The sequence below is a fragment of the Podarcis erhardii genome (genome assembly GCF_964252035.2).
Source record: "Podarcis erhardii genome assembly, chromosome: 3".
Taxonomy (NCBI): domain Eukaryota; kingdom Metazoa; phylum Chordata; class Lepidosauria; order Squamata; family Lacertidae; genus Podarcis; species Podarcis erhardii.
In genome coordinates this window covers 56,175,634-56,319,812 of record NC_138507.1, presented here as the reverse complement: position 1 = coordinate 56,319,812, position 144,179 = coordinate 56,175,634, and positions in this window count along the sequence as shown.

Below are 144,179 nucleotides of genomic sequence, written 5' to 3'. Positions count from 1 at the left end.
GTGGTTGAGCATAATAAAAATAAATCAAATCACACAATGCCAGTAAACTAAGATCCAATATAAAACATTTACATGTAAACAGCAGCAGGTCAGACAGACTAGAGGCTTAGCCTCCATTGAAAGTACCATAACTTGGATATATATGTAACCTCGGGTTACATATGCTTCAGGTTACATACGCTTCAGGTTACAGACTCCGCTAACCCAGAAATAGTACCTCGCGTTAAGAACTTTGCTTCAGGATGAGGACAGAAATTGTGCTCCGGCGGCGCAGCAGCAGCAGGAGGCCCCATTAGCTAAAGTGGTGCTTCAGATTAAGAACAGCTTCAGGTTAAGAACGGACGTCCGGAACAGATTAAGTGCTTAACCCAAGGTACCACTGTATTCAAATCTTTGGATAGCCAACGCAGCTGAATATTGGAAGTTTCAGGACAAACAAAAGGAAGTACTTCTTCATACACAGCACATAGTTAAACTGTGGAACTTGTTCCCACAAGAGGCAATGATGGCCAAAAACTTAGATGGCTTTGAAAGAGGCTGAGACAAATTCACGAGGTTGAGGCTATTGGTGGCTGCTAATTATGATGGATATATTCCTTCTCACCACTGTCGGAGGCAGGGTGCTTCTGAATACCAGTTGCAGTTGGTTGGTTTAAGAAAGACTTTGCTTAAAATTAATTTTGAGGAAGACGTGTAAAAGGAAGAGGTGGAAGCATTTTCACGAAGGCTGCACATCAGGAAATAGATTTTGCTATTTGAGTGCAAGTAGAAGAAAGGCTATGGAAGGGGCTAGGCAGGTTTTCATGGAAACAGCTCAGAATTCCGTGGACCTCAGTACACTAAAGTTTATGTTAAATTGTGGTCTGTTCTGGGAATGAGCTTGTACTTGTCAAAGTGAATATGGAAGAAGGAGAGCAGGATAGGAAAAGCCTTGAGTTGTCTTCAGTGCAGGCTCAACCTCGTCACTACTAAACTGTATCTTAAAGGAAAATTGTGCTCACTGCCTTTCTCCTGGAGCCTTAAAATAACACAGGAATGGAAAGGAATAGCAGCAAGTCCTATCGACTATATCCTCACTTCACCTCACTGTGTTTGGCCTTTGATGTCTCAGAGTCCCCAGAGCATTGCAAACACATATTGCAGTACCTTGGCATCATCAGAAAAGGTTGTCTTGGGACTCGGATTTTCCTGGCCTTGTGCTTGTTACTGACATAGTAAACTTGTTGGTTCCAAAGGTTGAGCAAGTAGTTTCTTAGCCGTGATATTTCACATACAAATGTGTCCCCTCATTAGCCAATAAATAGTGATGTTATGTAAGGTGTCAGATTTGGTAGTCTTTGCCCATAATTGCCTTTCACAAGTTGTTAACCAGGTAGTCGAATGAAGTGGCCTTTCCGCAGTGTCTATGCCAATCTTATTCCACCCACTCTTTCATTACCTGCTTTGTTTTATTATCTGTTATTTTATTATCTTTGTTTAATCGTCTGCGCAGAGCTTGGCTTCAAGATCTGTCCTGGGAACTGCTGTTACTATTAGCAATATTTTTAGAAGGCTTATAGAATATAAACATTTTCAGATCCTTTGTTGCATAACATGTCTTTGCAGCCCTACTTGGGATTCTGAACATGCTGTTGCTGCATCAGTAGATGGTGCTATTTGTTTCTTTATTAATGCAGATGCTCGTAGCATTTCAACAAGTAGAAAACTCAAGCCTGAGTAATGTCAGCTTGCAGAACATCAGTGCTCCAGTTCAGGCTTTCTTTTTAACGGATATCCCTCTTTGAAACTATGTACATCTACCTTAGGGGAAGTCCCATTGAACTCCATGGGACTTGCTTCTGAGTAGATGTGGTGCTTGTGGAGTAGAGCAGCATCCTGTGTAGAGCACTCCTTAAACCACAGATCCTGGTTCAATCCCATACACAGTTTCCTGGAACTTACTTTTGTGTAGATACGCATTGGATTGTGCTGAAAGCGGAGGTGGGTTTAAGGCAGCATGACTGCCCCCCCCCCCGGGTGCAGGGGCCAAGGGGGCACCTTTCTACCTCCTTCCCAAAACCTAGTAAGCACTTGCCCAGCTTTGGGAAGGAGGTGTGAGGGCTCTAGGACATTGCCACTCTTCCTTTGCCAGTAGTTGGCAATAGCCACGCAACAGCTCCTACAATAAGGACATCTGAGGCAAGCATGTGGGGCTTAGCAGCTAGACTTCGTTCAGTCCAGAATTATTATTACTATTGTTTATTAAATTTGTATGCTGCCCTTCATCTGTAGATCTTAGGATGGTTCACAACACAAAATTGCAACACAAAAACCACAAAACACATAATAAAAATAAGAACAACAACAAACCAAGCATCCCTACTCCAAGTTTTTGTCACAATCCACTGAGATGTTCTCCATGCTCTTTTACGGTTCCTATTCATTTAAATGGGCCCTGTGGAAAAATATTTCCAGCCTTCACTAATTTTTTTCTCTTACAATTTGTGTATTGTAACTTGTGGTGTGGAGAACATCACTGGTTATCGACTCAAGTGACAGTCCCTAGAAATGTGGTTCTCATGAGTTGGTGAATGTACCATGTCCTGTTCCTATAAAGAGAGGTGCATTATTTGCCACTCAATTCTTCTCCCTCCTGTAGGTGTGATTTGAAAGTCAACATTTGAACATATGTTGGTTTGTATAAGGACATTGTGCAGATGCAGATAGGGCATTCAAAAACCAATCCAAATAGAGATTCTTATGAAAGCAGATTGCAAAATGTTTAGTTTGCCAGAAATTTGGATATGATTTTGTACGTCTTGAGAACTGCAAATAATGTTTGTCAAGTGGCTGTGGAGGAGCCTGAGATAAAAGAAGTTAAGCACATCTGTTAGCTGTTATTAAATCACATCTTTTTCTTATGTAAATATTTGCAAATAGCAGATGCTTGTGCAAACACACAAGCACATACTTATGTTGCATCAACATCTGTATGTACAAATAGGTATGGAACATTCCATTTGCTATATGACTTTTTGGTTTCTGCAAGTCTATCCAGTTGCAGTCATTAGCTGAAACACAGATCCTGTGCTATGAAAGGAATGATGGAATAGTTAACTTTAAACCTTTGCATGTGCTTTTAAAAAGGAGATCCTTAAATGTCAGCAGGAAATGAGCTACTTATGAATAAATCTTATCCAGATTCATTTTAAGATAAATTCTTGTGATCAAGGTGCTATTGAAACACACCACATTTTCATTTGGTGAGCAGATGTGGACTGAGCATATTTGGCTTTCACTTGAGGACACCTAATGATAAATTAATCTCCCAGCTCTCTGAGGTGCTAAAGCTGTGGGTTTTAACTACTGGCTTTTGTTTTATTTGAAAACAGGAAAACCTCACCAGACATCAGAACCTTGAGCACAAATGTTCTGCTTCATTCCACTAGCACTGTTTGAAAATGTCCTTCAATAGACCTCAATTAACCCTGTATGGCTCAGCCACAGCTCTAATCTACAACAAGGCCATTAAGACAGAACTTCAACAAATGGTCCAAATGCTTGATTCAGTATCCAAGAAGTTCCATTCCATTGATTTCTGATTGCATACATCTCAGTCCTATTGACTGGCTTAAGTTGCAGTTGCACAAACATTGATTTAGGCAGTTGAAGCTAAAGGTTTTTGTGAACTAGTCACTAGCTTAAATGGCTTTTTAAAACGATGGGGTAGATTCATGGAGCTCATGGTCTTTGAGCTACAAAATCTCAACAGACTCTACCTGTACAGATGCAGGTATGTAACTTCAGTTAGTAAGTACTGGGTACAAGCAACAGGAGAAGGTGACCATCTTCATGCTTTGCTAGTATGTGTCCATATGAATATAGGAAGAGCCCTGCTGGATTAGACCAAAGGACTATCTAGTCCAGCATCTTGTTTAATACAGCGGCCAACCAGATGCCTCTGCAGAGCACATAGGCAGGACTTCAGGACAACAGCAGTCTCCCAGCTTGCACTCCCCCAAGACTGGTATTCAGAGGCACACTGCCTATGGATCTGACTTTCCCATGTTGGTCACAGAACAGTGGGTGAGATTAGACTTTATTATTATTTATTGAATTTATATACCCAGGAGTTTCAGGGCACAGAATAAAATCAAGATATAAAAACCACAAAACATAATAAAAACAAAAACAACAACCCAATTTCCCCCCTCCCCAAATACATTTTAAAAGGGCATAGAATGTAAATAAACCAAAGGAACATTTTTGCCTGGAGCCTAAAGGTGTATAATGAAGGCACCAGGCAAAGCAAACTTCCCTGGGGAGAGCATTCCACAGATGGGGAGCCACTGCAGAGAAGGCCCATTCTCATGTTGCCACCCTCCAGACCTCTCGACTTTGATCCAGCAAGATAATTTTTGTGATCTTCTTAGACATAATTTCATCACGCACATTGAGGACCTCTTCTCTCCATCATGCAAACAATCTCTGGTATGAATTAGGCCCTCTGTGTGAATGTCCAAACATATGGAAGACAGTTTCATATGATTCCCTCCCATTCTAAATAAAAGCAGAGGTACCGTATTATGCATCTTCTAACCTAGCAGACTCCTACTGTGTCTGGCATTGTCCTACTCAGTGCTCATCACTGGAGTGATAACAAAACTATCCACCATTCCAACTCATTATATTGCACGATACTGCTGCTCTGGCTAATGGCAAAGAAAGCCTATTCAGAGTGACGTGACTACCTCCTTCAGTGTCCTCACCCAGACTTGATTATGTTTGCTCCTGTTGATGTCATGATTCAGTAAAATCTAATTGGCTTTGTAGCGTTCTGATATAATCATGCTCACTATGTGGGTCTTGATTGGCTGGATCACTGCAGAAAGAAATATTTATGAAAAGCATTAAAGAAGTGTTGAAGCAGCAAGGTTGCAGTCAGCCATGAACAAAAATGGAAAACAGTACATTTAAATAAATTTGGACAAGTCTGCTTTTGCCCCTCTTAAATCATCAGACATTTGGCACAGACCTATATTCACCCCTGTTCTGTAATATTTTCCCAGTCAGCCAAAGGAGGGAAATTTTGGATATACGAGTGGATATCATTTCATAGAATCATAGAATCATAGAGTTGGAAGAGACCACAAGGGCCATCGAGTCCAACCCCCTGCCAAGCAGGAAACACCATCAGAGCACTCCTGACATATGGTTGTCAAGCCTCTGCTTAAAGACCTCCAAAGAAGGAGACTCCACCACACTCCTTGGCAGCAAATTCCACTGTCAAACAGCTCTTAATGTCAGGAAGTTCTTCCTAATGTTTAGGTGGAATCTTCTTTCTTGTAGTTTGGATCCATTGCTCTGTGTCCGCTTCTCTGGAGCAGCAGAAAACAACCTTTCTCCCTCCTCTATGTGACATCCTTTTATATATTTGAACATGGCTATCATATCACCCCTTAACCTCCTCTTCTCCAGGCTAAACATGCCCAGCTCCCTTAGCCGTTCCTCATAAGGCATCGTTTCCAGGCCTTTGACCATTTTGGTTGCCCTCCTCTGGACACGTTCCAGTTTGTCAGTGTCCTTCTTGAACTGTGGTGCCCAGAACTGGACACAGTACTCCAGGTGAGGTCTGACCAGAGCAGAATACAGTGGCCCTATTACTTCCCTTGATCTAGATGCTATACTCCTATTGATGCAGCCCAGAATTGCATTGGCTTTTTTAGCTGCCGCGTCACACTGTTGGCTCATGTCAAGTTTGTGGTAAACCAAGACTCCTAGATCCTTTTCACATGTACTGCTCTCAAGCCAGGTGTCCCCCATCTTGTATTTGTGCCTCTCATTTTTTTTGCCCAAGTGCAATACTTTACATTTCTCCCTGTTAAAATTCATCTTGTTTGTTTTGGCCCAGTTCTCTAATCTGTCAAGGTCGTTTTGAAGTGTGATCCTGTCCTCTGGGGTGTTAGCCACCCCTCCCAGTTTGGTGTCATCTGCAAATTTGATCAGGATGCCCTTGAGTCCATCATCCAAGTCGTTGATAAAGATGTTGAATAAGACCGGGCCCAAGACAGAACCCTGTGGCACCCCACTAGTCACTCTTCTCCAGGATGAAGAGGAACCATTGATGAGCACCCTTTGGGTTCGGTCAGTCAGCCAGTTACAAATCCACTGAGTGGTAGCATAGTCAAGACCACATTTTACCAGCTTCTTTACAAGAATATCATGGGGCACCATGATATTGTGGAAAGTTGTTTCGCTTCAAGGACACACTCTTGAATTCTGTTCTTAATGGTAGACCAAACATTTTTGCTTTAAGCTATAAACCTTGGACAAAGAGGCTCCTGCTTTTACCTTATCTTCTATTAGCAGATAATTTGCAGACTCAGTAGGTAAATGAAGTCTAAACTATATCAGTTAAACAAAACAGAATTTTCAGTCCTCTTTGTGTGGAGACAGAAGACATGTGTTTATAACTTCATTTAAGTTACTCCATAACATTAGTTACTCCATGACATAACTAGTCTGCTCACATAATCAAAGAAAATTGAAAGTAGCAGCAGGGTCTTTCCAACTTTTTCCAACTTACCTAAAGTGTTTCATAGTAGAGATTGTGTTATATTAACCCACATTTTAAGAAAGAAACCCTAATAAACACCAGAATAATTCAAGAGTGGGAGAAGACACTTACAAATGTGCAGGAAGAATTTAAATAGTTGGGGCCATCATTGTTTGTGCTTTAATTTAGGGCAATGAAGATACATGTGCAGTCGGATCTTATTAGGGTAGCCAGATGTAAAAGGCTCCGTTCCTTTAATAGTTGTGTAGCAGAGGGAAATTCCTTCTGCTACACAAACATCAAAAGTGCAGGAGCCCTTTTCTATCAGTCCAACCCTAAATTACAGTGGGCCTAGCGCTGCAGTCCTAAAGATACAGTTCAATCCTAATCATGTTTACTGAGAAATAGGTTCCACCATGTCTGATGGTTCTTAGTCTGTAGTAAGTGTGTTTAGGATTGCAGCCCAATGGGATCAGAGCAGGTGTGGAGGGGAAAGGTAACACTTTCTTCCTATTTGGATGAAAGCTGGTATTTGCTGTGGGGGGGAGGAATCCCTCACAGCTGCCAGGGGCAGATTCTCCACCCACAATGCAAATAGCATCTTCAGAAGAGAGATCTTCCTCATGACTGCTGCTGGGGAGAATAGAGTTGGATCCCTTCTCCAAGTCTACCTTGATTCCATTAATTGTCACAAACATACAGCTGATGTAATTTGTAATTTTTTAAAAAATCTGCAAGCTAGATGTAAAGACTAGTTCAATGTAGTTTAGCCCTTAAAGTTTAAGACATTCTCTTGCCTTTGGTCACTTAACAGTCTGTGGCCTCAAGACATCAACAGAATAGGACCCTGGTCCTTCATACTGATCTTATGACCTCTTAGGATTGTGTTGCAGAAATTTCTCGCTGTTCTTACTTGGGGTGTACACATGTGTATATGTGAGGGTGATACTTCTGTCCTGTTGTCTATTCAGCTGGTACACATTCCATATTCTTCTCATCTACTTGCAGACAAAATGAAAGCCATTCTGTTTCTTTGTTTTTCTTCCTTGTTTCCATTTTCTTTCATTCCTTCCTTCCTGCCTGTCTGCTTGCCAGAGTTTCTTTCCTCGAGCAGCCTGGCTGCATCAGGTCTTTCACACCTTTTCCTAATTAGGTTCTATTATCAGGCCATTTGTCAAAGGAAAATATTTGGCTCAACAGACATAATGTTGTAATAAGGGTGTGGAGCGCATTTCTCTTCTTGGAGAATTCCTTCCATGACTTTTCTCCCTTCATATTTAGTCCAAATGTTTTAGCCACAGAAATAATATAAACAGAACTTCCCAACGGGCAATGCTAATGTAAAACACCCAAAATACAGTTTGTGACTTTTATTGAGAGAGAGAGAGAGAGAGAGAGAGAGAGAGAGAGAGAGAGAAGATTGTACACAATGGATTTGAAACTAGGGTACCCCACCTAATTAGGATCTTTGGTACCTCAGCAAGCATGGAGCCCAGAATTGGGGGACAAGCAGAGAGGCTAGAGGAGCCCCTAAAACTGACCAAAGAGGGCTGAGTTCCCTCTGTAACAACTAGCAAAAAAGACCGCTGTCGTAGTCATGGTTAATTGAATTTTTTAAAAAGTGTCCTACCATTTTTCTTTAATGAATTTGTAGTTGTTAGGTTTTTTTATTTAGTTATTCATGCATACATATGATTGTATAATAATTATAAATAGTCCAGCACACAATTTGATGTGGGGTGGAGGCATGAGCCCTATAGGACTCTTGACCACCCTATTCCCCCCCCTCCAAGAAATGACATTAGCAGTGGCTGCTGCGGCTGCTTCACTCACTGTTTCTCTGTTGAGCATCACCACCAGTCCCTGCCACATGCAGCTGACCCCCCCCCCCCAAACTCAGCCCATCACTAAGCTGTGTATTATATTCTTCCTTAAACACAAGAAATGAGTATTATTTGCACATGATTTTTCAGAAGTGTGGCAAATGCCACCAATAATATCACATCTGATCTTACTAAGTTTTCTCTATTCACGTCTTTAAGATATGTGTAGGGAAGAAAGTAGCAATTGCTAAGAACTATCCTTTAGTGCTTTATGGTCCAGTTCTCACTTCCATACATCTCTACTGGGAAAACAATGGACCATAAAGAAGACTGATCGCCGAAGAATTGATGCTTTTGAATTATGGTGCTGGAGGAGACTCTTGAGAGTCCCATGGACTGCAAGAAGATTAAACCTATCCATTCTTAAGGAAATCAGCCCTGAGTGCTCACTGGAAGGACAGATCCAGAAGCTGAGGCTCCAATACTTTGGCCACCTCATGAGAAGAGAAAACTCCCTGGAAAAGACCCTGATGTTAGGAAAGATGGAGGGCACAAGGGGAAGGGGACGACAGAGGACGAGATGGTTGGACAGTGTTCTCGAAGCTACGAACATGAGTTTGACCAAACTGCGGGAGGCAGTGGAAGACAGGAGTGCCTGGCATGCTCTGGTCCATGGGGTCATGAAGAGTCGGACACGACTAAACGACTAAACAACAACAACAATCCTTTAGTGCTGGGACGCAGGTGGAGCTGTGGTCTAAACCACTGAGCCTAGGGCTTGCCGATCGGAAGGCCAGCGGTTTGAATCCCTGCGACGGGGTGAGCTCCCATTTCTCGGTCCCTGCTCCTGCCAACCTAGCAGTTCGAAAGCATGTCAAAGTACAAGTAGATAAATAGGTACTGCTCTGGTGGGAAGGTAAACGGCATTTCCTTGTGCTGCTCTGCTTTTGCCAGAAGCGGCTTAGTCATGCTGGCCGCATGACCTGGAAAAACTGTCTGTGGACAAACGCTGGCTCCCTTGGCCAGTAAAGCGAGATGAACATCACAACCCCAGAATTGTTTGTGACTGGACTTAACTGCCAGGGGTCCTTTACCTTTTTTTATCCTTTAGTGCAGAGGTGGGGAACTGGTGGCCCAACCAGCTATTGCTAGACTACAACACCCATCAGCTCCAGCAAATATGGCCAAGGGCCAGGGATTAATAATAATAATTCTTTGGACTCCACCCATCTGACAGGGTTACCCCAGCCACTCTGCATATATAAAAACGTAGCATGGGAAATGTAGTTGCACAATAGGTTCTTCATCTCTGTATCAGTGAAATCTTTAACAGCTGAAGAAACCTTAAGGGATGTGGAGAAAGTGGATACAGAAATAAGTTTTTCTCTGTCTCTCATAAGGCATGAACCCGGGGCCACCCATTGAAGCTGAGCACTGAAAGATCCAGGGCAGACAAAAGGGAGAACTTATTCACACAGTGCCCAGTTACACCATGGAAGTCATTCCCATCAGATGTAGCGATGGCCACTGACTGGGATAGCTTGAAAAGAGGATTCGATAGTTTCATGGAGGACAAGGCTATTTGTGGCTGCTAGTCACCATAGCTAGATTCTACTGCCACTGTTGGAGGCAGCATGCTTCTGAATGCTGGAAACCAAAGGACTGGAGACTGCTGTTTCACCCATCTCCTGTTTGTGGGCTTCTATAGGCACCTGCTTGGCCACTATGAGCACAAAATGCTGCAGTAGTTGGGCCACTGTTCCGATCCAGCAGGGATCTTCTTATGTTTTTACATCCTTATACTGAATTCTCCCAGAAGCCAGATATTTGGGAGGAACAAGAAAGCAGAGCTGCATGCCCTGCTCATGAGCTTCCCAGAGGTATCTGTTTGGCTACCGTTGGAAACAAAGGTCCTGAATTGTGCAGACTTAGCAGGCTGAATTTATCAGTCTGTTTTAATTAGGTGAACAAAGAACACAAACTTCAGTGGCGATTTTGTCGGCTCCCCTTTGAAGTCTTGAATAAAGCCTTCCCCTCAACCTGTGTCAAGGTGCCAGAAGGCCCAGTGTCTGCCTTGTAAATACCTGGCCGCCTTGGTGCTAACTGGGAGGTATTTACAAGGCAGACACTGGGGCCGTCTTGATTACAGTGTGGTTTCTTTTGCATTAGGTGTTAAACCAGTGCAACGCTTTCTACTAGCCTTCTGGGAAAATGGCACTGCCTCCTCTCTCTCAAGAAGGCATTGGAAGGAACCAGCTGTTGTTGGTTCAGCAAGTCAAACTGCCACCTCTTCCCTCTTTGTTATTTGTACCAGCAGGGTAGGACTGTGACTAGAACAGAGCCATTTGCTTTTGGGCTAATGGTGTCAACTTGTAACTAAGAACTAGTGCCTCAGTTTGCTTCCTCCTCTCCCAATTTTGTTTCCTTTCATGACATTTAGTTATTAGTTATCTTTATAACACTTTCTGGAAACTTTCTTTTCAGCTCAAGGGCAATAAAAAATGCTTAATAAATAAATACTAATATTAAATATAGACAAAATCATTTAAAAAATGATTACTGGTGTTCTTATTTTTAATCAAGTTGGTAATAATAACATTCAAAGCAAGAAAAAAAGACCAAAACAAGGGATATGTTTTCTATTACTTCTTTCTTTTGTAATGTTATTTAGCCAAAACAAAATGCCTAGGCAAACAACATAGTGGTACTGCGGGTTACATATGCTTCAGGTTACATACGCTTCAGGTTACAGACTCCGCTAACCCAGAAATATTACCTCCGGTTAAGAACTTTGCTTCAGGATGAGAACAGAAATCATGTTCTGGCGGCGCGGCGGCAGCAGGAGGCCCATAAGCTAAAGTGGTGCTTCAGGTTAAGAACAGTTTCAGGTTAAGAACGGACATCCGGAACGAATTAAGTACCCAAGGTACCACTGTATGTGTGTGTGTGTGTGTGTGTGTGTGTGCGTGCATATATATATATATATATATATATACACACACACACACACACCTCAGGTAATGTAATGGCCTTTCCGTGTATAGTAGACTGCTTGCTGTCTGTATACCAAGGGTGCACAAATCTTGTCAATTTTACTTTCTCATTTTGAGAAAGCTCATCAGCATTACACATTCCTTTCTAAGACTTTATTCTAGTCCTCAGGAAAATCAGTCAGCATTTTTTTGCACATTACTCCTAATAATACATTTTTTTTGTATGCATTTTTGACCAACATCTACATTTGTGCCAAATCCCCAAAATATAATGCACTTTAATCTTTAATATTTCACACCCCCCCCAAATATGCAAAGCGTGAACTAGTGAAAGAAGTGGGTAGTGGTTACAGGTGATGATCCCTGTCTTAAGGTAAAATCACGTAGCTTCCAAACAACCAGAAAGTTATTTTTCCTGAGCCCATTCCAGACTTTGAATTCAACTCTCCTATCAATAAACTTTATTCTGCAGTTACAGTAGAAGGTTTGGTGTATGGTGCCTTTCCCATAGTCCCTGCTTGGTTCCCATGCTGCTGCTATGAATTCAAGTAATAGCAGCCCAGGGATTAGGAACAATGAGAAATGCTGTCCCATGACCCTCCAGTGCACTTGACCATGCAGCAAACTTTCCTGACTCTGGAATTTGTTCAGAGAAAGTTGCTCTCAGTTTCCCACACTATAGTTCTCATATCTATTGCAGCCCTATACAATTTAAAATCTGCAGTTGCAATTACCCCACCGGTTGCAATTACCCCACATGATAAAGCCATTCAAGTATGATTTACAAAAGAAAATTGCTGGGTTTTGCCTGAAGTGTATAATTAATTCTTTGAGAGTACCAATTAAGCTGAAACAGGAAAACCCAAACTCTTATTCAAGTCATTATCTTTAATTCTGCAGCATTTAGCAATGCCTCGCGAAAACCAGTGTATACCTCCACATCATTTGCTATGGACCTCCCAGGATTGGCTCTAAACAAGTAAATATTAATCTTTTTTAACAGTTGGATGTTAAACATAAACAAGTATTTAATTAAATAAACAGATGGCTGAGTATAAACACAGACCACTAGATGGGCATGCAGAGAAACCCAGATCTTCAAAGGAATGGGTACATAGGAAGTCCATAGACTCATAGAATTCTAGAGTTGGAAGGAACCCTTGGTGAAGCCTTGGTGAAGACAACTCGGTCATCGAGTCCACCCTCCTGCAATGCAGGAATCACAGTTTTAAAAAATTCCTGACAGATAGCCACCAAACCTCTGTTTAAAAACCAGCAATGAAGGAGAGCCCACCACATTCCATGACAGTCCATTCCACTGTTGAGCAGCTTCTACCATTAGAGCGTTCTTCCTGATGTTTAGTCAGAATCTCCTTTCTTATCATTTGAATCCATTAAATCTACACTCTACGGCAGCAGAAAACAAGCTTGCTCCATCTTCTGTGTGACAGCCCTGCAGATATTTGAAGATGGCTATCTTATCACCTCTCAAGACTTCTCTTTTCCAGGCTCAACATATACAACTCCCTCAACTGTTCCCCATAGGCTTGGTTTCCAAATCCATGATTCTCTTGACTGCCCTTCTCTGCTCACGGTCAGTATCCTGTGGTGTCCAGAACTGGACACAGTATTCCAGGTGTTGTCTAGCCAAGACAGAACAGAGTGGTACTATTACATCCCTTGATCAGGACACTATACTTCAGTTGCATTAGCTGTTGTTGTTTGCTACTGCATCACACTGTTGACTCGTGTCAAGCTTGTGGTGTATTAAGACCCCTAGATCTTTTCCACACCTATCTTTTCACAGCTACCAGAGTGGCTTCTGGGAACTTGGACCCTGGTTTGCCGTTCCCATTGGCTGAAGCTGCAGAGACCAAGAGGAACTACAAAATGAACCTCAGGAACCTGTTTGCTGTCACCTGCTGGGTTGGTATACTGCAACACTCTCGACACTTTGCATTTGGCCAGAGCACCAACTTGCAGACTGCATCCTTGAAATGACTGAGGAAGACCAAAGGACATAGCCTGACATTAACACATGGAGACCTCAGGAGGAAGTGGGAACTTTCTGAACTGGTTGTGGTTTTGTCTGTGCTACTCTTTGTGTTTCTGCATTCACTTGTTAATTTGAATAAATATTGCTAATGAGTTCTGGGTGCCAGGGTTTCTGAGTGCCAGATTTTCCTTTTTTTATTTTTTTATTTAGTAAGTGTTAGAATTTAATCATTGCTTGGAGAGTTAAACTGGGATTCAGGCTCTTAACAGCTCGATTCAGCTTCCCATGTTTAGGAGATTGCCTGGAAGATCAGACATTAACCACAGTCAAAGGGAAGGTAATGGATCACAGGAAAGGCCACTAAGAAGCCAAAGTTTGTGCCATTTGGCAATAGGATGGGCTCTGAGTTATTTTGGAGACAAAGGCCAGAGCTGGAAAGCGGAGAGTTTAGGATTGGTGTTTTTGGCAGCAAGGTTGCAGTCTGTAAAAGGCAGCAAGCTGGAGCAAGCTGCAGCAAGCTGGAGGGATAGATGGCCATGGCTGATTTCTGCTGGCATCTAAGACTGTTGTCATGGAAGACACAAAAACTTGTTGGAGTGTAATGCTGTGAGCCCCTTCATCATAGGCTTAGGTTGTATATATGTATAAATAAGCCATATATCATGAATATACCACAATCTCCACTGTACCTCAGTTCCAAAAGAAAGCACAAACCCTGGGTAAGCGCCTGGACTCCTTGAATCTCATACCACTGCGGAGATTGGGGTGGCATGTAATGATACTTCAGGGACATATCTTAGAGTTATATGCAGGACAAGCCACAACTATATATAAAAGGAGGAAAACAACTTCTAGATACTAAACCCAGACAGAAAACCCCACATATATCCATTATAGGCACTGTCACAATGGTGACTGTCCATAAAGAGATGGTTTTATTAGATGTAAGCATCTAACAGAAAATAATGTCTTCTTTGCATGTATCTCCCCCTGCCCCCATAAATAGTTTTATACTTTTTCACAACCTTCAAATAGTAGTTCAGGAAATATGTGGAAGGACCTGAAAATGTTGCATCATTCATTCCAGGAAAAGAAACAAGGGAGGGATGAGAGAACAGGGAGAAGGTCTTGTTTATAAATGTCACAGGGGTTGGATAACTATTCCCTGGAATGGGAGTGCTTGAAATTATCTGCTATGGGTTCATGAACGGGGCTTGGGAGTCTCTTAGAAGGCCACAGAATCTTACATTTTCTGGGCCGCAGAGATACCAGACCATCCCAAGAACTTATGTTCATTTATTGTTAAGGAAATGAATGGGGTCAAAAACTTGAATTCAAAGAAATATAATCTCTAGCTGTCTAAGAGTGTTTCTAAAGCCTCTTACTATTTTCAAGTGGGCCGCGAACACCTTCTGGTAAATTGAGGTCTTGCATTTACAGTTGACTGCAAGGTCTTGTGCAACAAACCCGTTTTCCCCAAAGATCGAACTTTTTGTGATAAGGAAAGTGATGGAAAGGTGTGCTTGGAAAGTGTGGGATGCTGCTTGCTTTGATGCAACAGCATCTAACCTCCCTGCAAACAAATGAGTGAATGATCATTAAATAGCCCAGTGTTGTCTAATCTCCCTGCCTACAAATCAGGATAAATGCTCAATCACCAGATTGTTCCTAGGCAGAAATTGGTGGTGCACCAATTAGCATTAAACAGTATTCTTTAAATGAGTATAGCAGCGTTTAGGGGCACAAACTTGCCCATATTTGGCCCTGATAATGAGTTTCAGGTAGTAAACTAAAGCAGATTTGGGACTGTGTGTGTTTTCATGTGGAGAGGCAGTATGGAGGAAGAAGGAGTGCTTAGTGCTCCAGCCACAATTTCCCCACATTAACGCCCCCCTTCTCCAATTTGCAGTCAAGCGCCTTCCACTACCTCATCCCCAAAACTAGGAATCTGCACAATTTCACTTATAGTTTTGTTAAGTCTTGCAGTACAGTGTGCGTGTGTGTTTAGATCTCTTGTTTTAATTATTAAGAGTGATGATAATGACTGCGCAAAGCTTGCCCGTAATCTGTCTTCATTTTAGATCTGTGAGTGTGTTCTAAAGAATTCCATACAAAACAATTGCATTTCCAGGAAATGTTTTCTTCTTATCTCTTTTAACTTTGATCGCATTCCCATCTCAGCACCAAAGTTATGATACATTATCCGAAGCAAAACTTTCACCTCATCTATGCTATGCTGGTACCTTCCTTTTGTAATAACAAGAAACAATAACAGTAAAGCGATTGCCAAATTTTGATGGGCAGAAACAATGTTCCCAATTATCTCCAGCTCTTTACTGACCTCCTTATACTGTATTAGGAGCCAACAACCTTGCCTTGGTATTTATGTTCTATTTTGCTACTCTTGTACTGAAAGGTGGAAAGGAGAAAACGAGTGAAGTATTCTGAGTTATTGTGAATATTTGCTTCCATTTCTGTGAGGAAGGATCTTGGGCATTCTTGTGTGGATGAGGATGCACATGGCCCTCTTGTTATGGTTCCTCAGATATTCTGTAGTGCTGTATCTTCTTTTAAGGATGTGTCTGGAACTCTAAGGGAAAAAAGGGACAGGAGAAAGAATTGCAGCAGAAATGCCAGCTAGAGTTGATTGTTTTTTTCAGAGTTCACACGTTCCCAGCCTGACATGCATCCAGGAGTCTGATGGGGAACTGAACTGCAGTAGCATGCTCAATCCTATATTGCTAAACTAATCTGTATTTTGGCCAGTAGGTGGCAACAAATATGTCAAATTCAGTATTTTACAATATTCGCACTCCCCAGCACTCAGTCCTGTCCTGCTTGTATGCAGAATATGCATGCTGAGGAAACAGGGCCAATCATGGCTCCAAACCGTGTGTGCATGTGGAAAAAACATGGCTCTTGCATTATGGGGAACACACAGTGTAGAAACTGGTACCTGCTATTACCATAATGTGGTGCAGCATTGAGTCTTTTCTGTAGGGATCAGCAAGCAGGGACTTTGACACCCCCATGGTCAGTGCTTTCTTTTTCTAAAAAAATTAAAAATGGTAAGGGTCACTCTCATTTTCCTACTCATATTGAAATACTGCCCCTCAATGAGGCCAGACTTAGATTCACAAAATGTTTAGGGGTATGTATCCCCCCATGTCCCCCCAGAAAAAGCACTGGTCAGGGTTATACACAAAAGGGGGGCAGGTAGGGTAGGAGGGTGATGATGGAGGAGGAGGGACATAGTTTTGGCCAATCTGGAGACACAGTTCTGGACAGGGTTAGTCCGATCAGTTAGTACACAAAATGTTGAAGCCTGGAGGTAACTTTAAATGGGCGGTTTGTTCAAATTATGGCCCTGTAGTATTAGACTGGCAGCCAGTGCAAATCCCACAAGCCCCAACTGCAGTCATTGAGTAAAAAAGGTAAAGGACCCCTGGATGATTAAATCCAGTCAAAGGCGACTATGGGTTGTGGCGCTCATCTCACTTTCAGGCCGAGGGAGCTGGTGTTTGTCCACAGACAGCTTTCCGGGTCTTGCGGCCAGCACGACTAAACTGCTTCTGGCGTAACGGAACATCGTGATGGAAACTAAAGCGCATGGAAATGCCGTTTACCCTCCCGCCACAGCGGAACCTATTTATCTACTTGTACTGGCGTCCTTTCAAACTGCTAGGTTGGCAGGAGCTGGGACAGAGCAATGGGAGCTAACCTCATCGTGGGGATTCGAACCACCAACCTTTGGATCGGCAAGCCCAAGAAGCTCATTGGTTTCGCACCACCCGCATCATTGGATAGGTCCACATAGAGTGCATTGCAGTAATCTAACCATGAGGTTACCAATGCATGGACAAAACTTTGGTCAAGCTATCCCAATCCAGGAATGGCCATAGCTGTCTTACCAGCTCACGTTGGTAAAAAGTACTCCTAACAATGGAAGACACTTGCACCTCCATGGAGAGAACTGGATCCGGGAGCACCCCTAAACTATGCAGTAGCTCCTTCAGGGAGAGTGCATTTTTTATTAGTCACTGTTGTTTCTGTTGCCTTTCTTTTAGACACCAACAACCTAGTCAAGTGGGGTGTGTGTGTCTTTTCCCCCTCCCCCTCCTTTTTTGGAGAGGCAGGAAATAGTGTGTGTTAAACACCTCCCAAGTTAAACAATTTCAAGTCACTAATTAATTTCCATGGGAAAAAATTGAGCAGGTCCCCAACTCTGCGTACAGGTCCCTGCCCTTGCCTTGCACACTGTGTGGGAGACCCACAGGGTCGCTTGTCTTCCACTGCAACTTTGCAAGGAACGGATGTGAGCACAGAGGAAAGAGGACGGAAAAGAGAGCATGTCAGAAACTCTGGGTTTGGCAGCAGTCACTGGAAATTAAGAAAATCACCCCACATCAAAAGCTGCAAATGAAACATGCACATCATGGTATACACTGGGTAATTCACAACAAACAGAATCAGAAAAGCAAATGTATTGCCTTGATTGTCAACATGAGTGTGCTTCTAAGTTGATTAGCTGGTGAAACAAGTGGTCTATTGTTCCTGTGCTAAGAGAGTTGATAGCATGATGTGTGGCCCACTAAGTGCAATTGCCCCACATAAAGCTTGTTTGCTTGCTGTCAGCAGAGTCATTTATTCGATTCCTCGTAGTCATTCATCTCCATACAAATTTTCTGACCAATTAATTTTCTATTTAATTTGTTCCAACATGCAAATTCCAAGCAACATGGAACAAGCAACTGGAGTCCTCCAAACACCATTTGCCCTATAGCATTTTTCTTCCCTATAACCTTTGATTGTATCTGTGGGGTTTTGTTTTGTTAATGCAAATGAGCTACTTGGATAAAGGAGAGGACGATATGAGGATAGAAAAAAATCAGATTCCAAGCAGCATCATTTCAACTTCAGCTTCTTCCATAGTGTGGTCTTTCTCTCTACTCAGTGACCCTGTATGCACTCACAAGGAATTGTCCTCCTTGCTACTCCAAGTACAATCCCATCAGTAATGTGACAAATCACCTTGAGACTTCTGTGCTTATAAATTGGTTAGGACTCTTAGATTCGGCAAACACAAATGCCCTGTTCTGGTGTTCAGGGTTGGGACTCCAGACTGCATGGAGCCTTGGTGCCTATGGGCATATTGTCTTGTCCATCTGCCATATTCACTGCACCTAGATGTCTGCACGTGACTGAAACTGTCATGAGCATAACGGGGGCGCTTCCAAACTGTGGTTATTTTAGGGTAGGATTCAATCACAGCCTGGCAAATTCAGGTTCCACAATCGTGTTTGGTTGACAGGTCTTACACAACAAGCCCACTTCCCCAAAAGATCAGATGTTTTGCAATGCAGTAAGGGAAACAATGGGGAAATGCACTGGAAAGTGTGGGATGACTTGCTTAGATGCAGCAGCATCTGACCTCCCCGCAAACAAATCAGAATGAACGCTCATTAAATAGCCAACATTATATAGACAGCGGAACAGACTCCCATGAGGTGGTGAACTCTTCTGCCTTGGAGATTTTTAAGCAGAGGTTGGATGGTCATCTGGCATGTATGATGTAGCTGAGATTCCTACATCACAGAGTGTTGGGCAGGATGATGCTTGGGGTCTATAATTCTGTGATTCATCTAACCTCTCTGCAGACAAATCAAGTTGAATGTCCAACAAACAGGTTGCCTGGGACAGCCCAGAGGGTAAAAAAAGCTTGCTTCATACTCAGTTCAAAGGTCTTTATTTATTCCTGTTCCAGAAAAAAGGCAACATGAAACCAGTGTACATCCAGCTATTGAAATAACGGTTTAAACAGTTCACTTAGCAGATAAGCATCTGTAATACAACACATAGAGCCTGACTTATTCCTTTTCTGCCATATTCTGCAAGAAAGACATTCTATGTACACAGCATCAATAGAATGTGGCAGAAAATGATTAAAAGTCAAGTGGCAAAAAGCAGATATACAACAACTTGGAATTCCTCTTTCTACCTTTTTTTAAAAAAATACATATAACATGTATACATCAGTTGCAGTTATTATATACAGAACTGAAGACTATCAACATATTCCAAAAAGAGCTGAGAATCCTCTTCATCTAAAAATCTGTACAGTGGTACCTCGGGATGTGAATGGGATCTGTTCCGGAGCCCCGTTTGCATCCTGAAGTGAACACAACCTGCGCCCGCGTGTCTGCATGTGTGTGGGTCACGTTTCGCCGCTTCTGCGCATGCACGTGACATCATTTTGACTGTCTGCGCATGCGCGCACAACAAAACATGGAAGTAACGCACTTCGTTATTTCCAGGTCACCCCGGAGCACAACCCGAAAATACTTAACTTGAAGCACATTTATCCCGAGGTATGACTGTACTGTTAATATTGGTCAGGGTATCTTGATCAGATCATCTCCGCCCTGGCCTTGTGAATCAGGTCAAGGCCCAATTTAAAAGAAGTCCTGGCTCTTGTTTGCACTAGCACCCTTCTGTTTATGGTTTCTGCCTGTTTTACTCAACCCTCAGATTCTTGCTCCCTTAACTGGCTGTCAGAGCTGGGTCCTCATAACAGTGCTCTCCCAGAGGGATAAATATATATAACACATCGGCCGGGTAGGCATTTGGCAAGTGTTTGTGACATTTCACAGCTGGTGTGCGAAAAGGCCAATGCTGAAGATGGGGCTAGGTTGCCACTCTAACTGGAGAAACAAGACATTTGTTGTGGATGTTTTATGCAGTTTACTTAAAAAAAAGTTTTCTGGCAGGCACTTCTAAAAAGGTTTGGTTTGGGGTTTCTAAAAAACCAGTATTTTCTCTGTTTTGGCCCCATCCTCTTTCCCAGGAATTTGTTTCAATGTCAGATTCTTTCTTCATAAACTTTTTTCTTTTGTGTTGCTGAATTTCTGCAAAAGAGGGGTCATCAACCTGCTTTGGGCCTGTGGGCACATTTGCAAACTGGAGAGAAACATGCCGCAGTCTAGTCTGTTGGCTATAATCAAATGCTTTTTTTCAACAGTGAGGAGAGGCAACAAAGGGGATCCTGTGGGAAACAGGGAAAGCCTTGTTGTAATATGCAGTTACTGACTGACACCTGCATGCATGAAAGAGTTAACCTAAGCCCCGAGTTTAGCAGATGTAGTTTAGCAGGATTGCAGTAGCCTCTGCTCCTGATTCTCTTTGCTCTTCCTGGAACAAGCAAGAAGCCATGTGGCTATGGCTCCCTACAAATGAACTGATTTGTTCTAAAAGGAGAGTTTACAGCCTGCATCCTTGCTAACCCTAAAATTGTAGGATCCTTTTTGTATGGAAACCAAGTACTTTTCTTTTTAAGTCATTTGGAACTTGCCTTCTTTGCTTTGCTGCCAGTGGGTGGAGACTTGTTTACTGTTACATCTGGAAAATCTGCAAGTAAAACATTCACTTATTCACAAAGCTAACTGTCTGTGATTTATTCTAGCCTATATATTTTTGTGGGGAACATTTGTTTACAAGTGAATGAAGGCAGATGTAAATCTAACCACATTTTAATGTCCTTGGAGCAGTCACCATTGTGCTTAACTTTGCTCTGAGAGAGTAATGATCTCTCTCCCAAACCATTCTCTCCAACAGACTACTCTATGTGCATGTGCCCATGGATGGCATGCAGAGCACGTCTGAAGCCAAATAAAAACATACAGCGATGTTGCTATTATTCTGTAGCAGCTACAGAAAAAACTCAATTTCAGCAGGCTTCAATACAAACCACTTTGTGCTATTGGAGCAAGGTGTGCTGCCAGCTAATGGGTGGTGGGCACGCTTCTTATTCTGGCAAAAGACCTCACTTTAAGCTTTTAGTTTGCTCCTTTGTTGGTCACCCCACACCTGATTTCTCATATGATGTCAGGCATGGAGCAGTTGGGTGTGGTTTGTGAGGAATTGTCTCACCAGCCAAACTGAAACCTCTACCAGACCAATTTTAGTCCATAGGCGAGAGGGTCATCATGCCTGCTGTACCCCCCTTGCCAGAGATATATAGAAAATCTGCTGCCTTGCAGTGCAGTCCTATACATGCCTACCCCCAAATGGTGTTTGCTCCCATGCAAGTGTGTTTTGGGTTGCAGCCTTAAGCATTAATTTCAAAAAGCCTATTTGAGTAGAAAAGTAAGATTATGCAATTCAGGGAACAGCAAGGCAGAGGAAGGAGGAATTGCCTTGAGAGGCAAAAAGGGCCATTTATCCTCACTCTGGTACACAGGCCGTGGCAGAAGAAGGGATAGGGTCTTGTGTCTCCCCCACTTCATGAATAGCAAAAACAGCAATAGATGTTCTTTGATTTTAGTTGGATAAGACTAACCTCAATAGATAATGCTTTATGTGCCTACATTTTGGCAAGAGAGCTAAAGTGGGCTTTTTGCCCAAATGTACCCACTGGATTTCAAAGAGCGGGAATGTGGGTAGCTGGAAAGCTAAGTGTTTATGATGGATCAGAGACAAAAATGTCCAGGCTTGCTGCCATGGAGAGAAGGTGGCAGCGGGGGGAAGCCGGCAAATCCTTCATTAAAGGAAGGGGGGGAATCACAAAACCCAACTTGTTTCATGGGTAGTGTTGTGGTATGCAAGTTAAAGAATTTAATGCTGTGGATTTGGAAGTAGGCTAAGAGCCCCAAGCAGGTTCTCCCCTCGATTAGTTAGCTGCAGGAATGCTACAGAATGAGTGGTTTCCCTGTCAACAGCAGGCTGCTGTTAAGACCAAAGTGCCCCTAATGTCTGAAAGGAAATAAATTGAAAATACAGTTTTCTCCAACCCCCGCCCCATTTTTCAGGACAGCTGGTAATCCAGTGGTATTTTCCACGGAAATACCAAGGGAAGAGAGTGCTTTCCAGAGGAATTTCCATCTCTAATCCAAGGACACGAGTAAGGCTTTGGATATTTAACAGCAGAGATGATAATATCCATGCCAGCTGGGCCTGTTTGGCATGGGATTACGTTTAATTCAAGAACCTCCGATTCAAGGGGGTTGGAACTGATACAAAACAGATTTGTTCGTTGTTATTCGCACTTTCTTTGCCACTCTTGACAATCTCAAGGGGTTGGGGAATCAGCATGTAAAAAAAACAAGATGGCTGAGGACGGGGTGTTGTTTTCCTCAGACTGTCTGGCAGCCCATCTGGGCTCTTTGTAAAGACTAACTTCTGGCTCATATCTCCCTCTCTGCTGCATAAGAAACACCTCAACCCTTTTCATTTAGAAGAGATCTGGGGAGACCCCAGGAGGCTGCCCCCTTCATGTTGCACTGGAGGGATGATTTATGAAAGCACAAGGATGAAGTATCAGGTGATATAAAGCCATCAGTTAATAAAGAATCTCCCGACAGCTGGAAATTGTTCCCTCATGCTAAAGAAATCTGAAAACTTTATATTGTGGTACATCCTTCCCCCACCCCCCTTGGTGTCTTGGAAACTCATGAAACAAACACAAACCTTCCCCTCTCTTGCTTGATTGCGCCGAAATATTGTCATTTTTCTTTACAGCTTAAAAGCTCAGGAAAAGTATTTCCAAGTTGGCACACACGATTTCCAGCAGGTATGTCGTTTGCAAGCAAACTCTGTGAAGCAAGTTAAAGGGAAATCCTTGAGAGAGCAAAATTCTTTCCCAGTGAAATATAATTATGGGAGGGCTGAAATAAATAGTGCAGCATTAAACTATAATGGTGTGAACACAGATCACTGAGGGTGGTTTACAGAAAGAGTGGTTAGCGTCATAGCATTCTGGAAACATGACAGAGTGGTTGGTTTTGCACAAAGCATATGTGACGACAGGCCTTGGTGGCCTTGGTGTGAGAACTCACTGCACCCAGTGGCTTGTTCACCACCACAGTCACAGCTCTCTTATGATATGAGGTGGAGGGGAAAGGGGAGGGGGGTGGCTTGAGCTATGGATTACTCAGCAGCATCAAGAAGTTGTCCTGAACACAGTCCAATCTAGGCTAAATGGAAGGTGAAATTAGGAATTGGGAAAAGGATAGTTTACAACCTAGTTTTTCGTTTACTGGCACAGGTAGACACCAACGCAGGAGTCGTGAACACAGTGCCCATGGGCACCAGCACTTTCTTTGGCACCCATGAAAGGTCTCAGAAAATATCCCCTGAAAAATGCACAGCATAGGAGAAAATGTCTCCTCTTCTGTGCAGTTCCTGTTTGCACTGGCTCGGCCTCTCAGCCATTGAACACATTCCCTTAAAGAAGCCCACATTTAATGGGGTGCCTAGATTGGACACTCTTCCATTCTGAACAAAGGCAGTTTGCAAAGAACTTCTCTCTCAAGAAGTGAAATAGTAGCTGATGTAGGTGCTTTTGCTCATTGAGGGGGCATGCTTTTTGGGGGGAAATGTAGATTTATATGGATATATATAATTGTCAGGGAACTGCCATCGGAGCCAGGAGTGGAGGCAGAGCTCCCAAGCGATGCCGGAGAAGGGGCAAGCAGGGAGAGAGGGAACTCATCAGCTGGGGAAGGAAATCAGTGTAACACCAGGGATAAAAGGGGGCGGTTGGGGGAATCGGAGAGGGGTCTCCAGGACTCTTCGCTGGAGACCAGGGGGAGAGCACTGGTCCTCCTCTGCGCACACCCACCCTGCGCAGAAGACTTCCGCGCAGGGAAAGTAGGCGTAGACTTGGCGTCAAAGAGCTTTTGTGCTGGAAGAAGTTTAAGAAACGCCCACTGACAGATTCTGCTAGCGACTGAACAGCCACAAAGTGAAGGGCTGTCCAGTCAGGAAAGGTTTAACCAGGCTAACTAGCCAGGCATGGTAGCAACTTACGCATGAGCAACCCCCATACATTCATTACAATACTGAATGTACATACATGCATGCTGGATACAAAAATATTAAAATACAACCAGTAAAAAATAAACAGAAACTAACAATAACAACTAAACATTACAAGCCAGCTACTGTAAAGTCCTTCATAAATTTTGGTATGTATTCCATTACTCCTTTCCTTTCTCTTATCGTAGGAATACTTCTTTTCTGTTTTCATAAGCTGCAGCAGCCATTTTGCGTTGCGCCAGACTCGATGCCCACCATTTTATGTTTAACCAGAAAAGTTTAGCAATCCATATCTGCTCATAGTAATGACAATGATTAGTCATCATTTCTATAACATTTATATATATTCCTTACTGCTAGCAAAAGCCTAGTGATATTAAAATAATATTGAATTTATATGCAGTAGGAAAGGTATTGACTTCTGCCTTTTCAAAAAGGGGCACTTTTTTAAAAAAACTGCTCATGATGCGAAAGTGTTGTTTTGTACCTTATACCTACTGATTTGATATGCATCAGAAGTATGGGAACAAGTGACTGAATGTTTCACTCAGAATTATATTTTTACTTTGTAGATGCTTTCATTTTTGCTTATGATTGAATGGACATACACTAAAATGTAGTGAAATGTAGTGAAAATGTAGTGAAAAAAGAAATATTACCTTGAAAATCTCATGGGTGTGGTGTTAGAAACGAGGAAAGTTTTCTGATATTTTATTAATCATGCTTTACCCTTGTGTAATCTTCCTCTCAAGCCACAAGCCTATCAGAAATGTGGTTTATCGGAAAGCTGATGCACTGTTTGTTCAGCTTGCTTGTATGTGAGCTGGATACAACCCACCATGACTTCTCTGTGACTCAGCTGATCCCTCTCAAATTTGTTGGCAGTGGCAAGTTCTGTAGCAGTGTTGCCGCTAGGGGGAAGAAATGGGGTTTGTGATGGCATTCTCCCTTGAATGAAAAATAAATTCACAGAGTGACATGCAATGCCCCCAGTGGGGCCAGCATTGTCAGTGGCAGTGCAGCTGGAAAACAAAAAAGACAAGTGGGAGCCATTGATAGTGTAATGACACTCTTCAGAAGCTAGGCAACTTTGATCATTCTTGGGTATATTTGCTGGAGCCCTTCAGGAGCACTTTCAGATTATTTGTGAGTATTGGAGGATATTTGTCAACCATCAACTTAAATGGAGTATAGGCATCCGCTATGCGAGGTGAATAAATCAATTCCAACCTGAAATGGCAGGAGAGAGCTGGAAAGTCCTTGTGGCTCATGAGGAAACCCTCGCTGGAGCCCAAAGAGGACACCAGTGAGCCAAAAGTCCAGAAAAGAGACTCAAAGGGCTCCAAAATAGTTTGTGGGAGCTCTCACTGCGGCTGCACTATCCCTTTCAACTGTCACATGGGAAGCTGCAGCGGGCTCCCCACTTATGCACATTTCACTTATGCATGGGGGCCAAGAACGTAACTCCCACATAAGTGGAGACTTGCCTGTACTCTTTTCACATCCCAACAGTTCCATCTCTCTCTCTCTCTCTCTCCTCCTCCTCCTCCTCCTTTCCTCCATGATTCGCCTGTACCCAGTTCTAGAGCGGAGCCAAACCTCTCAAGGGCAGCTCCACTTTGAGCCACCTTAAAGTACCGCAGTTTAGTCCAAGGATGATATTGTATGATCCAGACATGTTGGGTGGAGATACACAGGCTGTGGTCAATCCTGGCAAAGAGTAAGTGTCTCTCCCTCATCTTCCCTCTGCAGGAAGATCTTGTCTTGTACTATCTGCTCACAGTGATAAATAGTCCCCTGCCCCACATATTTAAGTCAGGAGTAGCAAATGTAGTGCCATCCATATGGACCACAACTCCTATCAGCTTCAGTCAACATGGCAGATGTTGATTATTATGATTACTGTTGATTTATGAATTGCCTTCTATTCCACCATCTCAAGGAGATTTACACAAGAGATAATGAAAAACATTTTGAAACAGAAAAGCAACAAATACGTTTCAAACAAGACCCTGTTTCAAACTGAGACCCTAAGAAGTGGAGACTCATGGGGAAAATAATTTCATCCAGATGAGGAAGCCTGTTAGAACAAAAGCATCTTCAGGTATTTTTCAAAAAGTGCAGAGAGCGGGTGCCTGTCCTATTGCAACAGGAATGGAACCCCACATTTGGGAGTTGTAGTTAGGCAGCACCTGGAGGGTGCTGTGTTGCCTGCCCCTGAGTGAGGGCTTAATAATAATAATTTATTATTTATACTCCGCCCATCTGGCTGAGTTTCCCCAGCCACTCTGGGTGGCTTCCAACAAAATATTAATATACAGTAGTCCATCAATCATTAAAAGCTTCCCTAAACAGGGCTGCCTTCAGATGTCTTCTAAAAGTCTGGTAGTTGTTGCTCTCTTTGACATCTGGTGGGAGGGCGTTCCACAGGGTGGGTGCCACTACTAAGAAGGCCCTCTGCTTGGTTCCCTGTAACTTGGCTTTTCGCAGTGAGGGAACCGCTAGAAGGCCCTTGGTGCTGGACCTCAGTGTCCGGGTAGAACAATGGGGGTGGAGACGCTCCTTCAGGTATACTGGACCGAGGCCGTTTAGGTCAGCACCAACACTTTGAATTATGCTCAGAAACGTACTGGAAGCCAATGTAGGTCTTTCAAGACCGGTGTTATGTGGTCTCGGAGGCCGCTCCCAGTCACCAGTCTAGCTTCCGCGTTCTGGATTAGTTGTAGTTTCTGGGTCACCTTCAAAGGCAGCCCCACATAAAGCGCATTGTAGTAGTCCAAGCAAGAGATAACCAGAGCATGCACCACTCTGGCAAGTCAGTCTGCGGGCAGATAGGGTCTCAGCCTGCATACCAGATGAAGCTGGTAAACAGCTGCCCTGGACACAGAACTGACCTGCGCCTCCATGGACAGCTGCGAGTCTAAAATGACTCCCAGGCTGCACACCTGGTCCTTCAGGGGCACAGTTACCCCATTCAGGACCAGGGCATCCTCCACACCTGCCCGCCTCCTATTCCCCAAAAACAGTACTTCTGCCTTGTCAGGACAGAATTCCAGTCTTGTCAATTCCTCTCCAACTAGGCAAGATAAATAAGCCCAAATGTATGGGTGTTTAGTCAGAAGGAAGACACACTGATTTCCATGGGCAGTCTCCCAAGTAAGTGTGCAGGTCTTGTAGCCAGGATTGCACAAATTGTAACAGAGCAGGCTTTTGGGACTGAAAAGAAGGCACCAAAGGCCTGGGTCCTTCTGCTTCCAATTATCCGGCCAAGAGATGTCCAGCAGCCAGCATTTTATTGAGAGTTGGTCATCGGCTGCGCTGGGCCAAGGAGGCAGCCTGCGGTCCACATGTGTGTGATTCCACTGCTTTCCAGCCCCCCGACAGTGACGGCAAGCGCTGCAGCAGTTTGACACTTCATTTCCAGATCACAGTTTGTAATATATTATTGCCACATTGGGCAGGGGTCTGGGTTATAAAGGAAAGGCATTGTTTCAGTGGAATTCAGTATTTTCCACATTTCACTCAAAAGGACCAGCACTTTAATAAGGTAGTGCAGGTGTGCTCTACGTCCTCCTCACTTTGAAAAAGAAAGAAAGGAAAGGAAAGGAATGCAATTTTTCAAAAAGCGGCACAAACGGACATTTGCTTCAGCAATAAAATCTGAAGCAGATTTCTTCTACGAGGCAAGGGAAAACCAGAGATATTATGGGCATCGAAGAATTACCTTACAATCTGCTATTCATGAAAGAAAGCCTTTTCCGGCATTAAAAACTAATCCAATCAGAAAGCACTGGATTTTTCCCCAGCTAAAAAGAAAAGGCTTTTGTAGTAAGTTTGACCACAAGATAATTGGCATTCAAAAGCATGCTACTGTTTGATCTGTGACTGCCCATAAAGCATTTCATTGTTTAATAGTGGTGTAGTGGTTAGGGTATCAGGCTAGGACCTGGGAGACCGTGGCTCACGTCCCCTTCTCAGCCATGAAGTTCAGTGGCCTTGGGCCAGTCACTCACTCTCAGCCTAACCTACCTTACAGGGTTGTTGTTGGGGAGGAGAACGATGTATGCCACCTTGAGCTCCTTGGAGGAAACACAATAAATTAGGAATCCATGTGACATGCCTGTGCGGATGCTGGGTTGTCATTTCTTAAAGGTCACCATGTTGCAGATGGAGAACCTGGGGATGAGAGCCAATGACTTCTTCAAGGCAATTCAGCACAGTGGTTTTAGGACAGAACAGTGTTTCGGACCCTGTTCTCTCAGGTCCAGATCTCCTCTGCTAGGTCACGACCACAATAGCTTATGGAAAGTCTCTTCCAACATGAGCCTGATATAAGAAGCTGCCTTGTACTCTGTCATACTACTGGTCCATCTAGCACCATGCACTGGCGGACAGCAGCTCTCCAGGATTTTAGGTAGGGTTCTTTTCTAGCCTTACCTGGAGATGGAAAACTGATCAATGATTCATCACTGTTGGATCATTGTTGAGGCCCCTACTCCAAGTACCCATCTGACAGAAGCTTGGAGGGTGGAAACAAAGGAAAGGGTTTTTTTAGTGGTGGTCCACCCATCATGAATCCTGTCCCCAAGGAGACTTGCCCAGCATCTACACTGACATATTTTCAGTGACAGTCAAAGAATTCCCTCCTTCCCTGGGCATTTGATGATGATGATGATTTATACCCCGCCCATCTGACTGGGTTTCCCCAGTCACTCTGGACGGCTCCCAACAGAATATTTAAAAAGCAATAAAATATCAAACATTAAAAACTTCCCTGTAAAAAGCTGCTTTCAAAAGTCAAATAGTTGTTTATCTGTTTGACATCTGATGGGAAGGCATTTCACAGGATGGGTGCCACTACCGAGAAGGCCCTCTGCCTGGTTCCCTGTAACCTCACTTCTCATAGTGAGGGAACTGCCAGAAGGCCCTCGGAGCTGGACTGAACGATGAGGATGGAGACACTCCTTCAGGTTTACTGGGCCAAGGCCTGTGGATGTTTTAGCTGGCTCATTTCTTAGTGACTGTGATTGTGTGTATGTGGTTGAAGGAGGTGGGCTTTAAGGGATTCAGCTATACAAATAAAACATTTTAAGAGTGCTTTAAGTGCAAGATACAATGTGACACTTGATGGTGATGGAGAGCCATATGGAAAATTCAATGTATTTTTAAAAACGCTTTTTAAAAAAGCATTTTCAGAACAGTTTTTATATGTGTGTAGATTCCACCAATGTCTGCTTTTGGAATGACTCTGCAATCCAGCCTCCTTTTGTTTCAGGCTGGGATGGTGGTGTATTGGGCGGAGGCATTCCTCCACCTACTTCCACCAGGCTCTGCCTTTTAAAGTTTATTTTAAGGTATTTCATTATGGTTTTTAAAATATTTCATTGTAAATCATTTTAGTAATGTAGTTGAAGACTGGGACATAAATCTTAATTAAGCAATGACTTGTTTGGCTGCGCTAAATTAGCTCATTGCTTTTAGCACAGCTAGAGTCACATCAGCACGTAGATAAAGTTTCTGAGTCATAGATGCACCCTCACCCAAGCAGTGCAATCAGATAAGACTTCCAAAACGTAGTTACTCAGAAATGTATGATCTGGTTTGAGTGGGAGGAACTGCCGGCAAATGCACAGGTTTGTTTCAGCTTGTTGCAGAAATTACATTGTCTTGCATATATTATCATGGGTGTGTCAGCAGAGAGATCCTGATAATGTGAGCTTCCTTCTCATCTGGAGCATGCTGTCCAGCGTTTCATCACACCAGTGAGGTCTCCACCCTGACCTTCATTTGTGGCAGCCTCTAAGAATATCATCTATGAAAAGGAAAGTTAATTTTCTAAACATAGCAATTAAGTCACTAGACAATCCTGCTTTAAAGGAAAGGAAAGTTAATTTTCTAAACATAGCAATTAGACACTAGACAATCCTGTTTTAATATTGTCTGTTCTTCCTATGTTCCTTCAACCACCTAGCTGTTTCACTTGAGGATCAATGTGTGTGTCTAAAAATGGTGTGTTGCATGGACTTATGGGTTGCCATATTTCAAATCCTGAAAGCTGTTGAGATTTTTTTTATTTTTTATTTTATTTTATTTTATTTTATTTTATTTTATTTTATTTTATTTTATTTTACACCATGTTGACCATGGGCGTAACCAGGATTTTTGTTGGGGGGGCAGGCCTTTTGCTGGGGGGAGGGCAGAACCTTAATTAGCTATGTATTTTTATTGATTTTTGTTGATTTTTTTTGGGGGGGGGAGCTGCTGCTCCCTGCCTCTCCCCCGGCTACACCCATGAGGTTGGCTTTTATACTGCCAGTGCAATCAAAGAAAGGTATAAGATAAACCCAGTGCTAGATTACCCAATAGGCAGACTAACCATGTGCTTGGTGTTATGTACTGAAGTTCTCACCCTGGGCCAGCAGGGGGATACTGTAGATAGTTTTCGCTCAGATCCACATATGCAAATAAGGGATTGAAAGTGACGTTCAGTGATTGGATAGTTACAAAAAGTAGTTACTGTTGCGTTGTAGTGGAGCTCTATATAAGCAGGCTGGCTGAACCCTTCAGTTCAGTTCTGTTCTAGCCTGTGAATAAACAAGAGCTGTTTGAAGAATCACTGTGTTGTCTAATATGTTCACCCACAGCTTAACACTTGGGGCATCAGCAAAGCAGGAACACCAGAGAGAGAGAGAGAGAGAGAGAGAGAGAGAGAGAGAGAGAGAGAGACAAATTCCAGAAGGAATTTGACATTTGATTTTTTTTAAAAAAAGAATTGAAGTAGTTATCATAGGTAAAATTAGACCTTTAGCAAGACTTTCTTACACTCCATTCCACACTTTTCTGTTCTCCTTTTATTCTTTATCTCCAGTTAAACAGGAAAACAGTTCTTGTAATGTGTTGCACATTATATGCATGTATGTCTATTTCAACAAACCTGTATGTTTTGTGCCATTTTGAAAAATAACATTTTATTGTACTGTTTTTATTGCGAATTATGCACATGGGCACGATAAACTTTTCATAATCTTTGGGACTCTAAAGGACTTAATCAGACCCTAGAAGAGCCTTCTTGGATCAGGCCAATGGTCCACCCGGTCTACTAGCAGTCTAGCAGTAGCCTGTAGGTAGCCTGAAACTGATGCACAACAGTGTGCGCACCCAGACACTTTCATAAAGGATCATAGAATTGTAGAGCTAGAAGGGACCCCAAGGGTCACCTAGCCCAGTAGAGTATTAGCTGATGTATTGGCGCTAGGTGGCTTCATGGAGATGGAGCCACCTTTCCCACATTCATTCAGACCTAGTCTGACATCCCTCAGTTCAAGATCACCTTTGGACTCAAGTTGTTACACCGTGTGAGTTCTCTGTGGTGCGTCCAATTGACAACTAGGCCAATCTTCTTTTGGCAACCTTGCACACTCATGGATCCTTTCCATTCTGTTTCCACACATCATTAACTACAATTGCTGTCACTTAGATTGCCTTTGGCCATGGCTTCACATAGTGGCTCCCAGTAAGCAACAGTGACTCACGAGCCAGGAAGCTAGCATCGTGGTTCCACCCATAAGGTTGGCAACCCCCTCAGGTTGGCGAAGACTGCTGGAATCATACAGCCACAGGAGCAAACTGACATCACTTGTGTAGATTTAGAGACATCATCCAATTATAACCCTTGAAAATTAGTTTCTGGATTCAAAAAAAAACTGGTTTCTGTGTTCCCATAGAAGATAAGATCTTTGTCAACATTTGGTATGCTAGGTTAGTCACACACACACACACACACACACACACACACACACACACACGTATTTACTATAACTATAACTGTTTTAGATATTTTCCCATGTGAAACCACAGGAGTAGCGCAAGCCTTAACAGGTTGAATAGAGGAGCATGTCCAGATCGTCTTTTCACCTAACTCTTTATCTCTTTATCTCTTACTTCAGCATAATATATTTCCAGTCCTATTTGGCAGCTACTGGGTGTCTGTTTCCCAAAAGCCCAGTGGAGTCGTGGCTCATTGGAATAGAGTTTGCATGTGGGTATGAAGGTAAGGGTGGGGCAGGAACCCTCAGGACTCATAAACTAAGCATCTCCCGTTGTTCTGGCACCATATGAAAGAGATATAGTTTTAAAACAAGATGATCTGCAACTTTTCCATTAATTTCCTCGCAGCAGAAGATGTGGAGAATCCAGCAACATTCCATACCAGCTTATTTTAAAGTGCTTTTAAAACACCCTGGCTCAGAACCGAACTTGCCTATGCAATTGAAAAAAAGGTACTTCCCCTTGCTCCAGGCAGGTCCAAACTTTGCCTGATTTCCCCCATGCTTTTGCAGGTCCCCATTCTCCATCCCACGGGACTCATTCCTCAACCCTCAGGAGCGGGCTTCAGTTGGGCAGAGGTGGGGTTCCCATGTGGCGGGAAGGCCGGGAAAGTCCTGTTGTGTGCTCTGGCAACATGAAGGGTACCTGTTTTCCTGGATCGGACATTAAAGAATATGCTCCAAGGAGTGTGCATGCTTCTAAGCCAAAAGCGGAAATCAAACACTCTGCCTTTTGGTGCCTCTCCTATGCAGCCAAGCAATTATTTTGTATCAGCACACTATTGGAGGTTCAGCAGCTGCACAGATCGTTAGCAGAGGAGATACTCTGATATGTAAAGCAGTTAGCCAAGGTCTCGCAGCTGAATGTGGTAATTTATCTTCCCTGGCTTTAAATCTAGCTTCTGAAGACGCTATCTGGAACACTTTTTAAAAACACACATGCACCCACATCACCCACTCCCACACTTGAGCAGCTGCACAAGACTCCTGTTTTTCTGATTGCTCCTATCTAAAAGAGAGGAACCCAAAACAAAGTAATGCTTCAGCTGATAAGGGAATTACTTTGCTAAAAGACAAGGCAACCCAGGATATTTGGCACAGCTGGGGGGGAGAGAAGAAGGTGCCCCTCTGCTGGCTGCTTCCTTCCAGAAAGTTTCAAGGTCTCTAATTAAGCAACTTCACGGTGGGAGGCGGCTGCTCGTTTATATCCTTAGAGCAATTAAGAGCTCTGTCCGCACCACACACTTCGTTTAAGTAATTGCTACTTTAAAGACAGCCCCAGTAGCTGCTTTTTAGCAAATGGTCCTGCAAGAAATGTTACACAGTGGCATTCAAGGATGGAATTCACAAGGAGATTTTGCAATCGTGACTTCAGAGAATGGGATAATTTAGTCTGTAAACTGAGCAATATGTATTGTGTTAGCATGAAGCGACATGCATTTCAAAGGCACAGTGTGGACTCTCAAACACTCCTTTCCCCTGCTCTCTTGTTGTGCTACCTCTTTGCTGCCCGCAACTAATTAGGAATGGCTTGCTCAATACAGGGAAAGATAATAAAATATGGTCTACAAGTGGAAATTTAAGAATGGCTCTAATTCTCCTGGGTGTTTAGGCATCTTATTGTACCCCACTCACTATTTTGCTTTTTAAGAACTCTCAGCAGGGCACTAACAATGGGAAGGTTTCTTCCAACTGTGCTTGCTCAAGCTGAAGAATTACATATCAAAGGGCAGTAAAGAGATGCATTGTTTCTGGTTAGGTTTGGACACATTTTCTTCCCCTGTTTGGCTGCAGGAACAGCATAATACAGATTAAATGTGGACGGGGCATAGATCCCATCAGAAACCAAAGACACAAAATACAGAACTGCAAAAATAATAATGAATGAATAGCAATGAAAAGGGGGGGGGTTGAGGTTTCCTGTTCCCCTGTGCCTTAAATATGATGCACAATGGACTGTGCAAAAAATAATAATAATTGAAATTGTGCTTTGATTCATATTCTAAAATGTGCCTTTTCTGACTTCATAATTAATTACCAAGAAGACGAAATGTAGGTACAATTATGGCTGATGACAGCCACCCCACTTTGCCAAGCAGGGCTGCCAGCATTATCAAATTAGATTACCCTAATGTGCTCTATGTGACATTGCTCATACTGATTCAGAAACGTCAGTGGGTAGAGAATGCTGCTGCCTGATTACTGACGAGCGCTAGGCAGCCTGATTGGGTTCCTACAATTTTAAAACATTTGCTCTAGTTACCAGGTAGTTTACGAGTCCTATGTGGTGGTTTTGACCCATGTGAAACCTTAAAGAAGTCTGGTGGTTCATTCACATGCAGATTATTGAGGACATCATGGTGCTCATGCATTTAGCAGGCCTTATACTGAGTGCAACCACTGCTCTATCTATCTCAGTTTTGTCTCCACAGGCTGGCAGCAGCTCGCCAGCATTTTCTACATGGAGATGGCCTAGGGACAGAACCTGGGACCTTGTGCATGCAAAGCAGGTGCTTTATCACTGAGCTATGAGCCTTCCCCAGCTTTCAGCTTTATGCAGCAACTACACGATGTCATACTTGTCAAAATGCTCTCCCATTTTTCGCTGGCTCCATTACTTTCTCTATATGTCACCCAGTGGTGACATTTCCTAGGTAGTTCAGGCCCACAAGTGTGTCGGCTCAAATGAGGTGGGAGAACCCTCAGTGGCCCTCAATGAGTTGGTTTGCAAAGCATTTTGAGGATAGAGATTGCTTGTACCTGGGCTTCACTGTTGCAGCAGGAAATGCTCCCCAAACCTAGAGCCCAATTCAACGTGCTGGTTTTAGCCTACAAAGCCTTCCTTGGCTCAGAATCCTATCACCTCATGTGCCACTTTTCCCCATATGGAGGGTGATAACAAGAGAATGGACTCTTTGGGTGGCATTTGTGTAATTCTCTCCCCAGAGAGGCTCACCTAGGCCATCACAACTCCCAGAATTCTTTGGGGGAAGCCATGACTGTTAAGTGGTATCATAGTGCTTTAAATATATCCTAGTGTGACTACTAACATCTGTTGGGTGTCTGGAGCAGGTATTTTTATTCTGCCGGACATTTCAGTGTTAATACCATTCAATTTTGTATGTATTACTATTTTAGTTGGGATTTTTGTTGTTCATTCTTGTGTTGCAAAGAGAGCAGTTTTGTTTAATAATTATTATTTGAGGATGCTCATATTTAGTCTGTTATTATTGATTTTAAATGCTGCATTTGTATGAACTCTGAATTTTATTGCTGTAAGTCACTTGGAGGCTTTTCTGTGGAAATCAGACAATTAAAGTAACAACCATGCAGTGACAGCAAAGTAAATAAGGAAGTTACAGGGAATTGGCTGCGTTCTGGTCAGTTCCCCTTCAGCTTATTATTCTTTTATTATTGCAGTGCTAAATTCCTTCCTAGATTTGTATTATAGATGATCGACCAGCATCTATTGCCTTTTGCACAGAGATGACAAATGCAACTTTTAGGCACTGGTGAAGAAAATAATATTTGTTTTAAAATTGCTTAGGAAAAACATGCCCTTGAGAAGGTAAGTGGGAACAAATAGCCATGATTTAGCAGGATGAATTTTAAACAGGGTAAGATCTTTAAAAAGAAAACAAAGGGGAGAATGTTGTCTTTGAAGAGATCAGATTAGCAACCTTCGCAAAGAGCCAAAACACTACAGATGCTCTTGTCGCTTCACTAGATTTTCTCTGTTTCTCTTGTTCTCAAGTGTTTTCCCCAAAGAATTCAAGATTTCAAGTGGAACGCCCCCCCGCCCACACTGAAACATAAGGACAAGAAGGGCTTTAGGGGCACAGCATTACAATTTTTAAAAAACAACAACAGAGAATATGTTTAAGCTGATCTTTTTTAAAATTTGACATTGGGATTCTAGGCTGGCTTGAACAGCTGCCCAACATTTGCAGATTAATCTTATCCAGTAAGATAGAGTTAGCTCCATCTTTTACAGAGCTGGGGAAAATAATCCCTGGCCAGCACCATTCATTCCTTCAGGCCAATTCTAGGTTGTTGGTACCTCTTGAGCAAGATGCTTGAAAGGTGCCCTCCGCCTGTGCTTATCCGTCATCTTCTCCACTGTAAAGAGTGGCCTCTTTACAGAAGACAGCCCTCTGTTTTGAAGGGCTCTCAGAAGACAATCCTCATTTCTGAAGATGTCCCCTATTTCAGGACTGTCCATTCCAGGTCTGCTTTAAAGATAAAGAACCATGAATAGGGAGAGCCTGGAAGGTGTCCGTCAACAATCCGTTGCATCTGCTCACTAGGCTGAGCAGGCACACATAAGTCACCTGGTATCTTCATGATTAGATGTATTGTACTTCTATTTAAATTATAATAACTATGTCTAAATTTGCACCTATAAATATATGTCACTATGTGCACATTTTATGCAAATTTGGTATTTTTTTTGGGTGATGCAAATCCTCTTCTTTGGCAATGCATCACTGGCCCCCTTACTATCTCAGCCTCCCACTGACCTGTATTTCCCTCTGAGCTCATTGCATAGTATCTTCCTAAGAGAATGGACAAACTATACAGAATGTTCTGGTTCTCCTTCTTGCCCTTTGATTGTATAACAGTGCCCCCAGCTCCCAGCCCCTCTAGATGGTCCAGAAGGATGTTATGGTCGATAGTATCAAAAGCCGCTGAGAGATCCAACAGAACTAGGAAACAGCACTCACCTTTGTCCCTAGCCCACCAGAGATCATCAACCAGTGCGACCAAGGCAGTTTCAGTCATATGATGAGGCCTGAATCCCGACTGGAAGGGATCTAAATGGTCCACTTCTTCCAGGCGTGCCTGGAGTTGTTCAGCAACCACTCGCTCAATCACCTTGCCCAAGAATGGAAGATTTGAGACTGGGCGATAGTTGGCCATATTGGCCGGGTCTAAAGATGTTTTTTTAGAGAAGCGGTTTAATGACTGCCTCTTTCAGCAGGTCTGGGAAGGCTTCCTCATAGAGATAAGCATTCATCACCCCACGAATCCCATCATCCAGCCCTTCCCAGCTAGTTTTTATAAGCCAGGATGGGCAAGGATCAAGGAGACAGGTGGTTGGTTTCACTCATCCAAGCAGCCTATCCATTTCCTCAGAGGTAACAGATTGGAATTGATCCCATTCAACTTGACTAGACAGGACTCTAGCACTCTCCTGCCCTGGCCCTGCTCCCACGGTGGAGTCTACCTCTTCCTGAATCTGACCAACTTTATCTGCAAAAAAAACTTTGCAAAATCATTGCAGGAGATCATGTGGTCTGTACTGGGCCCCGATGGAGCAGGTGGCTCTGATAAATTGTGAACGACCTAAAAGAGTCTCCTGCTGTTGTTTTCTGCAGATGCAATAGAGGCGGAAGAAAGTCTTCTTTGCTGTTGCTATTGCCACTTGGTAGGCTCGACATTGAGCTCTAACCTGTGTCCGGTCAGCTTCAGAATGAGTTATCCGCCACTGGTACTCTAGCCATCTCAGCGATTGTTTCATTGCCCTCAGATCCGTGGAAAACCACAGGGCTGTCCGCGCTCCATGCAATTGGAGAGGGCGCTTTGAAGCCAAACAGTCAATAGCCCTGGTTAACTCCTCATTCCAGCGGGCCACCAGGGAATCAGCTGAAAGGCCATCAACATTGGATAAGGTATCCCCTACCACTCTCTGGAAACCATTTGGATCCATTAAGTTGTGGGGGTGGACCATCCGAATCGGTTCCACCTCCCTGCAGAGGGGAAGGGTCACGGAGAAGTCCAGTTGCATACCTTCCAACATGTCAAGGTAAAAACTGGGATGCCATTCTCCAGGGTTGTACTTCCGTACAAGTCATGTAACTCTGGTGTTTTTGCTTTAGAGCACAACACCCCAACATGTGTGTTTTGGGGTGTCATGTGAGATTTTGTCCCACAAAGTGCTTTTGGGGGGCAAGATCATAGTGCACAATCACGTCACCCAGACTCCTGGTTTTCCTGGGACAGTTGACGTGTATGCTGATATAGTAGTCAGAAATGGAGCAAAATCAGTCCCAAACACAATGATCTAAGCTTTACTTTAAACTCTTCTTCTCATTTGCCACATCTTATTTCCATGACCAGAGGGAAATTTAGGAAAATCATTTGGGAGAAGACTGAAGACTAAGATGACAAGGTCAGAAGGCGACTCCTCCACATTTTGCATAGAAGATTTGGCCACTACCCTCCAGACCAGAAAGTAATGGAAACAAAAAACGTCAAAGAGTCTTAACAGCACTTTAAAGACTAACAGGAACCTTCATGTTTCAACTGACTATCAGTCATCACAACATTGGCAAGGGCTTGCTAAGCAGATCAGAGCCATCATGATGTCAGTTTCCAGCTCTCTACTAGAACCAATGGGAACACGGAGAGCTGTTGTTGGGAAGGGTCCATAGCTCAGTTCTAGAGCTGCATGCAGAGGGGCGCAGTATCAACCCCTGGCACCCGCAGGGAGTCAGAGTGGATGGTACTGAGCTAGATGGACCAATGTTCCTATTAGGTAGAAGGCAACTTCCTGTGAGTTTTCCACTGCATGGAGGCCATTCTTGTGACAATGGCCTAGTTCACACAACCCAGTGAACCTACCCACTTTGTACTCCCTCAGTCTTTTTTACTTCCACACTGTGCTGAGATATTTTGGGCTCAGCTGTGGTCGGTGACTTGGGGCTTACAAGAATATTACATTTTATCCTACTGCCTAGTCCCTTTTTAGCACCTTGTTTACACTCAGAATGGATAGTATGAACAAATACAGTGGTGCCCCGCAAGACGAATGCCTCGCAAGACGAAAAACTCGCAAGACGAAAAAGTTTTCCGTTTTTTGAGGTGCTTCGCAAGACGAATTTCCCTATGGGCTTGCTTCGCAAGATGAAACGTCTTGCGAGTTCTTGCGAGTTTGTTTCCTTTTTCTTAAAGCCGCTAAGCCGCTAATAGCCGCTAAGCCGCTAATAGCCGCTAAGCCGCTAATAGCCATGCTTCGCAAGACGAAAAAACCGCAAGACAAAGAGACTCACGGAACAGATTAATTTCGTCTTGCGAGGCACCACTGTAAAAACCCTAACCAAAAACATGTATTTGAAAGCCATTCTTAAAATCTCAATATGGGATTGGTAGCTTCAGTTGATCATTGATATCCACAACTTAACCATCTAGAGTGGTTATGATTTTTTGACAGGCAGTATGAAATATGAGTCAAGTTTTGGAACTGGGCCTGATGCATCATATGCTATCCAGAATTCTTGGAACATGCCAGTGTGGCATACTGGGAATTTTCCTCAGTTTTTTTTTTTAAAGTTCAAAGTATCATTTTTAACTGTACAGCTATTACTATGAAAAAGGGCTCCCCCCCCCAATAAATCATTATTTGTGGAAGCACAATTTTTTGTCCATTTACACAAACATCTGTTCACATCAAGCTCTACTCCTGTTATTCACAGTGGTTGCGTTTCCAACTGCACATAAAGCAGCACTTTGGTCTGTTATGTATTGTTTGCTTGAATTGCTTCCTACCACAGCCCTCATGTGAATTCACAAATAATGCACTGTCTGGCATTTTCCCTGGTGTTAAATTTCAGACACTGGCACAACATTCCCATAAATGCATTTACAGCTGATTTAGAAGTGACACTTATTGGCAGTTAAATTCAGATACAATGCTATCAACAGGAGAAACGGCAAAGGAAAAATAATTTTAAAAATCCGTTTGGAAACAATAGCATTAAATCATAGAGAGGGACGGCCTTTGTCAACCTGTTTTGGACCACAACTCCTATCAGCCCCACCATGAAGGACACAGGATTGGTGAAAGCTGGTCTAGTATAGTTTAGATTCTCCACAGCTCGGCTGCCATGCCCTGGAGTGAAACTGAAGGTGGGTTTGGAAAGTGTTCATTAGATGAAATGTGTCAGCTTTGAGGGGAGTTGTGAGAATTTTGAGAAAAGGTTGTGTGTGTCATGTTAGGAATGGACAAACCTGTCATTTTTCTCTGTTTCTCCCCCCCCCCCCGCATCTTCTGAATCAGTTTGCAAATGTATTCGATCATTCACTCATATTTATTGATTGATTTTTAATTTAAAGTAATGAAATATACCCATAGAAGGAATACAGAGCTTAGTAGTTGTTGGGGGGGGGGAGCAAAATAGTGGCTTATGGTGGTAGTTTTAAACATGCTTCTCTTCCTCCAAAAGGAGCACAGGGTAGCAAACAACCAAGCAATAAAACAATGCATTTTAAAATAAAATAAAAACGTATTAAAAGCATTAAAAACAATAAGAAGATCTAAAAACATTTTTTAAACAGCCACACTAATAATTTCCCTGTTGCCAGAAACAGTCTCTTTCAGCCATCAAATGCCTGGGTAAACAGAAGGGAAGCACTGCTTGCCTTCAAAGACCCCTTCTCACTAGGGCAGGATAGAAAAGTTTGCAGAGTGTTCCCAGTTCTCGGCATCATGAACAGCTGTTAAGATGCACTTTAAGGGGTCAGTAGAAGGTCGGCAGTTCAAATCCCTGTGATGGGGTGAGCTCCTGTTGTTCAGTCCCTGCTCCTGCCAACCTAAGCAGTTTGAAAGCACGTCAAAGTGCAAGTAGATAAATAGGTACCACTCTGGTGGGAAGGTAAACGGCGTTTCCGTGCGCTGCTCTGGTTCACCAGAAGTGGCTTAGTCATGCTGGCCACATGACCCGAAAACTGTATGCCGGCTCCCTCGGCCAATAAAGCGAGATGAGGACTGCAACCCCAGAGTTGTTGACTGGACCTAATGGTCAGGGGTACCTTTACCTTTACCAGAACCTCCCTTATTTCTGCCCATGCGTTGTGTAGCACAATCTGGTTTGTGTTTTGTGCATGAAATTTCCATTTGTGATAGTTTTGTTTGAGTGATTCTCTGAGCTACTGTCGCAGTTCAGTGGCCTCTAGGACTAGGGCATATAGAAGAAACCAGTCAACCTCATGTTTTCTCAACAAATATACAAGTCAGCAAAATTAGACTGGAAATTGCATGAGGACTTATCATAATCTCAATTTCTGAGGTGTGGTAGGGGAAACTAAAAGAACCAGCATATTCAAAATAAACAAATTAGTTGTTTAAATTAGTAAATTAATTAATTAGTAAATTAGTTGTTATTGCTAATAGTAATAACAATAGTGTCAATTGACTATCGCAGCCTCTTTTGTTTCATTTAATATGGCAGTGCAGAAAGTACTTTCTTAGTTCTCTACACATTCCATCTCAAGTTCTTCTGCATCCTCTCAAACGCCATCAGATCACAAAAGAAAACCAATTAAGGAAGCAAGATGCTTATAACTCCTATGTCAAGAGTTCCATTGTCCCCTTGAAAGGCATGCCTTTCACATGAGACGCTGGATCCATCATTGTGTGTATCACAAGTGAATTTATTTCTTATTTGTACTAAGATGTTGCCAACAGTCATAACTAGGCACTTGGACTCATTTTGCTGGTGGGAGAGAAGACAAAGGTGGAGATGCAGATGACATATTTTTCCCTACTGACAAATATATTTCTTTTTGTTTTCCAGCATGAAAATATCTCTGGCTGAGCAATGAAAATGCTATACAGTCTTTACAATCACTGAAGCAAATATCTGCTCTTGCTTTAAAATACAACTGAATCTCAGTATATGTCTCAGTCACTTGTAATAAAGTTTAATGGAAGACATCAGGCACAAAATCACAGCTCTTCAATGTTAATTTGTGATAACTTTGCTAGGCATTTGATATTTCAGCTGTAAGTGACAGATTAAGAAAATTAGTATGTCCCAATATCCGCTCCATTTCCTCCTTCTTCAAGGAGCTGAAAAGCACAAAGACAGTATAGTTTGGGAACCTGGCACCTTTGATGCAGTCACCAAGTCAGATCATGTTTGGCAAAGCACCATTCAGTTCACAAACCCCACTTCAGAGGAAAGAAACAGTTTAAGGCACAAATACAGTCTGACTTTGCCACATCAAAGCCCTTGAAAGAAAGAAAAGATTGCCTGCAACATTTTAAGCTTAAAAGACACATTCTGAAAATTCATTCAAGTACCAAAGTGAGGCTGCAGTCCGAAACAGCAAAGGTTGCAATTCCATTCCTGCTTACCTGGGACTAAGTTCCATAAAACCCAATGGAACTTAAACCTGAGGAGACTAAATGTGAAGGCAGGATTGCACTGTAAATGATTCCCAACTGCATGGAACCATTCAGATGCACAACTTTGAGCTGCCTGCATGGATGCCAGAAGCTTCCCTTCCAGGGCAAATAACAGCTTCAGCAGATATTTGGGGGAGAGTAGGGGGGGGACACCCCTTTCTTCCTATACACTTTGTTCCAGATTCTGTTTAGAATTTAACGGCATGTTGTTTTTCTCCTTGAACTACTTACATTTAGGGATTTTTTAAAATAAAAATGCTTATTATTATTATTATTTGAATTTATATACCACCCTATACCCAAAGGTCTCAGGGCAATTCAAATAATTTATGGTGCTCCTCCTTGAAATATGGAAGTCAGATGAGGATAAATTAATATATTGGAGCAGAATTCTTTAGAATAATATTCTAAACTATATCAGACAGATAATTCAAAGAAAATCAATAGATTTTTAAAGGGAATATTGCAATACCATGTGATCAGGAAAATTTAGACAAACCAGTAGCATGGAAAGAAAATAAGGCATCAGGACCACATGAATTTATGGCTTTATATTATAAAACATTTGCATCACAACTAGTTAAAAATGTTAAGGAAAACCAAGAATGAAATATGGGAAAAGAAAACAACATTGGACTCTTGGGAAGAGGCAAATATTGTGGTAATTCCAAAAGAGAGGAAATATATGTCTAATGTATCTTCTTATTGATCCACCTATCTCTTAAACTATAGGATTTTCCTATCTCTTAAACTATAGGATTTTCCTATCTCTTAAACTATAGGATTTTCCTATATAGACTATAGGATTTTCACAGGGATATTGGCAAAAAGATTAAATTCTACAATGAATCAATACATAAACATAGACCAAACTGGCTTTATCTGACAGTAGAAAATGAAGGATAATATATAGATGAGAATACATATAATCAGTTGTGTCTCATTGAACAAAAAAGAGACAGCACTGCTATTTCTCAATGCTGAAAAGGCCTTCAACAATATAAAATGGAGCCTGAGTTACAGCTGCTAAGAGAGATAGATTAGGGGAGCACGAATGGTTTGCCCACACTGGGCCTTGAGCCAAGAGTGCCGCAGGGGATGCTGCAATAATGACAAAGAACAGAAGGCTAGAGGCGGGGGGAGGCACCGAATTTTGGCGTTGCACAGGATGCTGCTGAAATTTTAAGACCCAAAGTCTGCCGCTGTTGCTATGATCCCAGGTGCCACACCATGTAAGCATGGGAGCAGCATCATGGTTTGTGCCAGGGTTGCATCATGTAAAATGCGTAATGATAACAAACAAAAATGGTGCTTGGATCCTTGCAACATAGCAAGTGCAGCAGATATTTCATATGATGTGAAAACTGAAAGGTTGAATTGTGTTAGAAACATGTTCCTAGGTCAAGCGTTTTCAGGTTTGAATACATGCTGGCATCACGTTTTCCAAGGGGGAAATGGCCAATGCTTCTTTGACACAGCATGCCTTTCTGTGGGGGCAAAAGGAGGCTTTATTTCACCCAGGTCAAAGATCCAGTTTGGCACCCCCCAAGTACTTTTGTGTACACACACACACACAGGCTGGGAGCCTCAATGGTGCCCCTCTGGAGGCTTCACCCAGGGCAAAAAACCCGGCTAGTCCCCTCATAGCTATGGCTCTGCTTTCTGCATTCTTCATTTCTTCTTAAGAGTATTGCAAATGGTGGACTGGGGCTTCCTTTATGACAGACAGCCTCTTCTTTCCTCTCTGTCTCCTTTTCTGTTTTATTTTCTCTTTGGCTAAATGCGCTGCTTGTCATTTGGGTCGGCTTTCGGGTATCGTTTTATAATCCGTATACGGTGTCTTCATAAAACGTGTTTACTTTTGGTGTACAATGCATGCATTACAAGTAGGGCACTGTAATTTACAAGGGGGGCAGTTTGCCTTCCAAGTCTCTACGTGGGGGCATGTGCCAAGTACAGCTGGTTGAAGCATAATTGGCAATCCAAACTGTACTGCTTCGTTGTTAATACAGTGATTGCAGCTTGCTTAAAAGGTAACCAAGCTTGGGCATGAAAACACTTCTGGCTGAAACAGCATGAGACAAAACAGAGAATCAGGACTTCCTTATGACTTAGCAATTGCCAGGTTGTGCCATCACAACTGCTGGTGCAGGGGACTGAATGCCAGATTGCTTCCTTATATTATATACTTCCTTCATGAACAAAACTAGTATGCCAGGGAGATGTCTCTCAGCAAGCCTTTTGATTGATAAGCTAGTTTCTTATGCGGAAGTGTTTTGTGTAGGGGAATAGTTAACATGTTGATTCTTCCCTTCCCTGCTTAAGTCTGAAAACAGCACAGCCCTGCAACAGATCCATCACATCAAATGTTTCTTTTGCCGCTCTGTTCATCAGATTTCGTAAGCATCACAGATGGACGTTAATTCTGCGGTAGGATGCCACCCTTCCTTTCATATTCTGTGGAACTGAAAGATCTCAGTCCATTAATCAGTCTAAGAGCTCACTTTCACTCTTGCATAAAACAGTAGGCAAAGAGCAATTTCATGTCAAAACAAGGCATGACTCTGTTCTTGTTTAATAGATTTGCCTAATATGGTCCCCTTGACGAATGTCTGCTTCTGCACGTATATCGCTTCTTGACTGCACTTAACTTCTAGTGCTACTTGTTGAGACATAGATTTTGACTCTCCTGCCTTTTAAGATTCTTAGCAAAAGGTTAAAGGTGTAATAAGGTGAGAGAAAATGATGTAGAAAAATACATTGTATTAGGCAAAATTCATTTGCCAAAAATTGTATATTTAATGCCAAAATAGCATTAAAATGTGTATATTGTGAGGAATTCACACTAAAATGCAGATAAGGACTTTTTGAAATTGCAAACTAATGTGGAGAACTGAACTTAAAATGGGGAAAAATAAGAAACTGAAAGAAAGCATAATTGACAGATCTGCCCATTCCTAAGGCATGGATTTTAAATATCATGGGAAGAAACATCTAAGAATGTTCTAATCACACAGACTGAAAATTAAAATAGAAAAGGAATTAAAGTTTTGCTATGTTCCCCCAGAGGGGGATATGTAGCTGTGCTGGTCCCTTGCAACCAAAGGAGTCTTGTAGCACCTTTAAGGTTAGCAAATATTATGGCATAAGCTTTCACAGACTATAGTCCACTTCATCAGATGTGTAAGTCTGGGTTACAGGTATATAGATACGTGATGAGGAAATTTTAAATGGTGAAGTCAGAAGGAAATGGAATGCAGTAATGTACAGACAGTGATCATCACATTACTAATAGCGGCTACACACACACACAAAGTTATTGATACAACACATAAACCTGACATTGGCAAGCCAATTAACAGATGTAGTGCCTGTTCCAATGCAGTCCACAAGTGAAAGCACTGAACATCTTGAAGAAGTGTAATTCAAGTGGATTCACATTGCCATCTCCCTTTGTTCTAGTTTGGCCACACACACACTGCCCCCATCTTTAACAGCAGCTTGATTTTCTGAAATCACAGTGTGGGAATAAACAACGCCATTTGCTCCTGTCTGTGCACCAAGCTGCTGTTAAAGGCATGGCAAAAGTTCAGTCCTCACAGCAGCTTGAAATCCAACATGCTGTCTTCTTTTAGAAGAAGCTGCCTCTGCTCAGTTCTGAATCTTCTGCACAGAAGGGCTGCCAACAGAAAAAGATGAGGCTGGCTGCATGTTGTCTAACTGGGGCCACTGATAAGGCAAGTGCATATGTTTGGAAAGTAGTTTCACAACCACACGGTTTCTTGAAGCTATGCTGCTCAAGGATGTTAATTGACCTTCTGTCGATATTGTTCACTCCTTTTTGGCATGATAAGGGCAACTGCAGCTGTAGAATAATCACTTGTCCTCCCTTCTCAGGGGAGCCATTCGATGACATCACCCTGTACAATTTGTTCTGCTGCCTCCCTTGCTTCTGGCCTCATTAATCAGGAGCTCAAGATATCATTGGGGCAGATCTGAGAAGAGCTACTTCAGGTAGCCTAAATAATTTGGCAAAAAGTTTGACTCTAATTGAGATACTTTGCCAGTGGATTTGCACTGACCTCCAGCTCAGTCATCAACTGTCTCAGAGCATTAATTTGCAGATTTAGCACCAGATGACCTCTGGGGCCCACGGCTTTCCTTAGGTGCAGAAATGTCTCCGCAGCATGGGAATATGACACTTTAATCCTTCTGCTTTCATTCCCATAACTTGTATGTGAACTGTGAACTGGACATGACTTACCTTTAGAGATGGAGGATTAAATAATTCTTTTAACAATGGCATCAGATGGCTGACTGGGATTAGGGTAAGACACTTTGAAAATACATGTGTTGCCAAATATCAAAGGTACCAAACTTAATTCAGACATTGAAAACGAAACAGAATTTATTGTTTATTTGTATCACGTTCCATCTGTGCACAGGCATGTGGATGCCTGCTCTTCCTACACCAATTTGCCAATCTGATGACTACAAAGACATAGTAATAGCCTGTGCTTGGAAAACTTGTCATATATCACCTGAGAGAAACCTTGTCCAAACACTCATTTCTCTAGAAACAACACTTGGGGAAAGGGACATGAAATAGGACACTAAGCAGGCTTGAATGTCTTTGTGTCTTTATTTATTTCAGGGTTTCTCAAACTTGGGTCTCCAGTTGTTTTTGGACCATAGCTCCTATCATCCCTAGCTAGCATTCATGGTGGAGGATGAACTGGATCAGGGCCACAGCATTGTCCTAACTGAAATCACCCCCATCACATACACACATGGCTTCCATTTCTCCCCAGGAGTGAAGTTTCCAGTGGCTGCAAATATAGCACAAATACTAACGATATGATTGACATTAAGTCTCGTTTGGCCCTTAGAGGCAAGCTCATTTATTGTGGCATGAGTTTTCACCAGCAAGGAACATGCCTACAAGAAGGAGGTTACAATAAATGTGATACACACCCTTCTAATGTTACAAGACTCTTACATCATTTCAAATGGGTGAGGCAAGCCCTCTTGTTGCTAAGCAAAGTGCAAGCATCTATTTGATGCCTTTCTCTACCATTTTTCTGCATGCTTAAGCATGCTTCAGAATCATGATACCATCTTTGAATGAATAGGTTTCTCACATCCAAAAGCCAGCATGAAATATAATCAACCCATAGCAGCACAGAGCAGAATAATGTAAACAACAGATTCAAAATAAAGTATATAATGCATGCACAATCTCCATACAGTAAACACTACATTAGCAGCCTGTTAAATTCCTTCCTTTAACAGACATGCCCTTATTTTGGCAAATGCCAGAGCAAATATTGCCCATAGTGCCCAAAGAAGTGAGTATTATACAAATAAGTCATAGCCAAAGTCAATCCAGTAAAATCACATCCATTTATTCCAGTGGGTCTACTCTGAGTATGACTTCAACCCCACATGTCTTGTCATCCAATAAAAAAATACTAGTTCTAGAATCCACATTCGAAACTTCAGGATTTATTGATCCAGAATTTGTTATTGGAGACATGGCCAACCAAAACCATCAGCATTTCTTTAAGGAACAGGGAATAACACTCATTGAACATAGTAGAACTTACTTCTGAGTAGAAACACATAGGATTGCACTGTAAATAATAGCTGCCATACGTCAAGTGTTAAGTGAGACATATGCATGTGAGCCCAGCTTAGGCGGGTGCTTCTCCTGTGTAGGAACAACTGTCATACACACACCCTACAGCAACTTATATATGCAAGCTTTTCATGTGCCAAAGACTTGCACAGCCCCACTAGCTCCCCTAGCCAGGTTGACAGGCCTTTGCTGCATCTGGAGAGGGAATAAAGGAAAATAAAATTAAAAACCCTCCCCCTCTTAACCTTAGGAGCTTGGGATGCGATAGCTCGAGAACAGCTGCTTTAGAAGAAGTGATCGGAGTTGGCTGAGTTTCTGCATTGCAATAAAAGGTATGACTGTAATAATAATATTGAGCCATAAGCCTACATTTGGCACCAAATCAAAGAAAAGTCATAAACAGCACCTACTGCGTCATGTCATCCCAAGAACCACTTTCATCATTTCTTGAAACAGTGGCTTGTGTACAGCTCTCTGCTTCTTAAGCCTCTCCTGCATAACTTACCTGTAAATGGTTTTGTCCTGTGGGAGGAAAGGCTTTTGCATCGTCTGGTCGTCATGGTGAATGAAAGGATGGAATTCTACCCTGCAGTGAGGAACCATGATCTCTGTGGCTGAAGACAGATAAACATTAACATGATTTTTTTTAAAAAAGGGGAATGTCTTTCCCTTATGATATTTCATATTTTTATGACTGAGTCATTTCTGGGAGATGGATTTGAGAGGTATTGACTTTAAAGTAACAATTATGTGTTTTTTCCATTGAGGAGTCCAAAGGGTGGTTTAATCAGTCCACTTTTCAAAAATGTATTTGATTTGCACCTTTATCCCTATTAAGCCTGGTACTTCTGATGGCTGATGAAATCTTTGTGCTGGCTACACTGTTTGGTCTGCCTCTCATAAAGCTGCCTGGAGGAAATGCTCTTTGTTCAACAATAGGCTTGCTGTGCTTGAATAACTGAAGAACAATGGCAGAAGTGTGGGAACTATTGGGAACTGTTCAGTCATGGAAGTGAAAAAAGTTACTGATGAATTTCAGGAAGAGAAATAATTGGCTATCACATCCCTCGCCATAGTTCCATGCAACTGGAAGACACTCCCAAGTCATTAGTGATCTGTGGGTTTGAAGGACATGCTAGAAAGCACGTGAATCAGCTTGTTTGTTGAAGATATTTCCCCTCTGCCATTGGCAGCACGTTTAGGTGTTACACGTGCCCAGTAATGTCAGAGTCAATGACAGGTCAATTGTCCTGACTCTAATGGTAGAAGGTTCTTTCTGACGTTCAGACCACATTCATTAGGAACCCCACATATCTCTGGTTATTATTAAATATAAAAAGTAACTGCAATTTTTTTCTTATATGTCATTTCCTTTATCCACCCCCTTTTGTTGCAGTTTAGTCTCTTGTATATTAAGTAACATCCCTTTGAATATTGCTGTGAATCTTAGAGCACAGGAAGTGCCATCTAGCTCAGTATTACTGGCTGCAGCTCCCAGACAGCCCTTCCTGGAGAGGCCAGGGATTGAGCCTGCAACTCTCTACATGTGCTCCAGTCCTGAGCTATGGCGATTCCTCAGATCTTGTCTCCAGTTGCTGAAATCTCTTCATCAGCTTAGGCCCTGCCTCCACTGGAACTCTTGACATGGCACCCTGATCCAATGTAGGATTTTGGATGTGCTTCCAGAGGGATCTCTGGTAACTTGAGGTTGACTCAGAAAATCCAGGCTCACTGTGACAGAGCCCCTATGGATTGCTCACACCGTACCTATTTTATTGGTCACACAGAATAAGAATAACATCCTGACACAACAGATCTGTATCTCTGCCAGGTTCTGTCATCCTTCAAAAGGAGTCACGTAAGGTAAGGGTTGACTTTTTGATTCCCTTTCCACCCTCTGCCTTTTTAAATGGAGGAAAACAGGAAGGTGAAGAGAAGAGTGCTGAGCTGGAGACCCAGCAGGTTCCAGAATTTCTTCTTCAGCTCTTGTCGCCTCCCATTGGAGAGGGAGCAGAGGATGACTGAGCTAAAATAACCAGCAGATGAAGTTAGACAACAGATCAACAGAGCCAGACTGATACCCAGAGAGAACTTGCTGCAAGACAGACCCAAAAAAGAAAATAACAGAACACCTCTAGTCATCACATACAGCTCCCAAGTTAAAACAGTACAACGCATCATCAGAGATCTACAACCTCTCCTGGACAATGACAGTTCTCTTTCTCAAGCTCTGGGAGGAAGACCTTTCATTGCCTACAGACAGCCACCCAATCTTAAACAACTCCTAACCCACAATAATACTACAATCAGACTTAACACGGACACTGGCACCAGAACCTGCAATAAACCCAGATGCCAACTTTGCTGCCACATACACCCGGACAACACCATTACTGGCCCCAACAACATCATCACACATACCATCTCGGGACTATTTAATTGCTCATCGTCTAACATTGTGTATGCCATCAAATGCCAACAGTGTCCTTCAGCTCTCTATATTGGACAAACAGGCCAAACCTTACGCCAAAGGATAAACGGACATAAATCTGACATCAGGAATCACAAGACAGAGAAACCAGTAGGAGAACACTTCAATCTCCCAGGACATTCTATACAAGATCTCAAAGTAGCTGTTCTATTACAAAGGAATTTCAGAAATAGACTGGAAAGAGAAGCTGCTGAATTGCAACTTATTACCAAACTTAAAACCATGGAGAGACCTGGTCTGAACAAAGACATTGGATTCTTATCTCATTATACATGACAAAGCCATTTTTCACCTTCTCACCCCTTGCTTTTTCCTGTAAGACCTATTGCAGTCATTAAGAGTCGTCAACAGGCTCATCACAGCTATCTGCCAATCACCCATTCCCACCACCCTTCTGAGTAATACCCCTCCCCACCTTCTCACTATATAGAAGGGTCTGGTGACTTCTGTTTTCAGTGTATCTGAAGAAGTGTGCATGCACACGAAAGCTCATACCTAGAACTAACTTAGTTGGTCTTTAAGGTGCTACTGGAAGGATTTTTTTTTATTTTGTTTTGACTATGGCAGACCAACACGGCTACCTATCTGTAACTGAGCAGCTTCATATTATTCTTATTACTATATACTATATATTTAAACCCTGCCTTTTCCTGACAAGGACACGAGACGGCTCCAGTTTACTGCATTCAATTTGGCATTTGAAGCCACAATTTTCCATCAGATTAAATGATTTGTAGGACCACAACATCTGATAAACTAATCCGTTAGATTACACGATGGATGGAACCTCTTGTTTGACTAAAATGTCACCTTCTAGGTGAATCAGAGAGCAATTTAAAAACAAGTGATCATTTTCAATTACAAGCAGTTATGAATACTATTGACAAGCACCACCTTATAACAGCTCTTTCTCTTTCTTACACAGAAGTGGACAATGTTTCTAAAATGGTTCCTGCTGTCACAAATATGTCCATCGTCTAAACCAAAACAAGATGTTCTTTTCCTTTCAGAACCACTGGGCTCTGTCCAATGTTATGTGAGCAGACCTTGAAATTTCCCCTCCCCCTCCCCTGCACCCCCAAATGTAGTCCTCAGGATCCCCTAACCCTCAAGATCAGGATGCCCAAGGGCACACAAGGGGAAGAGGAGAAGAGGGAGGTTTCATTACACTAGTGGACATGTCTTCCACTTGCAGAAGGATGCTGTTAGATCCAGCCTGATGTTTTCTTCACGGATTCAGATGAAACCGATTAATGCATTATTTTACTGAAATATAAATGATTAAGGCACATTTAAGGCATTCACAAGGGAGCAATGAATGTACAAGGGGCAGCATTACAGAGGCAGTCTCTTTCCCCAACCTTCAACCTCTCTTCTGGGGAGGCTCTGGGTGTATATAAATGCTGCTCACAGGAATACTAATGAAGGTTCATAAATTGAGGTGAAGCCTGCAACGGAAATGCCTCTCCAGCATGGACATGCATTGTTTGCTAATGGATGCCTCACCATTTATTTAATTAGGTGAAAAATGCAATTAATTTGAGAATTGCAGCCACTGGTGCATAAGCACGCCTTCAGCCTATTTACTGCAGCATAGTCCCACTGAAAACTTTAAGGTTACTGTTGCGTTAGATTTATGAAGCAATCAAAACCACCGTTTTGATTGCTTCATAAATCTAAGCCTTAATAATGAAAAAAAATCATATGCCTTTCTTCATTTTTTTGTCATTTGCCATCTGTGTTTCCTTATTTATGCTTTTGGGTAGGATACTAAAAAGGAGCATGTACAGAAGTGGTTTTGTAAAAGTTGCTTGTGCAGTTAGAAGAATGTAATTTGCAATTTGTTGTGTCTGTGGTGCATAGCGAATCTTAAACGAGAACATTTCTAGAATCAACTGATAGCAGGGAACCAACAGAATCATGTGACAGTTTAAAGACACAGTTTATAAAGGCATCAGCTTTTGTGGGATTAGATTATGAAGTGCCATATTATTAGAAGCATTTTCTCCTAAGCAGCACCAGGGGTGGGGAAAAAAAAAATCCCCACTCCTCAAGACAACAAACTGCCTCCCACTTCTTTTTCCTTTGTGGGATCCCTGTGTTTACTTGAGGGAACTTTCACATGCAAATCATAACAAAGTCATAAAGGGGAAATTAAAATAATGCAGCAATCCTAAACTTCCTTACTTGAAAGTTAACTTCAGAAGGTGCAACCTAAATCTGCTTCCACCACAGAACAGAGGAGCTACCACCATCTCTGCAGCCGAGCTACTCATGGTACCAGAAGATGGAGGACAAGGCAGAGAGATCCTTGTGCAGGTTCAGGCTAATGCAGCAATTGGCCCCAGATCAGACCCAATGCTGGTCACCAGCAGCTGTGAGAGCAGCTCAGGAACCAGTGGATTCCAGGGCAGCTCAGCCTCACCTGCACCCCTCTAACCCCCCATTTTGGGGTTATTTCTTGGACGGATGGGCCTTCTGCCTGCCCACACATTTGATAGGTGGGAAATGGATGTCTGAGCTGGCTGGTGGCAAGTTGAGTCAGCAGAAGCAGGTGGAGGGATGCCTTCAATCAGTCAAGCTAACCCAAACCAGCCTGGCATAAAGGGGATTTGGCCTGCCTCCTTACTTCCATATTTGGGGAAGACCGAATTGCACAATTAAAAGAGGATTTATGACAGAAACTGGATACTGTCCTATTGTGCTGGTCCTGGGCTCCCTGTAACTCATCCAGAGTTGGTTGTGCTCCTTACTATGGATGAAATCCTGGAAGCACTGCTAGTGCATATGTCCTACTGGGCAAGGCATGATTTGCTTTCAGGTAGCTATGAGTCTTCTTGAAGCTACAGAAAAGGCTAGTCAGGATGACTAACTTAGGTTCTGTTGCTTTTGGTGGGATTTGCAAAGTAGTCCTGATAGCTTGGAAGTTCTTGGGTTTGGTGAGACATGATCCCGGTAGGGTGTGAACTTAAAAGTGGGATGGAGAATCATTGAGTTACATGTTTAGGATGGTAGCATTAATATGAAATATACTACTATTTCTCTTTCAGAAATCTAATAAGTGGGACAAAGCTTCTGCCTTGGGAATTCACTTTGCCCCTCCTATGTTTTTCCCCCTGTGTGTTGCCTTTTCCCCTTAACAGGAAGGCAGGCATGGGCCACTTCCAGATGGCCTCTTCACTGAGTATTCAATCCTGACCTCGTTGCAGGGAGGTGAGACAACAGGGCCATTGAATGAGGATTCCCTCTGATTTGCTTACAGGGAGGTTAGGTGATGTTGTGAAAAAGCAATGGTCATCCTACACATTCCAGTGCATTTCCTGGCCACTTTCCTTAATGTGAAAAGTCTGAACTTTGGGGGAAAGTGATTTGTTGCACAGCAGCTTCCTATCAGCTATAATTGTGCAACTTAAATGTGCAGGTATGTGCCTGAATCCCACATGAAAGCCACAGCAGACTAGAGGTACTTATGGTGGTTGCCCAATTGAAGAGAGAAAGGAGTTAACTTTTTATTATTATTTGCCCTGCTTGAATTTTCGCTACCTTTACGCAAGTCCATTTGTGCCTTAACTCTGGCCTTTTCTCTTTTTGTGTCAAACTGAGCAGAATAAAAACCCTCAGAAAGTTGGCAGGAAGAAAAAAGCTTCTAAAAGAGAACACTTTCCCCTATTCTTCTTCACATGGCTCCTGGGCCCCCCTCTTCCCCCTCTCCCCAAGCTAGTTCAGAGTGTTCTTGTCCAAGGCACACTTCTAAAGCCAGCGCAGGCAGCTATCCTTCTGAGCTTTCATGAAGAAAGGGAACATTAGCTCAGCTAGGTGACTTTGCTCAAGCCCATATTCTGCCATTATTATTGCTATCAGCCCCTAACCTTCTATCATACGACAGCTTTCTGTGCTGATATCCTGCATCAGAACACAGGCAGTGAAAAGCGCTTCTCTCTCGGTTTCCCACGCTCTGCCCCAGCTATTGTTATAAACACAATTAGTTGGCAAAAATTAATCTCTGGGATAAAGCCGGCTGGGCTCTTGGGACACCTGGAGAGATGTGATGTTTGCAAGAGAGGCTTGAAGACTCACCCAAGCACTCATCCAAATCCTAATAACTTGAAGGGCTGGGAATAAACAGGAGTAGGGGAGGAAATAATTATATTTCAGTAGACAAAATGTGGGGAGCCATACTGATTTATTTGGTGGTGGTGGGCTGGAATGAGAGCCCTGATACGCAAACTGAAACAATATCTTTATTTGTACTAAAACACAAAAATAATCATAGAAAAGTGAGAGGTTTCACAGCTTCCTTACTCAGGCTTAATGTTTAACTGAGAGGGACATGTGAACAGAGAGATAATCTGTCTGTAGTTCATTAAAACCATGAGATGGCTCACATTCATATCTTTTGATGTGTCTTCTTTTGGGGCACAAAGCTAAACTGTTTCCATTTATATAGATGAATCAGCATTAATCTGTGATTTTTTTATTAAAACAATTCTATATGAGAATTTGTATTTAAATTTGTTTTTTTGTCAGACAATACATATTTAAGTATTATTTTATCTGAGTGAGACATTGTGAACCGAAATAAAGTTTGCCAGGCTGTAGAAAGATCAATTGGAAGAATGTAGACTTATTGTCACTTGCTTTTCTTCTGCTCTTTCCGGGCATAGCCCATGCTTTAGAGCTCTGTGTCTGAGTGCCCATTGTTTTGCTCTCAAACTTCCCCCTTGAAAACCCATTCTTAACCCTGAGTTGGAGCAAATGGCTCCTATTGACATTTGCTCCAATTGAGTGCTAAAGAGTAGGTTTTCATGGGGAAAGCTCCGGGGGGTGGGGACTATGCTTGGCCACAGAGCTTTTAATTGAGGACCTGTGCCTGGAAAGAGAAGAGCAAGAGGTAAGTGTGGATAAGCCCCCCAAACAGCACTTTTGATTACGTACAGTATCATGTTGCAAACTCATGTATGATTCCATGCCCATACGATGCAGTGAAAGAAACTGACCATATGGCCAAACCCCACACCATTTGAGTTACCATTACCCTAAAAGAGGCCTTTGTTGTACTCTTCTATCATCTTCAGTGGTCCATCTGCCCTGGCTTCTCTTCAAAGCTATGCCAAAGTTGCATCTGGAAAAGGAAGAAGCATCTGTTCTCGTTCCCCTATTGGGAAATTGTGTCTGGTCAGCTCTCTGCGTAAAATATTGATTTCACATATTAACTGTGATTTTCAAAAGCAACTTCACTTGCATCGTTTTTCTTTTCATGTCATAAAGAACAAAGCGGAGAAGCTCTCATGTGCTCTTCATCATGTGTGCAAGTCAAAAAGGGGACTCCTTTAGGGAAAACACTAATTGCAGGACTTTTTCTGGGAAAAATCATTTCCCAGCACTTATGGTTTTCCATTATGAAACAAAAACTTAAGCTGGAAATGTGGGCTTGCCCAATCTAGCTGAAAATATCCTTTTCACAGTTCAGTATGACTTATTTCAAATAAATGCCATTCTGAAATATGACATATCCATGAAGTATTGTCAAGAGCTGAATTGGCAAAGGACTTTCCAGATTCTAAGCTGGTCTAGCCACTGGCAAATTGTGGCAAGAGACCTGATCTGGGCCTCTTTACTGCACTGGACTAGAGATGGATAAATGCACATGCTTCATGCTTTGTCACTGGTAGCATGAAAAGCTCACTTCTTCACATTCAAAGTCGGCAGTGGCACAAAGGTCTGCGCTTCATGAAGCAGGAGTGAGGAGAACCGCTCCCCCCTTATTGTCTCTCTCACTCTCCCTGCTTTCTTCTCCTCCACTCTGCCCAGCAGCTGCTTCTGTTGTCATTGCTGCCCTTCCTGCCATGCTTCCCGCTGCTGCCCATTTACTTTGAAATAACTTTGTTGTTGTTATTTACCTGACAAGCAAATCTTCTGGGTACCACTGCAGGATGCCTCCAAGCCGCTTCACCCAAAATGCCTCATTCTGAAGAAGGTTCCTCTTGATCCTTTCTCAGAGCGAGGCAGCCACCCATATGAGGCTTCAGTGGGCCCACCTGGGCCTTCAGCAGTGCAAAGCAAGTGAGGGCCTGGGGGTAGCAATCTGCCAACACCCCAAAGCCCACTGCCTAATACAACTTTATCAAATTGCCTCATGGTGTGGATTGGCCATGTCCAAAGTTCACTTGTCAGTATGGAATCATTTGTTTGAAGGCAACCCAATATGAAATGTGGCTCCATCCAGACTTCCCTCGGGATGTGGTGCCATACCTGAGTCAGCAGGAAACCCAAGAGCAAACACACAGGGAACAGGCACACAGGCCAGCCAGGATTAAGAGCAAGACAGAACAGAGCAAGGCAAAGGAACCAGAAGGTGTAGCAAGCGGCTCTAAGTGGGAACTGTTGACCTGCCTGCTTGCAGCCTCTTTCAGCTTCCTTTTATAGGGAAGAATGGGAAATGTCCTTGGGTAAACTTGCATTCCACGCAAAGCAGAACCGAGAAGCTGTTCTTGACACAACCTTTGCAACATGCAAAGCTTTGCACATTGCGGGAGAGGGGCACTAAAGCAATTTTCCACATGCAAGGCCAGATTGTACAGTTGTGCCACTTTGGCAACTGAAAACCTGCAACCTGATTGGGAACTGGTAATACTTAAGTTGACTCTTCTCCTTAATTTGCTCTTCTGGAAGGAAATAGTTGGCTTCGCATCAGGGGTATGGAAAGCTTTTTCAGCCAGAGGACCACATTCCATTCTGGGTAGGTAAAAGGTAAGGTAAGGTAAAGGACCCCTGGACGATTAAGTCCTGTCAAAGGCGACTAAGGGGTTGTGGTGCTCATCTTGCTTTCTGGGCTACATGCCAGTGGTGGAGGAGCTAGAGGCAAAAGTGGATAGAGCAATGGATGCAAATTTTAACTTTGTACAGTCGGCTAGTTTCTGCATGCACACAGAGATATTATATCCTCCAGCCAAGCAAACAAGAAGCACTATCAGAGTTCAAGGACACATTCCAGCAAAGCCAAAACACTCCAGATGGCAGGGCAGGAAAAAGATATAGCCTGAGGAGAGGAGTGGTGGAGGTCTAGGGTGAGTTCTGAAGTTGAGATAAGAGAGTTTTGGTCCCACATTCTTCCACTGGGCCTGAAGTTCCCCACACTACTTTATACAAAAGGGAAATGTTTCTCAGATCAAATATAATGTATTAATGTATGTAATAGTAATTTTAAAAGAATTACAAAAGGGAAATGTCTAACAATTCATGTCTTAACTTATACTGCATTAGAATTACCAAAACATTAAAATAAAAAAAAAATTGAAATACACTTCATACTGTTTTACTGTAGAAGATAGAACCACTGATTGGTGTTCCCCCCACTTCAAATAATGTTATGCATTTTTCTGCCACAAAGAATGCTCTTTTTGAGGGCCTCCTTCTCCATGATAATAAGCTAGGCAAGCCAGAAGTAGTCTTAAACAGGGCTGAGAAAGAGAACATCATACCTGTCTAGTAAATAAGTAGCTGTAGTTCATGGGACTGAATGGATGGAGTTCCCTCTTTCAAATATGGCTGGTGCTGACCATTACAAGTTATCCATTACTGGTCCTGCTCCACCCACTCCTTGAGTTCTTAACTGTGACAGTTGCCTCTTGCTTGCCTGGATGGAGGATGGTGAGGTGAGTGTATGTGAAGAATTCTCCAGCCTTTGTATGGCTGGAATGTTCCCTTCTGGACAAAAGAAAGAGACAGACCTTAGTCTGCCCGCTTTTGCCCCTGGTGCTGCCCAGCTTAGCATGGGGCCCCCAGAATATTGCTCACAAAGGAATGTGGCCTGAAAAAGGTTCTCTACCCCTATTTAGAGTTGGCAGAAGTGAAATACTTCCCTATGCTTCTCTGTGACACAAACAAAAATTGCCTTTCAATTCAACCTTCACCTTTATTCTCAGTTTGTTGCATACAATGAGGAAGAAAATCAGATCAAGCCTAGACCAGCATTCTATTCTCAGAGCAGCCAACAAGATGCCTCATGGGGAGCCGACAAACTGGAGTGCATGCAGAGAAGCAGGCACTAAATGGTAATTTGCCACAGTGTGAGACTTCACATCCAGTTGACTGTATTCATCCACTGCCTAAAGCAGGGATGGGGAACCCGTGTCTCTCCAGACTACATCTCCCATCATCCCTGACCATTGGCCATGCTGGGGCTAATGGGGGCTGAAGTCCAACAATATCTGGAGGACCACAAGTCGCCTGGCCTACAGCATTCATACCAGGGCTAAAAAGCAAGACACCATCGATGAAAGAAACAGTAACATATAAGTCTTAGAGAAACCATCAGATCAACTTTATACTTGGCACACAAACTTCTGTATGTAATTTTTCAGCAAATGCTGTTACAGCTTGGTGAAGACCTCACTGCTATGCTTTCCTGAGGACCATAAGGCAAGGCCACTGGCACAGTATTTGTTTACAGAACAAATATATACAACGACATACCATATTTTTCGCCCCTGTATTATTCTTAAGTAGCACAAGTTTCTTCAGCAGCTTCTGTTGCTGTGATTTGGACTAATGTGCAAATAAAAGTGCATAGCTTCCTGAGGAATGCTAACAACCATCTCCATTCCACTTTCCCAGAACTTCATTATTCGGGGGAGGATTAATGAATTTAACACATGCAACCACAAACACACTAAGCATTGACTGAAAGCTGCAGAAAGAAGAAGTTTTAAAATGTCAAGATTCCTTAAGGATTTTATTTTTTTAAAGAAGAAGCTGGATGAAGAAGCGTTCATTGAACTTCAGCTGGATATATCTCTAGGGAACTGCCACCTATACACAGTCTCATCTGTTCTTCTTCTCAGCTGGAATGGATTTTTGGTTTTTTGTGTGCACTTTTATGTGTGCAGGAGGCATGCAGGGAAAGAAGAGGGAGACAAAGTCTCATCATACAAGTGGACATCCTTGCGCTCTCAGGATAATTTCTTGGATACAGCCCAAGTAGATTGCCAGCTATCAATCCAGAGTTCATATATTTGCTTCTCTAAGTAGCCAGTGTGGTGCCCTTCAGATGTTGTTCACCCAAGCTAGCATGGCCAATGAGTGGGGATGATGGGAGTTGTAGTCCGACAACATCTGGAAGGCACCACATTGACTACACTGGCTCTAGGTGAGGAAGGTTCTTTGCCCACCTTCCTCCAGCACCACCTACAAAGCACGTAGGACTTTGGCTCTGCACCAAACAGTGGTAGGTGAAGGAGGAACAGGGTGGGAGGTGGAGTATTTCCATTTTCCTCTCTCGTTGCTTCAGACCTTTTAACTTACCTTTTTGGCTTGAGGAACATAGGAATAGAAGAGGAGCCCTACTGGATCATGCCAAAGGCTAAGCTAGTCCAACATCCTGTTCTCACTGTGGCCAACCAGGACTGAGAGCAACTTTTCCCACTTGTGAACTGGCATTCAGAGGCATACTGCTTCCACCAGTGAAGTTAGAAACTAGCTATGGTGGCCTTATCCTCCCTCAACTTCACTAATCCTCTTTTAAAGCTATCTAAGTTGGTAGCCATCACCTCACCTTGGGGTGGTTAGTTCCGTGGTTTGACCATGCGCAGTGCAGAGAAATACTGAAAGCCACTTTCAGAGTTTGGAACTGGAGGCGGACAGTCCTTCTGCTTGTTGCTGGGGTTGCCTAAAAGGGAAGCCTTTCATAAGTGTGCGTTTCATTCCTTTGAGCTCCAAACATCTGCCTCTAGCATCTGCTTTTCATCAAAACAAAGCCAAGGTTCCCATCAGTGGGCAATATGGAACAGATAAAAAGGAAGCCTGCAAGTGCTGTGTTGACTGCAGAGCCTTCAGCTGTCTTCCTACTTAGATCCTTTGCCAAAGAACCCGGCTTGTCATTTCAGTTTTCCAAGAATTACCAACATTTATGCCCAGACTTTCAGTTCTTATGGGATTGGAATCCCTGCAGAAGTTTCAGCACGGAAGGAGAACTCAGAATCTTACAATGCACTCCTCTAGGTCTGTTGGTTTATGCAGTGACAGCATTCCAGCAATGATTCCCCTTTTCTCCACAATCTTTCTGACTTTTTCTTTCCTGCATGGACTACCTGTTTTACAGACTTCCTATTTCTTAAAGGAAGATCTGCATGCAGTCCTGGCTGCAGTATGTGTGTTCTCTTCGATTGGATCCTTTTAGTTTTTTAGTTTTTTTAATCATGGAACTGCTATCAATTTTTACAAAATTACAAGAACTGAAATATTCTAAATCATGAATAACCAATAATAAACTATAGACAACGTACCAATATGAGTATATTAAGAAGGAAGTGTAGCTAAGGCTACTGATGCATGGCTGCAGCTACAAAGGATGGGCAAATCTACATATAAATCAGACCTGCACATTTTATGCAAATCAATGTCTTCTCAAGTCACTTTTTTGTGATGCATTTTCGCTTTTAGCCAGAAGCAATCTATTTCACTTTAACAGTAGGGCTAGACACAGAAGCTCAGGCCCCATTAGAGCTGGTCTCCTTTGAGAAGCAGCAGGCATCTAGCAAACAACTAATGCAGGAGTAGCCACAGTGATGCCCACTAGATATTGCAGGATTACAGCTCCCATCATCCTTGGCCATTACCTATGCTGGCTGGGGATTGTAGTCCATCAACATCTGGAGGTCATAGAATCATAGAATCATAGAGTTGGAAGAGATCACAAGGGCCATCGAGTCCAACCCCCTGCCAAGCAGGAAACACCATCAGAGCACTCCTGACATATGGTTGTCAAGCCTCTGCTTAAAGACCTCCAAAGAAGGAGACTCCACCCCACTCCTTGGCAGCAAATTCCACTGTCGAACAGCTCTTACTGTCAGGAAGTTCTTCCTAATGTTTAGGTGGAATCATCTTTCTTGTAGTTTGGAGCCATTGCTCCGTGTCTGCTTCTCTGGAGCAGCAGAAAACAACCTTTCTCCCTCCTCTATGTGACATCCTTTTATATATTTGAACATGGCTATCATATCACCCCTTAACCTCCTCTTCTCCAGGCTAAACATGCCCAGCTCCCTTAGCCGTTCCTCATAAGGCATCGTTTCCAGGCCTTTGACCATTTTGGTTGCCCTCCTCTAGACACATTCCAGTTTGTCCGTGTCATTCTTGAACTGTGGTGCCCAGAACTGGACACAGTACTCCAGGTGAGGTCTGACCAGAGCAGAATACAGTGGCACTATTACTTCCCTTGATCTAGATGCTATACTCCTATTGATGCAGCCCAGAATTGCATTGGCTTTTTTAGCTGCCGCGTCACACTGTTGGCTCATGTCAAGTTTGTGGTCAACCAAGACTCCTAGATCCTTTTCACATGTACTGCTCTCAAGCCAGGTGTCACCCATCTTGTATTTGTGCCTCTCATTTTTTTTGCCCAAGTGCAATACTTTACATTTCTCCCTGTTAAAGTTCATCTTGTTTGTTTTGGCTCAGTTCTCTAATCTGTCAAGGTCGTTTTGAAGTGTGATCCTGTCCTCTGGGGTGTTAGCCCCATTGGTTATCCTTGACCCACAGGGAAGAGAAAGAGACTAGGATTAGGCAAATATCAGGGTTGTGCTTTGGGGCTTAATTAGCTTGACAATGCAAATGAAAACATCATTCAATGAGGGAGAAAAAACATCCTTCCATTGAGAATATGTTGACATTTGCCAGCCAGCTGGGGCTCAGTGTAGGAATTCTTCCCTACAATTGTGAACCGAAGTCTGTTTTATTTTCTGCCCCAGCATGGTCAAGAAGAAGCCAGACGGGTTCAGAAGTTAATTGGAGAGCATGTAGCATAGCTCAAACGGAGGTGTCTGAACCCTGCTGCAGATGGATTTGGTGAAACACTCTTAGATCAACAATGGTTGTCACCTTTACAGACATCTGTTTCTCTCAAGCCTTTAAAGAGCAGTAAAAAGAAGAAGAAGAAGAAGAAGAAGAAGAAGAAGAAGAAGAAGAAGAAGAAGAAGAAGGAGAAGAAGGAGAGAGAGAGAGAGAGAGAGAGAGAGAGAGAGAGAGAGAGAGAGAGAATCCACATTTGAGATCCCGTGGGGTTTTGAAAGCACATGGCAATTGCATGCCTGGATAGACTCCCTGCAGCACATGTTCCATGTTTGTTGTGATAAACATCAACATTTGAAATGCTCCTAAGCTTTTGTAAGCAAACTTGTCTGGCAGCGCAGCCTTCAGAGCCCTGCATGTTTTCCATTCGAAAAGCAAATCGAGGAGAGCTTCCTTTGGGGTTAGAAAGGATTTGGGAGAACAAAAAACTTCTGATCTTAACAAAACCCAGCCTCCTTTTTTAGGACCAAATCCTGCACACTGTTTGTGCATTTTGTTGTTTCTATAAATATAATTACACCGTCTGTTATAAACCCTTTATCATTTTCAGGAACAGTTTAATCTCTTGCACATTTTATCAAAACCATCTGATGTACCCTGATGCGGGTGAGCAGGAATCAAAAGCATTTCTCATATAAGGGATCCGGTGCTTATGAAAAGCCATGCCCTTCAGTTTTCCTCCAGTTCCAGAAGTGGAGACTGAGGATGTCCCTCAAGAAGGCAGGCTCTTCCTTCCAATGGGATGTAAAAGGTTAGCTGCTGCTTAACCCCGTGATCCCAGCAAGCAAGTTTATACCCTGAGGCTGATGCCTGCGTATAGTGATAGCTTACTTTGTGTCTCGCATCACATGTTTCAGACACAGAAAAGCCACTGAGGGATGAGGAAGACATGTAAAGAGTGTCGTGTGTGATAGTCACACATAGCAATTCTTTGCAGGTACATGAAATACCAATGTGCTGGAAACAGCTTTGTAGCTGATAATGCACACAAAGGGGTGGACACTGTTTGTTGTTGTTGGGGCCACAAGCCAGTGGTGGGTGGAGCCAGAGCTGATGCTAAAACTCCTTGAGTGTTTGGGAGGTGACATATATATGTAGTAAATAACAAATGCCATAGGTGGCAATTTTGCCCACTTACTCATTGAATTCAATGGGGCTTGCTTCTGAGTAGGCATATATTCGATTACTGTGCTAAACACCCAGTTTGGCTACTTTCCCTTGACTCACATCGCCTCCAGATAACCTGAATGTTCAGCAATCATCCTGAATTGTTTGCACAAAGTTTGTGGGGAGGGTAGATGATGTGGGTTATTCATTGAACATTATGATTGCTTCCAAGGTGGTTGGATGACATGGCATCAAGTAATGTTATCGTAGACTTTCCAGTGCATTCTCCTTATCACACAAAGTCCATTTTTTTGTGGGGAGCGTGGGACAGATTTGTAGCACAAGAATGCTAAAGGAATTTGAGTGGTGCAACCTGAATCTGCCCATATGTGGTTGAATCAATTGTGAGAGTCTAGAAGCTTCTTCAGTTCCAAAACAAAATATTCTGAATGGCCTGGAACAAAAGAAAGCAAATCTAGCACTGAGCAATTGTTTCCTTCACAACATACTCTTCTCTCTCTCTCTCTCTCTCTCTCTCTCTCTCTCTCTCTCTCTGTGTGTGTGTGTGTGTGTATTTCACTGTCATTCTTATGCGCACCCCTGCAAATTTTGATGCTTTCAGATTGGCAGTCCTATCAAATATTGCCATTGCTTTGTACACTGGAAAACTCATTCAGCTCCCTCCCCGTCATACTAAGGCCAGGATTGCAGTGCAATTTGTTCTCAAGAAGTGGTTGTTTAAAAAAGCAACCCTAGATCAGCATAAACATGTGTTCAAGGTAGTAATAATAGCAACTTCCCAAGTGGAAACAGATGAATAAACATCTTAAGATAATTTTGGATTTTATTATTCACATACACACACACAAATACTTATTCAGTGGCTTTATTGAAAAGGGAAGAGGTGCTTTAAAGAAGAAGGTAGACTAGTGTCTAAGAGCCCATGCATCAAGTACTGTATGTTTAGTCAGTCCAGGACCGGCAGTGATGTGGTTTCCTACTGGGTTTCTAATGAACTGTGCAAGTGCTTAAACGAGTAATCAGATTATGTGCCTAGAAAGTCACATGGGCTTTATCAGATCTTGTTGAGTCTCATGCGCTTTTGTGCTAATTCATTTCACAAAAGTTTAACTCCAGGAAATATTTAGACAACCTACATCTCCTTATCTCACCATAATGGACAATACCGTGCTATAGCGTGGGACCTTCCTGTGGTACGTTTTCATTCATTCATTCATTCATTCAGATTTTGATCCAACATATCCCAAGGGGTGGGTTACAAAGAAATGCTCTTTCCATCGCAACATTTATAGGTGGGTCAAAGGATTCAAGAACACAGCAGATTAAACAAGCTAGGCACTTAAATGTGCAACTAAACAGACTCAAACTTCTAAGCTGAAACACTCTCCACTCCTCTCCCCATCTCTGTGCCTCACCCGAGCCAGGAACATACCACCCAGCCCAGGAACCAAAACAACCTTTGCACATATTTCACCCTCTTGTCTCAAGATCAACAAAGCTCAGCTCACCAACTGGAACAGAAACTGGAACAACTTTTCTAGGTGAGAAAGCACACAACCATTTTAAGGACACAGAAGTGTCTTCATTCTACGCCCCCTGCCCCCCATGTTATTCCACTCATGAAACCACTGAGGAGAATCACCCATCTGGAGATTGGGGCAGAAGTGTTTCCACTATGTGGATAACACACAGCTTTACCTCTTATTCTAGGAAGGCCATGGAACTCTTGAACTGATGTCTGGGGGTGGTTTTGATGTGAATGAGGGTGAACGAGTTGAAACATTATCTAGACAAACATGGAGGAGCTGTGTGTGGAGAAAGTGACTGACCCAGATGGAGATTTGCAACAAGTCCTAAAAAGAGTTGCACGCCCTGTGAAAAACAAAGTATGGAGATTGGGGTTCTATTGAACTCAGAACTGCTGGAGGAAACCACTAGTTGGTGGCAGAGACTAGGAGGGACCTATAACATCTTAGATTGGTATGCCAATTGTGACCCTGTTTGGAGAAGATTAAAGTGACCAGTATGGTCCTGTGAACCCTCTGTGTGTCATGCCCACCTGGTGGCATCAGTGGTGAGGGCTGGGCTGGCACAGCGGGCTTTGTTCAACTTCCATGCCCTACCCCCTGGTGCTGCCCGGCATGTGCGCCCCAGGCACCGGCAAAGAACACAATGCTTCAGACCAAATGTGATTCTCTGCATACTTCTCTTTCTCTCACATCATCTCTGTGTAAGTGTTCTTGGCCAGCCTTTAATAAAAGACAAAAGTAGAGGATTCCAGCGAGTAAACTGCATTGCAAAATATTCCCTTTTTCAACTGTTGGTTTGCTTGAAATCTTCCCCAAAGATAGTAATAGAATTGCAAAGGGGCCATAAAATGGATGGTAGTGATCCAAGGAGTAAGTAAAGAAGGCTGAACAAACTCTATTGGAAGTGTAATCAATAAAGCATTCTGCACGCTGTCACATTTTATGGCCTGGCTTTTTAGTTGTGGCAGTAAAATGTACACAATGGACTGAAAGTTTATTGCAGACCTTAATAACGTTCCCGGCGAAAAGAATGGTTTGAAATGCTTGCTTGATTTTTGTGTGTGTGTACCTGTAGCAGGTGAAAAACAGGATTCAACTGAATGTGGCAGAAGTGGGGGAGTCTTTTGTTACTTGACTAAGATTCAGATGATGTCAGTATATGTAACCAGAGTTCTCACAGAAGAGGACTGCCATAGTCATGTTGATTTGAATTCCTGAGCCATATAATTTTAATGATGGCTTTGGAAACATCAGATCATGAGCCCCTGATTCCTGACTTCATTTCAGAGTTTCCTGGAGAAGTATGGTTTTATGAAAATTAAGCAGAGCTGGAGGATTTTGTAGTCTTAGCACTGATTCACATTTGTCGAATCATTTGGCTGGCATGCTCTTATGTTAAGCACAGAGACAAATCTTCCCTATTGGTACTGTTTATTCTCTGGCTTGCGATTAAAGAAGTTCTCGGGAAAGTGATTTTGAAATGTAGTCCTGGTGACTTAGTAAGCAAATTTGTATTTCAGAATAAAGGCCAGTTTGTCTTTGTCCACGTCTGAATTTACAGTAATTATGGTGGCCTAACATTGACATCTGAAAAGATGCTTAGATCAGCAGGTAAGGCTGCGGGAGGAGAGAGATCGAAATAAAAACAAACAAGACTGCAGACAACTCTCTAATGCAAGAGTCTAACAAAAACAATGCTTTTATTTGGGTGGACAATCAAAACAACAGCAAGAAAAATATTTTTCTTTTTCTGATGATGAAGCTGAAGTTTTTTGTTTTTAAAAGAGCATTCTACAAATTATGACACTGCACAGACTGCACAGATGCTTTAAACCTGCTGGAATGGCATGGCATGGTTGGTTTATCTGCTATGTTGCAATCAACCATCTTCACCAGATGCACTTCCGCAACATTGCTCAACATGGTGCAAAGCTTAAGTGTGTCAGAAGAGCCTTGTTGGATCAGACCAAAGGCCCATCTAGCCCAGCATCCTGTTTTTACAGTGAACAACCAAATGCCTGTGGCAATCCTTCAAGCGAGACCTGAGTACAACAATGCTCTCTCTTCCTGTGACTTCCAGCATCTGGGATTCAGAAGCATACTGCCTTTGACAATGGAGCTGGAGCATAACCAACATGGCTAGTAGTCATCGATTGCCTTATTCTCCATGAATTTGTATAATCATCATAATCATATTTTATTTTTTAATATGAATATAATTTTTATTAAATTTTCTGTTTTACCATTTAAAATACTCATTTAAACATCCTTAAAATATCAGTGACCTCCCTTCTTCTCTTTCCATGGTTCATTTTGCATATCATAAATCCCTGCATATTTTACAAAAACTAAACCATTCAGTCCAATATAATAATAATAATAATAATAATAATAATAATAATAATAATAAAAACAACTTATACCCCACCCATGTAGCTGTTTCCCCAGCCACTTTGGGTGGCTCCCAATCGAATATTAAAAGCAATATAGCATTAAATATTAAAAACTTCCCTAAACAGGGCTGCCTTCAGATGTCTTTTAAAAGTAGGATAGTTGCTTATTTCCTTGACATCTGATGGGAGGACGTTCCACAGGGCAGGTGCCACTACCAAGAAGGCCCTCTGCCTGGTAACCTCACTTCGTGCAATGAGGGAACCACCAGAAGGCCCTCGGCATTGGATCTCAGTGTCCGGGCTGAACGATGGGGGTGGAGACTCTCCTTCAGGTATATAGGACCGATAATGGAACAGAATTCCATTATTACATCCATCAAAACTTCTTTACACTGTTGAATTTATCTTAATGCTGCCAACGTTTCATCATCTTCTTCTTTTAAACCCATCCAGGTTGAGGGGAATCACAGCCTCCTGTGGGAGTGAGTTCCATAGTTTAACTATCTGCTGTGTGAAGAAGTCCTTTCTTTTATCTATCCTGAATCTTCCAACATTCTGCTTCATGCGATGTCCATAAGTTCCAGGGTTAAAAGAGAGGGAGATAATCCTTTCTCCACCCACTTTCTCCATGCCATGCATACACTTCTATCATATCACCTCTTGCTTGCCTTTTCTGTAGCCTTAAAAAACCCAAACGCTGCAACCTTCATTCATAGGATGTTTGCTCCACCCCCTTGAAGGGGGCCAAAGGTATGGCCCCTCCTAGAAGGAGACAGTGGGCACAGTACAACCAGGGACCTGCAGAGCGCCAACAAGGAGCCAGTGCAAGTACATAGAAGAAAGGCGTGTTTAACTTTTCAGTTCGCAGAAAGTGTGCATAGATGTAGGCCTTGAAGTATACATTTCCAAGGCTAAGATTTTACAGGGCAGCCTTATCCATGCTTACCTTTAAATAAGTCCCATGAATGTCAAAGCAGCTTCTTTTCAATTATGGTTAGTACTGCACATTACAGTAAGCAACCCACTGCCAGCGAATGAAACCTCGGTCCCATTTTCTTCAATGGATCCAGCTTCTCAATCAGCATTTTTACGTTTCCTGTCCCTTATGCATGCAAGCAAGCAGTCAGCCATGATTCTACAGTCCATTTGTTAATCAAAAACAACACAAGCAAGAAAAGAAAAAGAAAAGGGAAGCTGTGCAGACTGGAAGCTGATGAAACTATAAGCTATCGTCCACCAATAAAACATGCTATATACAGCTGAATGTTTAAATACGTCCTTAATCTGAAACTAAATATCTAGGCTGGTTTTAACAGGCACCCATTCTCACTTAGAAGCAAGCCCCTAAAATTTTTAAACAAACCACTTCTCAGAAACTTGAGTGCAAAGAAAAGCATTTGGGGGCGGCTAAAACTTAACACCATCTGTTCATACTCCAGTGATGAAAAACAGTCCAGCAGAATTAAACATTTTTTTCTACATATAAAGATGTACTGGTTTTTTTCCCCTGTTGCCAGAAAGAATGAGTGAAAAATCATTTTGAGGGCAGAATTCTATCAAAGATGAGACCAAACTGAACCTTGGTTTCCCAGACCTGGGAACCATCTACTGATGGTGCCTCTGTATTAATCTTCATTTTATTGGTGCTCATCCAGCCCACCACTGAAACTAGACAGATATTCATCTTTTCTACCATCTCACCTGATGTTTCTATGAAGACACAAAGCTGAGTATTTGCAACATAATGTCTCAAATCTAGTACAGAGGCCACATCCCACACATGGAATAATTCCTTGACCCATCATCCCTGGTTTCGCATGTGATAGAGGTCCTCATTTAGAGATCCACAAACTCACTAGCAGGCCAAGCACTTCGGAACTTCCTGTTTGGGGCTGCTTTGCAAGGACTTCTGTATAGATGGCAATGTGATCTATGCCAAACTTTGGCTTATTGGAAAGTATACCTGACTCCCTTCCTGTATGGTCAAAATCCTGAAGTCTAAAGCCAATTATGTAATATATACAGGAGATGGTGTGATAAGAATGATCAATGGAAAATAAAGAATACCAAGGGATTTAATTTTCTTTCAAAATATGACAGCATCTTAACACTCACTTGTTCACCTAACAGAAGGTTCATAGAGTACCCATTACATAAAACAGAGGCAGCAGAACACTATGTCTTTGTTCCAACAACCAATATTTTGCCATCTTAAATGTGAGACAAATATCAGAGAGTTGGACGAATGGAGGAGGAGGAGGGTGTAATTTTCAAAATCTTAAAAGCAGTGAAAGGGAAGAATGGGGTCTAATTTAATATGCACAAATGGGGGGAATATATTTATTCCCACGCTTGATGTTTGGAGTTTTATGGATAAAGGAATCCTTCAGATTAAAAGAATAATAATAAGAAGAAGAAAATGTAGCAGGGATTGACTACAATATAGTGCACTTTAAGGAGATGCTTAAGGACAGCAAATCTGCAATGGTAATAACCATAAACACATCCCATGTGTTTTTCTTCGAAGACATAGTCCATTCTTGAATGAAAGACCAAGAATTTCTGATCCATTTATTCAACATCGTAACACTGGTGGAAGGAAATCCTAAGGTCATGATGTGTCAGGGTCGAGAATGGAAAGAATGTCAAGCGCAGTAGAAACTGCTGTGGAAAGAATGTTTAAAACCATCAAAGAGATTTTTGATTCTAAAAATATGCAATTGCAATAGACTAAGTTAGGGCTGCTTTCACAATCACCATCTAAAAGTCACTAATATCAGACTGCTGCCTTTTGCTGACTGTCTTGGGTCAGCTTCAGATTAGGTATATCACTGTGGAACTGTGAACTCTCCACCCATTAGTGAGATAGCATTGTTTATATGGCCCCTTCTTGGCTTTTGCCAGAGATCCTAGACAACAGCCTATGTTTCATCTGCATATTAAGTAATGTTCATCTCAGTTTTTTGGTCTTTCTCTCAGAGAGAACATTATGCTCGTTAACATAATAATCCTATAACTATCTCCCCAGAAGCAAACACAGTTGAGTTCAATGGGACTCACTTCTAGGTAAGGGATATAGAGTTGCAGTCTAATGTTTACTTAGGGAAGACTATGCTCTTTTCCTATCATAGTTTAGTTTTAGGTCCCACTTGCTATAGCAATTAACACCCAAGCTTGAGCAGTGCACTAGTTAGAAAACTACTATTGGATTATTTTATTCTTTACATGCATTCATTTATTTCTTAAGCATATCTCACTTTTTGTTTCACAGTTTCATTGCTTTGCCCTGAGTTATTCAGAAATACTTGCAGCACCACTGACAAAAAGCCTCAGGCTACTTGAAAACGTTTCACTGCTGATTTAATTTACGTGACATGGTTGGAAAGCCACCTGAGTTCATTAAGAGAGGTATGCATATATCTACATCAGTTTTATTGCTGATTGTGTTTCACTAGGAACTCTTGCTGCCAGGATTTCAAGAAAGGTGTCAGCTGGTAGCAGCTTTCCTGAGTTTGAAGCTGGCTATGATTCATGGCTATTTGGTTGTGAAAACATATCATCTCAGAGTAATTATGGAAGTGCATATATATATGAATAGTCCAGGCTCCTAACTGGTCACACTGTGTCCAAAATCACTAGATACCTAAATTCAATTTGTGGTACTATGCTTTTCTGCCTAGTAAAAATTTCTCCAGTACTCTGTAGCTTCCCTGACTGCCTGCACTTTCTTACCTGAAAAAAGCTTCATGGGGTGAGTTCCCTCATGTCTTCCCCTGGACTTTCTTTGGGCACCTGGAAAGGCTACAGAGTGCAGATCGCTGATGAGAAGAAAGAAAGAAAGAAAGAAAGAAAGAAAGAAAGAAGGAAGGAAGGAAAAAAGGAGAAAGAAAGAAAGAAAGAAAGAAAGAAAGAAAGAAAGAAAGAAAGAAAGAAAGAGAAAGAAAGGGCACTTACACCCCTGACTGCTTTGGAAATACTCCTTAGTACTTGAGATGACTGAGTATGCATACCATCAACTTGTGAACATGAGCCACAGCAATAACTCCTCAGCAGCGGGGTCACTGCCATGTACCAAAAGGGTGAGGTGATGGCAAGGTCATACTTGCATGGGTGCAGTTGGCTGTAAGGGCTGGGTGAAGGCAACCAAAAACATTATATGCAGACATGACCATGTGGTCAAGATTGCTGCTGCTGCTGTTTATGTTACTTCTGTGAGTTCATAGCTTATCATTAAGTCAACCCAAACTGCAATCCAGTCATTGTATTGGTTTTCGAACAGCTTAGTTCTCAAATGTTTTGGCTCCCGAATGCCGCAAACTTGGAAGTGAGTGTTCTAGTTTGTGAACTATTTTTGGAAGCCAAACATCCGAGGGGGCTTCCGCGACTTCCAATTGGCTGCAGGAGCTTCCTGCAGCCAATCAAAGCCACGCTTTGGTTTCTGAATATTTGGGAAGTCGAACGGACTTCCAGAACAGATTCTGTTCGATTTCCGAGGTACGACTGTAATGTGTATTCACTGAAGTGCTGTTTGCTTTCTTTTTAATCTTCATCATTTACACAGTTGTTAACCTAGATAACCCTTGGCTGACATCTATTCCAAAAAATGGCCCCCAGTGATGCTTCAAGTTCTTGGGAGTTCACTAAGCTATTCCTTGAAAGAAGCATTTGCAATTGTCAAAATATTATCTAAAAAGCCAACCCTAAGATCTTCAAGATTCCTATCCGTCTCTCACAACTTGTCAAAGTAAACATGACTCATTCCATCTCTGCTGTTGCCCAGTAGGAATGTAGAAATGCTGCCTTAATGTATCAGCGAATAAACCTTAAATCAGCATTCAAATGGATTGCAGATAAGAACAGGTTGTGTAATACAGGGGATAAAGAACCTCTGGGATAACTGTAGTCCTTTAAATAGAAATTTATCATCAACAAAGCATAAACAAAAACAATACAACAAAGAAAAATGTTTCCTTTCAATGATTTAAAAGAATCAACAAAAAATCTGAAAACATTCCTTGACTTCCTATCCTCTCTTTCCATGGTTCCTTTCAACCCCTCTTTTCCTTGTGTTTTTTTAGTTCACCCCATCTATTGCAACCACTTTTATATACTTTATTTATTTCTTACTCTGCTGAAAATGTTACTATCCTGCTAGGTAAATTGTTTGCTTATACAGTGGTACCTCGGGTTACATACGCTTCAGGTTACATACACTTCAGGTTACAAACTCCGCTAACCCAGAAACAGTACCTCGGGTTAAGAACTTAGCTTCAGGGTGAGAACAGAAATCCTGCGGTGGCGGCACAGCAGCAGCGGGAGGCCCCATTAGCTAAAGTGGTACCTCAGGTTAAGATCAGTTTCAGGTTAAGAATGGACCTCCAGAACAAAGTAAGTTCTTAACCCGAGGTACCACTGTAATAATTTACTATATATTCTATAAATAGTATCTAATCCTCGTTACATCTTTCATCATTTTGGTTTCTTATTCTAGCGGTCATTTCTGCTAACTCTGCATATTCTAACAGTTTAATATGTCAGTCGTTTTTCATTGGCTGTTTTTTAAAAAAAATATTTATTTGTTTTTCTTTGTTTCTTTGTTTATGCTTTGTTGATGGGGAATGTTATCAGAAAAGCAAATTTATTTATTTTTAATAAATAAATAAATAAATAAATAAATAAATAAATAAATATGTTTGGCTTTGTAAACAAACTTCTACTGACAAGGAGCTGGATTTGTGAATAGAGGAAGAGGACTAGGGAAGTAATAACTCTATTGGAGGCTTGTATATCTCTGCTTGGTAGAGCCCGGATTCTAATCTCTCATTCCAAAGGATTTTAAGTGCTCACAGACCCAGAGGAACGTGACAGTCATCTGAGTCCAAAGATGCAGAGACCAAAGAAAGGCTAGACTGTGCTTCCAGTGGATGGCCACTGAAATACAGCTGCATTTTCTACCATCTAAAGTTTCCAGACACTTTCCAAGGATAATGCAATGTAGAATGTGTTACTGAAGTCTAACCTGGAAGTTACCCATGCATGCATAACTGTGGTAAGATCTACCTTCACCAAGAATGGTAGCCAGTGGCACACAAACCACAGGTATTCAAAAGAGCTTCTTTTCACAGCCAACAACACATGTTGACTCAGGCAAAAAGCCAGATTCAAGAGTGTGCTGAAGCTAGGAACCTATTCCTGAAGGGATAGCATATGTAAGTTCCCATCCTGTTGACTTGTCAGTGTGTACATTTCAACCTTGTATGGAATAGATGTTTAGAAGGCAGGAGCAGGACCATCCATGAAGAAGCTCCAGAAGAATACTATGGAAATGCTATCAAAAGCCATCAAGAGATCAAGGAGGATCACACCTCCCGCATCTCTCATTTTAGGGCTGTCAGTTCAGCACTGACTATCTGGGACCAAATCTAGCTGCTGTTCACTGATACACTTTCTTTTCCATCAACCACAACTTTAGCCCCCCGTGTTACTGTGTTTTTAGAATTTAAGAACTCTTTAGACACTTACGATTTGTCTCTGTGTAACTGCTTAGAAACAAATCTTACTGGATTTAGTGGGGATTACTCCCAGGTAAGTGTGTTTAGGGTTGCAGCTTGAGTCATGCATTTCTGATTCCCAAATGTCACGTTACAACTAATGGTAAAGGACCCAGGTGTTTTAGGTACAGGCCAGGTGCATGGCTGCCAGACACGGATGTTAAAAGAGAAAACCAGATGCAAAAAGCCAACAAATCATTCTTGTAGAAAGGAACATTAATGGTTCCCACTCTTTCGTCAAAAGATGGAAGCATTGTTTTCCATGCCAGACATGCTTTGTTTTTTCTGTTGTGGTAAACCAGGAACAAACCCTTTAACTAAACATATTTTTTCAGCTTTATAACCAGAAGCCAGGAACAAAGGCATAAGGCATGATTCCAGAAGTGCATTGGAGTGATCATTCTGGGGTATTATGGCAGTGGACCAAATTGTATTGTGACTTTTGAGTACATGTTTGGTGTTTGTTTGTTTTTTAAAAAAGAATTTAATCTAGAACAGATTTTGAGGGACAGTTGTAAATTATTCAGTTTTACCTTGAATCTAACATGGAATGAATTCAGGTGATTACATGTTACTTCAAATCCTTTGCACTTTGCAAAAATCTTTCATTGAACTTCTGTAGACTGATCATGTTAGTGTGCTTGTTTTGTTAAGGTATTTATGGGGAGACTGTGAGATCTTATTTTAATATAGTGAACTGTTATTGACAGGAATGAATATTTTCATGCTTCACACAGATTCCATGACAGTGATCTGCTAAATGAGTAAGGCCCCAAGGGAAATGCAGAAACCCAATGCAAATTTTAAGTCTGATATGTAGTATGGCAGTGACAGAGTGATTTCTGGAGTCTGTCTCTGCAGGCTTCATTGCTTCATGTTTAACAACTTTTCAGAAGAGATTTATCTGCCAGATTCCTAGAGGTTCCTCACTGAACAGTTTCCTTTTTATCATTGACATGGCTATTTAAAACAAATGGCGAATATCAGTTCCTCCAAACAAATTGTCTTCTTTCGAGTTCCATAGGTATATCTCAAGCAGAAGCCAGTTTCAGGAACTTCACAATGTCCCATCTTTGAACTTCAAATTAAAAGACAAGCATTTCCCTCTCTGCATGCTAAAGAGGACACACTTTAGAACAGCTTCCCATAATTGTTCTGGAACTGCATTTCCAGGCTGTATTTTTCAGAGAAGTCAACAATATTTCCTTTGTTGATGCAATTCCCACCAGGAACAAAACAGAAAGATCCTGTTTGCTCTTGTAGAGGTCACTGCTCTACATAAGAAAACAGACCCTCCGTAAAATAATGTAACCTCATATTGTTTTCACACTTAAGTTATGGAATAGATTGTCAAAAACCTAGCTAGACAGTTCCTGGATTCTAGGCTGTGTTTGCCTCTGTGTGTCACCCACTGCATCCCAAAGACCTTGCTTTGCTTTGTGTATAGTCTAAAACAGGCTGTCCCTTCAGAGAGTGTGGGAAGCTGACCACTTCCTCCTTCATGTGTTGTTGTGACTCAAGGGAGGTCACACTCCCAGGATCATTCAAATCCTTTGGAGAGCATGGAACTTGTGTGCCACCTGCATCATTTAATATGAGTGGTTCTCAGTGTGGAGATGATACTTCTTCCATGCTTAGCTGAACTCCATGGCTCTGTTGGGGCTGCCTGCCCTTTCTGATCTAATGTAGGAAGTCCCTCTTGCCACCTGTGCAAGCCTTGTGGTTGTAACCCAGTCAAGAGCTTGTCTTGAATAGGAAAAGAGCCACTCCCTCATTCCCAGCTTAACCCACAGAGCTGCCACCATCCCATTATGTTTCTCCTTCCTCTTTCCACACTGTACAAAGGAAGGAGACTGGTGGAAAGAGCATCTGTCTATTTGATGGCAGAGGGACAAGTTCTGCTCAGCAGGTTATGTATGAATCCTTTTCCTCCTTTGCTCTATTCAAAGTGGAGGTGAACTGGCATTCCTACCAGCTGAGCCACCCCTGTGTCATTCAGGATGCCTTGCGAGTTTGGGGCAAGGGACATTGCCTCATCTTTCTCCCATTTGGCTGGAGAGTTAGGATGTGGAGATTAAATGGCTTGCTACTTTTTGAGTGGAGCAAGGAGGGGAGCAGGGAAATACACTCAAATTAATTTTGAAAGACTGTATGCCAGTTCTGCCCTACTATATTGAGATGTTGCTATAAGGATTACTGAGATAATGAGTGTGAAGTGCTTTGAAAACTAAGGGAAATGCTACATAAACTTTTAGAATGTTGTAAACATTCAGTAAGCTTTCAAAGTAGGAATAAACACTAGCTCTCAGAGTCCCCACTCCCTGCACTCTGAGGCCTGCAGAGATTTAGAGTTATACAACCCATAGCATAGACCCAAACAACCCTGAATTTAAACTTAAGGTTTCAGAGTGGCTCTGACTAAGCAGGATAGCCAAAGAGTATGTTGATTATTCTTTCAAAGAGTCCAATGTTTTTGGGAATTTGTTGATAGATTCTGTCTGGATTTTCCCTTAGGTGCTTTGAATATGAATTCTTCTGACAGTTCTCAGCTGCTGGAAGATTATAAATCTGCACATTGCTTTCTCTGCTGCAAAATGAATAAAGAATCCTTATAAACACACTGGTGATGTAAGAATTGGCTCTGTCCTACTTTAAAAGAAATGCCAACCCTTCCCTAACCATAGCTAGTAGAGACTGAAAAGACCAATAGGAGAGACCGCATAAGGGTGTGCTCCCCTCTTTCTGATTGCACAGCATTGTTCTCCCATGGAAATGGCCAAGGGGAGCCACTACTAATGCAGGAGCACCAATGACTATTTTTGCATCAATGGCAGTGCAGGTCAGGTTCTAGCAGCAGAACAAGGGGGTGATGATGTACTCATGCTAAGACTTCACAATTCCATTCATTATATATGACATGCTTCAGCAAAGAGCAAGGTCCAGTGGCTGGGTTCCACATCATTAGTTCAATTGTGACCAAAGTAGTTGCCTGGTGTCAAACAGGCAGATGTCAAGTTTCAAGACACCAAATGACAATCAAGAGGACCAGAAGCAGCTGCCAGATACAGGTCAAGTTCCAGAGGAGCAACCAAGGAATGGACACAGTTGCTTAGTCAGGCAGTATGCTCATTCATGAGACAAGTTGCTCAGCTTCACAGTGCCCAGTATACAGAGAGTGCTCAGGCAGGCAAGTCCTGCAGCGTAGGTGGCACCCTCAAAGCTCAATGTGTTGCTAGGCACATAAATTAAGCACTTGGGCCATGGAAGGTAAGGTGCTAGAGCAGGGTGGAGAGGTTTTTGGGGTCCATGCACCAGAGCCTTTTTCAGATCCTAGCCTTGCAGGCCAAATTTGACAAGTGGGGAGGTGCTTTTAAGTCCTGAAGTTGGGACTTCAAAGCCCCGCATAGTACTTGCAAAGAGTGAGCCTTGTGTCATGCTTTAAAATACCTGAGACATCAGCCATATCACTCATCAGGTGATGGGCGATAGAGCTAAAGGTTGCTTTCTGCAGGCATGAATATCAGAATAGTCTACTCTTCATTTAGACAGTTCAGGTTTGCATTCAAAAAAGCGCTAAGTGGAATGTTTCATCAGCACAAGGTTTTCTCCATGCACAATGGAATGTTCTCCCCCCTCTCCTTCCACCTCCTCCAATCTGTTCTGGGCTTTTCCTTAGCCATCCAGAGCAAGTTTGGGGCATGAACAGGGGTGGGGGGGAGGAAAGTCCCTTTGTACTAGTGACCTCATTCTACCTGCACAATTATTTACTTGAATCCAATACAATGAACTACTGACTGAACAACATTTATTTGTTTGTTGAATTTATATTCCATCCTTCATCACACGGTGATCTCAGGGTGGGTTTCAATAAAACCAAAACATACAGTAACAACCATTAAATAACAACAACAACAAAAATTAAGTTCACAGCATATAATAATGAATTTCTTCATCAATACACCTCCACCTAGTACACCTTCTTATGACCCCTTCCTACCAAAGACCTGGATTAAAATTATTATTATTTATTAAATTTGTTGGTCAAGGCAACCCAAAGCAATAAATAGATATGCTTTTCACTGGCACCTAAAAAATGTAATCACCAAGAGTTCAAGGAGACTGAATGGGGTGGCACTTCCTCTGTGCCTCTCCAACAAAAGGTCATCAACCAGGGTGACCAAACTCATTTTTGTGCCAAACTCCAAATGGAAGAGGAATATCTCAGTCATAGAACATCTGCTTTGCTTGCAGATTATCCCAGGTTTAGCCTCTGGCATATTCCCAGTCTAAAACCTATAGATTTTCCAGACATGTCAGAAATCTATTGCCAGGCAACTTAAGGTAAAGGTAAAGGTACCCCTGCCCGTATGGGCCAGTCGTGTCCGACTCTAGGGTTGTGCGTCCATCTCACTTAAGAGGCCGGGGGCCAGCGCTGTCCAGAGACACTTCCGGGTCACGTGGCCAGCATGACTAAGCCGCTTCTGGCAAACCAGCGCAGCACACGGAAACGCTGTTTACCTTCCCGCTATAAAGCGGTACCTATTTATCTACTTGCACTTAGGGGTGCTTTCGAACTGCTAGGTGGGCAGGAGCTGGGACCGAAAGGCGGGAGCTCACCCCGCCGCGGGGATTCGAACCGCCGACCATATGATTGGCAAGTCCTAGGCACTGAGGTTTTACCAACAGCGCCACCCGCGTCCCTCGCCAGGCAACTTAGTCAGGGCTAAAATATTGAGTTGGATGGGCCAACAGTTGGACTCGGTATAAGGTAGCTTCCTATGTTTCTGAAGCTAGATAGAAATGGGACCAGATAATCATAAAATCAGACTTCAGGTACTCTGAATTCATGCAAGTGGCTGATATATTGGAATTCATCATTTAGCATATATTTTTATTTGCTTTATGGATTGCTCCTGCAAAACAACACTTAAGTTATTCATATTCATATTCTTATTATTTTCTCCTGCCCTTTAATGATATTGGGCATACCTGATGTGCCCTAAACAAGACTCAATTAAAAGCACTCATTTTTTTCATGTAATGTCCCCAGTCGATTGTGCCCACTTTATTAGCAGGCTTTCATAGATATATTTTGATTGTTCCAGGGCAATAAACAAAGGGTTGCCTAAATAAAATAACATGTCTGGTTTGACTTTAAAGAATACACATGCAGTCTTAAACTTGTGGTGGATCTGGGATTCATTAATAACTTCACAAATTCCCAGTGGTAGTCCAAATGTTAATGCGTAACAGATAATATGACCACACAAATCACAGCAAGCCAAAAGCAAGCACTTTATTTGCAAAAATAGTTGTGTATTTATTGATTATATTATCTGAGCAACTCTACCGCAAGGAGACACTTCAGTTCCCATAACTAAGCCCATGCCAATTTGTGGCTATTGAACATTAAAAGAATATAAATATGCAATGGCTGTCTGGGACTAGTGCTTTAAAAAATATATATTCTTCTCTGAGTATTAGGACTAAAGGATCTCTCCATGTTGCCCATGGATCTCTCACTACATGAGAGACCTGTGAATTCCCACATAACACTTAGAATGAAGAAGGTGTGCTGCTAAATTTTCACAGCCCTGTAACTTTAACAATAGGCTAGTATCATGGGAGTTAACCCCAAAAAGGTGGGGAAAACAATTTCAATTGTTTATTATTAGTTTTATTAAAAGGTTACATTTGTGGATCTTTACAGCTTCTCCCTTAGAAATGTGACTTTTTGTATCTCTCATTCACTCATTCAGATACTCACACACTCCATGCCTGTGCGTACGACAGGGATGGGGAACCTGTGGCCCTCCAGATGTTGTAAGACTAATGGCCAATAATCATGGATGGTGGAAGTTGCAGTCTGATGTATAGACGTGAGAGCGGGATCATAAAGAAGGCTTATCGCTGAAGAATTGATGCTTTTGAATTATGGTGCTGGAGGAGGCTCCTGAGAGTCCCATGGACTGCAAGAAGATCAAACCTATCTATTCCTAAGGAAATCAGCCCTGAGTGCTCACTGGAAGGACAAATTCTGAAGCTGAGGCTCCAATACTTTGGCTACCTCATGAGAAAAGAAGACTCCCTGGAAAAGACCCTGCTGCTGGGAAAGATTGAGGGCACAAGGAGAAGGGGACGACAGAGGAGGAGATGGTTGGACAGTGTTCTTGAAGCTACCAGCATGAGTTTGACCAAACTGTGGGAGGCAGTGGAAGACAAAAGTGCCTGGTGCACTCTGGTCCATGGGGTCATGAAGAGTCGGACACGACTAAATGACTGAACAACAACAACAACAACAACATCTGGAGGGCCACAGATTTCCTGGCCCTGCTCTAAGGTGAATCATTTAGAGGTGGCAGAGTGAAGCTATCATACCCTCTCATGGACCATGTGTGATTATTCCCCAGAAACATCAGTATTTTTGGACCACTCATTGGGTCTAAATACTAAATGACTATTGTTGTGGAAGACACCCTTTGTCAAAGGTACAATGCCTTTGCTTAAAAAAAAAAAAAAGAATGTTTGTTGACCTGACTTAATAACATTCCTGCAGTTATTCTGGGAAACCCAGCCAGATCGGCGGGGTATAAATAAATTATTATTATTATTATTATTATTATTATTATTATTTAAGAGTAACTACAGCACATCTCTTTAACTTCAAAGCAATGTATTATTGAATATATTTCTTAAACCAAGTTTGGAATTTTGTCCCCTTCCTGAAATCTGTAATTTCTCTCTCTCTCTCTCTCTCTCTCTCTCTCTCTCTCTCTCTCTCTGCTCTTTGGTTTTATTGGAAGCCACCACTCTACCATCAGCCACCTAGAAAACACTGCAATGCATTGTGCAGATGTTTGAGTCCGAAAATCTTTTGTTGCCAGTAACTTTTAACATTTAGCCTCATTTCACACATGATTGGCTTTAGACAAATGGCCAGAGAATGTTGTTATTTACTAGCATAAAGAGAGGTTTCGTTCTTGCTGTGGAGTCACAGGAAAGAATGCCACAATTTCTCTCAGCGGGACATCTGTTACATCTGCAGCCCAACGGATGCAATTTGAAGCATTTTCAAGTGGTTGCTTCTCAGCCTCTTCCAAGGATATGATTATCTGACTCACTTTATAAAAACATGAGCAGGTAATGGAAAATATAAGCTCCCCCCAGAATTTGTGTCTTCACAAATTTAGCTTTGACTGGCCAGATAAATCAGACAAGGGTAGTTGATGGGTCTCAAATGCTCAGTGAGTAGGGACTTCCCCTACATGCAAATACAGGCTCTGGCAGATTGAGTGGTTGAGATTGATAGTGGGTCCAATGGTCAAGAAGGCGGTTTCGGCATGTGATGTAGATGGGGCAGATGGGGCTTGTCAGCCTGGGAAAGTAGCCCATCTAGGAGAAGGAAAACTCTGCAGGGCAGGTGTGCAAACTTGAATAAAATATTGTGGGGGCCCAGGTGAGCCCTGCCTCACATAATTGATCACATGATACAGTGCACAAAAATCATTTGAATGGGAATGCCCATCAACTCTGTGGGGGCCCAGCCCCCTCAAATATTTTATTGAGAGGGCTGAAGTCCCTATGGCCCCCAGGAATTGGCTCCTGTGCTGCAGGATATCTTTGGGGGAATAATAATAATAATAATAATAATAATTTATTATTTGTACCCCGCCCATCTGGCTGGGTTTCCCCAGCCACTCTGGGAGGCTTCCAACAGAGATAAAAAATACACTAAAATGTCACATATTAAAAACTTCCCTGAACAGGGCTGCCTTCAGATGTCTTCTGAATGTCAGGTAGTTGTCCATCGCCTTGACATCCGATGGGAGGGCATTCCACAGGGCGGGCGCCACCACCGAGAAGGCCCTCTGCCTGGTTCCCTGCAACTTGGCCTCTCGCAGTGAGGGAACCGCCAGAAGGCCCTCGGAGCTGGACCTCAGTGTCCGGGCAGAACGATGGGGGAGGAGACGCTCCTTCAGATATACTGGACCGAGGCCATTTAGGGCTTTAAAGGTCAGCACCAACACTTTGAATTGTGCTCGGAAACGTACTGGGAGCCAATGTAGGTCTTTCAAGACCGGTGTTATATGGTCTTGGTGGCCGCCCCACTCCCAGTCACCAGTCTAGCTGCCGCATTCTGTATTAGTTGTAGTTTCCGGGTCACCTTCAAAGGTAGCCCCACGTAGAGCGCATTGCAGTAGTCCAAGCGGGAGATAACCAGAGCATGTACCACTCTGGCGAGACAGTCCGCAGGCAGATAGGGTCTCAGCCTACATACCAGATGGAGCTGGTAAACAGCTGCCCTGGATACAGATTTGACCTGTGCCTCCATGGACAGCTGTGAGTCCAAAATGACTCCCAGGCTGCGCACCTGGTCCTTCAGGGGCACAGTTACCCCATTCAGGACCAGGGAATCCTCCACACCTGCCCACCTCCTGTCCCCCCAAAACAGTTCTTCTGTCTTGTCAGGATTCAACCTCAATCTGTTAGCCGCCATCCATCCTCCAACCGCTTCCAGACACTCACACAGGACCTTTACCGCCTTCACTGGTTCTGATTTAAAAGAGAGGTAGAGCTGGGTATCATCTGCATACTGATGAACACCCAGCCCAAACCTCCTGATGATCCCTCCCAGCGGCTGCATGTAGATGTTGAAAAGCATGGGGGAGAGGACAGAACCCTGAGGCACCCCACAAGTGAGCGGCCAGGGGTCTGAACACTCATCCCCCACCACCACTTTCTGAACACGGCCCAGGAGGAAGGAGCGGAACCACTGTATGACAGTGCCCCCAGCTCCCAGCCCCTCAAGACGGTCCAGAAGGATGTCATGGTCGATGGTATCAAACGCCGCTGAGAGATCCAGCAGAACTAGGAAACAGCTCTCACCTTTGTCCCTAGCCCGCCGGAGATCATCAACCAGTGCGACCAAGGCAGTTTCAGTCCCATGATGAGGCCTGAATCCCGACTGGAAGGGATCCAAATGGTCCGCTTCTTCCAGGCGTGCCTGGAGTTGTTCAGCAACCACTCGCTCAATCACCTTGCCCAAGAATGGGAGGTTTGAGACTGGGCGATAATTGGCCATCGTGGCCGCATCTAAAGATGGTTTTTTAAGAAGCGGTTTAATAACCGCCTCTTTCAGCGGGTCTGGGAAGGCTCCCTCATGGAGGGAAGCATTCACCACCCCACGAAGCCCATCGCCCAGTCCTTCCCGGCTAGCTTTTATAAGCCAGGATGGGCAAGGATCCAGGAGACAGGTGGTTGGCTTCACTCGTCCAAGCAGCCTGTCCACATCCTCAGAGGTAACAGATTGAAATTGATCCCACACAACTTGACCAGACAGGACTCTAGCACTCTCCCGCCCTGGCCCTGCTCCCACGGTGGAGTCTACTTCTTCCCGAATCTGAGCGATTTTATCTGCAAAAAAAATTGCAAATTCATTGCAGGAGAACATGTGGCCCATACTGGGCCCCGATGTTACAGGTGGTTCCGCTAAATTGCGAACCACCTGAAAGAGTCTCCTGCTGCTGTTTTCTGCAGATGCAATAGAGGCGGTGAAGAAAGTCTTCTTCGCCGTCGCTATCGCCACTTGGTAGGCTCGACGTTGAGCTCTAACCCGTGTCCGGTCAGATTCAGAATGAGTTATCCGCCACCGGCGCTCTAGCCGTCTCAACGATTGTTTCATTGCCCTCAGATCCGTGGAAAACCACGGGGCTCTCCGGGCTTCATGCAATCGGAGAGGGCGCTTCGGAGCCAAACAGTCAATAGCCCTGGTTAACTCCACATTCCAGCGGGCCACCAGGGAATCGGCTGAAAGGCCATCAACATGGGATAAAGCATCCCCAACCACTCTCTGGAAACCATTTGGATCCATTAAGTGGCGGGGGCGGACCATCCGAATCGGTCCCACCTCCCTGCAGAGGGGATGAGTCGCGGAGAAGTCCAGTTGCACCAGGAAGTGATCTGACCATGGCACTTCTTTCGTTTCGCTTTTACTTAGTGTCAGATCACCAACATCCGTAGAGGTAAACACCAGGTCCAAGGCATGTCCGTGGCTATGGGTTGGGCCAGACTTATTCAGGGACAGCCCCATGGAGGCCATGCTTTCCACGAAGTCCTGAGCGGCCCCTTGTAAGGTCGTGTCGGCATGGATGTTAAAATCCCCTAGGACGACCAAGCTAGGTGTCTCCAGGAGAACATCCGCCACGACCTGAAGCAGCTCGGGCAGGGAATCCTTGGTGCAGCAGGGAGGTCGGTACACCAAAAGGAATCCTGTACTGCCCCTATTGCCCAACTTCCAGAACATGCACTCAGAAAACTGGGTCTTCCCAATAGGACGCCTGGTGCAAACTAATGACTTCCTAAAAATCACTGCAACCCCCCCTCCCCGCCCACATGACCTGGGTTGCTGTGCGTAAGAGAAACCTGGTGGACAAGCAGCGGCAAGGACAGGCCCATCTGCTTCATCCAACCAAGTCTCTGTTACACATGCCAGGTCAAGTCCTCCATCCATGATCAAGTCATGGATGGCAGTGGTCTTATGAATCATTGACCTGGCATTGCACAGCAACACTTTCAGGTCATGTGGGTATCCCTTGCTGATTCTAGTATTCATCCGGTCAGGACCAGACCCAGAGGCAGGGATAGTCCTCAGACAACGACTAAACCTGCCTCCTCTGTAATGACATGGTCTGGTCTTAGCGTAACTCCTCCTCCTACCCGTGATCACTGAGATCGGTTGTCCCAGTGCATTCCCCCCTGTGAAGCATATCCCAACCATTTTGTGGGCTGGGGCCCATTCCCCGGCAGCCCTGACCCCTCCCCTTAAGAACAAAATAACCCCTTTAAGAAACAAACAAAACAAACAAACAAACAAACAAATAAGACAATATAAACAAAAAACAACAAAAATTACAAAAATTACAAAAACATAAAATCAAACAAATTCCCAGGCCCAATAAACATCCACCGCCCCCCCCCCCACATACAAAAAATTCAAAATAAAAATTTTAAAACATTTTAAAAGCACTCTGCACCCCTCCGGCAGTAACAGCAACTGTTCTAGTGAGGCCCGTCAGGCCCCGCCCCAGGCCAGATGGTGAGTGGCAGGAAGGAGCAGGACCCCATACACTCACACAGGAGAGTCCTCCCGGGCAGCAGAGTCCAGCAGTCCTTTATGAGGCTTCAGGCCCCGCCCCAGGGCCAGATGGTGAGTGGCAGGAAGGAGCAGGGCCCTCAGACACTCACATACAGGAGAGTCCTCCCGGGCAGCAGAGTCCAGCAGTCCTTTATGAGGCTTCAGGCCCCGCCCCAGGCCAGATGGTGAGTGGCAGGAAGGAGCAGGGCCCTCAGACACTCACATACAGGAGAGTCCTCCCGGGCAGCAGAGTCCAGCAGTCCTTTATGAGGCTTCAGGCCCCGCCCCAGGCCAGATGGTGAGTGGCAGGAAGGAGCAGGGCCCTCAGACACTCACATACAGGAGAGTCCTCCCGGGCAGCAGAGTCCAGCAGTCCTTTATCCTTTAAGAAAAGGCTAAGGAGCAAACCCTACACAAATCCAGAGTGGAGTCCCTAAGACATTTGGGTGGCACCTTGCATACCCTCCTTCCAGCAACCCCTGTAGCCAGGTTGGTGCCAGATGTCTTCCTCTGCTTTTCTTTGGACCACATCAGTGATGCCAAGAGGGGGGTCTTGTTATCTGGGCAGCCCAAGGCCTCCGTATACACTGCCCTGGCTTGCACCACGGAGAGGTCACTTGGGTGCTGCTAACACAGCGGTTTGACTTTACCCCTGGAGGTGCACTCCATTGTCTCTCAAGACAGACGGATGCCAACAAGAACTAGATTACAGTCTCAGTGAGCTCACCGGGGAGGAGGGGAGATTTCAAGCAGGTGCTTGGCTCTAATTTACAACCACTGTTCTGCACCATCTGGTTAGTGGATCTTAAGTGCATCTTGCCATCCGTACATCTCTTGATTCATGCTAAATATTACTGCGGTTTTGAGAACTGTAGCCATAGATGTTTTAAAAAATCATACTCAATCTTCTCCCTTGCCTTCTTTCTTTTCCTGCAGTAAATATCCCTATCATTTCAAAGCCAAAATAACATAGTAAAAGAAGATAGGAAATGACAAGTGAATGTTAATCTCTCCAGCAGTAATGAGCCTATGCCTGTATTTCTCTACAGACAGCTAGTTTATCAGGGGGGAAATGTTTTATGGCCTTAGGCAAACTGTATGCAATAAATCAACTTGAGGCACAAATTCAGACTGAAGATTTGTGCAAACAACTCCTATTTAAGTCAACAGACCCATACCCTTTGGCCACACTGAAACCCTTTAAAATATTTAACACAGAAACAAAGCAGCAGGAGTCCAAGAATATATTAAGAGATTTCTCTGAAAGTAAATTACAGCAGAGGAATGTGCTGGACTTTAGGTTTGCAAGCTAACTTAGCCTTAAGGTTAACAATGATTTCACTGAGATGTTGGTTCCTTGTTACTCCCATTCGTCAGACTGGGAAAGCTGAGGCTGAGACAATGAATTACCAAAAGCTACTCAGAGAGTCCTTGTATGAATAATGCAGAAGAACACTTCAGTCCTGGACTCCTAGCTGCTATTTCTCACTCTGAAGCCCAGATATTCTCTCTTTGTGTTGTGGGTGATATAAAGACAGGAAGATATAGTCCCAAATCTACTTTAGAAAAAGACCCCCAGCACTAGTCTTTCAAAACTTTTAAACCCACAAACATCTCCTGCTTCTTCTGTTCTTGTTGTTGCTTTTCTGCATGAAAAACAAGAGAGGCATCCAGTTGGCTCATTTTCCATCAGCACTGTCTGGCACTGCAGAGGGCTCTCCCACCTGCCTTTGCTGTGGCATCTCTGGTATGGAGGCACGGCAACCACTATTTTGGCACCCCCATAACCAGTGCTATTTTTCTAGAGGTGCTGGAACTCACCACAAGCACCTCCCTCATTCTCTTATAAGGGCAATGGTGCCTACCTGAGATGTGCCGGAACTGAGTTCCTGTGAGTTCCCCCTGAAGAAAAGCCCTGCCCATAATGCCCTGGAGTGAGGCTGCATCAGGGCATTGTGGGAATTTCAAAATGGCAAGTGGCTCGCAGGTGCTTGCTGCAGATTGTAGTGCAGCTGCCACCACCAGTGGAGTGGGGGCGACACTGGGTAGGTCCACTGGATGCCTGTTGCCAGGGTCCCCCTCACACCTGGTACCTGCCTTGGTACCTATGCACACCAGGACACAACCGTATACATTCAAGCAGAAGAAACTCACAAGACAGCTGTTAGCATCCACCTAATTTTTGCACAGTATGGGATGAAATACCTCCTTAGGAAATCCAGATTCTGGATTTTGTTAAGTATTAAAATTCTTGCCTTAGGTAACCATTCAAAGACTCTGAATGGGTTCTTGCCAGCCCTGCTTTCCTCCTGGCATGGAAGGGTCTGACTCTGTATAGTGAGCAACAGGTGGCCAAGAGGGATCCATCCTCAGGGCTGGAAGTGACATGCCAAGGTAAGCATCATTTAAACATAACCAATGACAACTGTGAAGCCCCCCCCCCGCCCCAATTCTCAGCACTTTCAGATTGTTCCTCTAGCTTTCCAGTAAAGGTCATAACCTCTCTGAAATTCTTTTTTGCCTCTCTTGCTTTTTAAGGTGTGTGGGGAAAGCCCCTGCCCTCCCCCATGGGAAAGGGTAACTTAATTAAGTCTGTGACATGCCATGTTTTGTTGGATATAACTTGAATGGCATCTCTGCATATTGCAAAGCTGTGCATCTCCAGCCATTTCCCTAATGTGTGTCTTGTGAACACAGGAAGAAAGAAAAATAACAGTGATAAGAAGCAGAAGGCAGGCAAGGCTTCAAGCTTTGCAAGCTAGATAGATAGAACAGGTGGCACCAGCTTAGAAGAAAACAGGATCAGAGTGAGGTTAAAAGCCTGAATCCAGTTAATGAGAGAGCATTGACCCAGACAGATTATTTGTCTTGGATGCTCAACCAAGGATTTATGAGGTTTGGTCAGGAGAGAGCCAATGTAACAAACACAACTGCTAAAGGTTACCTTGATGCCCTTGGCACAATCTCAGTGACCTTCCTTTGTGAAGGAGATATATCTCAATGGACAGGAAATTCTTGAAGGAGAGCCATTGAGAAATCAGGGCTCAAGCCCCCCTTCCTCTCCCTTGGCTATGGATGAGTATGAAAGAAGAAAAGCCAGGCTTACCCTGCACAGAGGCCTGGTTTTGTTCTCTCTGAGAACCCACCCCAAAACCTAATGGAGGATCAAGATCTGTTGGAGTGTTAGTGCTGTGAGCCCTTCTCATGTTATGCTTATCCTGCATATAAAATCATATATCACAAAGACACCACAGAGACCTTCATTCAGAGGAAACTGCACTTGAGGGGTGCACTGGCACCCCTGAAATTTCCCGCCGCTTGTGGGTTTGGTGTGGGCATAACCCACTATTACTTTCATTCCCTGACATAGGATTCCCTCCTGGGAGAGAGAGAAATGCCTAATCTGTTGCTAGTTATACAGTACATGTTTGTGTTACTTGTAGGAACTGAACCGAACTGTTTGTAATTTTGTGGCACTGCTGCTCTGCACGCGTACCCTTGGGGAAAGGACAGTAGCTTCAAGGTGTTATCATTGCGCTTGCCAGTTCAAACAATACAATGGTGAAAGGTTTCAAGGTCCTTGGTATACAGATAAGGCTGGACCAATTTGTTTCCTTTTTGGCAGTTTTGCAGCAACGGATGATAGGGAGCGCAAGGTCGTCCATGCTAAGCGTGGCCATCCGCAGAGAAGCTCTGAGAGGCAGGGTTTTCCCCTCTCCTCCCCCAGCATTTTGTTGGTTCAGATAAGCTGCACAGGACACTCAGAGACTATACTTTGTCCTACTAGAATTAAAAGTCTGCTGCTTTCTCTCTGTTGCATTTAACGTAGGGCATCTTCCATGGATTTACACAAATAATGTTTAGGTATGATGGCTAACTCCTGGAATCCTTGGTTATTCTGACAGATTCTGGCAGTGGGCTAATTAATAATGTCTACAGGGAAAGCTATGAAACCTTTACAGCTTCTAAATTATTGGAAATGTGTAGTCATCACATATATGACCAAAAGCCCTTTGCTGAAAGGGTCCCCCTCCCCAAAAATGCATCCATCACACAGTTATAAATGGACAATTCTAAAGGCTTCTCCAGATAACCTGTTTATTGAGCATTCATCCTGATTTACTTGCGCAAAGCTTATGCTGAGGTGAGATTATATCTGGTCTTGATGGAGCATTTGTTCTAATTTGTTTGTGGGGATGTTACACAGTGAACATTCATCCTGATTTGCTTACAGGGGATTTATATAACCATTCACCCATTTCACACTTTTCTGTCCATTTCCCTGTCACTTTCCTAACCAAACAAAGTCCATTCCTTTCCAAAGTGGTAATTATTATTTTTTTGCACACCTGTCTCTTCTTGCCACACACCTCACCTCAGATAGCTAGGAAGAAGGGCCTCCAAAGAAGACCTTCATGCAGGCAGGAGAACCAAACTGGCATTTTTACACAATCAGGAACCAAAGTGATCAAATAACAAGCTCAACACTGGGCTACTGGGGAGCCAATCTGGATGGTGTTTATAAGGGACCAAAAGCTGTTTCTAGTGATGATGTCCCCACTTGCTACTCAGAGTAGCACCACCCACATCTGGCCATTTGTGCAAGTTTCTAATTCCTTTCCTCCTGTTGTCCAGATGATCCTAGACTGGGAAGTATTTGGCTTTCAACCCAGGTTGCCTCAGCTGAACTGCTTTTTTTTTTTTTTTTTTTTTAAAAAGGCAGATGATTATGATTATTTTAAGTGAGTAAATACTACTGTTTCTTATTGAGTTCACCTGAGTCATTTAACTTTGGCTCTGTTGTTTACATAGTATGGAGACTTGGTAGAACTGACTGAAGAAGAAAATTGCATCAAGGACCACATGCTGTCAAAACCTGCCTGCCAAAAGATTTCATTTCAACTCATTAGCCCCCCCCCCCTTCTCTGGCTTTCAGGATACTGTTGGTTGAATATTAAATGTACCTGCCATGGGTAAATTTTATGCCAGGGGAGATGATGTCTAAGAAGCCCCAAATCTTTCTTGGTGGGAGAGAGAAGTGTGACTTTATGGTGTGTAGGAATGTGGGTTCCTCCCCCCTTAAGAATGTGGGCTAATGGATAACAGGATAGAAGCACACAGTGCTTCTGGAAACAATTATTAGAAGAATTCTGAAAAGGCTTGGAAACAAGGGCATTCTTCATCACTGATATCTCTAAAGCAGAGGAAATTGTGGCCCTTCAGATGTTATGGGACTCCCATCATCCCTGACCATTGGCTATGCTGGTTGGGAATGATGGGACAAGAAAATAGAGTCATAGAATTATAGAGATGGAATATAACAGGATTTATTTCTGAGTAAACATGCACAGGTTTGCACTGCATGCACCTTACTACTGATGACCAGACAATCAAAGACTAAGATGTACCGGTTTATTTCGCCACACATTTCTAGCATAACTTTAATCACTTGCCCATCAGTCAATTCAAATAACAAGATTCCAAAGGATCATTTGGGGGTATGTGTGTGGAACTGAGCTCTGATGCTTTTGCAGTACAGTGGTACCTCGGGTTAAGTACTTAATTCGATCTGGATGTCCGTTCTTAACCTGAAACTGTTCTTAACCTGAAGCACCACTTTAGCTAATGGGGCCTCCCGCTGCTGCTGCGCCACTGCTGCATGATTTCTGTTCTCATCCTGAAGCAAAGTTCTTAACCTGAGGTACTATTTCTGGGTTAGCAGAGTCTGTAACCTGAAGCGTATGTAACCTGAGGTACCACTGTACTTATTCTGTGGATACTGTTCTCAAATGAGTGTCATGGCCTAATGATCAGTGAACTCAATGTGATGCTGAAAGATTCAATAGGATCGAGTAAGGTATAATGGTTATCTATAAGTAGAGGTGGTTGAAACAACAAATAGAGTTTAAAAGTCACATGGCAAGTTGCAGAAAGTGATGCAATCAAAGCTGCAGAGTAACACCTTAAATGCAGTGCTACATATTGTATTTGAAGCAGTTACATTGTGTAATGCACACTCATGGTTTAAAAGCAGCAACCACAAGCCGAACCAAACTCTAAAACACAATTCTGAAAATACTGAGAAAGTCCAGGCAGAAAAAAACTCATGTTAACTGACTTTAACTAGTACAGTGGTACCTCTGGTTATGAACGCTTCAGGTTACGAGCTCCGCTAACCCGGAAGTAGCCGCTCCTGGTTGCGAACTTTGCCCCAGGATGCAAACGGAAATCATGCACCGGAGGCCCCATTAGCGAAAGCGCGCCTCAGGATAAGAATGGTTTCAGCTTAAGAACGGACCTCTGGAACAAATTAAGTTTGTAACCAGAGGTACCACTGTAACACAAAGAGGACAGATATGACTTCTCAGTCATGTAATAATAGAGCAAGGTATGGACTTAGAATCATAGAATCATAGAATCATAGAATCATAGAATCATAGAATCATAGAGTTGGAAGAGACCACAAGGGCCATCGAGTCCAACCCCCTGCCAAGCAGGAAACACCATCAGAGCACTCCTGACATATGGTTGTCAAGCCTCTGCTTAAAGACCTCCAAAGAAGGAGACTCCACCACACTCCTTGGCAGGAAATTCCACTGTCGAACAGCTCTTACTGTCAGGAAGTTCTTCCTAATGTTTAGGTGGAATCTTTTTTCTTGTAGTTTGGAACCATTGCTCCATGTCCGCTTCTCTGGAGCAGCAGAAAACAACCTTTCTCCCTCCTCTATGTGACATTTTATATATTTGAACATGGCTATCATATCACCCCTTAACCTCCTCTTCTCCAGGCTAAACATGCCCAGCTCCCTTAGCCGTTCTTCATAAGGCATCGTTTCCAGGCCTTTGACCATTTTGGTTGCCCTCCTCTGGACACATTCCAGTTTGTCAGTGTCCTTCTTGAACTGTGGTGCCCAGAACTGGACACAGTACTCCAGGTGAGGTCTGACCAGAGCAGAATACAGTGGCACTATTACTTCCCTTGATCTAGATGCAATACTCCTATTGATGCAGCCCAGAATTGCATTGGCTTTTTTAGCTGCCGCGTCACACTGTTGGCTCATGTCAAGTTTGTGGTCAACCAAGACTCCTAGATCCTTTTCACATGTACTGCTCTCAAGCCAGGTGTCACCCATCTTGTATTTGTGCCTCTCATTTTTTTTGCCCAAGTGCAATACTTTACATTTCTCCCTATTAAAATTCATCTTGTTTGTTTTGGCCCAGTTCTCTAATCTGTCAAGGTCGTTTTGAAGTGTGATCCTGTCCTCTGGGGTGTTAGCCACCCCTCCCAGTTTGGTGTCATCTGCAAATTTGATCAGGATGCCCTTGAGTCCATCATCCAAGTCGTTGATAAAGATGTTGAATAAGACCGGACCCAAGACAGAACCCTGTGGCACCCCACTAGTCACTCTTCTCCAGGATGAAGAGGAACCATTGATGAGCACCCTTTGGGTTCGGTCAGTCAGCCAGTTACAAATCCACTGAGTGGTAGCATAGTCAAGACCGCATTTTACCAGCTTCTTTACAAGAATATCATGGGGCACCTTGTCAAATGCCTTGCTGAAATCAAGGTAGGCTACATCCACTGCGTTCCCTTCATCTACCAGGCTTGTAATTCTGTCAAAAAATGAGATCAGGTTAGTCTGACATGACTTATTTTTCAGAAATCCATGCTGACTATTGGTGATCACAGCATTCCTTTCTAGGTGCTCACAGACTGTTTGCTTAATGATCTGCTCCAGAATCTTCCCTGGTATTGATGTCAGACTGACTGGGCGGTAATTATTTGGGTCCTCTCTTTTCCCCTTTTTGAAAATAGGGACAACATTTGCCCTCCTCCAGTCTGCCGGGACTTCGCCTGTTCTCCAGGAATTCTCGAAGATGACTGCCAGTGGTTCTGAGATCACATCTGCCAGTTCTTTTAATACTCTTGGATGCAGTTCATCTGGCCCTGGAGACTTGAATACATCTAAACTAGCCAAGTATTCTTGTACTATCTCCTTAGTTATTCTGGGCTGTGTTTCCTCTGCTGAATCATTTGCTCCAAATTCTTCAGGTCAGGCATTGTTTTCTTTATTGGAGAAGACTGAGGCAAAGAAGGCATTGAGGAGTTCAGCCCTTTCTGTGTCCCCTGTTTGCATTACACCATCTTCTCCTCTGAGTGACCCCACTGTTTCTTTGTTCTTCCTTTTGCTACGAACATACCCATAAAAGCCTTTTTTGTTGCTTTTAACCTCTCTAGCAAGCCTGAGTTCATTCTGTGCTTTAGCTTTTCTGACTTTGTGTCTACACGTGCTGGCTATTTGTTTGAATTCCTCTTTGGTGGTTTCCCCCCTTTTCCATTTTTTGTACACATCCTTTTTTAATCTTAACTCAGTTAAAAGTTCTTTAGATAGCCACCCTGGCTTCTTTAGGCACCTTCCATGTTTCCGTCTCATTGGTATTGCCTGAAGTTGTGCATTTACTATCTCCCTCTTAACAAACTCCCAGCCATCATGAACTCCCTTTCCTTTTAATATTACTGTCCATGAGATCTCACCCAGCACTTCCCTAAGTTTTATAAAGTCGGCTTTCCTAAAGTCAAGAAATTGAGTCCTAGTATGCTTGGCTGCTCCTTTCCGCTGTATAGTAAACTTCAGAAGAGCATGATCACTCGCGCCTAATGATCCTTCCACTTCTACCCCACTAACCAGGTCATCAACATTGGTTAGGACCAGATCTAAAATGGCTGTTCCTCTTGTTGCTTCTCCCACTTTCTGGACAATGAAGTTGTCTGCAAGGCCAGTGAGGAATCTGTTTGACCTTATGCTCTTGGCTGAGTTTGACATCCAGCAAATATCCGGGTAATTGAAGTCCCCCATTACTACTATCTCCCTTCCTTTTGCATGCTTGGCCATCTGTTCCAGGAAGGCATCATCTATGTCCTCCGTTTGGCTTGGGGATCTATAGTAAACTCCCACAATGAGGTCCCTGTTATTCTTCTCTCCCTTAATTTTGACCCAAATGCTCTCACTTTGGCTTTGAGGTTCTAAATCTTGGATCTCTTCAGAGGTATATACATCCCTGACATATAACGCCACTCCTCCTCCTTTCTTGTCTGGTCTGTTTCTCTGAAATAGATTGTAACCCTCCATTATTACATTCCAGTCGTGGGACTTATCCCACCAGGTTTCAGTGATGCCTATTATGTCATATTTAGTTTGCTGTACCAAGAGCTCAAGCTCATCTTGTTTATTACCCATGCTTTGCGCATTAGTGTACAGACATTGAAGTCCATTAATCATTCCCCCGTGTCTCTTATTTAAGGATTTTTTCCTCCCACCACTAGGACTGCGTGCTGTTTGCTCCATTTGGTCTATGACATTTGGATGATCATCTTCATCAATTGATAGACTCCTACCTTCAGGAGCACTGTCTTCCTCCCCCACATTAGTCAGTTTAAAGCCCTCCTGATGAGGTTTCTGAGATTTTTGGCAAAAACATTCCTCCCAACCGTTGTGAGGTGCAGCCAATGAAGGAAGGACTTTCCTTCATTGGAGGTTTCAAAGCAGACGTGTAATGGCCATCTGTCAGAGATGCTTTAGCTGTGATTCCTGGATTGCAGCGGGTGGGACGAGATAACCCTTGGGATCCCTTCCAATTCTCCAATTCTGTGATAGTTATAATAAATGTCTGATATAATCCCTATATTATATATGTGCTCATTTTCAAAAATTCTCCTCCTGTCTGAAGACTAAGGGTCCACTGGTATAAAGTGCTCAGATTTTTACTCTGCAGCCTAGATATCTCTAAATGCTGGCTGTGTGTTTAGGTTGCCCTGCTCTCTCTGTTTCTCTGTTGGAGAATCTCTGAGCTGAGATTCTGAGGATTCTAAAGAGAGTAATGGCTGGATAGTACATGCAAATCAAAACTCTCTCTTGGGTCTCTTACAATATGGAAAAAAGCACAATATATCTTCTACTCACAAAACTACGCTTTCAAAATTTCCAGTTATTGACAGCTGAAAGATATGTTTGAACATGCTAATCCATGGGTTTTTAAGACTTTAATCCTCCAAAGTCACTCCAGTGACTACTTACGCATAGCTGAGCATGAAAGCTGCACAAAATAAATGCCGCATAAAGTCTGCCTGCCAAGAGATTTCATTTTAGACAGTTTTTTAGCCCCCCTCAGGCGCTGTGAATAAAAGGAATACAAATTGGTTCTATTAAGACATCTGGGCCTGTTCTTTGGCTCTCTGGGCATGAAACAATTACTATAAACAGGGCTGTAGATGCCGTGAGTTCTCACAAGTAAGGATAAAGCGCCACCTGTTTTAAGCTCCCTGAGAATTTCAGTTTTGAACTGTAATCCTATGCATGTCTGCTCAGAGATAAGTCTAACTAGGTTTACTGCCACGTAAGTGTGTACAGGATTGCAGCCTTCATTTGCTTTTTACACGAAATGCAAGTTCCTAGTCCTTAGGAGTGTGGTGTTGTTATGCTCACAATTGTGTGAGCGAAGCCTGGCAAAATCTCAGCAGCCAGAAAGACTGCTGAGAAAGATTTTAAGCGGCAGTAATGAGTGGCAGTAATAAAGTGAACTAATAAAAATTAAGGGAATTGTGCAACAGTTGCATGCTGGTCTCCATTTTGTCCCCCATACTTCCATGTTGTCTTTTTGTCTCCATTGTGTTGCCTAGCTGGGAAGGGTTGGCAATCAGACTCTCTATCTATCTATCATCTATCTATCTATCTATCTATCTATCATCTATCTATCTATATCTATCTATCATCTATCTATCTATCTATCATCTATCTATCTATCTATCTATCTATCATCTATCTATATCTATCTATCTATCTATATCTATCTATCTATCTATCTATCTATCATCTATCTATCTATCTATCTATCTATCTATCTATCATCTATCTATCTATCTATCTATCTATCTATCTATCTATCATCTATCTATCATCTATATCTATCTATCTATCTATCTATCTATCTATCTATCTATCTATCATCTATCTATCTATCTATCTATCTATCTATCATCTATCCATCTATCTATCTATCTATCTATCTATCTATCTATCTATCTATCATCTATCTATCTATCTATCTATCTATGTATGTATCTATCTATCTAATCTATCTATCATCTATCTATATCTATCTATCATCTATCATCTATCTATCTATCTATCTATCTATCTCTATCAATCATCTATCTATCATCTTGCAATCTATTCCTGGTCCAAAAATACTGTGTGCACGAAGAAAATAAGTAAGCCTGAGAGAAGGCTAGGCTGAATTCTTCTTGACATGCTACATGCAAAGGATCTTTTGCATGGGGGGAGATGCATCCATACATTCCAGCCCTTATCTGCAGTCTGAACTGGTGTAGTTCAGGAAAGGCTTTATCACCGATTTCTACTTTACGAAAAAAGTGGGACACAAAAGCCATAATGGATATCCCTTTTATATTAGAAGCCACCTTTCTACGTTCTTATGTTTAAAACTGTGTCCTGAAGCAATAACTGAAATATGAAGCCACTCGATCTGTTTCATCTGCACAGATGTGAAGCATTAACCACAAGAATGTGTCTTCACAGGAGCTTCACCATTTTGGGGCAGAATGCTGAAGTGTGAGAACTTGTGATTCAGCACATTATAGGCCAGGTGTGCTGTAATGAATGATACAGCCAGTTCTTTGGGTGGCTTTTAAAATGTCGTATTATTTCCCTTGCCAAAATTTAGTGCACCAGTATTTGGAATCATGCTTTAAGCTGCAGTAGTAGTCCCTTGAGCAAAATGTTAAATGTTAAATGTTCCCTGAGCAAAATATTACATGTCCAGAATGAGCAAAACTTAGTACCACTTACTATTTATCCAACACATTTGAGATGTTCAAAATAAATATGACAAAGGATAATTAGGGCTGTAACAGATGAGGGAGATACCCTCACTTAAATTTAAAGGAGCTTTGACTAGAGCTTGAGTACTGAACATGTCAGGGATTTCCACCCAGACGCTGTTTATGAGGGCTGAATACCCGCTATGTCTGGAAAATTCCGGACATATGAGAACCCCACCGAAGTGCCACCACTCTCATCAAAACCAAAGCTCCTTATGGCTGTTTAAAACATACTCAAACCTCGAGAAATCTAGTCTCGTTTTTCTGCCCCATTAGGCATGTAAATAGGCTGAGGTGAAATTTGAGCTCAGCCTCTTATGCACTGCTGTATCTTTCACCTCACAGCCCCAAGTTTCACGCGGTGGCAACTTCAGCCACCCATGTTTGGTTATCCTGTCTCTGGACATAGGCAATTATGCGATGGTAGTGCAAAATGTAAGCATCACTTCCAGTTAGCTTCATTTACCGCTCCTACTTTCTGGCAGAGAAACTGAGGAGGAAGTAATGAGAAAGCAGGCTGAGGCATACTCAACATAGCTCAAGAAGGTCTATTTTTATAGTGACATTCCCGCTTCCTGTCTCAAGTGAGAAGCAGACAGAAGCATAACAATAGTTGTGCACATTTCCGATGGTTTTTTTTAAAAAAAATCTCACAAGACAGTCGATACAAAATTTGATCTTGTCAGATCAGTTTTTGCTGCTCTGCTTGGTACAGCTCTATGGCAATTCAGTGGACACTTACATTTTCAACACAAGGGTTTTTTTTGCTTTTTGTTTTAATCTTTTCTCTCTTCCCCCTTCTGCATACAGAAAAAGCCAGGACTCAAGGTGACAGTATGCTTGTAGGTGAAGGCAAAGGCTGATAACGTGGATGAGATGTAAAGTCTACATTGCAGAGCACAGAAGACAATTGTGAGAGTCATATTGTGAGCTCATATGCAGAAACATCTGCATTTAAGCAATGGGTGTGCATGTATGAGCCTACCTGAGGCGATTAGGCTTGAGAAGGAACTCAGTCCTCTCTTTTTCCATTGCTCTTGGAAGGTCATAAGATCATCAGGTGATATCCAATGCTGGTACGATATTTGAAACCAATGTATTTACCTAACTCATATAGCTTTAATAGGTCTACCCTGGGTTTGGCCTAGTTGGATATTACCCATAGAGCTAAGAAGGGATGTCAAAGGTTATGCAGCCCAACTCCTTGCCAACACAGGGAAATCATTCTTATGGCACCCCTGTTAAGTGGCCACCTGGTTTCTGCTTAAAATACCTCAAAGGTAGTCCAGCACCTTTTAGGCAAGTCTGTTCCATACTTGGACAGCTCGTAAGGTGGTATTCAATGCTAGTCCTTCTCAGAGTAGACCTATTGAATTTAATATATATGACTAATGTTATTAATTTAAGTGGGTCAACACTGAAAAGGCTTTAGTTGAATACAGCCCATTGTTTCTTAGGACATTCTTCCTAAAGTTTGACCTAAATCTGGTTTCATATACATTCCATTAAAATGTATATTAAATGGATGGTTTACCTGCTTTTAATGAACTGCACAGTTCAAAAGAAGAGCAGCTGAAATCTTCAGTGTTTTTTTCCTGAGTATGGAATACTCGTGAATGGCAGATGGCATTTGTGTGTCAATGTCTTTCCTGTTTAATGGCTTTCCTTTTCTTGCTAAAATTAAGACCATCCTATGTCGCACCTGAAAGTATTTATAAACTTTAGGAAGTAAAGTTCCCACAGGAAAGAGCAAGATGTGACAGGTTTTCCCTGCAGCAAACGTCACAGCTGCCATATCTACAATTGCTCACCAAATACAGTTCACATGATTCTCATGGGCTCATTGTGCTCATAACAATAGATGCTGCCACTTACGGGAAACAGATCTGCAGGGGATTCTCAGCCTGTGGCCCAAACCAGGATATCCACTACATGCATCCTATGTGTATGCATTTGTGTGGGGGAGGGGAATGGTACCCACAGTACACAAAAAAAACAACCCAACCCCAAGGAATAGATCAATTTTTGTCAGTGGCCATAACAGTCATGTGCCAAGTTATTATGATTAGAAGGACATACACACACTCAGGAAGTTGGTGTTACAATGGAAGGAAACTGAAGTGTTGTTCATAGCAATTGTTATAATTTTGAATGAGCTGCTATTTTATGTAGTTACAATGTTCTTTTATTTTCTGAGAAAATTACATACATAAAAGCACAGGTTCCTTCCTTTTTATCCCCATCCTTGTAAATCATTTCCGAATTTCAGGAAAAGCTGTGCACACAGTACAGTTCGTTGGCAAGATTCCAAACACAAGAAATCCACATGCAGAGGTCTTGTATGTGCATGGTTAGGAAATGGAATATTCTACGTGAGAAGCAGGGCATGGGATTCCATAAAGAGATGCATCTGGTTTCAAAAGCTGGAGTAGTAATAACATCAATGCATTTAAATTTTGATTACTGATATATGTTGCATAATAAAATGAAATATTTTAAGGTGTCCAGCATTACCTGAAGATAGTATTAATGTGGCACAAGCTACAAATGCTTAGCTTTGGCTTGACTGTGACCATCTTTTTAAATATATATCCATGATTTTGCTTGATTGCTTTGGAGCCAAGGGAAGAAATATGAAAACTGTGTGGGGAAAACACACACACAACTATCCCGTTAAATAGTTGTACGAAGTGTAAGTCCTATAAAAAGAATTTTAGTGAAGGAAAACACAGCTCTCCCTGTCTGGATGAACTAATGAGGTGTGTCTGTTCTTCAAGTTCTCCATTCTTCATTGTCACTGAAACTGAAAGGTTGCTGGTGTGAAATCCAGTGGAAATGGTTTAAATCCATTTGTGGAGGATAAGCTCCCAATTGTTCTGAGGAATCCAAGCTTTTCTTCAAAAACATATACAGTCAAATTCTGGGCACAGACTCATGCTGTACAAAAAGTGCTTTAAGACTGGAGAGGAATGACAAATGGGACACAAAACAATAATTTTAAAAATTCTGAAGATTTTGATTTTCTTTTCCTTGCAGATGAATTAGGTCGCTGTTTTCACTTCTTAACATATCTGGGTAGAAGTCCATACAGGTGAAATCATATTTTCACTAAAAAGACACACATCCCTGCTGCAAAGCAACACACAGTTTTAAGTGCCAGCATGCCTTTTACAATCTAGATATCAGTTCGACAAAGAAACCTGCGGATATTTGAGTGGTAGAGATGCCATACAGTAGAAAAGTGGAAGAACCATGTTAAAAAAAGGAAAAGGACCTGGTTATTTGATAATCTCCCCTTAGAATCAGTATTTCAAAGTTGTCATCCCCTCCCCAATGTCAATTTTTTAAAAATGGGAATAGCTCAAACTGACTTGAAGGTACAAGAAAGTGCATTAGGCAGCATATCTTAATGGTAAATAAATAGCTACTCATTAGTCAACTGAAGCTGATTACTGTTATTTATCAAAATTAGTAAAGATTGCTTTAATGGGCAGCCAGGAATGAAATAAGCTGTCATTATTTATTACAGCCCAGATTCTTCGGGTTTGGGATAGCTGTTACTTCTAAGAACTAAACACTATGTCCGATTTTAATTTTGTTCTAATAAAAATGCACAGTTCTTTTCCTGTAAGGTAATTGCCTGAAATTCATTTCATCTCTCTCTCTCTCTCTCTCTCTCACACACACACACACACACACACACACATCCAACATCAATAGCAGAGGACAAAGCAACCCAGGATCACATTAAGAGGACTATAGAGTGTTTTATGAGCACTTTATTTAGAGTAGTAAAGAAAACGGTTGGATTTCTATAAAACACAAGCAGGGAGGAAGTGCTTGAGCCATGTTATAGAGTAGACAATGTGGTAAATTTTATTGTCACAGATGTTCCAGTATGAGCATCAAGTGTCTCAGTGATGCTTTGAGGAGATAACCATGAAACCATACTACATTTAAGGCAGTGCAGGAGTTTGAAGCTCTCTTATTAAATGACAAATGTAAAACCAGACAGCACTAAGATATCTCTGTCTCTTTATCTTAGAAATACTAATATGAACCAGGATCTAGTCTGGCCAGATCCACATCACTTTATCCTAGACAGCAGAGGCTCTTGACCAAGACTTAGCAAGGACTCACCTAGAACAACAGTGAACGGTATCAATGATGCCTGTGACAAAAGAGAGATAATGGTCTATTTATCTATTACCGGTACTTCACGAGATGCTGGATGCTTTCTTAATTTGGAATACTTCTTATTTCAAACAAACAAACAAACAAACAAACAAAGCTAGCAAGCTATTTTATATAAAAAGAAAAAGGCAACTTCGAAGTCCCTATGCCTTTTGACTGAATATGCATAATAGGATTGTGCTGTTCAAGTCTAAATGATAATTAGTTCCAACTGAAATCAGGGAACTATTATGTGTACAAGTGTTTTTAGTGAAGGCCCCTTCCTTTCCCATTTTTGCTTTGTATTATTTAATTCTTCTTGCCCTTCTCTTATGTCTGTCTGGCAGGCATCCTCAAAAATAAACCTTGTCGAGTCCGCCTCCCAAGAAAATGTGGGTAGGGTTGAATCCTTTGAATGACGCTTGTGCATCATCAGCCATCAGAAAGAAATTAGGCTTCATTAAATTCAAGCATTTAAGCGCTCTCTGGCTGTTACAGCAAAATGTCAGTAAAATGAATGCCAGCTAATAAATCAGCGCAGATGTCTGGAATGAGATGTCCTGTGCCACATCACACAATTTAAAAAAACAGATCCCCCCCCCCAACATGCTGAGCAACAGCACTTAAAAAGATGCTTCGGCTTGAAAGTGTCCGGCAAGTTACAGCTCCCTTTCCCCTTGAAATACTTTCCCTTTAATACTGTTGTAAGAAGGGTGAGCTGACCTCTAGCTGCCCTGCACAGATTAAAAGGTTGCCTGATAAGTACTTACCAACAGGTTGAAAACAACTCAGTGTGGCATGAACTTTCATAACATCCAATTAAAAACCTACAATTTCACAGGCATGGCTTTTTCCGGCAAACATCAAACCTAGGAATTTCATGTCCAATTCACTAAATTTTGGCTGCCAGCATCACTGAAAAACCTGAAGTCCTGCTGCTATTATATGAGCTTATTACGGCTCCATCACTTCCATTTATCTGATATTGCTCAACAAATTACCACTTTTTACTGATCTTGTGACCAGGGGTAGAGAAGGCTGCATTAAAAAGTTCCGTGAAAGCTGCTGAGCTTCCCTGTTCTCTGTATCCAGCAACCAGTAATAGTGTCTGTGCTAAAGATTGCTGTGATGTGCTCCTTACCAGAGCTATGACGAGCGCCGATGACTGCTGGACAGTCCACCAACTAATAAGCTCCATGATAAACGCCATATACAGGGGTTGGTTTTACTCTCTGCATTTTTCCTGAAACTGTTGAGCAGTGAAAATCATGTCCACTGTCCCCCTAGAAGGCCGAAGAAGTGGTAATTTGTTGAGCAATATCAGATAAATGGAAGTGATGGAGCCGTAATAGGGAGAAACGTGCTAAGAGGAAGGCACGCTTGGCAAATCCACACCGTGATCAACTCCCACCCGGGAACCAATGTCCCCACTGTGGAAGGACATGTGGGTCCAGAATTGGCCTCCACAGTCACTTATAGACTCATGGTTAAAACCGTGTTGATGGAAGACATTCTTACTCGGCTATGAGTGGTCGCCAAAGAATGACCGCTCCCCACATCAAACGGGGGGAGTACTTTGCGTAGATGCGCGCAGCACTCCTGATCCTACACTGCTCCTAGCAGTATTGCCTGGCATTGCCCCCCCCCCAGGCTAGATACCTGGAGGTTCCCGCCCAACCTCGGACAGTCAACCAATCCCATCTCCAACCTCAGACAGTCAACCAATCCCGGTGGGGGAGGTGTGGCCAGGGGAGTTGGCCAGGTAGGGGGTGGGACTTAACTGGGGGGTTACAGCCGGCTCCAGAGCTTCTCCCATCCCACCCTCCCTCAGTTAAGCTTTCTTTTGCAGGTTAACTTCTTCTTTGCAGGTATACTGGCGCTGCTACGTATTGGTCGCTGTTAAAGGGCCGGAAAGGAATTTTCCTGAATTGGCAGGTTTTGCCTTCCCTGTAGCAAAATGTCACAACTTTGGTGGTTTCAGGCCTTCGGTGGAATTCTTTAGTCTTTCTTCCCTAAAATGGGGGGGGGCATGAAGCGGTGACCCATGTCACCCCTGTGGAGGCAATCCCAGGGTTCTCCGTTAAAGGGGTTGTTCTGAGGGGAGTCATTGGCCATACGCCGAGAGGCTGTCATTGGTCTCCCCCGGGTTGTAGTGAATTGGGGAGGGGGGGCTCTCTGCTTGAACAGACGTTCTCCAGAGCCAGTCCAATCCCCGCTCAATCTGGATAACCCTGATGTTCTCCAGATCCCTGGCTGGGGACTGGGAGGGATGTGGCCAATTTTAATCCCATAGCACAATATCGTGTGTCTTTATTCCACACGGGAGACGGTCTCTGCCTGCCCACGCAATAGTGAGCACACTTCAAGTGTTCAGAAATCTTTCACATAATTTTCTTGGTGATGGTTACATCAGGCAAGCAAGTATTACTATTTGAAATGGACATGGGATCACCCATCAGTCCATTTCTGGTCTGTTTCTATTAAAGTCAGCCCAGTAAAAGCCCAGCTGCACTTGACCCACGAGAATTTTACCGCCCTCCCCTTGATAATGCACCTCCTTTTCTTATTAATTTATGGCGAATGGTTGAGAGAAGATGTGGCGTACATTTTGGCCAGAGAACTAGTTTCAGCTTTCCCTCCACACTGCTTGAATTGCTGCAGAAACAAAACAAGACAAACAACAACAACAAAAAAAAAACCAGTTTGACAAGAAACCAAGTCAGAAAAAAACCCCATGTAGTCTTGAGGACTGCGTTACCACTTCCACATCTGCGCCCGTATACTGCTGGGCCATGTTGGTCTCCAAAATTAAGCTCTAGTTATATCACCTGTACCAAAACAGGTCAAAACAATATCCCATTAGTGTGTTTGTGCAAATGATCATCACCACCAGCAGCCCATTACTTCTTTCAGTGCATCACAGAGCACATTGAAGGGCTTAGCCGTGCCTGCAAAAACTTCCTGTTTACACGCGGGCATCCTCTTGACCAGAGCACGTTGTGCTTCTTACATCCCCAAGGCCATACATAGATCCCTTGACTTCCTGTGTGGGGTTCTGTTTTGGTTTCCTGTCACTACAGCGCGTTTGTCCTGTGAACTGCTGGGAGAATTTTCTCACAGGATTGTTAACAATTTGCCATCCCTCCCCCTTTTTTTGGTAATGTATCTTGGACATGAAAGTATCCCAAGCATTAAACCTTGTTACTTTGCAAGCAAACACTATAGACAATAACCTCTTCCCTTTGAATGCCTCTGTTCTGTCAACTATGTGTTAGTACTTGTTGTTGTTCAGTCGTTTAGTCGTGTTCGACTCTTCGTGACCCCATGGACCAGAGCACGCCAGGCACTCCTGTCTTCCACTGCCTCCCGCAGTTTGGTCAGACTCATGCTGGTAGCTTCGAGAACACTGTCTAACCATCTCATCCTCTGTCGTCCCCTTCTTATTGTGCCCTCCATCTTTCCCAACTTCAGGGTCTTTTCCAGGGAGTCTTCTCTTCTCATGAGGTGGCCAAAGTACTGGAGCTTCAGCTTCAGGATCCGTCCTTCCAGTGAGCACTCAGGGCTGATTTCCTTAAGAATGGATAGGTTTGTTCTTCATGTTAGTACTTAAGCAGAAACAATTCTCACTACGCATCATGACTCCATCGCCCACACCTCCCCCTAGCATTCTTAAGGCTGATTTTGGAACAGGACATACAAGTTCATTGGCCTTTTACCTATTCAGCAAATCTTTGAAGAAAACCTGGTTTCTGTCTACCCCTACCATCAATTAGTTTTAGCAGCAACAGTGGCTGACTTGCTGATATGGAGCCAGGAGAAATGGTTACTGCTGTTCCACACTCTTTTCCAGCTGACACCGAGGAAAAGTAGAAGTGGAGGCACAATGGAAAAGATAATAATAATAATAATAATAATAATAATAATAATAATAATAATAATTTATTCCCCGTTCATCTGGCTGGGTTTGCCCAGCCACTCTGGGCGGCTTTCAACAAAGTATTAAAAGCAGAATAAAACTTTAAACATTAAAATCTCCTCTAAACAGGGCTGCCTTCAGATGTCTTCTAAAAGTCAGATAGTTGTTTATCTCTTTGATGGGAGGGCGTTCCACAGAGCAGGCGCCACTACCAAGAAGGCCCTCTGCGTGCTTCCCTGTAACTTCACTTCTTGCAGTGAGGAAACCACCAGAAGGCCCTCAGCGCTGGTCCTCAGTGTCTGGACTGAACAATGGGGGTGGAGACACTCCTTCAGGTATACTGGGACAAAGCCATTTAGGGCTTTAAAGGTCAGCACCAACACTTTGAATTGTGCTCAGCAATGTACTGGGAGCCAATGTAGGTCTTTCAGGACTGGTGTTATGTGGTCTGCAGCTCTTAACTCTGCAGCTCTAAACAGTGGGGAAAGTGCAGCATTGTGGGAAGGGCTAGTTCTTTAGTTCCTCCATCAAACCATAATTAATTTTTAACACCAATGGCAAATAGTCATAGTAGATCTTGTTTACTTCCTAGAATAAACAACAACAGCAGCTAACACTCAATCCTACCTAACCCTAACCTATGATCAGATATCCCAATTTGCTAATCTTTACCCAACAAGAGCTGTGAGGGACCCAGATCAGATTCTGGCCATAGTGGTAAGAAGAATTAATTTTTCAATTGAATGGATTAAAGATAGGCACTAAGGCCGTGTATCCCCCCCCCCTCATGATTTATAGTAGCTTGGAAGAGGGGTCATGAGGAAAGGGATACCTGAGGACTCTTCTGTGGCCCCGAGCACTGATTCTAAGGAAAGAAAAATATACTGGGGGATCCAACCACAGATTTTCCACTTCATGTACTAGGTCACCCTTTCCCAGCTTAACATGCCATGCAGCTCAGAATAAAGCCACATATGTCTTCCTGGATGTTTTACAAATCCAAAAGTGACAAACAAATACACACTGAGGTTCTAGCTGTTTGCAGTGTTAGGCAGCTATTTATATTTCAGGGGAAGCAAGGTGAAATAGTTTTGCTGGAGAAAGACAATAGATTTTAAGAGAGCAGAAAGTATATGGTTGTGCATTCAGTTCAAATGAAGCACAAACCAAACTGAAATGGCCTGATCTGAAGTAACTTAGGTCACTCTGAAGCAGTTCAAACCAAAGAAGGAAAAATCTTATTGCTTCAGAACCACCCCAGAAGGGTGTTCTTACTTTTTTTCTGGCCACTTTGATACATATTTTGAAACCACTCACAAATATAAAACACCAGGAGGAAAGAGTCTGAGGCGTAGGAGGGGTGGCGGCATGACAGACATCTCTAGCTTCCAATCAGAAAATGACCACACAAAGGCTATCCTTTTCCTTTCAGTCAGTGCTTTTGGAAGGGATTTAGAAGGAGCTTACCATAGCAGGTTCTGGTTTTGTTTTTGTTTTGCATATCAGTAAAATAGAATTGAGAATTGCTACATGTACTAAATTCTATGTCTGGTCAAAGTCTTTGACCTGAAACAACAGTGTGGGTGCATCATGGACAGTAACAGTGCTCAACTTTCTGGAAAAAAAACCAATAGTTTCTTCCTAACCTTTGAGAAACCCCAGGCACAAATTTTTTGGATCCACCACAACTGCTGAATTTTTAATCAAAAAAACCCCTTTTCTCAATTTACAGCATCAAAATACATTTGTGATGAACCTTATTGTTGTATAAAGGCAACTTTCCATCAAGAAAATCTCTTATTTAGTAGGGAAATCAAACCACAATAGCATTTCAAAAAAAATGGCAGTAGAGAAGCCAAGGGAAATGAGACTCAGGAGAGCTCTTGCCGAAATCCATTACTGTGATCAATTTCTTTATTTGCTCCATTCCTCTGGCAATACAGTTTCAGTTGCGGGGGGGGGGGGGGACCAAGAAAAGAAAAGTAGGTTACTTAATGCACAAAGTCACATTTTCGCTATAGTTAAAAGCCCATTTAGTCACTGAAGCTGTCAGAGAAGAAATGTAAAACTTTTCACTAGAAAACCAAACTCAATCAATATGCTAAATACTGGCACATTTAGCATAAGCCATCTGCATTATCTTGCTTAATTTACCAAGAATCAACTAGCATTATTTTGAGAAGGTACGGATGGTGGGGGGAGCATTATATAAGAGCTTGACCCTGTGTGACTCCTAAGAAAATATCTGACAAACAACAATATGACAAAATGAGTCCTTTGAATTATGTGAACCTGCTGGGAAAGAAAATCCTTTCCTTTAACTGAAAAGTTATGGCATCTTATTGGCAGCAGTAGATGTAAACATGGTGATTCCAGCTCCACACATACAACTTGCTGTTATGTGAAAGTAAAGGAAACACTTTGACAAACAGCTTTTGTTATCCTATTGTTCGGTGATGGCTGACTCATTAAGCACAATATTAAGGTAATTCATTTAAAGCACCCAAAAAATTAACAAAATAATGTACAAGCATTCAAGTTATCCAGAACTCAGGTTAGATGGTAATCAGAGAGAGAGAGATTACTGCTGGTAATGCCCCCAGTCTGAATCTTGTAAGAATGTTAAGGCTGAGTGGAGAAGGAGATGACAGTCGAATGAGGTGCTATGAAGGTATCAGGTTGCACCAAGGTCCACAGGGAAGATAAAATATAGCAATGGCCAAATCTCCATTTCAGGAAATACAAAACCAGTTGTGACCCAAGTTGGAATCTATCACTAGGTGAGAGACACAGGTTCCCTGGTAGACTGAATGCAGGAATAAAGATAAATAGAGGTGGGAATTAATTTTAGCTGAACTGCCAGATACAATCTTAAAATGGATTTTGGATTATTTCTTATGAGCCAACCTTTACTTGTTGTGTGACTATGGACATACAGTGGTACCTCGGGTTACATACACTTCAGGTTACATAAGCTTCAGGTTACAGACTCCGCTAACGCAGAAATATTACCTCGGGTTAAGAACTTTGCTTCAGGCTGAGAACAGAAATCATGCTCTGGCGGCGCGGCGGCAGCAGGAGGCCCCATTAGCTAAAGTGGTGCTTCAGGTTAAGAACAGTTTCAGCATAAGAACGGACCTCCGGAACGAATTAAGTACTTAACCCGAGGTACTACTGTACTGAATTTAGCCTTTCATCATAGGGACCTTCAACTGAAGGAAAAGGATCTTCTACTACCTGAAGACAGGGTTTTATTATCTGAAGTAGAAAAGGTTTCCTCCAACTAAGTGGCCAGTTTGGCCTCTATTGACTCCCCCATCCCAACCTGAAATGAATAGCCCTGAGAAAGAACTGCACCGCTGAAGGCATCTTATCCAAGGGCAGCCCAAAATAGGTCTGAGCTGTATCCACACACCCTAGCCATGCACCAAATATGGAATCTACCACATGCTGTTTTCAGTGGTAGAAGGGGCACTTGAGAATAAGGTTGAGAAAGAAATTCAATCCAGTTTGCATTTAAAGGGGGACTTGCCTAATTTGTTCATATGGCAACAATACGTGAACCCAGGCCCAGCCGTCCTTTGAAATTTGCACGTCTCCAAATTTTGCAATGCATTTCTCCAGCCACGTAATGTGTATACAAATGTATATGCTGGAGTAAAGTGTGCATAAAAATGCATATATTACTGAAAATGACATGCAAAGAAGCTTTATATAAGGGGATGTTGCATACAAAATGTGCACATAAGGAAAAATTTGCACTAAAATGCTTGTGAATTTTCATAAGGACTTTTAAAAAACTGATGTGGAAATATAGAGAACTGAATTTAAGACTGGAATAATGAGAAACAGAGAGAAACTGAAATTGACAGATACACCCTCCCATGTTTGTGAGGAGACCATTTGGTTAACTGCATGCATTTTTAAAAATAAGATTTGATATAATAGATTTTCGCTGTTCTCTCTCTTACAGAAAATAATTGTTGACTTGGTAAGCTTAAATATGACCTAGTTCTTCAGTTTATGTTTATTCTTGGCTCTTCTGCATCGTAAAAGTGTAATCTGTCATTGGCTATCCCCAGAATAGCCATGCAGAGGCTTGTAGTATACATACCAATATGCACAACTGTTAAACCCACACAGAAAATTATATACACATTCTCCATTGGCATTTGCTCAATGACAGTTGACAAGGGTCTATATTTGCCAGTATCAGTCATTTGTAGGTACTTGTTTTGCTAAATATAGAAGGTACTCCACCCTTCTGAGGATTTTAATCTGTACAGAAAAGTATACTGAGTGCTTTAAGGACATTCTGGGTTTTTAATAAAGTGGAAAGGCTGCTGTCTCTGGAGGACAAATGCAGAAAACTCTAAATAGGATAGGATGACAGTTTCCTGGAGAAATGGCCTCCAGGTGAGTGTCCTAGTGTAAATTAGGATTATATCTTTAAACAAGGTCCATAGGATCCATAATCTAGGTTGATGACAAGTCGCATACTTCAGACCACAGGATTTCTCGTGTCTTCTCATTGGCTGCATGGCTTTATTATTATAATGAATGTGGGCTCTAGAAGTGGATGTAAACTACTTGAGGCTCTTTCCTCTATGAAAAAAAAACAGGCCTCTGGATTTTCTGGTGTTTACAAAAGATAATAATAATAATAATAATAATAATAATAATAATAATAATAATAATATATTTATACCCCGCCCATCTGGCTGGGCCTCCCCAGCCACTCTGGGAGGCTTCCATAGAAACCAAAAATACACTAAAATATCACATGTTAAAAACTTCCCTGAACAGGGCTGCCTTAAGATGTCTTCTGAATGTCAGGTAGTTGTTTATCGCTTTGACATCTGCTGGAAGGGCGTTCCACAGGGCGGGCGCCACTACCGAGAAGGCCCTCTGCCTGGTTCCCTGTAGCTTTGCTTCTCGCAATGAGGGAACCACCAGAAGGCCCTCGGCGCTGGACCTCAGCGTCTGGGCAGAACGATGGGGGTGGAGACGCTCCTTCAGGTATACTGGACCAAGGCCATTTAGGGCTTTAAAGGTCAGCACCAACACTTTGAATTGTGCTCGGAAACGTACTGGGAGCCAATGTAGGTCTTTCAAGACCGGTGTTATGTGGTCTTGGTGGCCGCCCCACTCACCAGTCTAGCTGCCGCATTCTGGATTAGTTGTAGTTTCTAAGTCACCTTCAAAGGTAGCCCCACGTAGAGCGCATTGCAGTAGTCCAAGCGGGAGATAACCAGAGCATGCACCATTCTGGCGAGACAGTCCGCAGGCAGATAGGGTCTCAGCCTACGTACCAGATGGAGCTGGTAAACAGCTGCCCTGGACACAGATTTGACCTGTGCCTCCATGGACAGCTGTGAGTCCAAAATGACTCCCAGGCTGAACACCTGGTCCTTTAGGGGCACAGTTACCCCATTCAGGACCAGGGAATCCTCCACACCTGCCCGCCTCCTGTCCCCCCAAAACAGTACTTCTGTCTTGTCAGGATTCAACCTCAATCTGTTAGCCGCCATCCATCCTCTAACCGCCTCCAGACACTCACACAGGACCTTCACCGCCTTCACTGGTTCTGATTTAAAAGAGAGGTAGAGCTGGGTATCATCTGCATACTGATGAACACCCAGCCCAAACCTCCTGATGATCTCTCCCAGCGGCTGCATGTAAATGTTGAAAAGCATGGGGGAGAGGACAGAACCCTGAGGCACCCCACAAGTGAGAGCCCAGGGGTCTGAACACTCATCCCCCCCCCACTTTCTGAACACGGCCCAGGCGGAAGGAGCGGAACCACTGTATGACAGTGCCCCCAGCTCCCAGCCCCTCAAGACGGTCCAGAAGGATGTTATGGTCGATGGTATCAAACGCCGCTGAGAGATCCAGCAGAACTAGGAAACAGCTCTCACCTTTGTCCCTAGCCCACCGGAGATCATCAACCAGTGCGACCAAGGCAGTTTCAGTCCCATGATGAGGCCTGAATCCCGACTGGAAGGGATCCAAATGGTCCGCTTCTTCCAGGTGTGCCTGGAGTTGTTCAGCAACCACTCGCTCAATCACCTTGCCCAAGAATGGAAGATTTGAGACTGGGCGATAGTTGGCCATCGTGGCTGCATCTAAAGATGGTTTTTTTAAGAAGCGGTTTAATAACCGCCTCTTTCAGTGGGTCTGGGAAGGCTCCCTCATGGAGGGAAGCATTCACCACCCCACAAAGCCCATCGCCCAGTCCTTCCTGGCTAGCTTTTATAAGCCAGGATGGGCAAGGATCCAGGAGACAGGTGGTTGGCTTCACTCGTCCAAGCAGCCTGTCCACATCCTCGGAGGTAACAGATTGGAATTGATCCCACGCAACTTGACTAGACAGGACTCTAGCACTCTCCCACCCCGGCCCTGCTCCCACAGTGGAGTCTACTTCTTCCCGAATCTGAGCAATTTTATCTGCAAAAAACTTTGCAAATTCATTGCAGGAGAACATGTGGCCCGTACTTCGGCCCTGATGTTGCAGGTGGTTTCACTAAATTGTGAACCACCTGAAAAAGTCTCCTGCTGCTGTTTTCTGCAGATGCAATAGAGGCGGTGAAGAAATTCTTCTTCACCGTCGCTATCACCACTTGGTAGGCTCGATGTTGAGCTCTAACCTGTGTCTGGTCAGATTCGGAGTGAGTTATCCGCCACTGGCACTCTAGCCGTCTCAACGATTGTTTCATCACCCTCAGATCCATGGAAAACCACGGGGCTGTCCGGGCTCCATGCAATCGGAGAGGGCGCTTCGGAGCCAAACAGTCAATAGCGCTGGTTAACTCCACATTCCAGCGGGCCACCAGGGAATCAGCTGAAAGGGCGTCAACATGGGATAAAGCATCCCCTACCACTCTCTGGAAACCATTTGGATCCATTAAGTGGCGGGGGCGGACCATCCGAATTGGTCCCACCTCTCTGCAGAGGGGAAGGGTCGCAGAGAAGTCCAGTTGCACCAGGAAGTGATCTGTATTAAGGCATAAAGCCTGGTTGAAAGGACTCAAATGTAAAGTGGTAGGAATGTGTGAGGGGGCAATATTAAAACATAGTTTTCCAATTCAGGTCTGCTTACAAAATGGATCTTTCATTATCCCTACTTTTAAATTACTTTTGCATTCCCAAGAATGGCTGATACTGAATGTAAAGCTTTCATAACCTTGAACAGGGCACAAGTTATCTAATTTGTCAAGTTAGTATATAAAATGAGTGCCATAATTCTTATCTGCAAGACATAACATTTAGTCTTGCTCACCGTGATTCTCAAAAGTGGCTTTTAGATCTGAATTTCAAAATGAGGGTGAAGGGGAATAAGAGCTTCTTCTTTTTTTTCAAAATTTCTTTGAGATATGACTTTCCTACCAGCAGTTCAATATAAATCAGAAAAGGTCCTTAGGCATATTTAAGCCTGGATATGCACTAGCAACTCACATAGCTTCAGAATCTGTGTCAGCGTTGTTGGGGCAATGGGAATTGAAATAGCCTCACTGCTCATTTTGTTCTCTCTGCCATATTTTCATCCAAACCCAAACACCAGCAGGTTGACTAAATGTTTGAATATGAGGAAATTTGATGGATGTCTGTTATGCATACTGTTCTTATTCTAGAAGGGCATTGTTATAAGCAACATTTGAGGATCTAGTTATTCTGATTAAGAGTCACCATGCACACCAATGCACATAGTCATGTTGTGTGCTCCCCACTGCCCTGACTGGTGAGATGATTCGGGAGGAATAATACAGGGCTTAATTTCCTTATGGTGATGGAGAACACTGGAGACAAGTTGCTTAAAATAATTTGCTTTATTTGCCAATTGAAGTCTGATCTCTCTCAGTTCCTCATGGGCAAAGCATTGAGTTCATCCAGTTACATTTTTGTGCATTTTTAAAGGGAAACACATAGAAACACATTTAGAAAAAAAGCAAGCAAGCACAAAAGAGGCAGTTAGACTTATTTATAAACACGTTACTATACCACCCTCTCACTAAACACTGGGGTGGCATACCACAACATAAAAACTTTTAAAAGCAATGCAGAACCATCATTAAAATAGCTGACTACTCAATAAAAATTGCAAACGTCTGCACTCAGTAATTGCTGACTAACAAATATTGTTTCTCAGTAAAAGTTGTAAACAACTGCACGGGCCTTCAAGCACCAACAAACAAAAAATCTTCAAGAGATGCCTGAAAATTAATAGCAAAGATACTTGCTGAATCTCTACTGGAAGAGCATTCCATAGCATTGAACCAGTCAATGGTTTGATGGCTACCATGCCTGGTTCTTCAGAAATCTATTGCCTTTTTAAGAAGCTCGTAAACAAGTTGTCTGGCCACCCACAGTTGCTGGTGCACTGGACTCATTGTCTCCACATGCTTTGATTGCAATACAGCAAGTCCTGCCTTGGCGTGTTGATGTTCCTATCATTCTCAAGGAGAATTGCAAAACATAAAAACTAGGAATTAGCAACATGTCCTCAAGCTGGTCAGGCTCACAATGCTGTAATACTAATGCATTGAATCAGCAGCCGAAATGGTCAGCTGTGATGAACAGTGATGAGTTTATGGAAAATCAAAGGCAATATCAAAGGGTCATTTACACATTCCCCTTTTTGTGTCCCAGCACTCTTCATATTCGGGGGGGGGGGGGAGGAATATAACATTTAAAGAATTGGACCAATCAGATTTATGGACTCCAGAACCAATTTAGTTCAGCACATAGATCTGTCTGCATAGGAGATCTGTGTATTTCTGACTCTCAAATTTTCCATCACCACCCAGTGTACAGATAAGTGGGCCAACTCCTGAAAACACACACACACACGAATTGACCTAAGCTTTTTCAGCTCCTTAGCAGGCAATATACAAGCCTAAGAAGTCAAACTGGAGCATGAATCAGAATGGGAATAAATGCTCAGCTATAACTTGTTGCCTTCCCTGTCTCTGCTTGTGCTACTTTCGTAGCAGAGAAGTGTGAAGGAATCCCAAACCAGAGAGCTTAAACCAGAGAGCTTGTGCTTGTTTTGCCACCCACTGGGTGGTAATTCAATTGTAGTTTGCTTTCCTTTTTTTACATTTCTTCCCTTCTGGGGAAGAGAAGACCCACTTGAACTTTTTCAGAGAACAGCATTCCTTTCCTCACCCCACCTTCAGTGTGCCAAGGAGAGAAACAAAAGTGTCCTCTAAATATTGGCCCTCTTCAGAAGAGAATCTGAAAACAGGTTGGAGTGCCAGAATGGTGAACTCGCTCTGTTCTGGGTGGAAAGGGAAGGGGGGTGTTTCTAAGGGGATTCTGCATCGCAAAAGCTCCTTCAAAGGAAGTGTACTGGAGGTAGAACAGCAGAGAAGATGAACAATGAAGACTTGTGGTTCATTACATGAGCAAATTGTAGCCCTCAGGCCACAAGATGCCATAAGATGCCATGTGTTGTGTTTGCTGCGACAGATCAAAACCATGACCCCTCTGTAAATTTATTCCCAGGAAGACATTTTCTGCACACTTGTGTAGTGTGCGTATTTGTGTGGTGGGTGGGAAGGAAGTAATGCCACCCAGAACTGGGGACATGCTTGCTTGCAAATCTCCCAAAACAAGTTATTTTAGTTATTAGAGTTTGTCCTTAAATCACATTTAAGCCATGCTTTGGTTGCAATCTGAAGCTGATGCCGCTGAAATTATAACTCTCACTCTCTATGACTTAAGCATTTAATTATTCTTAAAAGTTGCCACACACTTCTGGAGACAATTATATTGTTTCATAGCACAGTACCATATAATTAAAGATATGTGCTAAAATGTTTAGCTAACTGAAATGCTAACTCGGTTAAACATGTTTAGCCTTTTCTATTGAACCCTGCGGATACGCTCTCTGGCCAGAGAAAACTGAAGGCCTCTGCAGGTGTTAGGCCTTAACAGGGAATGGCAGTTTTGCTTCCTCCACCAGTGTTCCCATCCACTCCTGCATTATCAGGGTCCCCACTCATGAGGACACTTCTCACCACGTTCTGCTAAATGCACTTAGAAGCCCCTTTCGGACTTTCCTGCTTAATATCATGATATTGATGGAGCATGCAGTGCTGGGACATGTGCAGAACATTTTGGGCAGAGCTGGCATGCACAGCCCCACAGCTTCTACGTCCTTTGTTTGTTTGTTTTTTGTGACATTTGTATGCTGCTCTTCTGGTTCATGATGGAAACCAAAAAGTGTACCCTCAGATGATCTCAATGTGTATCCAACATACACATGATGATTAAACAGGTTATTGAGAAGATGGGATTTGACAGCATATCATGGGTCACTGATCACGTAGAGAAGATTAGAAGGCTGGAAGATTAGGAGGCCATGGATACAATGTTTCAGCAAAAGCAGGAGGATGTCAAGAAATGTTAACGTCTACTTGAAGAACACCAGCCCATTTTTTAGAGGTAAACTCCCAATAAAGCTAGCACATGCCTTGAAATCAGTTGGTTCTTGTGCAGTTGCACTGAGAAGTCTGTAGTAATGAGTGCACTTTGATCTAATTCTTAATGCATTGGGAAACTTGCTTGCTGTTCGGGCAAGGATTACCTGCTCATAAATCTTGCCTCTCATTAAACTTGGAGATTTAATTTGATAACAGATAAAAGGGCAGTCAGTTCAAAGCATCTTAAAATTTAGTAGCTATGCAACAGCGTTCAACAGAACTCAACAAACAGAACCCCCTTAAAAGCACAAGAAACAATAACAGGAAATAACAAGAGCAACAACAAATATGCGAGTTTGAGATTCATAACAATGAATGGTAAATATTTGTCTGAAGGGTGGAATATGTTTGTTTCCTTTTTGGACGTCTTAGAGCCTAAAATGGCCCACCATGGATGGAGAACCTGTGGCTTCCAGATGTTGTTGGATTCCTACCCTCATCTTCCCCAGCCAGCATGGCCAGCGGCCAGAGAGGATGCAAATTGTAGAATGACATCTGGGGGGGGCCCACACACAATCCCCAAGCCCTGGCTTGTCCTGCATGGTTTTGTAATATGCATTTGGTCATTTTATGTAATACACATGTGGTGAAATAGCTGCTTTCAAAGTTCCCAGCTTTGGGCTTCAGCAACACTGTCTCCCTAGGCAGGTCTAAGGGTTGGAAGAACAACAGTCACAATCAGGCAGAGGTAGAACCATATATGCATATAACGAGACCATTATATGCATACTGAACCATTATCTGCTATGGGACCATTGATCCTACTAGCCTTATGCTGTCTAATGTGACTTGCTGTGTCTCACCTGGGGTCACAGAGAGAATCCAAGGATTGAATCTCTGCATGCGAAGCCCATGCTCTGCTGCTTATTGAAGCAGAGTGAGACAGATGCCTCAGGGAGATGCTTTGGACTGTTAGGAAAGGGCAGCAAATTTCTGCTCCCAGGGAGAGAGATGTTTGTTGGAATTTTTGGCCTCATTGCCAAAATAACTTGGCCAGCCTTCAGCATGATGAACCTTGGCATGGGGTGGTGACTTTACTGTTGTGGTTCAGGCGGAAAAATAGCTTGGACCTTATGACCCCCCCCCCCTGCAGTGCAGAACGTAACAGGTTATTGATAGGATGGGCTTTGACAACATATGGTGAGTCATTGTCAGAGCCTGGCAGAATCTGGGTTTTCTTCTTGGTTACCTGAAATCCTATATTTATTGGTCAGCAAGTCAACTACTTTTTTGTGTGTTTTGCATGCTACTCTGGAGAATATCCTGGGAATGGTCATGGTTAGCTGGCACCCTGAAGAAGAGCAATGTTTTGGCGCACGTCCCATTAGTAAGGTTGGATACAGAACAGTGTTTATTGTGGGGTTGTGGCTCCTCACACATTCAGGCTTTTCACAGCATCTGCATCACATCATTGATATCAAGATGCTAACTTGTGCCCCCTGCCATTTAATCCAGGTTTGATGTTTCTGTGGAAAATCTGATCAAGAACACACAGAGAGAGCAGACTAGGAATGTAACCTCAGATGCTCTTGGACAGGTGTGGGGAACCTTTGGCCATCCAGATGTTACTGAATGACAACTCCCATCATCCCCGGGGAGAGGCCATGCTTTTGGGGACTGATGGGAGCTGTAGTTCAGCAACATCTGGAGGGTCAAATGTTCCCCAGTATGGTGTAGTGGTTAAGAGCAGTAGTCTCGTAATCTGGGGAACCGGGTTCGTGTCTCCGCTACTCCATATGCAGCTGCTGGGTGACCTTGGGCCAGTCACACTTCTTTGAAGTCTCTCAGCCCCACTCACCTCACAGAGTGTTCGTTGTGGGGGAGGAAGGGAAAGGAGAATGTTAGCCGCTTTGAGACTCCTGAAGGGGAGTGAAAGGCAGGATATCGAATCCAAACTCCTCCTCCTCCTCCTCCTCCTCCTCCTCCTCCTCCTCCTCCTCCTCCTCCTCCTCTCTTCTTCTTCTTCTTCTTCTTCTTCTTCTTCTTCCCCAGGCCTGCTGTAAGGAAAATTCATATTCGTACTTCAGAAACTAACTGTGGCTGGGAATCTCATTGTGTAGTCTGGCCTTGGTGACTGTGCTATGCTGAATTTTTTTTTTGATGCTGGGTTGCTACTTTTAATAATGTGGGATTTGTTTTATTGACATTTTTAAAAAAATATTATCTACTGTATTTTATTGTGGTATTTCATGTGAACTGCCTCAGGAAGAATTTTATTCTTGAAAGGTGGTATAAGAATAAAATAAAACAAACTTTCACTGTACCCGGCCCACTATTTGACGATCTATATATTTCAGTGAATGAAAGAATGATTCAAGGATCTAAGAGTGCACAAAATAATAAAACTACGTTCATGGCTACTGGTCTGCACCCTCAGATGATCTCAATGTATATGCAACATACACATGATGGATTAAACAAGTTATTGAGAAGATGGGAATCTTATTTTCACATCCTGATGAACATTTCCATGTATGTGTACATTATATTTCATTCACTGCAGTAAAATGACCAGCATTCCCACCAGCTCTCTTGTGGTCTAGGGATATTCTCACACAAGGAGCAGGGATGTGGCGAGAGCGAGAGATCATTTATTCAGAGCATGACGCTCTGCTCTTACAAAAAACGAACAGCTTATAAAGGTGCAGCCAGAGTTGTCCCCAGCCCTAAGCTGACCTATTTTCCTGTGTGCATCATAAGTATGCTGCCGCTTTAGGCATTCCATTTCTACACTGGAAGAGCAAGAAAGAATATCTTTTAAAGCAATCAGATAGAAGAAAAAACCAGCTGCTTCTCTAACTCTGACAGCAATACTCACTGGCAGTGAGGCTGATTGTTGGATGCCAGCAGCTTTGTACTGACGCTGTACATGTGTTAGGGATGGATTAATCTGTCCATTTTGGTTACTCTCAGTTCCTCATTTTTCCAATCTTAAATTCATTCCTCCATATTTCTTCAGCAATTTGTATTTTTATAAAAATCTCTATGAAAATTTGGCAGCAAGTTAGTGCAACACATTTTTGTTTGCATGTTTGACTAATACACTTTGCATGTTTGACTAATCTTTGCAAGCATTTCTCCCTAATATGATGCATTTTGTCTGTTATTTTCATCTGCATTTTTATACACACTTTTCTTTATATGCATTTTTGTACACAATGTTTGAAGACGTGCATCACAAAAAGCAGAGAAATGTTGATTTCAAAGGATAGCTGTGCTTTGGTTCTTGTATTAGAAGTACAAATTATATAGTTTCTCATTCATCTCTCCCCCCCCATTTCATCTTTTAAAAAATTTCTTTCCCATCCATAATGCATGTAGAGAAGTAACTGTGTGTATGTAAAATTAGGATTGTGGCTGCTGGTGCCACTCTACCATACCTGACCTCCATGAGCCTGAGGTTGTATCTGTGTGTATACCTGGGACAGAACTTGTTTAGTCTAGAAGAGAGTGCTGTTTAAGCTGCCTTGATGTTAGGAGGAAGGGGCTTCTGGTCTTCACGTAATGTTACTGTGGAAATCAAGCATAGTTGGGAATAATTATCTACACTATAAACTCTTAATACAGCTTAATCTCTAACTCCTCCATATACTTCCTACCAGTGGAGACTTACTGCCTATTGGGACTGGTAGGGCAGAAGACAGGGAGACCAACTGTAGAGGGAGCCAAAGCCAATGGCATGCAAATTCCAGTAATTCTAGTATTGCCCCCCCCCCCCGGAAATTGACATTCAGGACCACACACCAGGCTTGTTGTAAGGAAGCTATTCTCCCTTATGAACCAGCCTCCAAGGCTTCCTATATGTTTGTGCCACTATATTTAAAAAATAAGAGGCAGTTGTGTCTCTGTATGAGTTGATAGTGATGTCCTGGGTAGTAATTGCTTTGAAATGTGCTTTAACACTGGTGGTGTCAATTACGACTTTTGGAATTTTCAAGTAAAACAATATTCTGCATCTGACACTCTGAAAAGAGAAATGTTCTTCATGACTTTGCAGTGGATCATGGGATATGTAACTCATCTGCCCATGGGTATTTTTTTAAAGGCACTTTTTTATTTTTACAGACCAAGCTAACAGGCATTCAAGTTGTGATCAGATCTTTTCTCAAAGCAAATTGCAAGAAATACTGTATCTTTTACCTGCATTACACTTCCTGTTCAAAACACTCAAATCCCAATGCACCCAATTACAACATTTACGAAAACTGTTCTGTGCCAATAACGTTAACTGACATTTCAAGGGAAAGGACCTTTACTCTCTTTCCCCAGAAGGAGCTTTTCAACCCAAAATGCAAGTTGCTTTTACTGATGGATTTAAATTTAGCTTCCCGTGATTCTGTTTTGTTTTTACCTATTCATTAACAATGTTCAAAATCTGATTGAGTGAAAATCCCTTAATCCTGACAAATCTTCAGCCCCATGTGCTGCATATTAAATCCACTGTTCTTGTTATTTGAACAAAAGTTGAGTATCTAACCCGCTGATAAAATACAAAACATTTATCTCTGTAGCGTTAGCTTCATGGATTGCAATAAGACATGCTGTGTGAACTGAAATGTTATTGTCGGCAGGGTGGGGGAGAGCTTAAAAGTATATATACTTTAATTATCACTCTATAGACTCTATGTATAGAACTCTTTATCACTTTTTTTAGTACTTTACTCCAAACATTGTATTCTCCTATAAAATTCATGTAAAAAAATAAGATTCACAAGTATATTTTATTCCCTTTATTGCTCCTGGCTCCCTGAATTAATACCATACTTGTTAAACGCATGCTGTGTCCTGTCTGAATTGTTCATTTGCCATTAATGGGGCATGTAATGCTAAAGTGTCTAAGAAAGTTTTGAAACCAAGAAGTCTTTTAGAAAGAAATGACAGGTGGGAAATTTCAGTATAAGAAATTCAGCCAAGAAGTCTTTAACATCAGCCAACAAAAAGAACTTGTTCTTTCTACTTTTCCGGCAGCTCTAATTCTTTTTGCCTTCTTCAATGTTTAATGACATCCAGGCGATTCACATTAGCACGTGAAATCACGGAAAGAAACAGACAGACTCTAGCAACAACAACAAAATACGACACAGTGTATGGTCCTCTCTTTGTGGCATACCCAGACATAAACTAAATTTCTTTTCTCTTTTTACTTTAATACTATTGTATGTATTGTATGTATAACAGTAAATATATACAAAATAGCAGGAAGTAAAAGAAAGAAGAAACTTGGTTCATGAGCAGAGGAAGGTTGGCAGTGACATTCTGCTTTTCCAGTACGCGTCTACGAGATAGTATTGCAGTAAAGAAGAAAAAAATGATAGGAAATACACATGGAGACTTATTTTTCTTTTGTACAATGGAAATTGTGGCCAATTTATTAACCACATCTTCGCTCAAGTTTCGTAGGGCCATCAAGGGCAAGATAAAATAAGATGATCCTATTTGGAACTAGGGACACACACACACACACACACACACACACACACAGACTATGCCTGTCCCAAACTGGGAGCTGTAATTCATTACGGATGCTGGGAATTATAGTTCTGCGAAGGGTAAGCTACACTTCCAAAGGCAGACATTAAGACTGTCTGTGGACACCTTGCCGGGTGACACAGCACAGTTATGAATTATTTCACAAGACTGGATGGTGTGAAACAATCATAACACTATAGGATTACAGAGCTAGTTACATATATGCAAAAGTGTCGTCACCATCTAAGTCAGGAGTCAGCAAACTTTTTCAGCAGGAGGCCTGTCCACTGTCCCTCAGACCTTGTGGGGGGCCGGACTATATTTTTTTTTGGGGGGGGGATGAACAAATTCCTATGCCCCACAAATAACCCAGAGATGCATTTTAAATAAAGCACACATTCTAGTCATGTAAAAACACCAGGCAGGCCCCACAAATAACCTAGAGATGCATTTTAAATAAAAGGACACATTCTACTTATATAAAAACACACTGATTCCCAGACCGTCCGTGGGCTGGATTTAGAAGGCAATTGGGCTGGATCTGGCCCCCAGGCCTTAGTTTGCCTACCCATGATCTAAGTTGTACTGAGAGAGAAAATAATGGACATGACTAACACAAGTCTACTGATTTCAACAGGTCTATTCTCAATATTCAATATTCAATAGGTTGATTTAGGGTGTAAGTCAAACTTCCACTCTGCCACTGGGGCTTTCCACAGCGGTCACTGTGACATTCAATGTCCTGCCTCTATTGGTAGCTGCTATGGAAGGGGCGGGCAGGATGATCTGTAAAGACAGCTCTAGTCTGAGCACAGTGATTAGGCTCTGATGCCATTTCACAATAGCAGTGAGTCTGGCTCAGAATCCAATGGATCCTGCATTGGTCTTAGAATGCAACTTTCTGGTTTCCCGCTGGTTCCTGATGATGGGTATCCCAGAACTGGCCAGAGGTCAACTTAGCCAGGATTACTTGGCAAAGAGACAGCTCTGATGATTCCAGTCCCCTCCTGCTGCTAACTTAGCACAATGGGGAGGGTTCATAACTTTATTCTAACAAGACTCCTGCCTTGGGCCTCAGATAAGTTCAGCAATTCAAGCGCATACTGAACAAAGAAATTTCCGCAATCAAAGTGGATGAAAACACTCTGTAGGGCTGGCACAACAAACACACTTAAAAACAAAACAAAACACCAAACCTGACACATTTGCAGTTAGGAAAGTGATAGGGAAATGCACTGAAAAGTGTGGGATGAACAACTGATTAATGAATAGACATACAAATACCACAGTAGCAAATCAGGAAGAATGCTCATTGTGGTATAACCTCCCAGCAAACAAATCAGAATGAGACTACTATATACTTGGGCATGATGGTTCCTGAAATTGAGGAGTGGGTCTATGGCAATAATTGGGCACCATTTTGAATCAAGGTGGCCATCCAACCTCTGCTTAAAAACCTCCAAGGAAGGAGAGTCCACAACCTCTCAAGGGAGTCCATTTCATAATTTATATACAGATGGCAATAAATTAGAAAGAAATGTGCTGAACCCAGACCCACAGTGCTGAGCAATAATGGCAGCTTCCGTGTCCTGTTTTAACATGTACTAGTGAAGTATCTGTAATGAATTTATGTGGGAACATGACATTTTTTACCTACTACCAGAGATCATTAAAAACATATATTAATGTAAACAAGTATACTTCCTTGAACACTCTTGGCTTGTGAATAGAAGATGAGAGAAGCCAATGACATAAAAAAATCTTTCAGACCAAAACCATAATATTCTTAACACTGTATTCCTTAATGCCAAAGCCTTTATGCTTTAAAATAGTTTTTTTTTCAAGAACTCTGCCAACACATACTGCTAATACAAAAGCATTTATTACATATTTTAAAAGACTGCGGTACTTTTATGAAATACACCCATTTCTCTCTTGGAATATACAAAAAGGGACGTGAATAGGTGCCAGAATCTGCCTGAGGAATGAACTTAGCACTTCCAGGTTTGTTTTTGTTTATGCAAGCTAGAAAAATAAGGTGTCCTCTTTCACCCCAGAGAGACCTCTATTTTAGACAATATCAAGGCTGAGGCTTCCATTATAAAGTGTGTAGGGCATCGTGCTGGCAGGGAGTTGCTGGTTCGCATTTGGAATTCAGTAGCAGTAGGTGGGGGAAAGTTTAGTTTAGGTAAAAGGTAGGTATGGGGAAATCGTGTCCTCCCTAAAAGAGGGCACATGTTGCAGTGAGACCTGGAGACTGACTCCCTGTGTTGTGGGTGGGTTGATTGGTTAGCCACAACACCTGACTGGTAGGTCCCTCAATTTGGGTTCAATTTGGCCAATGGGGCGCAGTCTAAATGAATTGAGGGACCTATATATACCCATGCATGTGACCCAGAGCTTCCTCTTTTGGCTTGTGCATTTGGAACACCCACCGACCTCTCCCTACTTTTAGGGCTTTGTGCTATTGACCTTGCTATGCCGTCTGTGTCATCTGTCATTGGGATGGGCACGGCAGGAATTTCCCCACTTGGCTGATTGGCTGTTGCCATTTGGGTTTTGCCTGCTGCGTAGCAAATCGTCACAACTTGTAAGGTTGTGGATAGGCACTGGTTTAGGTGATGGGATGGGAGAGCGGTCTCACCATCCCTATGTGAAGGGTATTCCGTTAAAGGAATCCAGGGACTCAACTGGTTTGTGCCCGGGCCTGAGTCCAGGGGGGCATCTGGGTGGTGAACATAGTATGTCCCCGGCTTTTCACCTTCCCAGGTGTTCACCTTTGGCTGACCTATGCTGGTGCCCTGGGTCAGCGCTGCCTGCAAGGGTGTAGGGAGCTAGTCGAACCAGAGCCTATGCAGATCACTCTCTGTAATCAATAAAGTTGTGGCCTAAATTCTGCCAAAAAACAAAACTAAAATTTGAGTCATGTGTGAATTTATTTAAGGGGGAGGTCTGTGGGTCTGAACATGGAAATGGTAGAGATATATAAAATTATGCATATTGTGGAGGAAAAGCATTGGAAGAAGTCCCTCCACACACCTTTTATTGTCCATAATGAGGTAAACTGCAGTCCATAAAAGCTTACACCATAATTATTGACCTTTAATATGTCTCAGGCCTCCTTTGGCCCCCCTCCATATCTTGTATTTGTAGGCAGCTATTACAATGGAAGATATGAAAAGTGCTGCACATTTTAGCAATCTCTGGGGTTAAATGCACATCCTGTTTAATCCAAAGCCCACTGAAATCGGGGGGGGGGGGGGCAAAAGAAGCCAACTGATTGCAGTGTGGTTTGGATGGAAGTGCCTTGTCAGCAAGTCCTCCAAAACCAGTAAGTGGAGAATGCCACATCACCAAATCCAAAGTGAGCTGCCTAACTGTGGCGGTAAAAATATATCACATCTAAAATGCCTTCCAATATTTTGCACAACAAATCTGGATGGTGATATTACTGGTAGGGAGAGGACTTGCCTTTGAAACCTTTGTTTTGCAGGGGTAAAGAGGGAGACAGAAACTCAGGGAGACATTTCGCCAGTATATGCCGGGAAGTGAAACATCATTGGTTAATGATGGCTAGAATACTCATAACCAAATTTAATTTAGCCCTGAATAAAAACACTATGAACTTTCAAACAGGAAGTTAAAGGAAGGGCAAGCTGCCCAATATGTCTTCTATATATGCAGACAGCCCAGCACTGTCTGTGGATAAACCTCAAGAACCACATTTTCCTAGGAACATTATCCTTCATGCCATGAAGTCATTTAACCCTGTCCACTTCCCTTTAGCTTTTATTCCTCTATTTGCTAAGAAATCCCTCTATTTGCTAAGAAATAGACTCAATATATCGCCACTGACAGACAACTAATTACAAGGCCACCCTCACCCCCTGCATGGCAGGTTCCTACCCACTTTTTTAAAAAATCAGCGCAAGATATTAAATACTGTACTAGCAAATTCCATGCTAAGAAACATTAGGAAAATGATTGAAAAGAAAACTGCCAGTATCGCAAAGTTGTTAACACACAAATCTACAATGTGACTCTACACTTGCAATTCTGGGCACATCGCCTCAAAAGGGGGACTGTAGAGCAGGAAAGGGTTCAGGAAAAGGCAACTAAAAGGATCAAGGGTTGGGGCAACTCCCCTATGAAAAATGGTTACAACATTTGTGGCTTTTTAAGAGCCTGAGAAGAAGCCTGCTGGATCAGGTTAGTGGCTCACCTGGTCCAACAGCCTGTTCTGTCCTTGGCCGGCTTCATGCTTAATGGGAAGCCTGTAGGCAGGGCTTGAGTGCAACAGAACTTTCCCCTTCTGCCTTTTCCAGCAACTAGCATTCATAAGCATACAGCCTTTGTAAGAAAAGATGAGTCATGGAAGAGAAAATGGATAGGGAGAAACCTCTCTCCTTCCCCCCCCCCCTCTCTCACACACACAGAGTAATAGAACCTGGGGACATCCAATGAAGTTGAATGCTGGAAAATGTAGGATAGATCCAAAAAAAGTAGAGTTAAACAGAAAGTACACAGTTAAACCATGAATTCGAGGTGGTGATAGCGTTGGATGACTTTAAAAGAGGCTCAAACAAACTCACAAAGACAATCAAATTACTATTAATAGCCACTATGGCTATGTTCTATGACAACTGTGGGACGTAGTGTGCTTCTGAATAGGTAAAGGACCCCTGGATGGTTAGGTCCAGTCAAAGGTGACTCTGGGGTTGCGGCACTCATCTTGCTTCCAGGCCGAGGGAGCCAGCGTTTGTCCACAGACAGCTTTCCTGGTCATGTGGCCAGCATGACTAAACTGCTTCTGGTGCAACGGAAGCCAGAGCTCATGGAAATGCTGTTTACCTCCCCTCCACAGCGGTACTTATTTATTTACTTGCACTGGTGTTCTTTTGAACTGCTAGGTTGGCAGGAGCTGGAACAGAGTAATGGGAGCTCACTCCATCGCACAGATTCAAACCGCTGACCTTCTGATCAGCAAGTCCAAGAGGCTCGGTGGTTTAGACCACAGTGCCACCCGCTGACATAGTATACTTCTGAGTACCAGTTGCTGGCTATCACAAGTGAGAAGAATGCTTGCAGGCTTCCCATGGGCATCTGGATGGCGACTGTGAGAACAGGATGCTCAACAATGGGCTTTGGCTTGATCCTGAAAGACTCTTCTAACGGTCATTTTCCTGAGTGTTCATTGGAGGATTTGTTTTCATTGCCTATCGGTCCAAAACCATTAAGGATGAAATCGTAGACATGCTTACACACTGAACTCTGAGTAGGGCCCATATAGGAAAGCATTGTAAATGGACAGAACTGAAGTATTTCACTTACTGAAGGGTATCAAAGTATCCAGTAGTTAAATATACCAAAAATGCATTGAAAGGAGGTTTGGGGTTTATGACCGGAAAGTCAATCATGACGGCACCAGAGGTACTGGTCTGAAAATAAACAAGATTTTCACAGCCAGATATTCGCTGTTTACCTTGGAAGACTTTCCCATTCATTTTCTCTCCACAGTTTAGGCTGGAAAACTAGCTTTCCAATTCAAGCTTTATTTTTACCCAGCCTAATTTTCTTCCAAAACTAACCTAACATGCCTAAAATTTTATAAGCATGATATTCTGCCAAGGATTTTAATAGAAAGGTTGAGACAAACCTGACAAAATGATTGAAAGGCATGAAGGGTTGCTTTTTTCAAAAAGGGAAGCAGCTTTGCATTCTGAATCCTGTCCTCCAGAGAATTACTTCATCCCCAAATGAGCTTGCTAAGAGACAAAATATCTTCTTCAATATTGAGTACTTTGGTAGTTATTTAGTTATCAAAAATCTATTCATGAACGTTTTAAGACTTCTAATGAAGAGTATTCGCACTTACCTGAATTTTGTGATACTGTTGTCTAATCAAACCCTGCTTACAAATCTGCACATGATAGGAGAAAGTCTGCATAAAAAGGAAGTTATTACTGAAAATAACATATAAAATGCATTATGTTTTGCAAATTGTCTTGCAAAAATGTGTTTATTCGGAGAAATTTTCACTAAAATGCTGATAAATTTTCACGAGCATTTTATAATGATGATGATGATACAAATCGCTGCAAAATTTGGAGAACTGAATTTAAATTGGAAAAATGAGAAACAGAGGGAATTGAAATTGGCAGATCCTTCCAATTTCTCTGGTTAGAAGCTGTGATATGTGCTTATACTGCATGCAATCCAATAGACGGTAATTCAATATTACTTGGGGTGGATTCTTGAATTGGTTTATATCTGTGTACCCAATAACTCACAGCTGAATTTGAATTGCTTTATTTCTGGTGGCTTTTTTTATGTGTGTAAGACTTACAGGTGTTATAGAGTGATGCACATGCTGGATGAATGATCCTTTTGAGATGGTACAAAAGTGGTGAAACAGTAAACATGGCAAACAGTAAACAGGATGCCTTGGCATATCAGGGGTATGCATCAACATAGTTTCTCATCACCTCTTGGTTCATTCCACTTTTCAGATTTTATCTAGCAAGAGTATAGCAACAGTCTTGAGTTCACAAACCTGTTCCAGCTGTTTCTTTGCCCCCGCAGGCTGCTGCACCACAGATCTAGGAGTGAACCTAAGAAGCTAAGTACAAGAGCAGTTGGAAAATGGAAGCAGACCAGCATCTCTATAACATGTTTTGCCTGTTCTACATTTGGAATCTCAAACCATGGTATGGTTTGTGGTTTGTACAAGCCGCTGTTTGGTATAATGCCTGAATTCAGCTAATAGAGCCAGTCACTATTGCCCATTGAGTGTAAAGCAGGAGAAGTGAATGGAAAAGATTTTACATTTTTCAAAGAATGTTCAAAACATTTGGTTTGTGTTCCATTTTTCTATAATAATTGAGGCCTTGCTGGTTGTGCTGCAGCCTGCAGAACTACGTCTGGCTGTGACCAGGAAGCCCTTTCCTGTTGTGATGTCTAGCTTGTGGAGCCATCACCCATCTGAAATAAAGTAGCTGCCAACTGTTGGATTTTTTAGTCTCTCAAAAACTTATTTGTTCATCTTTGATGGCCATTGATATCAAGCCACTGAGAATTATTATAATCTGGTGACTAACCACATATCAGGTGAATGGTGGAAACTCACCATGCCATTTGCTACTAACAGATTTTTTGCTAAAACAAAACAAATTCCTTCCAGTAGCACCTTAAAGACCAACTAAGTCAGTTCTTGGTATGAGCTTTCGTGTGCATGCACACTTCTTCAGATACACAGAATGTTCAAAACATTTGGTTTATCTGAAACATTTGGTGTATCTGAAGAAGTGTGCATGCACACGAAAGCTCATACCAAGAACTGACTTAGTTGGTCTTTAAGGTGCTACTGGAAGGAATTTGTTTTGTTTTGACTATGGCAGACCAACACGGCTACCTATCTGTAACTAGATTTTTTGCTATTAGTATTTATGTGGTGTAAGCTGCTTTGGAAATTTTAATCAAGTGAAGCCTAAAATTCTGTAAATCAATCAATAAATCAAACAATTCCCATTCAATTTTCCAGTGGGTCTTAATTCTACAAGCAGTAAGACTTCCCAAGTTGTCCATCAAACTGAGACTTCCCTAGCAGTCAACTGGAACTAGCTTATTCGTGGTTTTTGTCTCATCGCTTTTTCACTTAACGTAAAAAAAGAAAGAAAAGAAAGTGCCCTTATTTGGCAAATATGGAAAGAACGTCATGTCTTCGGTTTATACTGCCTATTTTTGGAGCCACAGTTTCATCATCAGCTGACAGGACAACAGAGAGTAGAACTAACTTGACATTTTGGAACAGAATACTTTATCCTTATTATTTTAAGCCATTTTGATGGCAGTTACTCTGTGTAGTATCATTTCCATGGCAAAAAGAAACAGAGGAGAGAGATCTAAAGTGATTTACAGACATGTTCAAGAGATTCACTTTAACCTGGCTGCGTTTGTTCCACTGTGGCCATTTTTGTGCTGGTTAAACACCCTAGGTATAGGAAGTCATTTATATTTGTGCTGAATTTAATTTTTAAATGAAAGCAAACACATGAGTCTCATTCAGCCTTCCCCAATGGTTTAGACTACGATTCCCATCAGGCCCAACCAGATTGAGAAAGGCTGGCCTAGTCCTTTAAGAATGCAGGAAAATTAAGAAATCTGAAACAAAGCTGTCAGATACCCCAGATTTGTTTACATTTTCCCAAAATTAAGTGTCCATAAATGTGATAGGCTGCCAGGGCTTGCCAATCCTTTGCTGGCGCCTTGCCTTTTAAGTATGCCCTGATCCACACCACCAAGCACCAACCAGGCAATGGCTCTTGAGACCATCATATGTTGTCATTGCCTGAAGGCTACACCTGGGGAGATGGAGCAGGGTGTGGTACTCTCAGACACCTGTATGGTGGAAGGGAAGGAGCCCAGCTGCACGGCCTCAGGCAGAAGGAAGGGTGTGGAAATCTGGATAATATAAATGGAGGGTGGGGGAGGAGGAGGAAGAAGATTATGAAGAGCAAATGGGTCAGTGGATACACAGGAAGCAAACTGGAATAGCTAGACCTCAATAGGACCTCTACACAGAGAAAGGAGGCCTGGCCTTCACACACACACCCCAAGCCAGAGGTTATCATCAGGCTGTCCATCTATGTCCCACTGACCAGGGTCAAAGGAGCCATGCATCCATGGTTTACTAAGCCTCCTCCCTCCTCAGGGAGGCATATAAACCCTGGATTTAAGCTTGCCAAGGCCAGCAGTGTGGCAGCAGGTATTCCAGGAGAGGAGGCCTATCAAAGGACTTTTCTCACTGGTGAAAGTAACCTGGGATGTGGGTGTAAACAGGCTGCAGAAGCAATAATTCTGAAATACTGTAAAGCCCTCCTTGCAGCAAATGAGATGTGCGTCAGTGCCTTCTTTGACAGCAGGCATTCATCCAAGATCTTCAGTTTATCTTCATAGACAGTTTCACAAGGGGGAAAAATGTAAGTTTAACCACCCTAGGTATTTTTCGTCTGTCATTTGTTAGTTTTCTAATGAGGGGAAAAAAATCCACCTGAATGCCAGCCAAAATAATATAATTTTAGAAACGGTAAGCAAAGAGATGACATAAAGGGCTTGATGATGAGATGTTATGCAGATGCTCAGCTGAAACATGACCTCAGAAATATGCATCCTCTGTCTAAGAAGCATTTTCATATCCTGTTCCTAAAGCACACAGTGGGAAGGTGTTGAGATGAGCTGTGCATGTGCTTTGGGTAAAAGCCAAGGGCTTGATACAGCCTATGTTGAGCACTTATATCCCCTTAGTTTCAAGGTGAAAGAGCTATGCATGTCTAAAATAGCCGGAAGAGGACTAGAAGATGCTTTCAGGATCAACTGGGGTCTTCAGAAACAATGTCTCCACTTATCCCCTATCCATTTCCTTAATGCTGATGCTCTACAACAGAACTTGTTGGACTTCAGACTTGTCAACCTGAACACCAACATCCACCCACCAGGTCCTACTGCAAAAGACAGATGCTTAGAATTAAGGAACAGGGTACCTTTGATTGGTTTTCAGTACCAGAACAACGGTTCCACACCATTGCAATATGGTAAAAGTGAGCGAAAGGTTAAAAAAGATTATTCTAATGTATTGCCAATTTAAATCTGTGCATCTTTGATTATATGTTATTTTGTTTTTGTTTTTTTTTTTTAAATAATTTTTATTGGGTTTTTACATTTTATAACAACAGACACACACACAAAGACAAAGACAAACAAACACACAAATACAATTACATACCCTAAGTTTCTTTACCCACTTTCATTGACTTCCCCCCACCCCCTCCTCTTACATCCCAATTCCAAAATTAATTCAGCAAGTTCTTACCTAACCTCTTAAAGATATTCACATTGCTTTTAAAAATTAAATTCTTTTGTTTATCTATATTCAACTATCCAATTCTCTTATAATCATTAATTTCTTTTTTTTTTAAGGTCGATCTAACTTCCCCTTCACAAATTTTCCCTTTATTATATTAATTATAGGTCACATTGACCAAGTAAAACAAAACATAACATTTTATAATTCTATTCTCTCCCCCCCCTGCCCCGGTTTCTGTCCCTTCCTAGACAAATGTCCAGAAAACAAACAAAAAATATTTCTAGCCCGGATTCCTCACGTCCGAGGCGTCTGATTCTCTGTCAGTCCCTCTCTGCCAGCTATATTGGTAGTCCTCTTTGATGGTCCTAAGACCCCGAAGGAGTTCAGTCAGAGTCAGATCATATTTTCTTTCATTCAGAATGTTGAAGAGTGTTTGCTGCGAAAGGCCATCTAGTTTTCCATACTCAAGAGAAAAGTCCCAATCATATTGCTTTGTTCTTTCTAGTTTTAATATTCCAAGTACTCCAGGGGCTTCTCTCTTCTTCTTTCTCATCTTTCGCAGGTCTGTAATCCAAAGGTCTTCTTGCTCATACTCTAACGCTGCAGATTCCTGGTTGATATTTTCCACTTGTAGTGTCTGAACTCCTTCTTTTTTCTCTGTCAATTCCAAAGGCATCTCTTCCTGCTCAGCTGCAGAGTTTTTATCATACATCTCCTTTGTGCATTCAGCAGAGTTGTTTGTTTCAGGATTCAAGGTCATAAAAACTTTACTCAGAGCCATACTCTGCTCCTGCAGGATTCCCACGAGAAAGAACATTTTTTCTATCTCCGCCAGTAATTTTCCCTCTGCAGCCATTGTAATGTCACTAATTCCCCCTAGGGGGCTTTCAGTTATTTAGTAGTCCTTTTCCAATAATCTGTTACTTTGTTATTATCAATACTTTGTTTCCAATCGCCTCAGTCCAAATGTATCAGCTTTAAAGTTATTAAATAGCAAAATTCTTTACTTTGTCCGCCCGTTTGACAGCTTCTTTGACAGCTGTCAAACTCCTTTCAGTTCTTCCTCCGGGACCCAAATAGGACACTCCCGGGTTTTTTGGGGGGGATACACACAAAGTTCCAAATTCCCTTTCTCTCCAGCACAAAAATCTTGTTCTATCAAATTTGTGAGAAACTTTTAAATCTTCAAAACAGTATTCATTCCGCCTTAATTCTCCGTTCCTTGCTTTGAAACGTCTATAAGTAGAGGGGGTGCGGACTTCCCTTTAACACATCCCCCGATCGTGCCGAATTCACAGGATAAAATTTTTAAAGTCCAAATTCCACTACTCACGGGTCCTTTGTTATCCAGTCCAAATTTTGGGAAGAAAGTCAGCGCTCTCCGGCCATGGCTTGCGGCTTCGCTCTACTGAGGTAGCGGTCTACTCTCAGCACCACGCCACTCTCCGTACCCTCTCCGCAGCCTTTAAAAAGGCTCTTCGTGGGTCGGGGAGGGCGCTTAAGGTGCCCACCGAGTCACCAAGTCCGCAGGCTTCCGCGCCTGCGGTTTCTGAGGGTCCCCGTGTCGCCGGCACGGCAAGACCCGTCCTCAGCAGAGCCGATTCCCTCCGGAGCTCGGAGGGAATCCGCCATTAGCCGTTCGCGCTAACCCGGAAGTCCGATTATATGTTATTTTGAGTCTTGTATTTTATCATGGACATTGGGGGCGGTGTCTTCCTTGGAAGCATTGCTATACAGTGGTAAAACAATATTTTGAATAAATAAAAGCCTGTTCCTACCAAAGCTACAACACTTCTGGGTATTTTTCAAATGCACTACATGTCCTTTCCTGGCTTTTTGTGGTATTTGAAGAGAGTGGGTTTTAGCCTGCATGAATGTTAGGTGTATCATTCATGGTTTAAATATGTTGGGTACCTATGCTTGGCTTTAAATGTGGGCTATGCTAAAAGCAGAGGGGAGAGAAAGGATAAAGAGCTGGAAGCACTCACACATCCTAACTGAGAGCATTCTGTGTAGGTATAGGCCTTGGGGATGCTTGCTATTGGCGTTTCCCAATGCAGTGCCTTCCGAAGCATAAAGGTGCTGGGCCTGCCTGTACTGGCCACAATGAGTTAGAGGGCAGATGATTCACATGACCTTGAAGGTATGCCAAACCGTGCATAGTGGATGGTGGGCATCTGCTTAGGAACTGGTGGCATGACTTCCAATTTTTCAATGGGCGGCATGCCAATGTATTAGTTCATACTACTGTAAGCCTTGGCAGTCTTTTTTTGATCCACTGAAATATCAGCACAGACTAAGAATTTTGAGTACAAATACCATATGGGGCAAGCACTCAGAGTGCCTCTTCTCTACCCACAGTCCCGCCCTTATGTAGGGTTGTGTGACCTGGCCATATTGACTTATGATAAAATCCACACAGCCCTGATCACTTTGCAGTTCTTGCCTAGCTTATGTGCCTTTCTTTTCACTCTCTTGTTACAATTTCTCTCTTTTGCTATTTGTTGACTTAAAATAACTCAAGTTAAAATGGAGAACACCAACCAAAAAAGGAGAGGAAGAGAGTGGTGACAATTGAGAGCTGCCTGTCCTTCCCAGGCCTATGAGGGTGAAAAGCCACAAATATATAAGATTATTTAAGGACTGATTCAGCAAGTCTGGGTTATAATTGTGCATCAGGGCCCATACCTACCAGGGAGCATAGACTTGGAGCTTTCATTTTTAAAGTAAGGAAGCATCTAGCCCTCCTAGAAGGAGCCTTATGAAGCAAAATCTGCAGGCAACTTTATCAGCAATTTCTGTCAGATGACCCAGACTGGCCGCTCCCCACTTTCATAGTTTCAGCCAATAATGAAGTCAGAGTTGTGATTGATAAGTGAGCTATTTGGTTACCAGGCTATAGAAATCCCTGGGGTCCAAAAGAGCTGCTGTCCTTTAGTGTCACTTTCTTTCCTGCTGCTAATCAGGTACAGATTAGAGCTGTACAGTGGAACCTCGGGTTAAGTACTTAATTCGTTCTGGAGGTCCGTTCTTAACCTGAAACTGTTTTTAACCTGAAGCACCACTTTAGCCAATGGGCCTCCAGCTGCAGCCGCGCTGCTGCCGCACAATTTCTGTTCTTATCCTGAAGCAAAGTTCTTAACCCAAGATACTATTTCTGGGTTAACGGAGTCTGTAACCTGAAGCGTATGTAACCTGAAGCGTCCGAGGTACCATTGTACTAATTTGCAGCAGGCTCAGAAAAAAACACATGACCCTTTAAACTACAGTGTTGCATAACTCTGGTTAAAGGAACCACAGTTTGATATCTATAACGCAAACACTAAGTTCTCCTTTGCAACCATTTATATCTTCTTCTTTATCTTTACAAAAATCATGTGAGGTATGTTAGGCTGAGAGTTGGTGACTGGCCCAAGGCAGGAAGTGAACAAATCAAATGAGGTAAGTGAGTTTAAAAAGTTAAACTGCACATATGCAAGAGTTCTTTTTGTATATCTAGGTTGACAAAATTTGTGTGCGTTTTGCTTAGAGTTGCAGAAATGCACACGCTCAGATTAATTTTTGCACTCTACGAAACCTAACCCTACAATACATTTGTAAAACTTCAAGATGCCGCGTGACTGTACCTTATTTTATGCATCCTTTTGGGGGGAATGGGGATTGTATCTTGGAAGCAGCCCTGGCCCCCCAACCCATCACCTTAGTCTGACCTTGATACGTGATGACTTTTGCAGCCATGGGAAAAACTCCTGGTGGTTGCACTTGATCGTGCACGTTATGGCAAGTGAAATCTGTGATCTCATGCTTCATATTGCTTGTGCCAAGGGAGATGCTAACAGGGTTCACATGACTGCAGGATCTGGTTGGAAGTCAAAGCCAAGCTGTTTCAAAACATTACGAAGATGCGGGAAAAGCAGGCTCACGAGTGCTGCTGCTTTGCCTCTTCCTGCCGTAATAATGGGCAGAGCAGAATTCTTGCCTTTCATGCCCTTGCTCCGTAATTAATGAAAGTCTCTTAGCTGTGGTTCAAATAATAACTCTTTGGAAATTTAATAAAATGGTATTCTTCAAAACAGCTGCGCTTAACCACTGCGAAGGCATTAGCTAATTAAAGCAATGATGAACCCCTGATAGTACTACAATTAGGCTGCGATCAGATTAGAAATGTTCCAGTTTAACATCATTGGCTCAATAAGAAAATCAAGTCCTGCCGCACAAAGTTATCCTGTGCTTAAGCAAAACAGAACTCCTATTCTTTGTGATTAATTCTTATTTTTATTCACACAGGGAAAAGAACATTTAGACAAGTGTTTATTAACAGTGTCCTCATCAGTCCTCCTCCTCCTCCATCCTTTGTCTATTTCAGTGCACTTAGGTTGGAACAAGAACCACCCTCACTTATTTGCATTTGTAATGAATGTGATGTGAAACATAGTGGAGTGGAGGCTGCAAGAGAAGGACTTTGGGCCAGGCTCATATGCACCACCACCCCAACAGCACCCCCCAACCGACATCTGTAACCTGTAGGAACCTCACCATCCAGGAGCATTCATGAAAGCCACAGCCACATGGGCAGGGGCTGTCAAGTAAACCATTCCCACCTACGCCTTGCCCTCCCAGCATCAAAACTGAGTCAGAAACACTCAGAACAGAGAGCCACTTGTACAGCTATTAAACAACCACAAGAAGCACTTTTTAAACAAAAATGGCCATAAATGTAACAGCAGCGAGTCAGTAATTGTGCAGGGGTACGAAGTGCGTAGCCATAAAAAAGCACAAATGGCAAAGTTTGCCTGGGCATGCACATTTAATAAAACACACATTTATTATATAATACATTACAAAGTCAGCAGACCTTCAATTTCCCAGATGCTCAGAGGAACAGAACACTTCCCACCTCCCTCTTTTCTTTTCTTTTTCAAAGCTTTCTGCAGAAAACTTCACAGGCCAACAAGCGATTCCATATCCTGGTAGTGGAGACCCCAGAACTGAGACAGAGGTAGTGGGTGCAGCAGTCTTCCACAGATGAGAAAAATGGATGTGCCATTAAAGCAGGCTTTGCCAACCTCTTGCCCTCCAGTTGTTCCTGGGCCATCAGCCCCAGCCAGCATGTAAAGCCCTATACGGCCTAGGACCCTCGTACCTACGGGACCGCCTCTCCTGGTATGTCCCACAGAGGAACTTACGGTCTGCAAATAAAAACATCCTGAAGGTCCCAGGCCTCAGAGAGGTTAGGCTGGCCTCAACTAGAGCCAGGGCTTTCTCGGCTGCAGCTCCAATCTGGTGGAACGCTCTGTCACAAGAGACTAGGGCCCTGCGGGACCTGACATCTTTCTGCAGTGCCTGCAAGACAGAGCTGTTCCACCAGGCCTTTGGTCAGGGCGCAGCCTGACTCCCTCCTCTGGCAATCTGCACAGAATTTTGCTTAACGGTTGCCATCAATTTGATTTTAATTAATTTATATAATTAAATGTTTTTAGAATGTTGGATTATTTGATTGTTGTTAGCCGCCCTGAGCCCAGCTTCAGCTGGGGAGGGTGGGATATAAATAATTTATTATTATTATTATTATTATTATTATTATTATTATTATTATTATGTACAGGTTGGCAAAGACTGCATTAAAGGAACTGGAAGTAGGATCTTTATAGAAGCAATGGGGTAGTAAAGAGATGTCAGTTGATCCAACATGTTTTGGACCCTACTAGTCCTCCTTCATTAAAGGGCAAGAAGTGGACAATTATTCAAAGATGTTTTACAACTGTGGTGGTATGGAGATCAGGTCACTATTTTGCCTCAGGCACCAAAACGACTTAGGTTGTCTCTGATCAAAGGCAGGAAGGGCAGAGAAAGGATTTATAAACAGGCGCCGGACTTGCCTTCATCTCCATTCATGAGACCTGTGGACGTTTGACATCACCTCACATCATCAGTTGTCATCAGGTACATGGAAAATGCCAGCTGGTCCCCCACAGTGGCTCCTGGGGGGTGAGAGTGTCATCTGAGTAGCAAACTTGTGACCAGACTTGTGACCTTATAATTGCTGCAAGCTGGAGAAAGATAAGTGCTGCCTCCGCCCCGATTTTACAAATCAGCATTTAATACCTAGCAGATGGACCAGCCACACAAGGCACCTGGCCACAGTCTCTTCCCCCACCCCCCACCACAATGATCTTATTTAAATTGCAACACTTATTTCTGAATTTGCAATGTGTAGCTATAAATTAGCATTTGAACGCTTTAGGGCAGGCATGGCCAAACTTGGCCCTCCAGCTGTTTTGGGACTAAAACTCCCATCATCCCTAGCTAAGAGGACCAGTGGTCAGGGGTAATGGGAACTGTAGTCCCAAAACAGCTGGAGGGCCAAGTTTGGCCATGCCTACTTTAGGGAAAAATGTGATCACTTTAAGTTGCTGATGATGTATAAGTGGGCACCCTACTTTCCAGGGAAAGAGATAGATGCAAGATGAATACCAGGCACACTGTTGCTTGCATAAATGGTTCCAAGAGCCATAATGTTCAGTCAAAATGTATCTTTAGTTACTTGAACTTTGATATGTGTTAAGTATTTGGGGCTGTAGGCAACTGGGTAGGACCAGCACTGGAGACAACCCTTCAGTTCAGAGGAGAACTCAACCATTCTAAATGCTAAAAGCTGCACAGAGTAAGCCATTCTGAAGTCCATCAACAATATTCATAGGCTTCAGCACAAATAGATTTGTGCTTGCGTGTGCAAATGTGTGTAATCAGATATCTGTCTGTCTGTCTGTCTGTCTGTCTGTCTGTCTATGGCATTATAGAGCTATGTGGGAAGGAAGGGGAAAGCTGTGACTCCTGATATTGCTGAATTACAGTTCCCACCATCCCTGAAAACTGAGTGGGGCTGATGGGAGTTGTGATCCAACAACATCCGGAGGGCCACAGGTTCCCCACCCCAGATCTAGAATGTAAATAAGTAGAAAGGAGCCTTCCTAAGTTACAAATATGTTTGATTAGGGGCATCCTGAACCTTTTGCATTTCTGTGTAATCTCTGGGCACCGCAGCTCACTTTATTATATGAGGTTCCAAAGTAATGTAAGCAACTGAACCGCACAGTATCTTTCTACATCTGACAAATATGAAGAGCCAGACAAACATGAAGGCTGGAGCAAAAACAGCTTAAATGTAATTTAGAAGCTGTCCTAAGACTCGCATCCAAACCCTTAAATTCACCTCCCTTGAAAGTGTAACTGTATTACATATAAGTCTGAGCGTCTAATAAAATCCAATACTATGAATAAATGTGGCAAGAATGTTCTCCCAGGAATCAGCTCTTCTGAAGATTAAGAGTGAAAGCCTTTGGAACAAGAACGATCTATATTTTTACCTTCTTTCCCCCCGACAAAAGAAGAGATGTATTGATGTACAGATCATTTCACTAGCGGGGGCTGATTCATGGCGCCACTGGGGAAGCACTGGCATTAGGAGAGCTGGAGCCTTCAAGAGGCACCATGTGCTTTCAGCATTATTATTGTTGCACTCAGATCATCCAGTCTAAGCCTGTGTTACAGTGATAGTTTACAGAGCTGTAATTTTCAATATATGGGAGTAGGCATAGATTTGCATTTGTTGGCACTGCGTAGTCAAGTCTTGTTACAGTCCAGAGATTTGCTTCAGCTGGGTGGAATAGTATGAGCTTCAAAATCTGTATTTTCAGAACTTCTTGGGGTGTTTTCAAGCATCCAATAAGAGCACCGCCCATGACCCAAATCCAACTGATCTCAGGTCACAGCACAACAGACAGTGTTGGGTGTGAGCATAGAAATAGATGCCAAATTGGCCCATTTCAGGTAATGAACTTCAACTGATCCATGTTGCTTCTGGCCACTACAAGGTTGTCTTTGGCTGGCCCAGAGCAGAGCTGGTCAGTAGGACCTGTGTTTAATTGCTTTCAACTCCTTTCCCCTCTGACTAGGGAGTCAAATAATTACATTTTAAATTGAGTTCTGATGCCAGTTTAAGTACATTTTAGTTCAGGTCCTGGACACAAATTCCTGCTTAGATAGAGCTAAGCAAACACCCCTCCCCTGGGGTTATTGTTTTTTAAGGCTTGCCATTGCTAAATAAAATTGTTTATGGAGCCCAAAGATTTGATCCATCTGGTGTGCATTATATTTCAAAGGGTTCCCCATCATAATCATATGTCTTCTGAAGTTTTTCTTTTCTTTTCTATCACCAGTAGTTATCGTGATTCTTTTCAAAGATAGAGGTTCTCCCTATTTCAACTCAAGGCAAAATAGATGGTGAGCAATTGCAATAACTGATTTTTTTTTTTTTAAAGTAATAATAATAATGATTACATTATAAATCATGGAAAAATAGGTAATTGCCAACCTGCTGCTCTCCAGCTGTTTTGGATTACAGCATCAGCCCCATGTAATATTTGAATGGGGCTCATTGGTGTTGTGCTCCAGAACATCCAGAGGACACCAGGTTGAGTCAGGTGAGCAAGTATGGTTAGGGAGTGAAGAGTGAGCATAAAAGGATCAGGGGAAAGGTCCTTTTTGCCGGGTCATTGTCTTCATCTTCAGCAGTAGGATCAAACAACAGCAGGATGTGGCAATAAACTGAGATACCAGGAATATTCCCAGCCATTTAATTTACACAATAACCATCGGCTATTATATGATAAATTGGTTATGACAGAGATATAAAATAGTAACCACAGTCTTCTCCCAGTCAGATATTGTCCTTCTTAAAGGTTGAAAGCAGCTGAACTGCTGAGCAGGAAACACAGAGTTCCACTAACCATATGCAAGAATGTAAATGAACTATTTCTAGGTTTAGAAAAGTAAGAGGTAGGAATTTTATGTAAAATAAACTTCCAGTCAGCAATGTTTATTTGACAAGTGTGAACATGTGGCCTTTCTCTCTTTTAACCTCAAAGCTTATGCAAGCATTTTGGCAAACATCTTTTGCTTAATGTGGACTGTAGTTCTTCTTCCTTTGCTAGTGTGCAAACCATAGAGACCACTCTCCTTTTCAGAGCTGCCTTTTGCTAGCACTGAATGGAAAGAAATGTTGCTTTGGAAGAAAATGCAGTGTTTTGTCTTTAAAAACAAAAAGGTGTGTGTTTGCTTACAAGGACCCTTTCTATTACTGACTTACAGTCATGACTGCAAAAGAAGAACCCTGCTAGACCAGGCCAAAGCCCTATCTACTGTAGCTCAGCATCCTGTTTCCCACTGTGGCCCAACCAGAAGACTTCAGGAAGACATGAGTGCAATAGCTCTTTCCTGCTGTTCTCCAGTGACTGATGTTCAAAGGCATGGTGCCCAGAGATAACACAAAGCTATTGTAGTTAGTGAGCCTCACTTAATCTGCCTTAGCTGGTATGTGGAAAGGACAGACAACGACTTCGCATGTGGTTGTCATTTTAAGACATACTAATGTAAGCTGTGCCTACTAAGATAGCCTGTCATCTGTAGGTCCACTCAAATGAGGTGCTGGTTTTTACCATGCTTTTCTTCTCCATAATAGCTGACAAAGACAAAGTTTACATGTCTGCTTCAAAATGTACATGCTCAATGAAAAGGGACCTTTAAATGGAAAGCTGAGAAAATATTGAAGAGTGATTCTCCACTTTTTCATCTCCAGTCCCAGACATTAATCACAACTCAGAGTTGCCCCCCAAACCTCATGCTTTACAGATAGCCCATCTCTTTCATCTAGCCCACTGGAAATAGCTAGGGAAGCTTCAGCTTGGGTGCAAAGGAGATGTATGATTCCTGAGCTGGTCTGATCAAGTTTGGACACGCTCCTTGATCTGAATGAGGCAAAGCTCAGGCAGAGTCCATTTATAGTGTCTATGTTACATCCTTCCTATTACAGAGGCAAGGCTAAGGTGGAACTGTGGGAAAGTGCAGGTAGGACTTTCAGGCTCTGCCTAAGGTTCAGCTTGGCTATTTCTAGTTTTATTATGCTTAGACAAACTGTACAGTCCCCTGGAGCATTAAAACTGTCCTGTCCTGTCATGCATGCCATCTTCTAACGTCCAAGACCTAAACAAAAACTCAAAAGGGTAGCCAAAGGTGTGCTGGACACAGAGATTGAGACTACCCATAGTTTTGATTCAGCTCTAGAGACTATAGACAACCAACAGTCCCATGTTGTGAGGCACATGATCTCTAGATAGTTTTGGGGTCTCCAACTCCCATCAGGCCCAGGAAGCAGGGCCAATGGTCAGGTTTGATGGGAATTGAAGTTCAACAACATGTTCTTCATCTTTGCTCTGTGTTGTGAAAGTCACTTTAACACCTGGCCTAGTCTCACCCTTCTCCAGAGATGTGTATGAACAGGCATGAGATATATGGAACTTTGGAGCCACAAGTTCCCCACCCTTCCTGAATACAGATAGGTTAAGGCACCAACTATGGGGGTAATTCAAGATATGCTTTTATGCACTATGTCTTTTTGGACTGCAGACATTTAAGATGAGTGCTCCTCCTATGTTTTTGACCTGGGTGAACAGGCCTACTAAAATAAAGCTTGGATTTAGCACAGGTTTTTTATGCTTACAGTTACAAACAAAAGGTATATCAAACTAAGTGCAAAGTCAGAAAAAGTAGACACAAGTCAGAAAAGCTAAAGCACAGAATGAACTCAGGCTTGCTAGAGAGGTTAAAAGCAACAAAAAAGGCTTTTATGGGTATGTTCGTAGCAAAAGGAAGAACAAAGAAACAGTGGGGTCACTCAGAGGAGAAGATGGTGAAATGCAAACAGGGGACACAGAAAGAGATGAACTCCTCAATGCCTTCTTTGCCTCAGTCTTCTCCGATAAAGAAAACAATGCCCGACCTGAAGAATTTGGAGCAAATGATTCAGCAGAGGAAACACAGCCCAGAATAACTAAGGAGATAGTACAAGAATACTTGGCTAGTTTAGATGTATTCAAGTCTCTAGGGCCAGATGAACTGCATCCAAGAGTATTAAAAGAACTGGCAGATGTGATCTCAGAACCACTGGCAGTCATCTTTGAGAATTCCGGGAGAACAGGCGAAGTCCCGGCAGACTAGAGGAGGGCAAATGTTGTCCCTATTTTCAAAAAGGGGAAAAGAGAGGACCCAAATAATTACCACCCAGTCAGTCTGACATCAATACCAGGGAAGATTCTGGAGCAGATCATTAAGCAAACAGTCTGTGAGCACCTAGAAAGGAATACTGTGATCACCAATAGTCAGCATGGATTTCTGAAAAATAAGTCATGTCAGACTAACCTGATCTCTTTTTTGACAGAATTACAAGCCTGGTAGATGAAGGGAACGCAGTGGATGTAGCCTACCTTGATTTCAGCAAGGCATTTGACAAGGTGCCCCATGATATTCTTTTAAAGAAGCTGGTAAAATGCGAACTTGACTATGCTACCACTCAGTGGATTTGTAACTGGCTGTCTGACCGAACCCAAAGGGTGCTCATCAATGGTTCCTCTTCATCCTGGAGAAGAGTGACTAGTGGGGTGCCACAGGGTTCTGTCTTGGGCCCGGTCTTATTCAACATCTTTATCAACGACTTGGATGATGGACTCAAGGGCATCCTGATCAAATTTGCAGATGACACCAAACTGGGAGGGGTGGCTAACACCCCAGAGGACAGGATCACACTTCAAAACGACCTTGACAGATTAGAGAACTGGGCCAAAACAAACAAGATGAATTTTAATAGGGAGAAATGTAAAGTATTGCACTTGGGCAAAAAAAATGAGAGGCACAAATACAAGATGGGTGACACCTGGCTTGAGAGCAGTACATGTGAAAAGGATCTAGGAGTCTTGGTTGACCACAAACTTGACATGAGCCAACAGTGTGACGTGGCAGCTAAAAAAGCCAATGCAATTCTGGGCTGCATCAATAGGAGTATTGCATCTAGATCAAGGGAAGTAATAGTGCCACTGTATTCTGCTCTGGTCAGACCTCACCTGGAGTACTGTGTCCAGTTCTGGGCACCACAGTTCAAGAAGGACACTGACAAACTGGAACGTGTCCAGAGGAGGGCAACCAAAATGGTCAAAGGCCTGGAAACGATGCCTTATGAAGAACGGCTAAGGGAGCTGGGCATGTTTAGCCTGGAGAAGAGGAGGTTAAGGGGTGATATGATAGCCATGTTCAAATATATAAAAGGATGTCACATAGAGGAGGGAGAAAAGTTGTTTTCTGCTGCTCCAGAGAAGCGGACACGGAGCAATGGTTCCAAACTACAAGAAAAAAGATTCCACCTAAACATTAGGAAGAACTTCCTGACAGTAAGAGCTGTTCGACAGTGGAATTTGCTGCCAATGAGTGTGGTGGAGTCTCCTTCTTTGGAGGTCTTTAAGCAGAGGCTTGACAACCATATGTCAGGAGTGCTCTGATGGTGTTTCCTGCTTGGCAGGGGGTTGGACTCGATGGCCCTTGTGGTCTCTTCCAACTCTATGATTCTATGATTCTATGAAAATGCATTAAAATTTGCCCATCAGGACCAATCCTCTCTTCTCACGTCTTTTAAAAATTAATGCTAGCTGAACAAAGCATTTGGCCTGTAGAATTTCTTCTTTCTGCCTTGTAGAAATTTCAGTCCTCATTTTCACCAGCATGTAATGATATATCTCAGTTACTCTTACGCCAGCATGCTTCTTCCCATTCACTGAGGTTGTTTCTGTTGTCTGTATATTTTTAAAAACTGGGTCAGCTAAACACAAAAACAAAGCCCAAACCCCTGAAGATATTTTTGCCTGGAAGCCTGTAATCCAAAATGTGTTTATTTGGGAGTCTAAATTGTGTTTGATGAAACTTATTTTCAAGCAAATCTGCTTAGAACTGCTGTGGAAACTGGACAATTCCCTCCTCCCCCCCTTTATTTAACAAAAAGCTGTCATACCTTTCTCTGGACAATACAAAAAACAGAGACTGAAGCTGACATTATGGCATGCATGTATAAACACATTCAGGAAGTTTCAGCACTAACTGGTCAGGCTGCTTGCTTCTAACTTTTTAATTAAAATAAACTTGAACATGGATGGGGTGACAAATCTATTCAGATTCTTTTTCAAATACTGATAAATAGGTATAGATGAGTAAGTCGGTTACCACTGATATGTCTGTTAGCTGCTATGCTTATCATCACCAAATGAACCCCAGAAGAGTTCAGGTGAAGACTCCTACCTGGCTTGTAAAATGGAAATGTATTTCCTCTCTGGATTTGAGTATAAGGTCCAAAGATTCTTGCTCCTGATCTACTGGACCTTTCTTAAGCATTCATTCATTACAGAGGGTTTTTGTTTGTTTTTATTTTTGTTTAATAATCTTACCTTCTTCCAGATTGGACCACAGCATTGTGCTAATCAATAGTGTTTAAAGTACACCTTTGGATATAAAGTCTCCTGGTAAGATGACAAAGGATATTCCTTAATGTGTGTCCTGTAAGGGAACTACAGGCAACCCCCTCCCACAGATGTTAAAAGCTTGCAGGGGGGGGGACTA